Source organism: Alligator mississippiensis, chromosome 2 (assembly GCF_030867095.1).
Source record: "Alligator mississippiensis isolate rAllMis1 chromosome 2, rAllMis1, whole genome shotgun sequence".
Classification (NCBI taxonomy): domain Eukaryota; kingdom Metazoa; phylum Chordata; order Crocodylia; family Alligatoridae; genus Alligator; species Alligator mississippiensis.
Window position 1 is genome coordinate 127,396,703 of NC_081825.1, and position 144,179 is coordinate 127,540,881.

The window sequence follows — 144,179 nt, forward strand, 5'->3', positions numbered from 1 at the left end:
GTGTGTGTGTGTGTGTGTGTGTGTGTGTATATATGTATATATGTATATATATATACACAGAGAGAGACAGAGAGAGTCATACATATATCTATATATAGGCACATCTATCTATCTATATATATCTATGTATATATTCATAGTCTGTGTGTAGACTTTTCTCTCTCTACACACACACACACACACACACACACACACACACACACACATACATACATACCTCTCTCTCTATATATATGTATACCTCTTTCTATATATCTCTATATATCTATGTATATATATGAGACCTTGCCACCACCCATTCATAAGAGAATAAGAAAGAAAGATTTTTCCTATCTTCCTCTGTACATACATAGAGGAAGATAGGAATATATATAGAGAGAAGAAAAGGACTCGTGTTGAGCCTCTGTAATTGTAAACCAAATTGCACCCCCCGGGATGGTGGACCTCTGCGTTACAAAGCCTAGGGTGGGAGCCGCCTCGGCGGGGCTGCACACGCATCACCTGGAAATATGTCGGTGAGTACCGGAGATCGCCTCTCGCCAGAGGAATTCTTTGCTTGATCCCAACTTTCTTTGTGCAGTTGGTAAAGCAGCTGCCACCAGGAACCGCCTGACACCAAATGGGAGCAGGGACCAGGAGCTTTGCCTTTTGTTTCGTTTTCCACATCCGCTCCTGCACTGAGTTTTTTTCCCCTTCTTTCTTTCTTTCGTTCTTCTTTGAGCCTGAAGGAGGGGAATTTGGGGCAACATCAAAGTTCCCCCGACCGCCCCACTGCTGCTGCCCTGGATGACCAAGCCCAAGCTATTGTTTTGCAGGGCCCTTTCCAAGAGCCCTGGCTTGACAGCTTTCTACAATGAAGTCAGTGAGAGAGAGAGAGGGAGAGAGAGAGAGAGAGAGAGAGAGAGAGAGAGAGAGCGAGCGGGTCAAGCGATTGCAGCAATCGGAGGTGCATAAAGCAGAGACTTTATTAATTTCTAATGACACAAGACAAGGCGATGTGTAGTCTGATGGGGGGGTCCTCGGGAATGTGGCATGTGCGTTCCCCAAAATAATCTGATCTCCAAGCGAGAGGGCAGCTGAAGGGTTCGCCCCCCCGCCTCCCCCTCTTGCTGAGAATGCTGTGTCTCTGTGCACGGTCATCCCCCGGAAAGTTTGGGCTGAATTTGGCTACCCTGCTGCCATGTCAGCTGGCTGCAGAAAGGAGAGCTGGCCGCGACGGATCCGGGACATGTAGCTCCGCCAACCCCCGTTATAGCTCCGCCTTAGCCCCCCGGGCGGCGGGGCCGCAGCGCAGCCCCCGTCCACCCCCGACCTCCCGGCCAGGCGCCGGCCCCGCCGTGCAAAGCTGAGCAGAAGCGCAGTGAGAGAAGGGGACCGGCCCCCGCGCCTCCCGCTCACACCTGTGTGCATCGCTCCGCGCTCCTGCTGCCGCCACCCACAGCCCCAGCAAGGAGACAGGGCAGCCACAAAGCCACTCGCACAGCGCGGGCACTGTACATCAGACTGCACAGTAGGTAGGACCCAACATGTAATGTATACCGTGTGGTACATATACATAACACATATGATATTACAGACAACATGGCACGGACAATCCACAACCCATAGCAGATGTAACATCCAACCTGTATAATGCCTTTTGTGTGATGCATAACAACACGGATCATATCATATCATATCATATCATATCATATATGATGGGGTGTGACATGGCGTAACATCACATAATATAATATAATATAATATAATATAATATAATATAATATAATATAGTGGAATATAGCATGACATATAGCATGATATAGTGCAGGGGTGGGCAATTATTTTGGGCAGAGGGCCGCTTACTGAGTTTTGGCAAGCCATTAAGGGCTGTATGACAGGCAGCCCAGGGCAGATTAATATTAATTTTCTAAATGTTTTAGGGGTCCCAGGGGCTCCATAGAATGGCTTGGCAGGCCACATCCAGCCTGCAGGCTGCATTTTGCCCACCCCTGATATAGTGTAACATAACATAACAAGAAGTGATGTGAAGTGACATCATGTAATCATATAATATAATATAATATAATATAATATAATATATGATGAGATGTGACATGGTGTAGTATCATGCAATATAATATAATATAATATCACAACATAATACAACATAGTGTAATATAACATGACATAATATAATAGTGTGTAACATACAGCATGAAATGTGAGGTGACACCACATACTAATAGAATAGAATAGAATAGAATAGAATATATGATGGGGTGTGTCATGGCGTAACATCACATAATATAATACAATATCACAACTCAATATAATGCAGTGGAATATAACATGGTATATAGCATGATACAATGTAACACAACGTAACAAGAAGTGATGTGAGGTGACATCACATGATAATATAATATACTATAATACAATATAATATAATATAATATAGCATGAGGTAACCTAATATAATAGGTCATACAGTACCACACAATACAATACAATACCATATAGTATACTATAGCATGAGGTGATGTAATATAATACCCGATATGATATGATATGTTCTATATAAATATCATAGGCAACGTATACTACACAGTACGTTCCAGGCGTGGTAACACATCATACCTTGACGCCAGTATATGGCATACTATAACACCGGTCGCTGTCGTGTCCAATGGGCCCGAGGTCCGCAGAGCGCGCGCAGGCGCGTGGCCGGGGGAGACGGCTGGGCCGGGCTCCGCGCACAGACCCAGCAGCGCGGCTCGGGCGCCGCTCCCCCTCCCCGGCCGCAGCCCGGGCTCCCCCGCAGGCGGTGCGGGACGGCGAGGGCGGGAAGGGCTTTCGGTCTGGCCTTGCAAGAAACTTTCCCCGCGCGGAGCCAGCCAAGCCTTCTCCCTGCCTGCCATCCCTGCCTCTGTGGGCCTCGCAGGTGGGCTTCACTCCACCCCCTCCCCCCCCAAACCTGCTGCTGGTGCATGACTGCGAGAGGTCACTTCCCCTCCCTCAAATCCCAGTGCTTTGATCCCCACCAGTTCTCACTGTCCCACCCACACTAGAAAGTAGCAGGGCAGATGCCAGAGAGCCAGTGGTGCTATGAGCTAGAGGCCTGTGCGGTCAGGGGCTCCCCACTCCCAGTAAACCTGAGCTTCTGCCTGGGGCTGTGTGTGGGGGAGAGGGGGCTGGCTCCAGAGGAAAGCAATCCCTGACTGCCTGCATGCACAGGTGGGCAGGAGAGGGAGGGTGGCAAGGGTTTCTTTGCTTTAATGCCTGGGAATCTGTGCCAAGGCCCTTGGAAGCAGCAGCTTGGGATGCCAGGCAGCCTCTCCTATCCCAAGCAAAGCCCCCCCTCCCCTCCCCTCCCCAAGGCAGAGAAGTGCATTGCCTAAGGCTGAGAGGCTTCTGGCTGGACCCAGTGCCAGGGTCACAGGAGCCAGCCCTGCCACTGTGGGGTTTACCAGCTGCAGGAGATGATTCTGTGTGGCTTGCACAGATTGACTTTGATTGCCAATCTCAGGGCTTTTTATGGCTCTTTTTAAAAAAAAATAGAGATCAGGGGATCCTTGCTGTTAAAGGGGGTGGGGGGCACAGCTGCACAGGGAGCCTCCCAAGACCAGAACTTTTGAGGAGGAGCAAGGAGCGCCAAGGCTACAACTGTGTCTTGCTCCATACACCCCCAGCCCTGATCCCATCAGTGGAAAGGGGTTTTAGCGCCCTGCTCTGCCCTGGCATGGGAGGTAAGGCCCAGCTCTCACAGGACTGGATGGGGAGGGGCCAGCAGCTTGGCTGGGTGGGTGCCTGGTGAGTGGTTGTCTTTATCACCTCCCCTGCCACACTTCTGGTCTCTGATCTGCACCCACAGCTCCCCTTTTAGAAACGTGATAGGCAGATAAGCTGCCTTTGCCTTTCTTTCTATAGAAGCAAAACATTTAGGGATAGGGCCCATTGGCCTTTTGCGCAGCTGTATCCCCGGGTTGGTGGTTAGGCTGTTCAGTAAGCCAGGCAAGAGTGATAAGTACGCGTAGGTCATTTAGTAGACACAGAAGTTATGTTATCAGAAGCAGTAACCATCCTATGTTATCTCTCTGCAGAGAAGCATCGTCTCTCCAGAAGAATGAAGCCGGGCTCCTGCTCGATTCTGACCCTTCCCCTCACAGCAAAAGCAAACAAAAAACTTAGTTCAAAAAAGAAAGCAAGCCAAGCCTTTCGAACTTGTTATAGCTCATGCTGCCATAACAGAAGTTTTCCATTTGCACTGCAAAACTGTCCTTGGTCATTCAGGTTGAGATGCTGCCCCCATTCAGATTGAAGGAAAATCTCCTCTTGCCTGAAAGGAGCGCTTTACCTGTGGTGTTCAACCTACCCCAGGATTTTACCCCTCATGTCCAACATTTTACAAAGTGTTGTATAAAAATCCTTCTGTTTTTCTTCTTCCCAATGTGAGATCTACACACTCCATAATAATCTTAGTTTCTTTAGGCTTGACTGTTTACTCTTGCTTACTCCACTGTTGGTAACAGTTTTCAGAGCCCTCATGCACAATGGCCGCTGTTTGAAATACTGCACAGGACTGACAAGCTGCATAGTCCACTATCAGCACATGTCCCTTGTGGCTCCCAAGCTTGCAAATGCTGATGGAGCTGGATCAACAATAGCACAAGGTTCACTTTTCTTGCAAAATTTGTTTAGTATAGCCCAGACTTTTGTGTCCATGAGGAATGTTGCTGTGACTTTATTCCACTGTGGCAGCTTTAATGGATATCAGAAGAGATATGCCCATATGATATCAGGGTGATATAGAACTCAGTAGGGGTCATAGACACACATCTACTGTGTATTTTTATATGGATTTTATATTACAAATAAGACACTAAGTGACAGCCTCAGGACCCATATATCTATATACCAGTCACAAAAGTGATTGTTTTAAAACAACAATCAAGACTTATATAATTTGAAGATAAATCAGATGAGTAAGTCCATCTCTGAGTAAAAGACAGAAGTAAAAGCATTCACAAAATGGCCTTTATGGAACAAAGCTTAACTAAGCACATGAATTAGGTCTCCTGACTTAAAGGGATGTGTTTAAAGGTACACACATGCTTGAATGCTTTTTTTTTCATTGGCACCATACATAATGCAAATAGGCCACCTATATGCCTATGTTGCAACATACTTTACTAGAAAAAATAATTACAATATAAATTTTAACATCCTCAGCAGGATTCTACTGCATTCTTGCATTCTCTGCATGTATTTTATTTCACCTTACCTCTATTGATGGTCTAATTTCGCCTCTGCATGGTACCACCTTATATGGGCCCAGAAAACTCTATAAGATTCACCAGCAGAGTTTTGTCTGGGTTTTTTCATCAGTGAGGTGTGTTTTTTTTTTTAACCTTCCATGGAAGAAACTGGAAATCTGGTCCTCAAACCCAGCAGGTATTCAACATTTAACAGGGGTCAGGATTATCCTTGGGACTTTATTCTAAATGTGAGTTCTCAGAAGTTCTCTACTACTCCAAAACACCGGTGCTTCATTCTGAGCCTCCTTTAGTGAGAGCCTTTTTGACATGAGTCGAGAGGACATGGGTTATAAAAAGCTAATACACTACCTGGTTGCTGGAGGATTTCAGTATGACTGGAGAATTGGCAAAATTATGACATCGCAACAGTACAAAAATACTGAAAGATGAACAAATCATGGTTCACCAACTCTAGAAGGCAATCCAGCATCGTAAAGACATTGTTTCATAGCTGTTAGAGACTGCAAAGGATCTTACAGATCATTGGGTCCAGCCCCCCTGCACTTGGGCAGAAAAGACTGCTGGGACCAAATGAACCAGCAAGATGGGCGTCAAGACATTTTTTGAAGACCGTCAGGGTGGATGACTCTACCACTCTGTGGGGAGTCTGTTCCAAACCCTTAGCACTTAGCTTATAAAGAAGTTTTTCCTTATGTCTAGTCTGAAGTGATCTTCAATTTGTTTGTGCCCATTATTTCTTGTCCTCCCCTGGGGGTCCTTGGTGAATAGATGCTCTCCCAAGCCCTGATCTACGCCCCTGATATACTTATAAGCTGCCACCAAGTCCCCCCTGAGTCTTCTCTTCTCCAAGCTGAACAATCCCTCAGTCTCTCCTCATATGACTTCATCTCCAAGCCTCTAATCTAGTTTTTTTTTCTTTTTTTTCCTTTTTTTGGTTGTAATTTTTATTTTTAGCCATGGGATGAAGTTCTCCTACATTATAGAAACAAGTGGAAGAAGTGGGGATTTGGAAATGATGGACCCCTTTGTAAAAATAAAAGGGAGAGCAGGGACATGCCTTTAAGCAGAAGGGCTTTTTAGGTTAGACTGGGGTTTTGTTTTTATGAGTATTTTTTTTTAACTCCAGTGTCCAATGAACTCTTGAGAAAGAAAATAAGCTTTGCAGGTATAATGATGCTGACCTTTTAATCAGTTCAGAATAAGCATTTCTGGAGATCCCCAAGTGGTTCTCCAACAGATCCAGAAAAGACCAGACTTGGTAAGTTAAGGTAAAAAATCAAGAGACTTCTTCCTCTCTCTTCATTTTATTTTTAAATGATCACACTTTTTAAATATATTTTAACAAAACAAGGGCTGGACAGACTCTTTCTTTATATATACATATATTTTTTTTTGCAGAGTACTTTTAAGTCTATGCTCCTATCCAAAAAGCAAGGGATCCATGAATTGTGTTTCTGTCTGCTATTAATTCCACTAGTTTCCACACTTTAGGATTTTTTTTTGCATGTAGTTTGATGGGCACAACATTAAAAATCAAACTGGGTTCTCTGCTGATGTACAGAGAGCTGCTACTGAAGAAACTATGCTCTGCTGGAAGCTAAAGACTTTGATTCTGGCACAGGTGGTCATTTGGCATGCCACTGAAGTCACAGGAGCTCTGCAGGGGTCCTTGCGAGCAGATCTGATGGCAGGACTAGAGCATAAAAGAGCAGGAACTCTAACCCTTACACTTCGTAGAATCACACATTTAATGATTTCTCTTGTTTGTGTGTGTGTAGAGCAGGACGGTGGGAGTCACAACACTCTCCCAGCACCTCAGCAAAGGCTAGAAAAAGACAAAGAGGAGGCAGGTATGATTCTCCTCTGCCCATCTTCTTGACTTACTGTTTCTGTGAAGCCTGCACTAGGACTGCAGTTTGAATTGTTTTACTTCAAGTTAAATGTATGTCGAATAAAGGAACGTGACCCTAGACTTCTGGCAACATTTACTACAAAATCATGACTGTTTCCCTGTTTCAGGACTAGATTATGTGTTTTCATAAAACTTCCTGTGACCATTTTTTTACCCTTGATCATTGTTAAGGTATTTGCTTCATACTTTTCATTTAGTCAGCATAAAAATGATACCTGATATATAACTTTGGTATTCCCCCACATGCAGAAATTCTTATCTCAAGTCTCATTACTTGAGAGAAATTGTAAAGATTCACTCCAGAAAAATGAAGATAAGGCATCTGGGACAATAGTACTTCGATATGCATAACACTGAGCAAAGAGTTGGAATCAGATTAATGTAGTATTACAAATAGGAAATAGCTGTACAGAGATAAAAATACATTCTGTGTTTTGCTGACACCAAAATTCAATCATGCTTTATTTTGATGTTACCAGACACCTTTGTTCTACTGATGTACTTGTAATTGATGGCTGGGCCAGGAGGTCAGAGACTTTAGCTTGCAGTCAGTGGGTAACTGGCAACAAATCTGACAAATATTCTCAGTGTGACGCAGTCAGGGATGATAGAACCATTCTAGCATGTCAACAGCTCTAGCTTAGTAAGTAGAGCCAAGCGAAGGAGAGAGATGAGTTTTGCAGCAGTAGGATTTTTAAAACACACTGACCATGTGCCTGGTGTGCTAGCCAAACCATTAGCCCATTTACTGGAGCAGAAGTACCTGAAAATGGATATTGCTGGATGAATACATGATCTTTTAAATAAAAAAGAAAACAATCTTTCCCTCTAACCCCCCATTTTGTATTGACTCAGCAGCAGTTGAGGGCACTCTGTGTCTCATAGGGCTGGGTATGTGCTCTGCTGTCTTCTTTTGGCTGTACATATGGAACCTGTTGCTTCTTTTTGTAAAATAAAAGGCTTTTGAAATAAAATAAAGCTTAGCCTTAGCAATGCCATTTATAATTACACCATGGATAATATAACATGCCACACTTATTAGGGACCAGGTTTTGCATTCCTGCTCTCTCATACCTCCTGAGGATATCAGTGGAAGCTTTGAGTACACAGATAATGTAGTGTTGAGATTCAAATGCATATTTGATACTGTATAAATGCTCAGCTCATCCCATCTGAGCAAAAACATGCTCTTGTGTGCCCTAATATAGCCAGGTGCATAAAAACATGTTCATCTCTTAACTCAAAGTCAATGGAATTTTGAACCAAGCTCCCAATTCAGCAAAACATTTAAACACATGCTTACAATTCATTGGTTTAAAGTTAAAATTAAGCCCACCTTTGCTGAATCAGAGCTGTGGTCCAAATTGTCATTGGATGGAGAAGCATGGGTCAAATGGCTTTATCTCTCACCTTCACTACCATAAGGGCTCTTGGTATGATCTTCATAAAAGAGTATGACTTCACAGCTTGTAGCTGGGACACATCTAGATGAGAAAGAAGAATGGCCAGCAGGACCATGCATACTGTTATACCTGGAAGTATTATCCTGCCTGGTCTATTCAGTACCTCCTTTCCTTCTACCAGAAGCCTCAGATGCATTGAGAAAGGTGTTTGTGAGATGGAAGAAGTTGGATTTGAGGACCCTCTCCATGAAGGTCAGTTCTGTAAGAGTTCTTTGTGTACACAGCTATAGTTAGGCTCAGAGGCAAGGAAAAGGGAAGGTTCTATATTGTGGGTCCATGATTATTAGGCTTATTCCCCTAAGCATGTGTAATTGTACAAGGTGTTATTGGAGAACAACCTGAGTACAGTGGCTATTATAGCCATAGGGTGTCTCCCTCAATCTGTGCTCTGGAAAGGAGGGAGGCACATGTCTTATTTCCAGCCTTGCATCAAGCTCAGCTGCCTCAGCTTGTCACACGGGTGAACATTTGCTGACATTTTGCTCTAAATGTGATCATACAGTAAGAGACTTACTGAGAAATGTTGTTAATGGCTCAGACCTTTAGTTTTTATAAGAACCATTATTTTGAATTCCATTGAATTTGTATATATACCATTTTTATATGCATATTTATAGAGGCAGGTTTAGATAATAAACTATAGATAATGAAACATTCCCATTCTTCAAAAAGATGCTGTTTAAGTAAGCAAGCAAAATATTAACTAAATCGGAGAAGGATTGTAGAGAGAACTGCAATGGAAAGTGCGTCTTACTATAATTCCATAATGGTGATGATTGCAACAGTCATAGTGTCCGCTCTCCAGCTAATTTCATCATTACTTATTACAGTTGAGTTTACCAGCTACACATTAGTTTATCAACATGTAAAAGGTTAGGCGACATAAAAAAAAGGTGTAGTAAGGGAACAAATCCTATGTCCACTGAGTTTAACTACTGATTTCAGTGGTACCCAATCAGGCCCTTAGTGTATTCTGGCATAAAAATATAAAACTTAATGCGATATGCAGGAAGCTAACCATAATAAATCTTGCTCTGTCACAACTCCCATTGAAGCCAAAGGGAATTTGCATAGCTATTAGAGAGTAGGGTTTGCCCTAAGATAATATACATTCAAGCAGAAAATATTCAGCATAGTTGGCCTTCCTAATGGAAAGAGTCCTAAAGAAGAGTCTTGCTTAATCTGTCAACATGCCTCCAATTTGAGGACTGTAAACACAGATTGCAGCCAAATTGATGGGAAATATAAAATCATTAACAGCAGCAATTTTTACCACAGGAAAAAAAACACAAGACTGCAGCATCAGTCACTCTTAGATAGATACCCAGGGAATTAATACTAACCAGGCCCAAACCTCTTTAGCTTTTAAGAAAAGATAAGTCAATAAAATTAATCCTGTGTTCTCTCTCTGGCAAAAGTGCCTACTGGTGCAGTATATTGGTGCCTATGGATTATTAACTAGCTCCTGAGTGGGTTCCCATTCACTCAGATGCTGCTGGGTGTCTTTGATGCCACATCAATGACTCTTGGGGGAGTTGCCGGGAACCAGAGCGGTCATGTTGTCTTCTCCTCCTGATTTCCATGAGCGGATCTTGTATTTGTGGCCATCATTTCTCTGAAATGGAGCTATCAGTGAGGAGCTGTCTTAGGATGTGCTGTTGCTTTGAGGCTGTTTGAACTACCATGCCTAGAGGCTTTCTGGATTTAGTGAAGTAAGGATGGAGTATTGAGATAGCATTCTTCAAGGGACATGGGGATGAAATATATGATTGGGTTTTCAGCGGGCAACTAATTTGGGTGCCAAAATGGCTGAAGGCTTGCAGTACTAGGTTGCATGTAGGACATCCATGTCCAGTTCCCAGCTTAGCCACATAATTCCTGTGTGAACTCAGGCAAATCACTTAATTTACACTGTACACCTGTTCCCCCTCCTTCCTTGTGTTATGAGTATAAAAATCCATTAATGATTATGAGGTACTTAGATACTAATGTGATTAAGATCATACAAGTATCCAGAGCAGATCTGGATAAAAAGTATAAACAAGTATCCAGATGAACAGAAAATATGGATTGAAGGGCCTACCTTTAGGCTCTGATGACCATAGTCACATACTCAGCAACTCTGTTTAATTTTTCCAGGTTACACCTTGTTATTCTAAACCCAGATTTCTTCATAAAGGCTCAGATATAACTTTCATTGATGACTGAAAACATTAAATTGTTTGATGCAAGAAAACATTGACAAACTAACTATCAAACAGTCATTAAATCTTTCCATCCAAAAAGTAATACAGAAGCTTGTAAGCAACTGGAGAGTAAGATTTAGACATGCACATCTCAACCACAACTACAGCATCGTTACTGAGACACTGTAATAGATAAAGACAGGTTTATATTAATTAATTCAACTCACATAGTATCTGAAACAGGAAGTATAAGGAGCGTGGCATGACTTTCCTTGAAATATTAGACTTATTTGCACAAGTGTGTGCTGATTACATTACATGCAAGTAGCAGAGTGAAGCAAGATGGTTGGCCCAAATACATGTAAATAAAGTCACTAATATTTTAATGAAAGTAATGCCATGTGCGATTTATGCTTTAATACTTTGTTGAATCACATTGGCCAGGTTAGAAATTCTCATTAGTATTTTAGTCTCCACTGGGAAAAACCATCAGAGTATGTCGGAGACCTCTCTTTTAAATATGCCGTATAGGTAGAGGTGCCAACTTTTTTCACTTTCCCAGTGGGTGGTCTACTGCAAAATCCCCAAAAGACTAAGGATCTAGAGTGAACCTGGGCCTCCCTTAAGCTGAAACATTTTAAAGATTTTTATATGTAATTTAAGATGTTTGCTGAGAAATATAGGCTCTCATTTAACTATTTGCAGCTTATGATTTTTCCATTAGAAAACTACAAGGAGCCATCATTCCATTCCATATTTGACCAATTACAGAATCACATTTTTCCCCTTCAGTATGCTGTAACATAGCAAAGGATCCTTGGATTCAAATCTCTGTTTCTTTCTCTCTCTTTCTTCCTCCCCCTTTTCCCCCTTCCTCCCCTGCTGCTCTCTCTCTTTTCCTTTCTCATTTATTTCATTTTTATGTAGAAATTGCCAGGGAACACTCTGCCCCTTTTATTCATGTTTTGCTCCTTATTTATGGCCGTCAACTTCATTACAAGGACAAAGATCAGTAAAATTGTCATAATCAGATCCCAAGTTAATTTTTAATGTAGTACTAGAAATACTAAAGTTTCCTTCTAAGGTTAATTCTATACACACCGATTCTCCCTTTACATTTTTCCTAAGGTTTCTTTTCTCCTTCTGGATATAAATCCAAATGGTTTCAATAAGATTTGGTCAATACGCTAATGAAGAGACACATGAGAATTGAATTGTGTTTTTTATTTCAGCGTGGCTATCATATTTTTAAAAAGGAACATGCAATTGTTTTGATTTTGTAGTAGATAAGCGCATCTTTTTCAGGAGTCATTGGGTTCAAGGCTAGCCCCACCTTATATGCTGGGTCTCCTTTAAGGAAACATATATTAGGAGGAGCAATAGACAGGCCAAAGAACAAGGCTAATGCGAATTAGATAGCTGACTCATGTTCAGGCTAAAAACCTGTTAGCCATCTTTGCGTGACTCTATTTAAGTAGCTCTGGGTACCTGGGCTGTGCTACTGTCTCCAGCTTCCAGACAGAAGATTTGATGGTATGTATAAAGGACTGCTAAGTATGCTGAGCATAGAGAACAATCCTGTTGAAAGAAAGCCTCATTTAGGAGACAGGATAAGGATAACTGGTAGGTTATGGTGGATTGTCACATGATGGGCTCTGATGTTTTATCCTACTACAGGTTTGGAAACCACATCAATTATCCCTGGCCATGTTTACATTAGACAGACTCCCTGGGAGTTTGAGCCAAGGCACTGTAAAATATAAAAACAGCATATACACATATATATGCACTACTCTTCTCAAACATACCTAGCAAACCCATGCTGCATAAAACATAGTTAAACAGGAGATTCACAGGAGAATAGTTTTGGACCTGCACATTTGTTTACTGCTTCCAAGCACACTACCAAAAATCTGGCAATATGAATGGGGCTGCCCAGACAGCCGGTGCTCAGGGGCCTGCTCAGGAAGAGAATGGGTTCTGGGATTAGGAGAGAAAAGAGACCTTTTCCCTCCTAATCCCAAATGGCACCTCACACTTTGGGTTCCTCTTTGTGACTGCTCTTTATCCCACTTTCAACACACAGTGGAACATCAGTGATGCCACTGCTTAATAACATGTATACACCTAGGCACAGCAGGATATGATTTCAAGCCCATTCAGAGTGTCTGCTGTGCAGAAAGCTTCCTCATGGATGTCTACCAATGATCTATAAATCAATTGTAGCTTTCTCTGTAACATGAAAATACATTCCTTTGGACAGATTACAATTTTTGTTTGTTTTCCATAGAGTCTCATATAATATTCATAGACCTCTGGAGGGAAACAGGCACTGAATGTGTAAATCAGACATCAAATGAATGTTCTAAGTTCTGCTTACATGTACATTCTGCCAAGCTTCTGCATGCAGTTGTGCATAGCAGATCTATATATGTCTGGCCTGTATTTATTCATGTTTAAACCTAATTATGAGATTTAGCCAATGATCATGGTTCATGATCTTTGCAAATCTGACAACATGTATTAGAACTCAGATTCAGGGAAGAAACGTCCTCCATTTTGCCCTAAGCTTGAAGGTTGTTTTCCCTATAAGTGTGGAGATTTAAGCCCACAACACAAATGATTGCAGGTTTAGAAACTGAGCATTAGGGGTGTGCGAAGCAGGCCGTATTCAATTCAGATTTGGATTTGGCCCGAATCAGGGACAGTTTCAATTTGTTTATTCGGATCACTGTCCCTGATTCGATTCAGCTGAATCTGAAATCAGAAGATTCAATGCTGATTTGGAGAATCAGCAATTTGGACATAGGCAGCTTTAAAAGTTTTTTTCTACATACCTTGAGGTAGCAGGTGTGGCTTGTGATCGCTGCAATGCTGGGGCACATGGAGCATCCCACAGGAGTGCAGAGTGGGGGGGCCTCCACATGCCCAGTGGTAAACCTAGAAGTGGACCAGAAATACGTCTGGTCCACTTCCGGGTCTGCCAGTAAGCACGCTGGTGAGCCCCTCACTCCCACCCCTGGATCAGCTGCGGGGGGGACCCCAAGTGCCCCCCCAGACCCAGGAGGCACTAGTTGCTGAGCCCGGGGGGGGCAGGGGGGCCCTCCGTGCAATCCCCAGTGGACCCAGAAGTGGACCAGAAGTGCTTCCTGTCTACTTCTGGGTCTGCTGCTGAGTGGAGAGTAGGGAGCCACCCGCGCTTCTGTGGGACACTCCATGCACCCTAGCATTGCAGCATTCATGAGTCCCTGCTACCTAGAGGTATGCAGAAAAAACATTTAAATCTGTGTCTATGTCTGAATCTCTGAATCTTTCCGAATCGATTTGGCGGGTTCTGATTCAATTCAGAGAGATTAAAGGGTCCTCTGATTTGATTTAGATTCGGAGATTCGGCCACTGAATCGGGCTGAATCGCCTCCGAATCAAATCAGGGACTGAAGCTTCGCACAGCCCTACCAAGCGTAATTGTTAAATCTTGGGAGAACTGGGATTATTTCATCTAGAGAAGCAAAGCCTAAGGGGTGATTTGCTCATTGTCTTCAAATACAAGACAATGAGCAAATTACACAGAAGACAGAACAATGCCTTGAATTGAAACAAGGGAGATTTAGGTTAGATACCAGAGCAATATTTTGTAGCATCTGAAGAAGTGGGCTACAGCCTACAAAAACTCATGCATCTCTGAATCTATAGTGTGCCACTTTGCCCTGCCTTCTGCATAACTTCAGACTAACTCAGCTAACTCCTTTCTAATCTTTCAACTAGGAAGGTGAATTTTCTAATTATGAGGGTAGAACCTAGAGAGGTTGTGGAATCTCAGTCCTTGGAAAATTTAAAGTGTAGGTTAGGCAAACATTTGTCTGGAGTGGTTTAGACAGGAATGATTCTGTCCTAAGCAGGGCATTGGATTAGATGACCTCCTGAGGTCTCTTCTAGTCCTATTTTTCCATGGTCATAAGGACTTTATACAGGGCTGGGCCATCTGCTCCTTTTTACTTCTCTCTGCAAAATATACTATGTTACAGAGGGAAAGGAGGGGCAGAAGATGAGCAAGTTCTGGTAGCTGCAGACTGCCATAAGATAAAGCAGTCTAAGTTATTGCAAACCCTGTGATCCATGCATGTAGAATATGCTGTAGAGCCTCTTGCACCATTCCCAGACTATACATCTGGAGTTCTGGGAAGGTTTTCTTTCACGGCTGCTGCCAAAACTATTGCCATAGAAAGAGTGTTTTGATTATATAGCACCATAACTCTTTCTACTAGTCCTTGGCCTAAATAATAGCTCTGGAGAAGCTACATTGGTGATCCATGCCTCAGTCAGGGATGGGGGGTGGGGAGGGCTTCCCCCTGATCACTCTAGAGATCCCCTGTACAAAGCCTGTTTGCTATTATGGGTTACAAAGTAGGGCCAACTAGCTGCAATTAAGATTGGTTATACATTTTTTTTAAGCATTGTACAAACACTGAGAGAGTCCCTGCCTAGAAGAGCTGAGGGTCTAAAGAGATAAGACAAATTGTGGGAGGGGAAACAGAGTCATGGAGAAATGAAGTGATTTGCTGAAGGTCACACACAGCAGGTCAGTCTCAACAACAAGAACAGAACCACTTATCTGCTAATTCTCAGTGTCCTACTAAATCAAAATTGATGTTCTTCTGCTGCCTATGATGCAATTACAAACAATCATAAAACATTTTCAACTAGCAATACAATTCAATTATGAATTAAATTTAGTCCAATTAACATGAAACCTTCAAACTTTCTAATATTTAAAATCTATTAGGGCCTGACCCTTCAAAACTGTTGAATTGAATGGAACTACCTACTCTGGTAAGTAAAGGTTTGTTGGAATGGACAATTGTTTTAAAAATATTTGTTTGAAGAAAGCAAATTTATTGGGCAGTCCATGCATTTTCTATTCTGAAAAGAATGGTTCAGTGAGCATAATCTTGGATAAGATAATGAATAAAAAAGTACATTTTCCAATGGGCTATTTTAAGTATGTGTGTGTACACAGAGGTAATGTTTATATCATGGCTGCTGCATTTGAAATAGCAAAGCCTGAGAGAACCATTAACTATGTGAAGCATCAGCTATGTAAGGCATCTTTGTCCTCTGCTAAATGATTAGCTCAGAGCAATGCCCCTTCTTAAATTTTCACCCAAGCAAACTCTACAAACACACACACTAATAGCCATTATAAAATAAAGAATCCTTCATGCACAACAACATTTCACAACAGTGTAAATTCAGAACTATCTTTATTGCCACACAAAAAAAAATTAATATTGTATGACAATGTTTACAACATAGTTGAAAGTAGTAGGGGAGGTAGAGTGTAAACTACAGAACACTCCAGGTCAGGATGCCAAATTCCTATTGATTTTCTTCCACTTAGTTCCACTTATGAACTTGGGCATGTCTCTCAAATTTTGTTTCCCTCACCTGTGTGTAGGATAGTTATAATAATTCCCCACTCACGGATGGATGGATCGCTTCTTGCCATAGGAGAAGTTTATGAGAGTCCATCATAAGTCTGGAAGAGACCTCTAGGGTAGTTCAGACTACTTCAGAGAGGCAAGAAATCATAGTTACTAAACCATTCAAGACTAGAAGAATTCAGCCTCTTCTTAAAATCCTCCAAAATAGAAGGACTCCGCCTGGAATGACCTCTCCATGTCATTTCATGTTGCAAAACAGAATCCACAAACTTGGAGATTCCCAAGGGAGTTATGAGGCCCCCTGAATAACTGCAGAAGGATTTGCACCTCTGCAGGTGCTGCTGCGTTTGGAGGGCCCCTGTTCGTGGTGGCACAACTCTTTTCACAGACTCTTTGGATCATTACCTTCTCTGTGGAGAAAAAGACATGCTCTACAGATAACAGAGACCTAAAGCATATTTTTGTTTCCTGGAAATCTTTAAGGGAGAAGAGGTGACAGATTATGATCATCTCACCTGCCCTATCTGGGGCTACCTCCTGCTCCCAACTCCCTCAATCTCTACCTTTTCATCTCAGACCCGTAGAGCATGCTCAGCTGGACTTGGAGTCAGAGGACAGCAATGCTCTAGGAATAGTAGAGCTTATCTTTTATACCACTCCCTGCATGAGAAGATCTGAAGAGGTGAGGGGAAATCTCATGCCGGGTTATTTCTGGTTTAATTGCAAGAGGGTCAGGGAAGGGAAAGGCATTTTGTTGTATTTTTATATTTGAAAAGCGTTTTTGTGCTACCCCAGTATGTATAAAGCTCATGTAAGCACCTTGTTGATAAGCACTGCATAGATGATTGTAATAATAAATTTCATAGATTTCATAGACATTCGGGCTGGAAGGGACCTCGTAAGATCATCGGGTCCAGCCCCCTGCCCTAGGGGCAGGAAGTCAGCTAGGGTCATAGGATCCCAGAAAGATAAGCATCCAAACATTTCTTAAAAGTGTCCAGAGTAGGTACTTTAAAGGTGGATTATAGGTAGATGTGGTAGTGCCACCTAGGGGTAATGTTTTCTGACATTTTCCATTATAAGAGCCTCTTTTCAGGTGTTTTGAGGTAAGGCTTTTTGTGGGTGATATTTATAAGGCTGGAATAGATGAGCTTTCAGGTACCAAATAACCTTCTTCAGGTCACTGAGAAAATAACAGACACAGCCTTGGCTATATAGCAGGTAGAACATTTTCAGGTGTTTGTTTTAGCCAAACTTTAACCTTCCTGATTTTTTAAATGAAAACTTCATAATTTTACAAGACAGAAGCAAAAATCAACAACTAGAAACCTGAAAGCTAACACACTTGCTCCTGTCAGCTAAATTTACATTTTCACAGAGCACAAAGCTGCCTCAACACAAACGAAATTGCTAACCCAGGAGAGCAGTCCATTTACCCTTCTGTGAAATATGAAACATCATAACCAGAAGGAAACATACTTCAACATCTGCTTGCCATCAGACAGCTTCTAGGTAAATAGCCTGCTCTAACTTTTATCTGAGCCTAATTTGCACAAAATGAACTTTTCCAACCAGATCTTACAGCACCTTCAGTGTTCCTGTGAAATACGAATTTTAATTTCTACCTAGGAGAAATACTACAATCTTTGCATTCTCCTATGCCTGAAGAAGGGTGTGTGTGCCCAAAAGCTTGCAAATAAAGATTTTTTTTTGCAAATATCTAGTTGGTCTAATAAAAGATCTCATTTCTACTATGAGTTCTGATTCCTGTTGCCTGTAGACCAATACCGCTACAGCCTGTATCCCTCACCACCCCACACTTCCTGACTGACATTTTCCAAATCATTCAGACTGGTTTTTTTTCCTTTTAAAGTTTTTTCAAAAACAGAACAGCGTTTCCAAAAATGAGTAGAAAAAAAGGTTATTGTGGCCATTTAAAACAAAATAATTTCTAACTTTTGTTGAGAATCTCTTACCTCTTTGCTTTGGAGAAAGTACTGGAACTGTAACAGAGGAAGGTAATTTTAGTATCAGGGATGTACATGCCTTTTGCCTTTTCCCAAGATTATAAGCACATGCTTTTTACAGACTAGGTATCTTGTCAGCTGAATTTTCTGAATGTTATGTATGTCCTGTTGCCTCACAGCCCTTACATGCTGATCTAACTGTGCCTGTTATGAGAAAGATAACATGTTAGTAGTGGTCCAAGCCTTTGTCTTGACACACAGTCTTCTGCATATGTCTTGATTCTTGCGTGCTCTGCCTTCTGACTCTGTCCCAGAAGTCTCTCAAGAGAACCAGAGACACTACACATTTTGGGGCACTCAACAGCATGGTCTAGTCTTCAGTCACAATGGAAAAATCTTGATCTTAGGCTAATTTGGAAAATCCCCCTCAAACTAGCAGTTCATTTACAATACCTGTTGTTTATAATCACAAATAATATGTGTTCCAAAATTGTAAAAGCAGTGGAAGAAACAGGAGGTGACTTTTAGGAAGTTTCTCTGCAACCTACCCCTTAAGGATGACGGGTGGAAGGTAGCAGATGGCACCAATATTCGTTAGAGAGCTTTGACATATTCTTGAGTATAATTCATACCCTATTGAATTGACATTATCCCTTGCTTCATTCATATGCTTCTTCTAGGACTTTCTTAAAATGAATCCTTATGCCTATTACAATTATCACATTAACTCATCAAGGGCTAGAATTTGAAGAACTAATGGTTGTCTCTCTAAGTGGGTGAAGGGTCATTTTATTCCTCGCAATCTTTAACCCATTCTTAGTTTGCATTATGAAGGTCAGACAGAAGAGCTCTATCAGCCATATGTGCATGGAAAGATCACAGCCCATATTTGATGTACTATGCTGGTGAAACCACTGGTACAAACACAGCTTAGTCAGCAGAAGAAGGTTTCTGCTGGACAAGCTTTTGCTGTGAATGAGCTTGGGTAACTACCAACAGAACATCTCCTTCTGCTGGTATAGGTTACATCTACAATAGAGGGCTCTGCTACCATAGTTAAAGTGGTAGCAGACAGAGTTATTTCAAATCTTGGCAATATCTATTCCATTTATGCTAAAGAAAAATAATGTTTCTGGTAGGCCCAGCTCTTTTTGGGGCTCTTTCCTTCAAAACATGCTATCTTCACAAAGTGACTGACCAGCTGCAGGCCTGGGCTGCTGACATTGAACTGCAGGAAGCTGTTGCACTAGGTGCTTGAACCAGACCAGAGAAGCTGCTTTTGTAGCACTGCAGTGCTTCTGCTGCTGGTGCCCTATAAGATGATAATGAGGAGGAAGAAACTGCAGAATAGCAAGTAATAGGAATTGAACTGGAGAGAAGAAAGGGAGAGGGGAGTGGCCGAGACTGAGGAGTCAAATAGGACAGTTTTGGTAAGGAGATGAAGGTAAGGAACCTGTGGAAGGAGATGGGAATGAGGAGCCTACAGAAGGAAGCTAGAACTGGAATCTAGGGTGGAAGGACCAGGATTCAGACTAGAAGCCCATAGGAACTGGAGCTAGGAAGTCAGAACAGAGATGAAGAGCCCAGGTAAGGAAAGGAAATTTTGACTGCTTGGGCAAGAAGCCTAGGACTGGACCAAAGTGCTGACAAAGAAACTGATTAAAGGAATCAATAAAGCAGGAGAAATAAGATTGGAACAGAAATAGGCTGGTGTTACAGAGGCAGTAGAGGATCAGGCTGGAGGAGCAGGGAAGAAGTGTCTGTCTGGACTCCAGGATATAACCCCAGAACCTGGAATGGGACACAAGATTCCTGTGTCCTAACATTTCTTTGTTATTGTAAACGTATGTGATACCCTTTGATAGTACACTTATCACATCACCTTCTAACAATCTACTACTGCTATCATGGGTGGATCTAGGATTTTGAAAATGGAGTTGGGGGGCGGTGGAAATGGTGTGGTGCATCATCACATATAACACGACATACATTTTTCTGCAGGTAAAAAGGTACTAGAAGCTTTACTAATCTTCAGCAATCCTTCGCATTTGAGGTTGATTGTCTTATGCGACTGTCTTATCTGTGCATCTGAAGATAGCTGAGGAGGCCAATCCAAGACAGACTTTGCTGTAACTTGGGCATATGTTTCCACGCAGGATGGGTGTGTCTGGTTCTTGATTCAGTCCACGGTACCATAGGTGACAATTTTTGGTGGGCTTAAACACCCACCAAAAAAATTAGAGAACTAGATTGCTTCTCAATCCAAAAATTAGTGAGTGCTCAGCACCCACGAGCCACAGCTATTTTGGTTTTACATGATCTATGTTAAATCTCTGTTATGTTAAAAACTTTGCCCTAAAACCAAGCTTTTACAAGCTGGTACTAGTAGATGACAGAAGCATGTTATGTGTCAGGAAGTCAGAATTAGACCGCGATTCACGGTGAGGTAGTGGATGTGAGTAGGACCAGAAGTAGTGCCAAAGCACCCACCCGGAAAAACCAAAGTCAGTGCCTATGCGTGACATGTTGTTTTTACTACTCCCACTTTTCCGTCTCCTGGTGTCATTGTAAGGTTTCAAAATACTGAGATCTTTGCAGCAGCCTTTTCCTTCACTGGGGGCAGTCCTGGGCGATAGTCTCCCAGGAGCTGATGTTAATGTTGCATTTTTTCAAGTTGGCCTTGACAATATCTTCGAAGTGCTTTCTCGGCCCTCCTCTTGAGCATATGTCTTGACTGAGCTGCAAGAATAAGACTTGCTTCAGGAGTTTGGAGTCAGACATCTGGATGATGTGGCCAGCCCAGCAAAGTTGATGTCAGATGATTATCTCCTCGATTCTTGTAGTGTTTGTTTGCGAGAGGATGCTAATGTTGGTGCATCTATCTTCCAATTGGAGTTGAAGGATCTTCCACAGGCAGTGTCAATGGTACTTCTCCAATGACTTCAGGTGTCTCCTATACATCCAGGAGATTTTACTAATATGCTAGCACTCTAGGGCTATATACTTTAGTCTTTGAAGCAAAAACAAACGTAACATTATTGGAATTTGCGTTCATTTTCTGTATCATATATTATGTATAAAAAGAAGACAACAAACCAGGCAAAATAATAAAGTAATGTTTCTTTAGTCCTGTTATCCACAGCTCATCCACTTCCATTTGATGACTTCTATTTCTACCCTAAGAGACTTTCTCAAGAGCCAACTGGAACTGGTTGAGCTATGGTGCAGAGGAAAGTTGCACAGTTCTGACTGGTTAGAGCTCAGGCACTGGATGGAGCACACCCCTATCAGACACCTTGGCTCTGTGAGCAGGACTTTTCTACACTGTCCTACTTAATAGCCTGAGGTCTGATTTAGAAGGAGTGCTGAGTACTCAGAGCTGGTATTGAAGTCAATGAGAAATGTATTTTGAACAAATAACTGCCATATAATGCTAAGGACTCTGACTCAGGCACTCAACATTTGTAGAAACTTTGGGCTTTAACCTATCTGTACCTCTGTCTTGATCTGTAACAGTAATGGTAATGATACTTCCTCACCTTGCAGGTGTATTGGATTGTTAATTAGTGTTTAAGAAATACTCAAATATTGTAGTAATGAGCCCAATAGAAAAGCCTTTTAGGAAATTTAACAATTCTGAATTCAGAGCAGGGTTTGAGTAATGTGCTCTAAATGAGATCTACAGCCACACAAACAAAATGCAGTAACTGCTTCTTAACTGGGCACTGTCTGTTCTGTATACTGAATGAGACAGGTCCTGTGGAAAAAACAGCATGTAAACGTGTAATTACTGACTATTAAAATGCATATAGTTATGGGGTGAGGATAAATTATGGATGCATAGCAAAGGCCAGATTTAATGTTATTAACTCCTTGATAGCTTGATTTTGCCACCATAATAACATTCTTTGTCAATAGTTGTTTAGACATAATGTATAGTAATGTCTTTGATAGTGCTGTTGATAGTGATTTACAAAATGCCAATATTATGCATGGGACTTCAAAAGCAAAGCAGAAGATAACAGTGTGAACCAAGGAAGCTTATGTTTTAATTTAGAATAGAGATGATTTTGCTTGTTAATATTTTTCATGAGAAATGACTCAAACCAGAATTGTTCTGTCATCATTTTTTGTTCTTTTCTTTTCTTTCTTTTTTTGCTAGTTTTTCCTGATTTTTCTTCTTCCATTTTCCTCTCCTCAGTTGTGCCTTTGAAAGAGGGAAACGCAAAAGAAGGGAAAAACATAGATTTTTTTCCCATTTATTAAAAAAACCTAAGCATTTTAACAGACTTTTAAACTAAAAACTTTTATTTTATATTAAAGATAATTTTTATGTTAAAAGAAAATTAAACAACACTTTTTGACCAATATGTCATTCAGATACTGTCTAATTGGTTTCATCTGTATACAGCATGGCATGCTAGTCAGAACACAAGGTCATACAAGAATATGGGGGACAACTTCCTGGTGCAAGTGCTGGAGTGGTCAGCTAGGGGCCATGGTCTTCTTGACCTGTGGCTCTCAAACAGGGAAGGGGATAGCAACTTGGACAGCAGCAACCACGAGATGATTGAGTTCAGGATCCTGAGGAAGGGAAGGATAGAGAGCAGCAGAGTAAGGACCCTGGACTTCAGAAAAGCAGATTTTGACTCACTCAGAGAACTCATGGACAGGATCCCCAGGGAAGCCAGACTAAGGGGGATAGGAGTTGAAGAGAGCTGGCTGTACTTCAAAGAAGCTTTACTGAGAATAAAGGAACAAACTATCCTGATGCACAGGAAGACTAGCAATTGTGGCAGAAGACCAGCTTGGTTTAGCAGGGAACTCTTCAGTAAACTAAATCACAAAAAGGAAGCTTATAAGAAGTGGAAACTTGGACAAATAACTAGAGAAGAATATAAGAGCATTGCTCAGGCATGCAGGGATGAAGTCAGGAAGGCCAAATCGCAATTGGAGTTGCAGCTAGCAAGAGATGTGAAGGGTAACAAGAAGGGTTTCTACAAGTATGTAAGTAACAAGATGAGGATCAGGGGAAGTGTAGGTCCATTAATGAATGGAGAAGGCAACAGAGGATACAGAAAAGGCTGAAGTGCTCAATGCCTTTTTTGCCTCAGTCTTCACAGGCAAGGTCAGCTCCCTGTCTACTGCACTGGACAGCACAGATTGAGGAGTAGGTGAGCAGCCAACAGTAGTGAAAGAAGAGCTTAGGGACTACTTATAAAAGCTGGGCATATACAAATCTATGGGGCCAAATAGGATGCACTGAGGGAGTTGGCTGATGTGGATGCAAAGCCATTGGCTATCGTATTTGAAAACTCATGGCAATCAGGAAAGGTCGTGGATGGTTGGAAAAGGTGCCCATTTTGAAGAAAGGGAAGAAGGAGGATCCAGGGAATTACACTCAGCCTCACCTTAGTTCCTGGAAAAATCACGGAGAAGATCCTCAAGGGATCCATTTCTAAGCACTTGGAGAAAAAAAGGGTGATTAGGAACAGTCAGCTTGGATTCACTAGGGCCAAGTCATGCCTGACCAACTTGACTGCCTTCTATAATGAGGTGACTAGCTCTGTGGAAGTGGGGAGATGGGTGGATGTGGTGTATCTTGATTTTAGCAAGGCTTTTGGTACAGTCTCCCATAGTATTCTCACAGGCAACCTAACGAAGGATGGGCTGGATGAATGGACTGTAAGGTAGATAGAAAACTGGCTGGAGCATCAGGCTCAGAGAGTAGAAATCAATGGCTCAATGTCCACTTGGCAGCCGATATAAAGCGGAGTGCCCCAGGGGTCGGTCTTGGGGCCAGTTTTGTGCAATGTCTCCATCAACAACCTGGACGATTCATAGATTTATAGATGTTAGGGCCGGAAGGGACCTCAATAGATCATCGAGTCCGACCCCCTGCATAGGCAGGAAAGAGTGCTGGGTCTAGATGACCCCAGCTAGATGGTTATCTAACCTCCTTTTGAAGACCCCCAGGGTAGGGGAGAGCACCACCTCCCTTGGGAGCCTGTTCCAGACCTTGGTATAGAGTGCACCAGCTGCAAGTTTGCAGATGATACCAAGCTGGTGTGGAGTAGTAGATACTCTGGAAGGTAGGGCTAGGATTCAGAGTGACTTAGACAAATTGGAGAATTGGTTCAAAAGAAATTTCATGAGGTTCAACAAGGACATGTGCAAAGTGCTGCACTTAAGATGGAACAATCCCATGCACCAATACAGGCTGGGGGCTGATTGGCTGGGCAGCAGCTCTGCAGGAAATGACCTGGTGGTTATAGTGGACAATAAAATGAATGTGAGCCAGCAGTGTGCCCTTGTTGCCAAAAAGGCTACCAGTATACTGGGCTACATTAGTAGGTGTGTTGCTAGTAGGTCAAGGGAAGTGATTATTCCCCTCTATTCAGGACTGGTGAGGCCACATCTGGAGTAATGTGTCCAGTTTTGGGCCCTCCTACTACAGAAAGTATGTGGACAAATTGGAGAGAGTCCAGTGGAGGGTGACAAAAGTGGTGAGGTGGCATAGGGATATGAGTTATGAGGAAAGAGGGAGCTAAGTGCAGACAGTCAGAAAAGCCTGAGGCTGAATTGATTCAGTCTTTGCAGGTTAGTCTAAAATGCACAGATTAAATTGAAACAGAAGTGAACAGACATTTACCTTTGATTCAGGAAATGCAGCCACATGCCTACAGTGGCTCAGGCCAGTAGTTGCGGGGTGCTACAGTACAGGTCTCTGGCTATGTGTTCACTTCCTCTTCCTGCTGCCCTCAAGGTCTCTGGGATTTACAGTCCAGAAGCTCAGCAGCAGGACTCTGCAGGGTTGCTCATTATTTCCTCTTCCTGCTTCCCTTTTCTTTCTGGGATTTGTAGTCCACAGTTGCAGCTAGCAGTAATTTTGAGCAGGGGAAGGGTTGTTTAACCCTCCTCTCTGGCCCCAGACCCCAGATGGGGTTTGCCTGGGGAGGGCAGTCCCCCGCTGTAGACTGGGCTATATCCCCAGCTGGGCTTTCCCCCCCCCACTTTTTGTCAGCCAGTCCTCACTGCTCCAGATAGGGGCGGGGCCAGCCCTGTTCTCTGGAACAGACAGTATTGCCCAGCCCAGGTCTAGAAAGCATGCTGGGGGGGAGGAGGAACAGGGGAAGTGGGGTGCTGTGATTTAACTTGAACCAGGAAGGGGTCTGTCTATAGGTGGTGGAGGGGGGAGATAATAGGGCTCAGCCCCCCCCAATGCAGGGCAGCCTGGTTGCAGGCTGCTGCAGCGGGGGGAGGAGGGGCACTCACACTCAGATACCCTGCGCAGCCAGGATTGCAGCTGCCTCAGCAGGCAGGTAAGTTTCTTTCAGTTGGCTTTCTTTATGACTGCCGGGGCTTGGGAGGCAGTCATGGGGGGGGGCAGATCAAGACCCCCACAGTGTAGGAAGGAGCAGCAGCAGGGCAGGGGCAAATCATTCACCCCTGCCCTGCTCCTTGCTGCGCTGTGGGGATTGCCCCATGACCCAGCCCAGCTGGGGCCCCATTCACAGTGAATGGGGCCCCAGCTGGGTCAGATCATGGGACAGTTGAAGCCTGGTGGCACCTCCAGAGGCACAGAGCCAGAGAGCCAAGGAAGGGGCATGTGGCTCCCCCCCCCCGATCTTTGCATGGGGCAAGAGCAGGGTGCAGCTGTGAGCTGCTGCCTGCCTCTGTGCCTCACTGCTGCCTTTGAAAGTGTTGCAGCGCCATGTGCATACCGCACATGCTCAGACCCCCCAACATTTTTTCTCCCTTTGCCTATGGGTCTGGGACAGAAGTTTCATAAACCAGTTTGACCCAAATCAGTTAAGTTTGATACTACATTCAACCAGGTCTATCTTAAACCAGTTTCAGCCAGTTTGAAACTGGTTTAAGTGCACTGAGCTTCTGTTCTGCTATAGGTTTAAATCAGCTTCTGGTTACTTAAACCGGCCTATGTGTAACTTCTGTCTTTAGCTTGAGGGAACTGGGATTATTTCGTCTAGAGAAGAGGAGACTGAGAAGGGACTTAACAGCAGCCTTCAACTACCTGAAGGATGGCCCCAAAAAGGATGGAGCTGGACTGTTCTCAATGGTGGCAGATGACAGAACAAGGAGCAATGGTCTCAAATTGCAGCAAGGGAAGTTTAGGTTAGATATTAGGAAGAATTTTCTCACTAGGAGAGTAGTAAAACACTGAAACAGGTTACCCAGAAAGGTGGTGGAAGCTCCATCCTTGGAGGTTTTCAAAACCCAGCTAGACAAAGATTTTGTCTGGGATGATCTAGTTGGGGATGGTTCTGCTTTGACCAGGGGGTTGGACTAGATGACCTCCTGAGGTTCCTTCTAACCCTAATTTTCTATGATTCTATGATTCTAATACAGCAATGGTCTTTTTTGGTGGATTGAAGGAAGAGAACTAGATTGCTTCTTGATCTATGAGAAAAGAATTATGACTAATAAAGCATAACCCTATTTGTTTCCAAATGTTTCCAAATCTTAAAAATGTCCAGGTGCATATGGAAGATGTAGGAAAATGGCTCATGGCAGGCAATGCAACTGAAAGTCAAATGAGATGGAGTTTAAGATAAATGGAGTTTTATTGTATTTAAGTTCTTTTAAGTGAACATAATATAAAAGACACAAGCATGTTAGCTTAGGTATTAGACTTATTTTTAAACATTTATCTAGTCATCATGCCTAGCTTTTAAATGTGAGCTCAAGCAAAATTCTTAAGCTCAGTATTTTATAATGTCTTATGCTTTATCCTTAGTAGTTTATAACTGCAGAATATGTCTTGCTGCTTTCTTGGAAATATATTTAATTAGACCTTCTCCCTACACAAAAGTTGCATTGCTTTAACTAATCAATATAGCTAAAATAGTACAAGCTTCCCTTTTGCTTTCCAGAGTGTTTATACTGGAACAAACTATATTGGTATAAGAGTGTCTATATTATGATTGTACTGACATGATTATACCAGTAAAAGTAAACAGAAGAATCTCTACCCCACTTTTCCCTCATAAATAGTTCATTTTTCCATACTTTAACTGACATACTGGGCATGTCTACATGTGATGCTTTAATGCGCATTAGGCTAAGTTAATGTGCATTAAGGATGCACATCTACACGTGCTCACCCTTAATGTGCATTAAAATGGTGAATTAAGATATTTGTACCTAAATTTGCTATCTGCAAATGCAAGTATCAAATTTAGCTGCAAATAGTTAAAGCGCATTAACACATGTATAGATGCATTAAAGTGCATTAAAGCTGTGTGTGTGGATTGACTTGGGACTAACTTTAGCCCCAAATCAGTCCACACACAGAGTGTTAATGTGCTTTAATGCCTGCATGTGTGTATGCTTGCCTAAACCCACTAAACCCCATTAAATTTACACATGCTTAAATGCTTGTGCAGACATGCCCACCACTACTAAACCTGGGTATAGACCAGTTTGCAGTGCTCCATGATTCTCTGCTTTTTTGTCCTTGGGAACTGTAAACTGCTAACACACAAGGTGAAGGACAAAAGGTAGTTTCTTTTTTGTAAGACAACTGAATTAGCCCAGTTTCTATCTCTGACAATTAGATGTAGTTTTATATGGTAAATCCATGAGGGTTTTTTTTCTCTTCCTTATTTTAAAGGTATACTTTTGATGAAGGAAAGGAATATATCCATTTTATAGCCTATGATTTAAAAAACAGACAATCTGGACAAAATATTTAAGATATTAATTTAACCAAAATAAAGGGTTATAAAAGCCTTCATAAAATGTCTGCTGCACAGAGAGGTCTGTTAAACTGGCAACATATTTTAATGAGATGAGGAATAAAATTGGACTAAGTGCCCTACAGCAGAGAACACCTTTTTGTTCTGTGTTACTGCATCTAGTACTCAGGGGTGCTGATCTGTGTGACAAGTAGGATTACTACAATTTAAAATTACAGTAAGTACAAGAGCTAAGTGCTAACATAACCTTGCCTTCACTTTACATTATGCTCAATACAAAACAATATTTGATAGACTCTCAAGGCTGGATTTAAATGATGGAAGGAAAGACATCCAAAATCCAGACTATTACTACTACCTAAACCCTGCATAAAACACTGCTCTATTAAGCATCAGTTAGGGTGAGCTGAATAGAGCTACTTATTTATTTTCTACTGAACTCGAGTCATTGGGGAATAAAACAACCCTGAGTGTAATTTCTTGCATGAAATACTAGACAATCCCCATTCCAAATATCAAGGAAAACAAGTTGTTTTTGTATATAATAAAAGCAACAGAGACACTAATTATTTTATCCCACTTTGCAAATGCCTTTTCAGACTAGGGGGGCAGCTTTAAATCTCCATTCCTTTGAGTTCACTACTTCATATTGGCTCGTAATTTATATTTCCTTTAATACAGATAGTAAAATAGGATCCCTTCTCCTCAGTCCGCAACAAGGTTAACTATTGCACTGTTGCTGTTTCCACCTCACCTTTCAGATCATGCCCTTTCAGTCCATGTCACATGACAAACAGCACCAAGACTCAGAATCCTGAGACACCAGTTAAATAACTTGTATGCATGGTTTTATGGCTCTTTGAAACAATGCAACTCAGAGCTGAGCAACATTGATCCCGTGTAAAACCTTCTGAGATGAAGCAGAGATTTTTGTATCACCCTATTCTGTGGAGATGTCCTATCAAGAAGTCCAATAGCAACATTATTTCTACTTTCTGTTCAGAATATGGAGAAAACAACAACAAAAGCCAGCCAAACAACACTGCTTTGAGTCCTGTTAATGGTGATTTAGCTCTTATGTAATATCATAAATGATCATGTGGAGAGATTATGATGTTAATGGTTCTATAAACATCCATGCTCTCCTAGGCTCCAGTCTTACAGGCTGTTCCATACTGGTGGGGCTCTGCACACTCAATATGGTTCTTTGCAAACAGAAGGGCTCCCTTGTATGAAATGGACTGGGAAATTTAGGGCTTTAACTAAAGCCTATTGAAGTAAATGGAACAAGTCCTATTGCTTTCAAAGATTTTGGATCAGGAAGTGAACAGCCGTTTGAAAAGAGCAAGTTTCATACTCTTAGATGGTGGCAGTTTTGGTTTGGTTCATTAGTACATGCATTGCAGTAGCACCTGTGAGTCTTGGATGTGGACCAGGACCCTTTTGTGCTAAGCAGTGCACAAGGCCAGAACAAAACAGCCTTGAAAACGTTGCTCTGAATAAACATGATCACATGACTTTTGAACTGTAACAGATTTGAAGGGACACTTACAAAACTGAAAAATAAACAGCCCTTTTTGAGCTGAGGCCTTGTATGTGGGGCAGCAGTACCAAATGAATGTTTACAACTGAGTAATAAACACCTCACATTCAATAGAGATTTATAATGGAAATATTGACAGGCTCTGAGCTCTGGTGTTGCTTCTAAGCATCTTGATGCTTCTTGGACTTCGTTTCCATTTGGAACTTCAACTAAACAAATGACAGTATTTGTGTGCACATTTGAAAAATAGAGATGAAAATTCATGTTAAGTTTCCATTAAGAGTGATTCCCACCCCCTCCCCCTGACAGCAAATCCTTAAAAACAGGAATTTCTGACAGAAATTAAGACAAACCTTTTCTTATAGCAGTTTTAGCACACAAAAAAATCATCTCCCCATGTCTTGTGCATTCCTATTTGATTTATAGTACTCATTTCAAAAGCAGAGTAGTTTTCATGCAATTAATGTTGCATTCTCATTTCCCCATGCAGTGGTTATTTTTCCCCATTAAAATACAAGCTTGCATCACAAAGTTCTGATTTTTGACCCCTCACTGGCCTAGCTAAGTGTTGAGCTAACATTGACTCATATTTCAAAATGAATTGCTCCCTCTAGTGAGACTACAGATGTACTGATGTCTGGCAAAAAGGACTAAAAATGCTGGACTTCTGTTTTTTTCCATGATATGCGTAAATATTTTGCTCATTTTGAATTTGATCATAAACTCCTTATCCAGGGAAAGCCCCCAGTGACCTTAACAGGAGTTTTGCCTGAGCAAAAACGGCATCAAACAACCTTTTCCATTTTAAAATAATAATATTTACAAAAGTTTATCCCTCCTGCGCCCATTTCAATAATTAGAGAGTATTTGAAATGGCACTAAAACCTCCCCTCAAACTACATGCCAATTAAGTAGGAGACTTTGAAGGACCATGCTAATTAATAGAGTGCTAAAGATTTTGCAGCCAGAGACAAACAGCACTTATTACTATCCACTTTGTTTCTTTTACCTTAAAGAATATTTTTTACTTTTCTCATTTGAGTTAGAATCCTGTCAAGTTTCCCTAAATATATGGTAGAAGTTTCATGTCCCTTTTCTTGCACTTAATATTTTTTAAAATTAAAATTAGAATAACTTACTTCAAACAATACCTAAGTAAGGCTTTAAAAGAAACAGAACACATAACAATTTGTTCTGTTCAGGATCTTATACCATAACTACCACAGTGGCATGAAAGTGCCTTTTAGATTTAATGAGGAGACTAATGTCTAATATAATTTTAGTAGTTTGTTTCCCTTTTGATTCAACAGCCCTATCCTGGAAACAATCAGGAGTAGCTCCTGAATGCCTGGGCTGGAGTGCCAGACCATCTCTCTGCCAATTCCTGAGTTAGCAATTACTGATTAGCACTGTAGGACTGTGAATGTGGTCAGTTGTGAATGGTACATAATCCCCTTCCCCAAATATCCATGCAAGCATAAGAGGCTGTCTACCAAGAGGCATCTGCATGGGCATGGGTTGATCCCAGATTTCCTAAAGGGGGTGCAGCATGCTGCCCTTCAGACCACTGGGTAATGACTGGAGCTCCTGGCCTGATAGGTAACACCAAGGAGTCAGACAGCACCCTGCTTGCAGAACCCCTCCCCTTGTGCAGGCACCCCAGAGCCCCGTAGTCTGGTGGCTCTTCAAAATTGTCTCCCAGAGCTCATGCTCATCTACCCCTCCAGATATGCTAGCATCTCCCAGCAGGAGCCTGCGTCACAACAGCAGCAGCTGGAGGATAGGGACTGGGAGCTCATGCTGTGTCAGGCAATGCTGGTACTGTGGCTCTCGGATGATCCGCATAATAATGCATTCCTACCCGCTCTTCAGTATCTCTCAACAGCTAGCACTGAGTTGGAGAGAACCTGGGGGAGTCAACCCCCCTCACCTCTCCAATGAGAAGTCGGGATCTTCCTCACTACACCAGCAGCAGGAATCAAAAGGGGGTGAGGCCACACTACTGCATCCCCTCTTGATCTGGCCCTGTGCATTGGTGTCCTCTACTGAAAGATTCACAGATGGTAACTTCAAAAACCCTATGTTGTAAACTCCAGGACTTCTCCAGTGGGGAAGAAGGTCAATAGCTGCTGTCTCATTAACAGTTGTAACACCTTCTGCTCCATCTCCATTGCTGTGTAACTTTGGGTTCTGCAGGCTCTCCTTCCTGTTTAAATTAAGAGTTTTGCCAACAGCAGTACAAGCAGATCCTTACATATTTTCTCCCCAGCGGAATCTGGGATTGGAAAGTTTTTTCCTCCTTGATGTTCTTCCCTAGTTAGTCAGCATTGAACATAGACATCACTTCTGGGTCTTGTCTTTACTATAGCAGTTAGTTCAACTTAGTGCACTTGAGGGAATGGGAGCAACAACATTATGGTGCAATATTTGAGCTGCACAGAGGGATTTGATTAGTAGCACGGAGTGAATGGATTAGCAGAGTGACTGGATTAACAGTTGATGAGTAGTTGTAACAGGAGCTGCTGCCCCCTCAGTACATTTCTAGCTCAAGCCTCAGTAGCACTCAAGATTCAGCTCTTGACAAGCTAGCTAGCTCAAGCTTAACCCGCCACTTATCTCATGGCAGAGACTTCTGTGTAGGGATGGGAGTTGAATTAGGGACAGCCTTTCAGTTATAGCTCAAGCTAACAATGCTGACAAGGTATTTCCGTGCTCCTTTGCTCCTTTTCAAGGTCTAAGGACCAGATTCAATAAAAGACTTAAGTATTACAACACCAAACTTTTAGGTGCTGGCCCCCAGAGTGGGATCCAGAAGCTACACCACAGGGATCCAGTGTCACCACAAAGCCATTCAGGGATGCTACTGCGCAGTAACTCTGGCTACTGCACAGTCATTTAGTACTTGTGTATGCAAGTACTAAACGACTGCAAGGTAACAGCTGCACAGTCAGCAACTCATGTAGATGCAGCTGGGTAAGTCTTAAATCCCACTCTGATACTTTACTCAGGTCTGCAGGGTGGCACCACTATCTATTTAGGACTCATGGTTCTAAATAATCTGTTGAAGGTAGTTGCTTATGCTCTATTATTTTTAAAATGCAAGCTGCTTCTATATAATAATCCCCTTGCTAGAACACTCATACAGGAAATGGGAGACCCTACACTCTTCAAACTGGGCTGGAATCAACCATACATTTTCTACCTCCCAGGAAAGGGCCCTATAGAGTCCTGATTGCTGGTCCCAGGTTCTACATCATTGACTAAATAATGTAAACAGTCCTGAAAGTAGAGAGTGGAATCCAGCTTTCCCTTCACCATGAACATGCCCTAACTAGTCAGCACAAAGTTGTGATTTCTCTTTGGACCTACAGTTCTTCAATTCTTTCCTGAAGGGTGGTACAGCTTTGAAAAAAGAGGTGGAAAGTGACCCTACCTGGACTATCCTGTAGCTTGGTGATTGGAGTGATGACTTGGGTGGTAAGACAGCAGAAGAGGGAACTGAACCTGAGTTTCCTACTTTTGAGGCAAGTGCTCTACTGCAGTGGTTTTCAACCTGTGGTCTGCAGACCCCTGGGAGTCCACAGACTATGTCTAAGGGGTCTGCAAAAGATGACTATGATCAATCAAAAGTATGTGAATGCTTACTCTTAAAATTCAAAGAGGTCCACTCCTCTGTTTGACATTTCCAAAGGGGTTCACACCTCCATTTAAAACTTTTTAGTGGTTTGCAAGTGAAAAAAAGTTGAAACCCACTGCTCTACTGCATTTTGCAAGAGCCCCAATCCCATTGAGGTGTATTCTGAGACTGCTTGCTGGATTGAGCCACTAGGGATGTAGACAGAGGAGCATCTAGTTTATGGATCCTCACTGGAATTAGGCATGAGTCCTAGGCAGCAGGCTGCTCAGCCCAGCCAAGCGCATAGGTACACCCCTGGGGAAATTTAAAGTCTAAACCAGGGGTGCTTATGGATTTGAGGCACCTTCTGGGTTGGGCAGCAGAATTGCAAATTTAGATTTATGGACCTACATTCCTTCCAGGTTTAACTTTGTTCCAAGCCTTTTATTGTAATGACCTAAGTCACTGAATAAACTATGTTTTCAGAAATGACCTGGCTCATCAGGGTGGGTAAGGGAAACGGTGTTTTCAATAGTGTAACTATTAGCAGACAAAAGGCACAAAAAATAACAGCTGTCAGTCAAGAGTCATCACTGCCCACATTGCAAAGCTGTCTTGTTATGCCTCTGAGTCTACTCTGGAGAAGAGAGGACTAGGGAAAGGGGACCTGGGCATGAGGAGGGGCAGGAATAAAAATGTCTGAAAGAACTAGGGAGAGTATCAGGACAAGGCAACCCAGAAAAGATTGAAAAGCAAGAAAAAGAGATGAAACTCCATGAAGGTGAAAGGTAAGGTATATGTTTCTAGCCAGATAAATCTGTCTCTTCTTCTGTAGCTTGAATGACAAGTGCAGCTAATCAAGCCATAGTGAGGAAAGTAGACTACATATCTCTGGAAATGTCTCCCTCTCTGTTGCTGCCCAGCATCTAATTATGGGGTAACAAATGATGAAATTGCTTTGGTATGGACAACATGCAAAGCACTGAAAATCAAACCACCACAGTATGTTTCATCTGGGCAGTGTATAAGGTTAATGAGCACTATTGTAACTATCTCTCAACACATTTTCAAATACCTATGTGATATAACAGTGCTGAATGAATTTTGTTCTTGTGCTGGTGTTTGTACGTGACATGCAATAGGAATAGTTGGAGTTGACAGTCATACTATAGTAACTAAATCCTTGGACGATGGTGTCACCGTGGACGTAGTCTTTCTAGACTTTTAGAAGGCCTTTGACACTGTCTCTCATCCCATACTCATCAATAAATTAAGCGACTGTGGCATTGATGCCTACACAGTTGGATGGGTAAAAAAGTGGCTGATGGGGCACACCCAGGGAGTAGTGGTGGATGGGTTGTACTCAACCTGGCGAGATGTGAGCAGTGGGGTACCCCAGGCCTGGAGAGGGTTCAGAGGAGGGCCACCCGCTTGGTGAGAGGGCAGCAGACAGGCCCTATGAGGAGAGACTGAGGGACCTGAACCAGTTCAGCCTTGGCAAGAGGAGGCTGAGGGGGGACCCGGTGGCTGCCTACAAACTCATCAGGGGAGATCAACAGCAAATAGGTAGAGCCCTTTTCTCCCCAGCACCACCTGGGGTGACAAGGAACAATGGTAATAAGCTGATGGAGAATAGGTTTAGGTTGGAGATCTGAAGGCAATTTTTTCAGTTAGGGTGGCCAAAATCTGGAACCAACTTCCCTGGGAAGTGGTCCTCACCCCTACCTTGGGCAGACTCAAGAGGAGGTTGGATGATCACCTGTCTGGGGTCTTGTGAACCCAGCATTCATTCCTGCCTGTGGCAGGGGGTCAGGCTAGATGATCTGTTCAGGTCCCTCCTGACCCTAGCTACTATGAAACTATATGTCAACCTTACCCTACCTTAGCTAAGACTGACATCACAAACGGTTGCTTTCTCCCTTAATAACATTTGGATCTATGGATGACAGCAGGTCACAAATCTGCTAGTGTGTCTTGGACTCACAAAACTCCATTTATAACCAAATTGTAAAATTGCCTTTCCAACACTAGAGTCCAAGGGAGACCTGCAAATGCCTGTTTTGATCCTCTCTATACTTCTACCTATGCATCAGCCGTCCCTTTAGTCAAAAGTATGCTTGTGTGTTAGTTTGGGGGGTATGATTAGCATTGAGATGAATTGTTCTTGTCCAAGAAATATGGAGATTTGGAAGATGCCTGCAACAGTTTCCTCTAGTAAGTATCTCCTAAATTCTTCTCAGAGAGAAGTGATCTTAAAAGCTACCAACACAAAAAAAAAAATACGTGTGTGTGTGTGTGTGTGTGTATTTGTGTACACACATATATAGGAAATATGTTTGTACGAAACTAATTATTTCAAAGTGTATTACCTCTTCTAGTCTCAGATTCATAAAGAGCTTCATAGGACATACTTTTATAATATTTATCACTTTGACATGTGGTGCCTGTTTCTCAATGCACCTTGACCTCTGCTGTTCAGCTTTTTAACTTCTTGCTAGTTACAACCTTGTATCTGCTGCAAATCATCTGGATAACTCTTTCTCCCACAGGTGGTTTTGCTAACAACTTAATTTTTTGCTTGTGGACCATCTCTTGAGATAAAAATCACGTAGTTATACTTCCAAAATTTGTTTGATGTAAAGTTTTAAATCTCTGGACCTACATTTTCAAAAGTGCACAGTGACTAGCTGCTTCCAGTTATGGATGCTCAACTTTCAACACCTTGAAGGTGCTCAACACTTTCTGAAATTCAGGCCCTTTTTAAGTGGATCTGATTCTTACAGTTTTTAGTAACACAGGTATAGATATTTTTAGGTTATTCACATATTACTGTGCTCAGTCTTGCATGGCTGAAATGACCTAGATGGTTGTACTCTGTTTTCAGAAGTGACTTGCAACCCTAAACATCTTTAGACACTGGGGCCTACGTGACTTGTGTCACAACCCTAGGTTGAATGTGCATACAATTTTGTTTTGAAGCACTCTAGATGATGTATGCTATTCATAAAAGCTCTACAATTGCATTTCGTTTTTACCCTAGATGTATTTTAAATACGTAAAGAAAACAATTAACTAATAATGCTGGCTCTGCCATTGGGTTGAAGTAGAATTGCCTGTTAGGACATTAACTGGTAATGACCTCTACTTGTCACTAGAGGCTGCTCTTAATACACTATGAAAAAAACAAATAGGAGACAGTTTATTCAGATGTGGACTATTTCCTATTCAAAGACTACAGTCCGATAAGAAGTTAACAAAGCTTATTTGTATTTCTGTGGTGCACTTGTATTACCCTGCTTGTTTCCATTTTTGGATGTTAGCCAAAGATCCATTCTGGCTCCCAAAGCTGTTCCAAATCCTGGGAGACTTGCCCCTGTCATACTGACTGATCTCATTCTTTGCATTTGTTTTAAGGAGCTCAAAATAAAATACATACTAGAATTCGAACTGCGGGGTGAGAAGTAGCTTATCTATTTTTATCAGTTTTGGGTGATATTTGTTTTACTTCTAGTGGATGATGAATATTCAATATATGTATTTGCAATAACACACTGACCCTAAGTGAGAATTTGTTATACACCAAATCTGGTAATATAATCATCTGAAATTTTGTCTCCTTCTTCCATAACTACTCTACCCCTTCCTCCGTGCTGCTCCTTATGCTTAGAATCCTTTCCAAATACGCTTTAGTCTTTTATAACTTTACAAAGAAATCTTAACAGCTTCTGAGACTCTGTCAACAAAAAATAAGTGAGTTTATTTTTAACTAAACAAAGCTTATGGAATATTTGAGTATCATAGGCAGGTGCTTAATATACTAGAGCAACTATGCAGCCAAATTTCTGTAACTTGAATATTTTTCATATCCCCTATCCTGTTGAATATTCTAGCCTTACCCTGAAACCCATAACACTCTTAAAGTTGGTTAAGTCTTCTATGTGGCAAAGCCCATGCTTTGGACATATGAAATTGTTTGTTTTGTGCTATGAGGGATGTTATTTTTCTTTCTGAATGCAAAAGCGACACACTGTGATCAACTCCACTTATTCTTATTGAAAAATTACATCACTTGCTTGTCTGAATAACAACATAGATCCCAATTTTTTTGCTTACTACTTACAGTATAACAAACAGCAGCTACTTGTATATTGTTGAAGTGCATGAACAGCTTAAATGCACAGCATATTTTTGGCCCCCCTCTCTGATTGGTAAAGTAATTGTTCTCCATTTAACCACAATAATAACTGGCACCAGAAATGAACAAGCAACTACTGTTAAGAATGTTGAAAATTAACTGAGTTGCACCGGTAGTACTGTGGATTTAAAAAGCATTGTTATGTTATGTTTGGATAAATGCACAGTCTGCAGAAGTGCATGGCTTTTTTTCAGTCCTGGGGTGGAGTGCGTTGCTTCTTCTATCCTATTCTCTTCTGGTCACTTCCGCTGTCTAGCTAAATCATTCTGGTGCCAGGTGGTACATGCTGTTTGGCTTTGTACCTGTCTCTCTTCTCTCAAAATCTGATCTTTGCCTTAACTGGCCTGTCCCCCTGCTGTGTTTCAGTATTAATGACATGCTGTTGGCCTGTGATATGTTTCATTTTTATAATGTGCTTTTGTAAGGTGTTTAAAATCTGCTCCCTCCCATCTCAATCCCTCAATATTTGCACCTCCCTAAGTTAGACAGCTGTCTGTGCTGTCTGAGGGTAGGCACTAGGATAAAACATCTTTGGGCTCCGATCTCAGCTTTGAGCCCAGCTTTTACTTGGCAAACCAAGTGGGCTGAGTACACCTTGGCTGCCTGAGGCTGTTGTCTTGTCCCAGAACCAGAAGTTTGTGAGTGGGGTGCTCCAGACTTTTCCCCTATGTTTGATCTTCAGCCTTCTGTCTATAGTAGGTCTGACAGCTGGTACTGGGAAGCCAGCGGACTTCCAGTTCAACCGTGTGCTCTCAGGCCAGGGACAGACATTACACATAAACCAGTTTAAGTGATCAGAAACTGGTTTAAACCTGTAACATAACAGATGTTCAGAGCACATAAACCAGTTTGAAAATGGCTGAAACCAGTTTGAGATAAACCTGGTTGAATGTAGTATCAGACTTAACTAATTTGGCTCAAACCGGTTTATGCATTGTCTGTTCCAGACCCTTTGCTGGTTTGAGAAAAATCAGAGACCCCCAGCATCCCAGCATGCTCTCTGGGCTGGGAGGGGCTCTCTGCTGCTGCCCAGCCAAGTTAGCACTGCCCCTCTGCTCCCCTGCCCAAGCAAGGGCAGGCAGGGTTAAAGGTCTGGCCAGAGAAGGTTTTAATTCCCCCTCCCTGTGCCACCAGCAGGGACTGGAGCTGGATCTGCCTGAAACTCCCCCATCACTGCCTGCCCAGAATACATCCCTGGCTGTCCCCTCCACCAGAGGCCGCAGGGAGGAGGAAAATAAAAATAAAAATAAAAATAAAGCTCTGCCGGCCTCACAGTGCAGTGCCTGACCTGGAAGGGGCTCGTGCTCCCCTACAGTATGACAGGGGCTGCTGACCCCAGTAAGGGCCCTGCTGCCTCCTACTGCAGCTTCAAGGAGAAGGCATGGCTAGGCAGGGATGGGGTTATTCCTCCCCACTCTGGCCTCTGGTAGAGGAGACAGCTGGGGGTCTATTCTGGGCAGGGAGTGAGGGTGCAGTGCCAGGCACACCTGGCTCTGGTCCCTGCTGGTGGCACAGGGAAGCGGGAATTAAACTCCTCTCTGGCCAGTTTAGTCTGGGTTGGCCATGTCCCACCCCCACAGCTTCCCTGCAGCGGAGGGCCTGCTCTAGCAGCCCCGGTGCCTGGCCTGAGCAACTGCAGGCATGTGCCCGCATTGCCTCAATGCAGAAAGCATGCTTGTCCTGTTACGAACCAGTTCAGCCTAGCCAGGTTAGGCTAACCTGCAAAGCTTGAATCAGTTCCGGCTCCAGCTCTCTGAATGTCTGTCCCTCCCTCTGAGAACTGCAACAACAACATAGACCAACTGTATGCTTCCTGCCCACAGTCTGCAGGGGGAGCTCACCCTTCTCTCTTGTGGTGTCAGAACAGTTTTGTTTTGTTTGCCTCTGCCTAGGCTTTGTGTACTTCAGTTTGGTTGCTTAATTGGCAAAAAAAAATCTGCTAAAAAACCCCAGAATCAAAACCAAAAATCTGTTCTTCCCAACAGATGATAAATTGAAACATTTCATTTAAATAATTCTGGGCATGTCTACACAAGATGCTAAGGTGCTGTAGCAACACGTTATAGTGCTGTAGCATCCATGAGCAAAAACTTTAATGCTGCCACCATGTTGTCATAGCAATGCGCTCCCTCACTATAGCACATTGCTACAGCGATGTAGCTGCCAAAAATAACTGTGCGCCACTGGCATGGTGCAGGATAGGCTGTTACTGTGCTGTCTTTTAGTACGTGCAAAATGAAGTACTAAATTACAGTGCAACAACAACGGCACTGTATGGCCATGTGTAGATGCACTCTTAGAAACACTTGGTTTTCAACTGGAAATTAAAGGAGTCATAATGGACACCTTTAATGCCAGACAAGTCCAGACTGCAAACTTACTATACCTGGTTCTGCTCCTTGAATGCCATTTCCCCAACTGCTAGTTTAATTCTGCTAAGTAATAAAGCCACTTAGCCCAACTCCCATGCAGCAAGGACATGGCTACAGTAAGAAGCTACAGTGCATGAAGCAGCATGATATGTTTGAGGGCATGGTGGCTAAGTACAGACAGTCAAAAACGGTAAGGCAGAATTGACTCAATCTAGGCAGCTTCCTCTAAGCCATGTAGGTTGAACCAATAACCAACTGAACTGATGTTCAGTTTTCAATTGGGAAAGACAGGGGAGGACTGCACTGACCCTGTCTAGTGGGCAGGGGACACTACAGCACATCTCCCAGCCTGCTGGCTATTGCCAGCCCAGCCAAATGTCCCTGGTTGTCTCCCCAGTACATGCTCCTAACCCCCTGCTGTCCCTGCACAGGGGGTTGTGGATCTCTCCATATGGGTGCTGGCCCACCTTGGGGGAGCCTCGCTTTAAGGAGTTTTCCCCCAGTGTAGGTTCCCCAGCCCAGGCAGCCCTGGGGAGCTAAAGGGAATTCCTTCCCTCCCCCTTCCCAGCTGCTGACTGCTTCAGCCAAGGGAGAAGAAGAAGTCCTCCCGGCTGGGTGCCAGCTTGTGCAGCTCAGCACGAGAGCAGCAGGGAGCCCCCACCTTGGGGGTTTCCCCCCAGCCCAGCCCAGGGTCTTCCAGCCTGGGGAATCCTTCCCCTCCTGAACTCCAGAGCTGCTTATCTCAGTTTCTTCCAGTCTCAGGGATAGCCTGGGGCAGCCTCAGGGAGCAGAGGGAAATTTTTCCGCTTCCCCCCCAAAATTAGCTTTGCCTCAGACTCAGCAGCTGAGGGAAAACTGGCTGCAGAGGAGCAGGAGAAATTCCCTCCACTCCCTGAGGCTGCCTGGGATTTGCAGCGACTAAGGTAAGCAGCTCTGGGGCTCAGGAGAGAAAGAATTTCCCTCAGCACCCTGGGGCTACCCTGGGCTGGGGTGGGGAGACACCCCACAAGGTGGGGGCTTCCTGGTGCCCCCATGGTGGACTGCACAGGCAGGCACCCAGCTGGAAGGACTTCTTCTCCCTCCTTCCTGTGATAGTGGCAGAAGCAATCAGCAGCTGGGGAGGAGGGAGGGCTGCCAAGGTTTGAAAGGCCCCCACCATAGAAGCTTCCCCTCCCTCCATGTGTTGTGTAGACCCTGGCTAGGGGGGCCTGGGGCATGAATGACACACACCCCCAGTGGGTGGGGGGGCATGGCGGCACTGGTGGTGGTGGTGGGAGCGCAGCAGCAGTAGGTGCAGAGCTCTCGCAGATGCCACCAGTGCTGTCAGCCATGGGGGTGGCGAGCACCGACCACTGTCGACAGCATCAGCATCGACCAGCAGTGATCGCTGACTGCTTTCAGATCTGCCAGTGGTGTCAGCGGTGGGGTGAGGGGTGGTGAGTGGCAACTGCCCATAGGCACCACTGACATTGTCAACGGCACCTTTTCGTAGGGGGTGCAACACTACGCTCAGGGAGTGCACTTGCACACCCTACATATCGCCAATGGTTTGGGGGTCTGTTCCCTGCCCCCCTCCCTCCATCCTTATGGGCTAACAGATGCATTCAGGAAGCAGGCTAAGGAGCAGAGAGGCAAGGCAATCCCTGCTCCACTGGAACAGACAGCATAACCCAGGGCTGCAAAACATCCTGGTGGGGGCTGGGGGATTGTAAGTTAACTTGAATCATGAAGGGGTCTGGGACAGAAGTTCCATAAACTGGTTTGACTTAAATCAGTCAAGTTTAATCCTACATCCAACCAGGTTTATCTTAAACTGGTTTTGGCCATTTTGAAAGTGGCTTATGCACACAGAACTTGTGTTCTATTGCTGGTTTAAACCAGCTTCTGATGACTTAAATCAGTTTATGTGTAACTTCTGTGTCTAGCTAGTAAGTCTTTAGTCTAGATGTGACCTAAAGAAAGCAAATGAAATGAGAAGCTGTAGTCAGAGAACTACTGGGGGAGGTGTTTTCCTATGAAGGATGAGTCCTTCTGTCAGTAGCATTCAGAAAAAAACCCTGTGCTATGCAAAAAACAGTGGCAGAGTAGCTCATGTGAGGGTCCTCTGGCTGGAGGTATTGTATGCCTTTAAGATTGCCTTAGCATTGTTGAGGATGAGTTATTCTGTATTACTAAATTCTGTTACAACCCTGAAACTCCTCCTCCTCCCTTTCTGCCATCTCTCCTACTCCTAAAATTGTCATCAGTGTTTATGTGGGTACACAGTGCTGCAACAGTACTGGACACGGGCTGCTGTCAGAGTTGCCTCTGTCTCTGGCATCAGCATCTGAACAAATGCCCAGTGTGTGAAGAATGACAGATAGTGTGCAGTGGTTTTCTCTGGGAAAACATTACCTGGAGCAACATATGGATGATACCTGTACAGAAGGATAGTGGTGCTTTGGATAATTAATAAATTGGCACATTCTGTGGGTGACGGGCCTTCACCCCAGCCCTACCTCTGGCCCAGTTTTGGAGCTAAAAGCTAGGAAACTGGATCCTCAGAGATCACTATAGCCCCCTGTATTTTTTCCCTTTGTTTCTTTTGATGGGGTGGATATTTTGTAACTTAATCTATAATGGATAGCAGGGGCAGGCAATCCCCAAAACAGGTGCCAGAGTGTGGCGCACGAAGGCATTTTGCTTGGCACGTGTGTTTTGGGGTGGATGGTGGGGAAGGGGCTGGGGCTGCACTGCCACAACAAGGATTTGACCCCCTCATGGCTGCACCACCGTCCACCCCTGGCATGCCAACATTTTACAAATTGAGGTTGCAGATGTTTTGCTCACTCTGCCCAAAAACGTTGCTGACCCCTGATCTATAGTAACTAAGAGATTTATTTCTAGACTACTTTTCACAAAGGTTCAGACACATCAGAAGCAATGTGTTTCTGTTGAGATGCTGCTGTATAATCGGTTTCTCCAGTCTTAGGGGGAATGTTGCCTAGCCACATGGTGTCATACTGTTCTATATTGCGGCTGTCTAATTTTTAAGGCCCTAGTACCACATGTCCTAGTGGTTGCAGCAATGGGGACTACATGCTGCATAGGCCGCACCAGGCAGATTGTGTGGTTGCTCCCTCTTCACCATCACTGCAACAGTTTGATTCCCAGCAATGTGCAGGTATGATCCCCTCAGCACTTGAGGGTCTCTACCCCAGTCCAGGCCCTGGACTCAGCCTTAGCTCCCTTTACTGCTGTACTACCTTCTCTCCTAGAAAAGTCAGGAAGCAGCAGCCAGAGGAGGGAAGAGAGAACCTGGAGACCCTGGCTACTACTGCGGCTGGAGCAATCATGGGAGTGGCAGCCAGGGCTGCCCATTAGCTCCTCATGGGCCTCATATGGGCCACCAGTTGGAAAACCCTGTTCTATATCAATTTGCTGCTTCTTGAAACAGCGACTTTTCTCGTATGTGGTTGTAAATCTGTGGTACCTTCATTGGAATGTAAATGGGTAGCTGTCTCAATTCCATTAGAATCATAGAATCAAAATACATTATGGTTGGAGGGACCTTAGGAGATCATCTAGTTCAACCCCTTGCTCAAAGCAGGACTGTCCCTTACTATATCATCCCAGCCAAGGCTTTTTCTAGCCTGGTCTTAAAAGCCTCCAAGAATGGGGATTCTACAACCTCTCTGGATACCTTGTTCCAGTGCTTTACTAGCACTGGAATACACAATCTTGAGTATTGTTTTCTGATAAAAAAAATGTACAGTTGCTTCAAAGCCATGGTATGGCTTTCAAAGAATTTCTGATCCCACTAGGAGTTCTGCTCCTGACTTCAACACCACTATTTATCTAGTACTATAGATACCTGCACCTATCAGATACTAGCTTTTGCTTTCTCACTTTGAGGCCAAAAGGCTGTTACACTGCTGTTAGGAGACACTGTTCCAGGATCATGGCAGATGCTATCCTATTTCCCAGCCACATCCTATTTTAATAGTGGGACCTTCAACTTTTTACTTGCTTTGCAGTCTTCTTTTTAGTGCTGCTTCTGTTTCACCAACAAAACTCAAGAACATCACAGCTTCAGATGCCTGAGTATATTGTACAGCTTCTTTTAATTTCTTTGTTTTCTTCTGTGGAATAATATTTTCAGTTGTACAGTTGCACAGGAACATCTGAGCAAAGAATTTGCATATGCCCATCATTTCTGTAACCATCTGGACCAGTTCCATAGTAGAATTGCAAGTTCAAGAGAACAGACTTCTGGAGCAAGTGGAATGTAACTCTAACAGTCGCATGTATGTCTTTAACTCTGCCATATCACAGTTGGGTGATTATTCAAGGCATTTATTTGTGTTACTGTGTGCAATAAGTTTTTGCTCTGTTAGCTCCCCAGAAATGAATGTGGTGTAATAAGAACAACAGACCCTAAAAAGTTGTGTAGCTATATGGGCTCACCAGTTCTGCACTCCTTCATTTGGTTTTATCAGTAGAAATTCCTTCCTGGCTAATCAAGTGACCAAGGAAAAATTATCTCTTTTTAAAACAGTTCATGTTTCTTTGGATTCTGTCTCAAATTGGAATTCTTAAGCTTATCTCAGACCATTTGTAAATACACCAGTTCCTGACAAAAGATTTAGCATATACCAGACTTGTTATCTGCAGTCTTGAAAGAGGTGCATGCTCTCCCATACATTCTTCATGAGCCTTTTAAAATTTGCAAGAGCACTGCATAAAAGCAGCCTTTCTTTGGGGTTTTTGGATTCACTTCCACTTTTCCATGCTCAATTAAGATCAATATGGGAACCAAACTAGCACTCCTTAGGAGCCAGTCATATTTGGAGTCCTGTGGATGGTTACATTTAGGACGAGAAATTGATTATAGCAAAAAGTATCTCGATTCATTTCTATTTATTTGCAAAACATTCACACAATCCGGTTTCCTAGAATATGGAAAGTAACTGTGCCTTACTTGTTTCCTAGTTCACAGCTCCAAGCCAGCACTTGATCCCAAAAGTTAGACCTCTCCATTGGTCTCAAAAGCTTCTCTCAAGACTTGCTCAGGGTATTAGTCCTAGTTTTTAGCTCCTTTTTCTGTTTCTGTAGTCTTTTCTTCCTGCTTTTCTCTGGTATGTATGTTCCTCCATTAAAATAAAACCCAGCAAAACCCTACGGGCTACATGTACCTGTGTTTTGGATGCAGGCTGCTATTGGTTCACCTTTCTAGTTTTGTAAAGGAGCTTAGTGGTCTTATATTTGTTGGGAATGAAGGTGTGTAACATCTGCCAGTATCAAGTTTAACCCAATCCAAAATGAACCCCCTGCCCCTTTCAGCTGTACCTGTCCTTTCAGGGGAGACTAAAGTGGTGACACCATACCCATTCCCTCCCAGAAAGAATGAAAATAAATAATTTCATAGACATTTCATAGACATTAGGGCTGGAAGGGACCTCGGAAGATCATCGAGTCCAGCCCCTCCCAAAGGGCAGGAAGTCAGCTGGGGTCATAGGATCCCAGCAAGATAAGCATCCAGTTTCATCTTGAAGGTGTTCAATGAAGGCGCTTGAACGACCTCCGGTGGCAGGCTGTTCCAGACCTTGGGGGCTCGGACAGTAAAGAAATTCTTCCTTATGTCCAGCCTGAAACGATCTTGTAGTAGTTTGTGACCATTCGACCTCATCATCTCTTGGGGCGCTCTGGTGAACAAACGTTCCCCCAGATACTGGTGGTCACCCCTGATAAACTTGTAGGTGGCCATCAGGTCACCCCTGAGCCTGCGCTTTTCCAGGCTAAAGAGCCCCAGGGCTCTCAGCCTGTCATTGTAGGGTATGCTTCCCTGACCTCTGATCATGCGTGTGGCTCTTCTCTGGACTCTCTCAAGCTTCTCCACATCCTTTTTGAATTGTGGAGCCCAAAACTGGACGCAGTACTCCAGCTGCGGCCTCACTAAGGCCGAGTACAGGGGGAGAATGACGTCCCGGGATTTGCTTGAGAAGCATCTATGGATGCAAGCCAGTGTTTTGGTCACTTTACTAGCTGCAGCATCGCATTGCAGGCTCATGTTCATCTTGTGGTCAATGATGACCCCCAAGCCTCTTTCTTCCATGGTGCTAGCCAACAAAGCACTGCCGAGCCTATAAAGATGCTGCAGGTTTTTTTTCCCAAGGTGGAGAACCTTGCATTTATCGGCGTTGAACACCATCAGATTCTCGTCCGCCCACTTGCTGAGCCTGTCCAGGTCAGCCTGGATCATCCGCCTGTCTTCTGGTGTGGATGCTTTGCCCCAACGTTTGGTGTCATTGGCGAAGTTGGCCAGTCCGCTTCTGACTCCAGTGTCCACATCATTAATGAAGATGTTGAACAGTATGGGTCCAAGGACAGAGCCCTGGGGGACCCCACTGGTCACAGGACACCACGATGAGTGACTTCCATCAATTACTACCCTCTGGGTCCGACCCCGGAGCCAATTTTCCAGCCAGTGGATCGTGGAGGACCCAAGGCGACAATTGGCCAGTTTCTCCAAGAGACGATCATGGGACACCAGATTGAAGGCTTTTTTGAAGTCAAGATATATGACATCAATCTCATCTCCCTTGTCCAGGTGATAGGTCACCTGGTCGTAGAAGGAAATGTGATTGGTCAAGCAAGACCTACCTGCAACAAACCCTTGCTGGCTATCCCTTAAGATGTTGATGTCGGCCAGTCCATTAAGGATGGCCTCTTTAATAAACTTTTCTAAGATCTTCCCCGGGATAGAAGTCAGGCTGATGGGCCTATAGTTAGCCGGATCCACTTTCCTCCCTTTCTTGAAGATAGGCACCACATTGGCCTTCTTCCAGTCTTCGGGCACTACACCAGAGCGCCAAGAGTTTTCAAAGATCCGCGCTAGAGGCTGGGCTATGATGCTCGCCAGCTCCTTGAGTACCCTGGGGTGAAGATTGTCAGGGCCGGCTGACTTGAAGGTATCCAGCTTCTCAAGATGTTCCTTCACGAAGTCAGCATTAATGGAGGGCAGGGGATCACCCTCACCCGGACTTCCCGGCCCTGTAGCAGGCATGGGCGTCCCATGGGGCTGATGAAAGACCGACGCAAAGTACCTATTTAATAGGTTGGCTTTTTCCTGGGCGTCAGTTGTCAGTTGCCCCATCTGGTTCAGCAGGGGTCCAACGTTGCCCCTGCTTTTCCTCCGGCTCCCCACGTATCTGAAAAAGGACTTTTTATTGTCCTTGATGCTCAAAGCTACCTGGAGTTCAAATTTAACAAACAAAAAATGGCCCAGTCTTAACTAAGCAAATAGAGTGCCTGTACATGAGCATGAAGCCTGCTCTGATGCACTGTAATTATAGTGCATTGGAGCAGACTTGATTAACCATGACAATTATCATGCTCCAGGAGCCTCTGCATGTCATATATCAGTGTCCCCATGCTTAAAAATTGTGGTGGGGGCACTTGAACTAAAGCTCTCAAAATACATTTTAGTTCAAGCACCTCTGCCACCATTTTTAAGCATGGGGACACTGAAATACAAGACACAGTGGTGCTTTAATTAGAGCAGCTCCGAGAGCCACTCTAATTAAAGCACTGCCCCCGCGCCCCTCAGAGCATGTATAAAAGTGTCCACAGGGGCCAGATTCAAACCTGTTCGTTAGGCACCTAAATGAGACTTGCTTGGGTGGACTTTTGCCACCCAACTTACAGGCTAGGTACAGACATTGCACATAAAATGGTATAAATTATCAGAAACTAGACTAAACCTGTAACAGAACAGAAGTGCAGTCCACATAGACTGGTTTAAAAATGGTGAACCTGGTCTAAGATAGACCTGGATGGATGTAGTATCAGATTTAACCAGTTTAGACTGGCCTATCAAAGTTCTGTCCCAGATCTCTCAACACAAATTGGGTTGCAGTCCCCCAGCATCCCAGGTACCCTTGTGCCTGCCCTCTGCTAGCCCGCCTCGCAGGGCAGGGGGGCTCCCCTTAGCTGGCCCTCGTCTGCTCTGGCTGGGCACTGGGCCAGCCCTGCCCTTGGGTTATCACAGAGCTGAGGTAGCAAAGTCTCTGCTCCCCACCCCTGTGTCTTGCCTGCACCTGCTAGCCGGGCCAGGTGGGGAGGGGAGGGAAGCAGAGGTCCCCACCCCTGCCCTGGCCACCCCCAGCCAGCATAGCTGGGGGGGGCATGCAGCAGGGGCTTCTCCCCTTCCTTGCTACCTGGCCCAGAACAACTTCTCTCCACTCAGGCAGTTGGTAGGGGGCAGGAGAGGAGAGAGGAGCCCCCTTCCTCTGCTCCCCACTCCCCGCAGCTTCCTGACTTGGGTCTAGGGATGGAGGGAGGAGAGGTTTTGGGTGGGGGCCTGTTCTGGGAGGAGGAGGAGTGGGTCCAACAGGAGTAAGGTTGGTGTGTGTGGTGGGGGGTGCCTATTAGGGTGCAAGGGTGAGTACGGGACCTGTGAGGTGAAGGCAGGGAGGTGGATTTCAGCTCTGCTGCTGGAGTTATTTCTGTTCAAACCAAAACTCTCTAACTTAAAATGCATAAACAAGCCTGGCATGCTCCACCTTGCATTATCAATATTAAACTGAAGTCTATGGTGCACTGGGTTCACATGAAATCAGCCCCCAGGTAAAAGACAACGCTGTCTTAAAACACTGAAACCACAGTGTGTTTGTTTTTATTTAAATCCCAAAGTCTTTCACAGCACAAAGACAAGTTGACTGGATCTAAGATACCTGTGATACATACTGGTCCTGTTAAGTAGGCAAGCAGACAAGAACTCATTAAATGGAAACACAAAAGTACGTTTTGGATAGTTCCTGCACTGTGAAAAGCTATCGTGCATGTTTTGGTTTTGTACACCACTTGCTTCCCTTTCTCTACCCATCTCAGACTGTGAAGCTACTCAAAGGCAAAAGCTTTGAAGAAATCCCCTGACTTCTTGCCTTGTTCTTTTTCTGAATAGAAGCAAATGTTGGTAGCAATTTATAATCACTGGGAGTTAAAAACCTTAAAAGTTTATTTGCAGAATGCTGGCTGACACTTCCTTTCACAGAGCAATAGATTAGATCACTAGTGTTCTCTGATCTCCCAGGAAGCCATCCAAGCATCCTTAGGTGGATTTAGTCTGAAATGTGTAGAAAGGAGCACTAATGAATAGAGCTTCACTATTTCTGACTCTCAAATTTTTGAAAGTGGGGGAAAATGTTTATTATTTCACAGTTAACCACTTGAGGTCAGCCAAGCTGCTCTCTTGCCTCTCTGCAGTGGTTTAAGGGAGTTGTAGGGCAGACAGTTTGACAAAAGCCCTGCTCATTTCAGCGTTAGGTAGTTTAGTATCCCCCTGCAGCAATATTCTCCTTTAGAAGTGGGGTATATGAGGGCAAAAAGAGAAAGGAGGTGCAATCTCACTCCACTGATCTGTTTTCCAACTGTGTTTCATTGCAACAGTGGAAAATATAGCCCAGGCCTCAGGTCTGTTTTACCCAATGCTGGATATATATGTGTGTGTGTATGTGTGTGTTGAGAGAGACTGGCAGGCAAGCTTTCATGTTCCCTTGTGTTTTTACAAATAAAGAAGAGGTGACAGGCCTCCTTACTTGTCTATGGTGACTGCTGTCATAGGCTCTTTGTTTGACAGGGCATAAAGATCAGACAAATGCCACCAAAATATAAAACTTACAGAATGCCAAATAATAAAATGAGTTAAAATAGTAATATCAATCCCTTTAGTACCAGTACCAGAGACAAGAGTAACTGGCATTCCTTAGAAATAAGAGTGCAAAGCTCAATCCTAAACATTTGGGGGGTTTTGTAGATATAAATATACAAAGTGGTTTTTAAACAAGTTTAAATTACTGCTCAATTACCTGTCCTTTGGAATGATTAACCTAAAAAGTACACTTTGAAAGGATCCCTGAGTGTCTTAAATACTTTTACGTGGCTGCCTTTGTCTAGATGGACATAAACCAGCAGGACAAAGAAATGCCCAATTTTGCCATCACTTGGACAAAGAAATCAGGTGGACAAAGAAATGCCCAAGTTTTACATCATCGAGTAGCTTTACTTCTACAGGCAGTATCATTTATCTTAGTGGAAGGACTTACATGGGTAAAGTTATTCAGGTGCATAAGTGTTTGCAGGTTGTGATCTGGCAATTGCACACAATTCAAAGGGTGGTTTGAAAATTGACTTCTCAATCTTTTAGGGTGTTGTTAAATGTTACCTTTTGCACATGCTAAATACTCTTAAGATGGGAGTGTCCATTCAGTAAGGCAGGAAAAGACAAGCTCAGTGCCCTCTGAACACCTCAAAGTTACACTTCTGCAGGTAAGGATTACCTCCAGCTGGTGTTAGGCAGCTCATGTTGCAGTAATGCCAGTCCCTTCCATGGGGCTAATAATAGCAATTTGTGGTACTCCAGTATCCCAGGGTGCCCTGCTGCCACCCACCCCCACAGACAGCATCTGAAACTCTACTGCCTTAGATTGACAGAGCCAGGGAGAGCCAGGCCACAAATGAGTGGGGAAAGTGGAGGGGTAGGTGAATGGGAGGCTGATGAGGAGCTGTGCGGAGGGGAGGGCATGGAGCTGCTGGAAAGCTGAGCAGCTACAGGGCAGACTTGGTAGCCCCTAGCCACACCCTTGCTCACCAGCCCTCTAACAGCAAGTCAGAGCTGTACATGTCAGAGAGGGTATTAATCCTTAATGTGCAACTGCTCATAACACGTGCTAACTTTAATATCACCTAACATTCCTTAGAGTTAGCATGTGTGAATTTGAACATGTAACAATACCTTTACATAAGAAACAGTAAGTCCTAGACCCTAACTCTCGTTGCTTTCAGGACCTGGGTCTCAGTGCATACAATTTAAGACAGAGTTTTTTTGCAAATTGGAAGTAATACATTAAGGTTTTAGCCATGCTTCTATTTCTTTCTTGTTTCGTGTTAGCCACTCAATATTGCTTTTCACTGTTTCAATGGCCTGCTTCCTGGGTGCTGTTCCTGCTCCAGCATTAGGATACTTCTCAAAGAAATTTTCCATCTGGAAAAGAAAGGAATGAGGGAGAGGATGGAAATGAATTCACATGCAACAAATAAGTGTGCTATGTAAAGCAAATGCTATTTTATAAGATTGAGTTCTGCACTCCTGAAGGCAGAGAAGTTTTGCCTGAGAGAGGACTTCAGATCTGAGCTGGTAGCATTTGAATAATTCTGTAGTAGTCCAAAGTGGGTTAGGCATTTTCGAGAATTAAAAGGACAAATTTCTTGCCTTGAATATCTTACAGTTTAGTGTCTTAAAATTATTAGAGGTATTGTGTCCATACCTGCCAAAGCTGAAATTCAGTGTTGAAGGTCTGTGTTATTGATACTATTCGTCCAAGATTTCGATCATTGATAGTGTATCTGAAAAAAATACATATATTTGAAAAAAGAGCAAGATGGTTCCTTTAAACACTCCAGAGAGCACTTAGCTGTTTAACTGATTAGATGAAATACATGTCACCTCAAATTGCTACATGTTTCCAGAAATATTTGTAAAATCATAGTACCAAAGGTTTTTTTACTACCCTGCAATTTATTTACACCTGGAAAGATCTCCCTTGTATTATGTGCTTATATGCCTTTGTGAGACTAAGACTATGAACCATCAGAGATCCACTGTAAACTTGCAAGTTTGCTTTGATTCTGTGCCCTAGTGTACTTTGCGCACAATTTCTTTTTGTAATGTCCAACTACTAGAGCAGGACTGAAAGGTTATCTCAGGAGTCAATGTGAGTAGATAGGAGAAAGCTGGACGCTAAATTCATTGTTACCAGAAAAAGGAATAAGAAATAAATCTGAAAACTTGATTGTGTAACAGTGTGAATAAAAAGGAAGTTCTTTCATAGCAAGTAATAGCATAGAGTGATGATCAACTGCTGCAGTGAATGCTCACACAACCATTCCATCACTCTATGGTGCTTGCTTCCATTTTCTTCTGTCACTGGCTGTTAGGGATCATTTAGGGATAAAGTAACCCCTTATTAGCATCAGGCCTACCTGAGTTTCTTAAATTCCTATCAAAATTGTTGGCTATACAGATAAGTGATTCAAACACTTGCACTGTGATAAAAGTACAACAAAATCCAAGAAAACTATAATGTACTTTCTGTCAATCTCCTGTATAAAACATGTTGATTTTTAATGAGTATTTTTATTAATGCGAAATGCTTTCTGAATGATTATTTTGGTGATTTCCCCATCTAGCATGGCAAAAATCACAGTTCATTGAGGATGACCTTCAATTAACCTGCAAAAGATCTGCATCTCTGGGGCCTTCGTGGGCGGATGAAATTATTGGAAATTTGGCAGGTGTAGACTAGGACATGGGTCTACAGTACATTTCCATTGTAGCTGCTGCTCAAGCCTCTGAGTTGATATAGCAGATGCAGCTGTTTCCCATTACTTTCATGAGTATTTGGGACACAAAGTCTTTGCAGATTCTTTCCCTCCCACTGCAGCTCTCTTTTTGCTGATTGGTTTGAGGTGTTTCTCCTGTTTTCTAGGCCAATTGGAGTTGTAGCTAGCAAGGGATGTGAAAGGTAACAAGAAGGGTTTCTACAAATATATTAGCAACAAGAGGAAGGTCAGGGAAAGTGTGGGTCCCTTACTGAATGGGGGAGGCAACTTAATGACAGATGACATCAAGATGTGGGGAGCAGTAGATACACTGGAGGGTAAGGATAGGATTCAGAGTGACCTAGACAAATTGGAGGACTGGGGCAAAAGAAATTTCATGAGGTTCAACAAGGACAAGTGCAAAAGTCCTACACTTAGGACAGAAAAATCCCATGCACGAGTACAGGCTGGGGACTGCCTGGCTAGGCAGCAGCTGTGCAGAAAAGGACCTGGGGGTTACAGTGGACAATAAGCTGAACATGAGTCATCAGTGTACCATTGCTGCAAGAAGGCTAACAGCATACTAGGCTGCATTGGTAGGTGTGTTGCCTGTAGGTCAAGGGATGTGGAAAAACTGGAGAAAGTCCAGCAGAGAGCAACAAAAATGGTTCAGGGGCTGGGGCACATGATTTATGAGGAGAGGCTGAGGGAACTGGGCTTATTTAGTCTAGAGAAGAGAAGACTGAGAAGGAATTTAATAGCAGCCTTCAACTACCTGAGGGTGGGTTCAAAAAAGGATGGAGCTAGACTGTTCTCAGTGGTGGCAGATGACAGAACAAAGAGCAACAGTCTTAAGCTGCAGCAAGGAAAATTTAGGTTAGATATTAGGAAGAATGTTCTCCCTAGGAGAGTAGTAAAACACTGGAACAGGTTACATAGAGAGGTTGTGGTATCTCCATCCATGGAGGTTTTTAAGACCTAGCTAGACAAAGCTTTGGCTGAGATGATGTAGTTGGGGATGGTCCTGCTTTGAGCAGGAAGTTGGATGGTCCTGTTTTGAGCAGGAAGAAGGCCTCCTGGGATCCCTTCCAGCCCAAATTTTCTATGATTCTATGATAAGAAGGTGATTAGGAACAGTCAGCATTGATTCACCAAGGGCAAGTCATGCCTGAGCAACCAGATTGCCTTCTATGATAAGATAACTGGCTTTGTGGATGTGGGGAAAACAGTGGACATAATATAACTTGACTTTAGCAAGGCTTTTGATAACGCCTCCCACAGCATTCTTGCAAGCAAGCTGTAGAAATATGGGTTGGATGATGAACTGTAAGATGGATAGAAAACTGGCTGGATTGTTGGGCTCAATGGGTAGTAATCAATGGTTCAATGGCTAGTTGGCAGCTGGTATCAAGTGGAGTGCCCCAGGGTTTGATCCTGGGACAAGTTTTTTTCAATATCTTTATTAACGATCTGGAAGATGGGATGGATTGCACCCTCAGCAAGTTTGTGGATGACACCAAGCTGGGGGGTGTAGTAGATACACCGGAGCATAGGGCTACGATTCAGAGTGATCTAGACAAATTGGAGGATTGGGCCAAAAGAAGTTTCATGAGGTTCAACAAGGACATGTGCAAAGTCCTGCACTTAGGATGGAAGAATCCCATGCACAGCTACAGCCTGGGGACTGACTGACTAAGCATCAGCTCTGCAGAAAAGCATTGGGGGGGGATACAGTGGACCATAAGATGGATATGAGTCAGCAATGTGCCCTTGTTGCCAAGAAGGCTAACAGAATATTGGGCTACATTGGTAAAAGCACTGCCAGCAGATCAAAGGAAGTAATTATTCTGCTCTATTCTACACTGATGAGGGCACATCTGGAGTACAGTGTCCAATTTGGGCCACCCCCACTATAGAAAGAATGTGGACGAGTTGGAGAAAGTCCAGCAGAGAGCAACAAAAATGGTTTGGGGGCTGGGAGTACATGACTTATGAGGAAAGGCTGAAGGAACTGGGTTTATGTAGTGTGCAGAAGAGAAGACTGAGAGGGGATTTGATAGCAGCCTTTAACTACCTGAATGGTAGTTCCAAAAAGGATAAAGCTAGATCAGTGGTTCCCAAACTCTGACAGATTAAGCACCACCAATTTAAAATGATACAACCTTAAGTACCACCAGCAATTTTTTCAGTTCATCTTTAAGTACCACCAGCAAATTTTTGTCATATAAAGTAATTATAATAAATCTGTTAATGCGTACCACTGACAGGTTGTCTGCATACTAATAGTGGTACATGTACCATAGATTAGGAACCACTGAGCTAGACTATTCTCAATGGTGACAGATGACTGAACAAGATGCAGTGTCCTCAAGTTCCAGCAAGGGTAGTCTTAGGTAGATATCAGGAATAACTTTCTCCAGTGGTTAAGCACTGGAGAAAGTGCTTAACCACTGGATGTGGTAGAATCTGCATCCTGGCAGGTTTTAAAGACCTGGCTTGACAAATCCCTGGATGGAATGATCTAGTTGAGGATGGTCCTGCTTCGAGCTGAGGGTTGGACTAGATGACCTCCTGAGGTCCCTAACCCTAATTTTCTATGATTCAATGATTCTATGATTTATGTGAAGCTCTTCCACTGGTAGCGACTCACACAACTGTCCTGGGGCAGCTTAAATGGTGTGGAAGGGCTTATGAGGCCCTTAGAATCCTTCATGGATTTTGCAATAAGGTCCTTTTTCTGAAAGGTTGAGAACTGTGCAGGCTGTGCCAAACTGAACACTCAGCATCTCACAGGATAAAGTGACCAACCATCTTGAAGTTTCTGGGACAGGTTTAAACTTCAGGGCTGTGTCCCAAATTTGAAAGATGAACCCTGGAGTTACTGATCCCCTCTGCCACCAAATGGTCCCTGTAGGACCAGGTAGCATCCTGCTGCAGCTGGAGGGGAGGATAACACACACTGTTATCTCTGCTGTCTCCTGACCTGGAAAAAGCAGAGCCATGTTTGCCTGCTGTTGCACCCGAGAAAATTAGCTCTGCAGCCATATAAACTAACTAGCATTGCTGGGAAGTAGAAATAATGAGTCTGAACACAGGGCCACGTGAATGCTATGATATGGTTTCCACTTCAGGAGGTAGCTGTTGGTTACTTCCTGAGCAGGAAGCCATATAGTTGTGTTGCTGAACAGCTGTGCCTGCTCTCATTAGCTCTACCTCTCAGAAAACTAAGTAGCCTGTCTGTAGTGCTGCACTAAGGCAGCTACACTAACCAGAACAAAAGGCAGGGTTAAGGCCATGTTGCATGTTATACTTAGGACACGTTAACTGCACTTAAAATGCAAGCATCCATGGGTGCATCCAGATGAGTGCGGTCACGCAGTATGTGGTGCCACAAACACATTTGCAGCGCCACACACCACACAGTCCAGTGTTCTTCACACTGCAAGGGATATCCAGGGGTAAAAAAAAACCATGGGAAAAAAAAACCCAGCATGGCGCATGCTTAGGCAGCAAGCGCTGCTGAAAAGCGGAGCTGGGCCACCTGAACCCGTGCTCCACTGCCAGCCAGGTTCTGTACAGAAGAATCGCTGTGGCTGCAGCCCTGGGAGGCCCCCAGAGCCTCAGCTAAATCTTCTGGGACCAGCACAGTGCTGCCCCCAGCCTCCCCCACTGCCCCGGGGTAACTTGCCACGTGCCAAAGTGTGTGTGGCATGGGAGTTCCCCAAAGACAAGTAGCTGTGGCACAAGGTGCTCCATTGCTAGTTGCCCCTGGGGAACCAAACATCCATGCAGGTCTGATTGCGCCCCATGTGTTCAAGCAGTAAAATATGTGCCAAGCATGATCATATCGTACCAAAGTTAGGACTTTTTGCTGGACCAACCTGGCAAGCCAGGGACAGGCACTTCTGAGTTGAGCAGTGCTGGACATGTAGTGGGGAGGATGCACATCCTCATGGGTCCTGGTGTTGTGGTGCCTGGTGCTGGAGTCAGTGGTGGGGAAGGGGGCACAGCCATCTCCAGCCCTATCTAGAGTGGACGGAGATCTTAGCAAGCATTATTGGGCAATTACTCCAAACACATTCCAACTTTTCATATGGCGTGGTAATGCTTACTAAGTCTCAGATAAAATGCATGCTAAGATTCCCATCAGAAAAGGCCCTTAGACTACTTATGGTTTCTGAGGTCTGTGGGATGGCTGGGACTATGTCCCAGCTTTTACTCTCCAAAAGCTGTTTGATTTGGTTATTTCGTCTAAGCAAAATATAAATAACACAGGGACAACCCATTATATGCACTAGACTAACACTTTGTAGGTTGGACCATTAGTTTAAAATTTTCTTATTTGATAGTAGCTTGTTGTAGGCTAAAATATTCAGAACAAGTATCCTCTCATGAAAATATATTGGCTTTTGGAGCTACTTGCTTCTATGAAAAGTTAAAAGAGAAGTTGCAAGATTCATCTGACTGAAACAGAAATGCATTGATGACTCTAGGAATTGATGACTTGTTTCCATCCAGGAAGAGCACACACCAACTGCAGATACTTCCTCAGCCTGACAAAGAGTTTTTAAACTTGAAAGCTGGCTAAGAAAAAAATGTCCATCTATTTAAGTTGGTCTAATAAAAGATATCAGATTCACCCAAAGAACCTTATCTGCCTATGTCCTCAGACCAACATGGCTACAACCTACATCTTTGATGACTCTAGGTTCTTCACGCAGAAACCCTTAAAGTAAGATAAGAAAATAAAAATGGTCAGCAAGTTAGAGGCAAAACACATTGAGAATCTGTTCAACATACCTGCCAACTAAGTATTCCCAGTTGAGTCGTATCCAGTCCCACGCCATGTTTTTGCCATAAGTATTATAGGAGATGTACCTCAGTAAAGTAAACACATCCTGACTTTTAATAAGATTGGTGTTGTAAATGTATTTTAGATACCTAGGAGAAATCATATATGTATTAATTAAGTGGGCTTTATAGCTTTTTTCATTATAGATTACAAAAGAATTAATTAATTGGGTATAGACTTGTAAGAGTGAGTATAAGAAATAATAAAAGCCTTGATATTTTCATGTCACTGATTTTTTGCTGAGACCAACCTAAGCCAACTGATTGCTACAGCTCAGCTGTTATTTTATTTGGGAAAAAAGTGATGCTAGAGAGGTTTTTTTTAAAAAAAATAGATGAAATAGCTGGGCCTAAAAAGAGAACATTCATTAAGTATAAGAGTTTCAAAAACAATGCAAGCATTTTGGCCTCTCTGGCCATGTCCACATCAGTGCAGATGTTTGTTTTCCTGGAGACAAGAAACAGCAGTAAGAAACAGCAGCACACCTTGTGCCACTGCTACTTGTCCCCAGGGAACGCCTGTGCCTCGTGCCCTCTGGCACACCACAGGTTACCTCAGGTGGGGTAGGGGAGGCTGGGGAAGCAACTGTACTGGCCCCAGCAGTCTTACCTGGGGTCCTGGGGGCTGGGGAAGCTGCAGCCATGGTGTTCCCAAAGCTGGGAGCCTGCTGGCACTGGACCATGGTTCTGACCAGCCAGGCTCCGGTTTTGGGAAGCATGTGTTACCGCCACATGTGCCTCCCTGCTTTTTCTGCATGGGCACATGGCAGCCCCCAACGCTGCAAGGTAGCATCATGGGGAACTCCTGAATTTGTGGTGTGGCACCACAGACAGGTCTGCAGTGCTATATACCACATGGCTGTGTTTGTCTGGATGAGGCCTCTGAGTGTGTTTTACACCAAATCTCTGGTATTTTGGAAGATGGACTCTTTTGACTCTTGATTACAGGTTGAGGGAACCTGATTTACAATGAAAAACTAAGAGAATTGGAATTATGTAGTCTAGTGAAGAGAAGACAGAGAGGTCTTTGAATACCTGAAGAGCAAAGGTTTAACAACCAGGGTCAGTACTCTGGGTGGTGGTGGTTGGGGCCAAGTTGGCTGTGGCACCTGAGCTGGCAATAGCTGATGCTGCCATTCTTGCACTCCCTTGAAGTGGGCACTTGAGGCTGAGGCCCCAGTTGCCCAACACTTTTTACACTACTGCTTAAGCATGGTTATAAAAAAGATTGTGACAGACTATTCTATGTGACCACAAGGGACAGGACAAGAAGTAACAGACTTAAGTTACAACAAAGGAAATTAAGGTTGGATCCTAGTAGGAACTTCCCTCACTTTGAGGGTGGTCAAGCACTGGAACAAGTTGTGGAATCTTCAGACTTCAAAGTTTTAAAGAACATCCAGACAGACACTCGGTTTGGGTGGTTTGGACAGGGATGATCCTGCCGTGAGCAGGGAGTTGAACCCCTGAAGTCTCTTCCAGCAGTATTTTCCTATGGTTTATGACCCTGTCTTATCCATCCACTCTGCTTGTACATACCAAACCTAGAAATATGTCAGAAAAACTAATCTGGGGGCACCTCGGGCAGCTGTTCTTGGCCTCTCTGTCTCTGGTGAATCAAAGGCAAATGTCTGTTAACTATTGTTTCAATTTAATCTGTGCATTTTAAATTAATCTTCAAAGAATGAACCAATTCAGACTTGGGCTTTTTGACTGTTTGCACTTCTACTTTTTGCTCTACACACTTGCTTCATCTTGTAAATTCTTTGGGGCAGGAGCTATATTGTTTTAGGCTTTTATACAGTCATTAGTACACTGGTGTGCTAAACCTGACTGGGACATTTAAATACCTTCCCACTATTATAGCTTGTCGTATGGGTCATTCTATGCCTGCAGGAATACCTAGATCAGATTATATCCAGTCGAGAAGGAAAGCTTTTGGCTCACTGCTTATAGCTTTATCACAAAGGAGATTATTAAATGACCATTTTTGAGAAACTGCTGTGCTCTACATCATACCACGTATGTGGCAAAAACTATAGTACAGGAGAGTGGGAGATAAGGGAGAGGAGGACTGTTTCAATGGGGAAATACGTCACCTGTCCAAAAGTGTGATGTTCTGCACTGATGCCAGGCCATACAGCAACTTTTCTTTCTCTTGAGCTAATGGAGTAGTTTGGTATTTCTGAAACATGTAGTTCCAATGTGTCTCATTCCTAGAGTTCTGCATCCCATAGCGGTACACCAAGAGCCGGAGATTTACAGGAAGACTAGAATAAACAAAGCAGTATTTGACGGCTTTTTTCCTGATTTTGTTTTATTCTGGCACTATATGCTGTATCTTAACTGAACCCCAAACCCATGACCATTTACCTTCTTCCATTTATCCATTCTTCAAATAATTTAGAAGCATTATTCAAGGCGTCTTGGTCACCCATACTGCACGCAAAATCTAAAACAGAGGCACGAAGAAGCCTAGACAGGGAGACAGAGAGAGTGAGAAGGATTTTTCCCACTGCTCAACACTGCCAGAATCTATATGTAATACTACTTTAAGGAAAAAAAAGAATGTCCCAACCTCCTCACATGTGTTCCAGGACCATCTTCCTCATCATTCCAACCCAGCTGCTGTGTAATGGGTTTAACAAGAGTCTGAAAATTTTTCTGAAAGAGATTTTGGGATTACTCTCAAAGGTTGCATTAATTAATAGGATTTTGTATTCATAGTTTATCTTTTTTAATTTTCACAAACATTAGGAAAATTCTAATATCTTTTGAAGAAAAAAAGTTATTTTCTAAAGAAAAAAAAACCCCTCTCATTAAAGTTCCTGTGGCATAAAATGATGTGAACAACATGCTGTACCTTTGCTTTGCAATCTTGTGATGCACTGATATGACATGAAGGTATTCCATTTTCTTCAAGCCTTGTGTACACTACAAAATGTAACCATCTGTGTAAACTATTACTCCTTCACTTTGTTCCCTAACAAGATGCTGAATACAGTTTGTATTTATAGTGACTATTAATCCATGTTCAGTTCCAGGTCAGCAGTTATACTTGCTGACAACTACATTCAGACACAGCTATATTTCACAGTGTAGACAAGCATCAGAAGTTTTGCTGCGTTGTACAATCCTGTTGGTAGGATGCAAGATTATGCTGGCACAAAAATGGCTGTGCTGAGAAGAAATGAGATGGGTGGGTGACTATAATCCCAGACTGGGGATCAAAAAAGGCCTCTTGCAAAATATATTAAGAATTGTATATATTAAGCCTATATTAAGCCTCTTGCAAAATATACTTTAAGGATTTTATAAAATTCCAAATGCATCTCTTTTAATGCTGAAATCATAAATATAACAGCCTCAGCAACCTTGAAAATAATTATTTTTCCTGTTTTGAAAGTTATGAACTGTAAGATCTGGAGACTGTAAGTAAGAACTTCCATTAGCTGCATTACCTGAAAGATAGGGTACAAGTCTTTATCATCTTTAAGCATGTCACTGAGATATGTTACTGCCACTATAACTCTCTGCCAAGGTAAATATTCTGTTTCATTTTGTAGATATTTTGTTAGATCCAGAGGGACAGAGTAATTCACAATGTCAGCCCTGAGGAAAGAAAAGACAATTGATGCAACTTTCAAATCCTGCCACACTTGGAATAGGAACATAGAGATAATATCATATGTATATTAATTGGAATCATATTTTTTTGTTGTCTTATTCATGTGGGATTTTTTTGAATGACTTTGTTTCATGCCCACATGTCTAATTTTTTTTAGTTATGAGGATTGTGTAGCTGATATATTGATCCTACTGTACAATCTAAGAAAGCGTGTTGGGGGGGTTTATCACAGGAGCCTTTGCCTCTTTAGAAGTAACTTTATTTATACCCAGTTTCATCTAAATTGAAAGTGCAGAAGAGTCAGACAGCTTCATTTCCTCCAACCCTGTGAGAGTATCTGAGGGAAGTTCTCCTTTCATTTTCCAAAAAAATCAAACTGACAACAGATTGGGTAATGAGGTATTTCTGGAAAAACCTCAATCTCTTTATCATTTCTAGGAATGGGTGGGTACATCTTTTTCTTTTCCCTGCAACTACCAGGAGATGTTGGAGGAGTGGTTTTCTTAATCCTTTCCCTGAAGGAAATGGTTTATAGGAGATGTTTGGCCTCATTGATCAGGCACTTGCATGCCTATACACGTGCTGGTTTGCCTTCTAATTTGAACGCTTCAGTGTGGCCTCACTGTCATGTGTCTAAGCCCTATGCATTTAAATATGGCTGCTGGGGCACTTTATCTAAACCTTATCAAATGAGATTTAGATAAAGCATCCCACAGCCATTTTTAAACCTGCGGGGGCTTAATACACTTGACAGTGAAGTATTTTAATTAGAGTGGCTGTCCAGGAACTACTCTAATTAAAATATCCCACTCAGGCCCCCACCCCCAAGCACACGTATAGGCAGCTGAGGATTCAGTACAATTTCTGGTTAGCTTCTGGTTATGGTTACAGCAGGCTGAGATGCATCCATTCAGCACTAAGCACCAGAGTATTGAGAGAACTGTAATAATTTGGTTATTAGCTTTACAAACTATTCTGGAGAAGCTGATTACCTGGCAATCCAACCAAGGCTTGAATGAAAGACAGCTACACAGAGCTGGTTAGAAGTTTTATAACACAATAGCTTTTGCTGGAAAATGGGGAGCTTTTTAACTGAAATTGCAGCCTTTTTGTAGGGACATGCAAGTTTTGTCAGGGAAGGTTTCTCAGCTCCAGGTTGAAATTTCAGATCACAACCACAGTCAGAGACACCCACCAATAGGGCAGTGGTTATAGAATCCACCTCAGATATGCAAGACCAAGGTTCAAGTTAGGCTGAACAAAAACTCGCAGTGGGTCTCCTATGTTCCAGGCAAGTCCCCTAAACGCTGGGCTATTGGGGTGAATGTCCTGCTTTTAAAATTGCAAGGAAGACTGATTCTCACCCAGTTCTATTGCTGTTTATAATGTAGACTCCAACCTGTATTTGTTGGAGATTTCTGATATAATGGGACAGCTGAAAATCCTCACATTTCTTACTGTCTTACTATTCTGAAAGTCTAATAATCAGTCTAATCCACAATGCTTTAGTGGGTATGTCTCAGGTTAGTACTATTATCTCCATATTATAAAGAGAGAAACTGAGGCACAGGGTGGCGGAAGTGACTTGCATGAGGCCACCCAGAAGATTAGTGACAGAGCCATGTATGCAAAATGGTTAGCATATACAACGCTTTAAAAACTAAAAACGTTTAATACACAGAAATAAACATTGCTGGGTTATTTAACACGAAGAAAAATTATGACTGTTGTGGGAAATTATAATGACTTCAGTGGGATTACCCTTCAGAGTATCTGCTCGTCCTTGGAGTCAATTGTTCACAATTTGACTGTGAGTTTTTATTTGCAAGAATTAGGGGGATTTAGTGCTCTTATCACAAGAGCAGAAAGCCATGCCATGAATTCTAATACCAACATCATTGTTTGGCCTTTGGCAAATCATTTAACCTCCATTCACATCAGTTTCTTTACCTGCATATTGGGGTTATTAATACTTAACCTACCTCACAAGTTCATTGTAAAAAGAAACTAGTGTTTGTAATGCATAATGTAAGTGATATAAATCCTTTGTAAATTTTGGCTCTGCAGAGGAGATGAACTGCCTGTAAAGATCTAATCAATGTTCAATAACTTCATGGAATTTTATTTGTAATGGCTTTCATTCCAGTGTACAGTGCACTGTTAATTTTCAGGAACAGTGATGATGATTTTCAGTGCGTTAGACATGCAGTTTGTAGATCTGTTCCTGTGACTGTGGGTACAAGGCAGATCAAACTAATATTCATAACAATCCTTTGTATGCACAAGTATATGGGTACAAGATTGTGTGGGCATTTTGGTTTTGTACCCGGAAATTAACCAGGCACAAATTGTTTTTCTCCTCCCTTTTTTATAGGACTCTTATCAACAGCCTTTCTAATTCTCTCACTGTTTATCTCTTTTATACACAGCTACTCAACTGCACTTCCACAAGAGCCCTTGACTTTATCCCAAGGCAAAAGGAATTGTCTGCATTGTGTGATAATGACTATTAAAGAACTAAAGAAAATATCATGGCACCACACTCCCTAAAGGGTCCAAGATAATGAACTTTGAAAAAAGGTACAAAACTTACACAGGAGGCCCTTTCCAAAAAACTCTCAGAAGGATTATAATTATTAGATGTCTAATAACAGTGCACAGGAACAAAGCAGCTCTGAAGGGGCTCTCACTACCATGCTAGGGCAATCAACATTATATAGTAGCATGTGTTCATTCATAGGGTAAGCCTTGGTGACCCACAACATGGGCATGTTTCATTAACTATTCTGATATCCCATAGTTGAACAGGAACTCTAGTGCAGGGACTCTCAATCTTTTTCTTCCTGAGGCCCTCCCCACCCCCAGCACACTACAGAAACTCCACTACCCACCTGTGCCACAACAACTGTTTTTTGGCATATCCAGTATGAGGGGGAAGCATAGGTGAGTCATGGGAGGGAGGCCATAGGCGACATGTAGTGGGGCATAGTAGACATGTTGGGGGACCATGGGGGGCATGTTCCCCCCAGATTTGTGCTCCCACAGCAGGCGTAGGGCTGCAGCCCGGCCAGATGAGCACAGGCAGGAGCTGTCTCTGTGGCCCAGGGGTGGGACCTAGCATAGGAGGGTGGAGTAGGGTGGCAAGACTCATTGCCATTGCCACTGGAACCCCTGCACCATCTGCAAGGAGTAACAGATGGGGTGGGGGGTGTTAAGTGAGGGGCAGCACAGACCCCCTGAAACCTGCTCACGGACCCCTGGTTGAGAACCACTAATCTAGTGGATCTTGGGATGTCTGTGGAAAGTCACATAGAGTCAGATCTTTTGTGACACTTCTCAGGCACTTAAAATATGGGCACTGTAAGACAGTGCCATGTAGAACCTTGGATAACTTGCATTGCACATCATAGACACAACCCTAGGAGATTGTGGCTTTATTTGGAATCCTGTTTTGGCAATGATTGTCCCAACTCACCAAGCTGAAAAACTCCTTTCAGAGGAAATATGCTTGCCTAGAAAGGAAATAAGGCTGTGATCCTGCTCACATTGAAGTAAATGGCAAAATTCCTATTAACTTCAATAGGTCAAGATCAGACCCCTTATACTATTGTAGAAAGATTGGCTCTAAATTGATACCAACAAGAGTTGTACACAAACACACACGCTTGAATTTGTTCCTTATGGAGGAAAATTAAGACCTAAATTATTCCTCCCCTTAAAGAATTCTCATTTCAGCCACTCAGTCCAAGGCAATTCCAATATAATAGCTGCTGGGAAGATATGAAAGCTATTTTGAAACCTCCATTGTGAGCTACTTTCATTAAGATGCCTACCTTGCCAAAGAAAAGGCATCATCCAAAACTCCAGCACGGTCAGCAGAAGAAAATGACTGCATTGGGAGGACCAAAAAGAAAGACAGAGATTTACATTCTGAAGAGGAGATTTTGATAATGTAGAGACCCCATAAACCAGCCACCTTATAACTAGATCAAATTAATTTTGTACAACTCACCTGGTAGTTCTTAAACAGGTAATTGGCTAAATCTTTCCATGTCTGCAGCTCATAATTTACACGATAAAATCCAACATGGGCTGTATTTATTTTCAAGAAAGAATTGGCAGGTGGGTTGCTGGGCTTTATGGTAATTCCTGTGGCAGCAAAGAAACAGCGATGACAAATTTACATCTATTAAATACATGACTGGGGAGCCAATTGAAAAGATCTTGGGCCCCAAAACCCTATTTAGTTGAAACCTGGTTTGCAAATTCCGCTGGGACATATAGCATAATTCTAGTTCAGTAGCTCTAACATGGCAGTGAGTAAAGAGGAGGTTACTGATACCAGCTCTTAGCAGAGAATAAGAAATACTTGTGACTTTTAAATGCAGAACAGTGTATTTAGAAAGAGCATGAAGAAATTAAGTACTGTTTGAAAATGAATACTCACATATACATCATTAATGTTCATGTTCCTTTACAGATTCACAGAAGTTTAGAGCTGGAAGGGACCAGCACCCTTGAAATGGCTCTGTTGGCCCTAAGCTTTTATTGTTTTTACAGAAGTTGACTTTTATGCTAATGAGCCAAATGGTAGTCAGAGAAGGAAACAGTTACTCACACAAGCGGCCCAAAAAAGTCCACAAGACCACTCATCGCCCAGTGGATTGTGATAAGGATGGTAAAAGAAAATCCTTTCAAGCAAATCTCTGATTTTGTATCACAGCGAAGCATTTTATTTTGGGTTTTGAATGCAAGTAATTGAAACAAACATAGATTACTGTATTTACTGGAATCAAAGATGAGGTTTTTTCCCCCTTCCAATGAACATGTTGGGGGAAAGCCTCATTTTAGATTTGAGTATTGTCATAAGGCATGTGGTAGCTTAGCTCTAGCTTCAGTCTAAAGTCAGAACTAAGCTCCAGCTGTCCTGGTCTGGGGTGGTTTGTTTGGTGCAGTAGGGGGCTTGTGGCAGGCAAAGCATGGGGGAGACCATGCAGTGGGGGTGGGGAGACCCCCAGTGTACAGTTTGGGGGGAACACATAGCCTGTCTCCCCTCTCCCCACCACCTGCTCCCCCTTTACCTTCTTCTCTGGCCCCTCCAGCCCCACCAGGATGAGACCCACAGCTACAACCGCTGCTTCTCCCTGTCTGGGTCACTGGCTGCACTGGAGCTGGGGCAGAGCTGCTACAGAAGCAGGAGGCAAGGAGCAGGAGGTGGGATAGGGTAGGGTGTGTGGGGGCTGACGTTTATCCCTTTTTGTAACCAGCTTTAGAAAATAGCTTCAGCCAATGCCAGCTCCTGCAGTCTGTTATCTTCACCAGTGCTTACGCAGATTTCCTACATTCACTGCCAGAGATTCACTTCTTCCCTAAATCTTGATTTACTAGGATTCACTCCTTCCCTAAATCTTGATTCTGGAAGCTATGTGATTTAGCCCTATTTAGTTCAATGGAACAGCACATTTCAAATTAAACATATTCTTAGCCAGTTCCTTGAGTGAGCATTGACTTAGCACATGCTAAAGGACTTCTGAATCAGAGGATTTAGTAGCATAAATAAGATTATGGGAGGGGCTGGTTATATTTTCCTAGAGAAGGGTCTTTACCTGACTGCCAAACATTGTATCACTTCAGATACTCTATCACTGAAAAGCATCATTTTGTTTCTGCTTCTTTTCATTTTTTACTAATGAAAAGTTTAAAGCTTTGCTCCAGTTCCCACTTTACTGTTCTTAAAGGAAGCATTACTGAAGTTTACCTGAAGACTCTGACTTATTGTAAAATGTCAGCGTTGTTGTGTTCCCGGCACGCCATTTCACTGGAATATTCCATGTGTAACTGAAATAAATGGAAAAGAAAATGTCTGAAATCAAACTTAAAAGAACAGCACATAATTAAAGCAATGAGTTTTTATACCGTGGTATTCCGCATCTAGAGTCATAGTCAAATCATTTTTGTAGGCACCTAAATGGGACTTACACATTATATTTATGCTGTGATTAATGTGTTAATCATGGCTTAAATAGGAAGGATGCACCTGATTTAACGCTCCATAAAATGGGGAACAAATCATGAAAAGGTTCCACACACAATGTACAACATTTTTATGGTCTGTTTGTATGGTGCTTTAAATTTAACGGTGTGGCCAATGGCCAAAAATCAGCTGACTGTTGGCCTGGCTAGAGGTGAGGTGAGGGGAAGGCAAAGGGCTTCTCCCACCTGGGACTTTAAACTGCACTGGGCAGCAGAGGCTTCCAGAAGGGAAGCAGCAAGGAGCCTACATCTTACTCCCCCTTCTTCTGCTCCTCCCCTGGGCTTTAAACCCTATGTGAAGCAGCACTAGCTGGGTTGCCGAGCCAGAGCTGCTCTGTATGCTCAGCAAAGATGAGCACGCTCAGAGCTGCTCAGCAAGGTCCTCAGTGAGGGGAAGCCTCTGCCTCCCTGGACTAGGATTTTGAACCCTGATCTGGGTAGCTCTGTCTAGGCAGACATACCCCAATTTATCCTGCTGGGGCTTTAAGCTGCATGCCAAGGAGCTCTGGTTAGGCAGCCTGGTGTGGGGGAGCAGAGACTCCCTCATGCCAGGTTGTCCATCAGAGCTGTTTGTCAGGGGGTTTATAGTGCTTGTCAGAGAGAAGCTTCTGGTCCCCCATTACTGGGAGCTTCTGCTCCCCCACACCAGGATTTTAAACCCTGCATCATGCTGTTTTGTGTGGGCTATCTAGTGCAAGAAAGCAGAGGCTCATGTTTGGGCATAAGGGAGCCTTGGAGTCTGGAACAGCCCCAGGGTCTGGAACCAGCCCCGGTGTGGTCCCCAGAGAGTCAACAATCAGCTGGTTGTCAGGCACTTGGCTTTCAACTTAATGATGTAACTTAATGATCCTGGGCTCCCTGGCAAGTGTGGCATGATTAGGATTTGATCCCTGATCTCAAAATCTCATGCCCTGCCATGCATGTGTGGCACGGCAGGAGGCACGATTGTTGGGATCAGGGATCAGATCCCATCACACTTGAACAAAGCTGCCTAAGTCATAAAAATTGTAGAAATCATAGAGAAGTCAGGCTGGAAGGAACATCCAGAGGGCATCTAGTCCAATCACCAGGATCATCCCTATCCAAACTATCCTATACAATCCATAATCTAGGCAGACAAGGTTCCTTGGGTGAATTTGATATCTTTTATTAGACCAACCCAAATGGTTGGAGAATAGTTATTAAGCAAGCTTTCAGGTTCAAAAACCCTTCGTCAGGCTAAGGACGCTGCAGCAGTTGGTGTGCGCTCTTCCTGGATGGAATGAAAAGTAAAGAAGCCAGGGGCTGGGCTGGGCTGGGGAGTCAGTTGCCAGGCAGATTGTAATGTATCAAAAATCCAATGTCTGTGTTTAGTTCATGATCTCTAGTATCCAGCAGGTTGATGAAATGGAGCTCGTAGGCTCGTCTCTGGGATGTGTTGTGTAAATTTCCCTTGAGGATCAGGACTGAGAGATTGGAGAGAGAGTGGCCCTCCTGTGAGAAATGTGCCCCCACCGGTAATTGGGTGTTTCTGTCTTTGATGGATTTCCGGTGTGCGTTCATTCTGGTGCGCAGTTGTTGTCTGGTCTCTCCTACATATCTTCCATCAGGGCATTTGGTGCATTGGATGAGGTATACTACATTCCTGGAGGTGCAGCTGTAAGATTCTGGGATGCTGATGGCTCTGTTTTGGGGTGTAGTAATAGTGGAGGTCGTGGAGATGTGGGGGCAGGTTTTGCATTTCTTGTCATGGCACGGTCTGGATCCTTTTGGTGTGTTCTGGGGTTGAGGAAGTTTGCTTCTGGTGATGAGGTTGGCGAGGTTCGGTGCTTGTCTGAAGGCTAGGATGGGTGGCTCTGGAAAGATTTTTTTAAGAATAGGGTCTTTTTCTAATATGGGTTGCAATTTTTTGAGGATTTTCCGTATAGGTTCAAGGGATGGGTGATAGGTCATAACCAGCGGTGTGCGATTTGTGGGTGATCGGAAATCCATCAAAGACAGAAACACCCAATTACCGGTGGGGGCACATTTCTCACAGGAGGGCCACTCTCTCTCCAATCTCTCAGTCCTGATCCTCAAGGGAAATTTACACAACACATCCCAGAGACGAGCCTACGAGCTCCATTTCATCAACCTGCTGGATACTAGAGATCAGGGACTAAACATAGACATTGGATTTTTGATACATTACAATCTGCCTGGCAACTGACTCCCCAGCCCAGCCCAGCCCCTGGCTTCTTTACTTTTCATTCCATCCAGGAAGAGCACACACCAACTGCTGCAGCTTCCTTAGCCTGACGAAGGGTTTTTGAACCCGAAAGCTTGCTTAATAACAATTCTCCAACCATTTGGGTTGGTCTAATAAAAGATATCAAATTCACCCAAGGAACCTTGTCTGCCTATATCCTTAGACCAACACGGCTACAACCTAAACCCCTGAATCCATAATCTAAACACTTCATAAGACTACTATAAACCCTGACACAGCTCAAGACATAACAGTCTAACCTGCCACAGATAAAGCAGGGGAACCACAACAGCTAATGTCCTACTTCTATAAAAGGTTGTTAATAAATGCTCTAGAGAAACCAGATAGAGGGTCATGCTCCCCACTACAGAGGAAGACAAAACTTCCCACAGTCCCTACCAATCTGAGCATGGGGTAAAATTTCTTCCTGACCCCAAATATGGTGATTGGTCTGACTGAGCTGAGGGGCAAGACCCTCTAGCCAGCAGCCTTTGGCTTTGGTCCCAGCAAGAACATTGGCACACCCCAGTCAAAAGTCAGAAAAAGTAATCCAAATTAACCCTGCTTTAGTAGCCATAAAGCTGCTGGGGTGTCTGTATTTGTAAGACACTTCCATTTCAACTTGAAAAGATAATGTGGAAACTGGACTGGGGCTTCTGCATGTGTTCAGAAACAATCCAAATCAGGGACTTAAGGTACCAACCACCAGGCTATATGCTAGGTGAGAGGAGGTGCCCTCTAGCCCTTCTGTTGAAACCAGGCCATTGTGCATCTAAGAATTCATGATTCATAGGGATGGAAAGAATAAACAAGGAGAAGCATGACTCTGCAGCCTAATATTTAGCACACCGAGCAGGGAGGAGGAAAGGCAATCCTGGATTTTGCCCCCAGCCCTCTGAACTGTTTGTACATTTTACATCAAACAATTATTGAATAAAAATAAAAGAAATCCAGGGAGCAAGGAGTGGAATGGGGGACCATGACTCTTGTGGAAACAGGGTCCCTCTTGCTTTCTGAAGCAACAACCTTCCTAGGCATGGTACAGGATGTCTAGATGGCCAGCTCGGTTTGGATAACATTCTGGAACTAAAATACTGGGTACCTTAAGTAATTTTTTGGATCTGACCCATAGCCCTCTAAACTATGATGTATACATATTTGCTACCATACCATTAGTGGACTAAATGTAGGATTTGGATATGAATTACAGAGCTTTAGTTCAAAGTCTTGCAACAGCTTGGGCCATTAAGCAGATTACTTAGGTCCTGATTCAGTAAGGTACTTACTGAGATGGAAAACTAAGCTTGTGATTAATGTCTTTTGGAAATCAATAAAAGTACATAAAGTGCTCAAAGTTAAACATTGAAGTGAGTACCTTTCTGAAAGGTGTTCACCTTTTGTGCTTTAATTTCCCTACCTATAAAATGGAGATGATAATATTTTCTCATTATCAAAGGGATACTGTGTGGATCAGTTCTATAGTAAACTATGTACAAATGATCTTAATTATTAATGTATACTTGGAAATATACCTTAATAAAGCAGTATCTCTGTATTGCTGATCTAGCTCAGGGCTGTCTAACTGGCGGCTTGCAGGCCATATGTGGCCTGTGAGGGGTTTATATGTGGCCCCTAGGCTCCTATTCAGCCACTGTTCCCCCCATTGCTCCAACTGCTGCTGTAGCCGGGGTCGCTAGGCTCCCCCTCATTCTCTCAGCTTTTGCTTACTAGTCCCGGTTTCTTCCTGGCCCAGCAACCCACAGTGCTGGGAGTGCCTGCAGCACACTGCAGCAAGGGAACTGAGGTCGGGGCTGCCTGTGTGTGTGGTGCAGAGTGGGTAGGTGCTGCCTGAGCACATAGTGCCAGGAAGGGTCATCGCTATGCACAGTGTGAGGGAGGGTTGGGGTATCATGTGCATGGTGCACTGATGTGTGTGGATGCAACTGCCCATGCATGGTGTAATGGTCAAGGGTTTGGCCTGGGGGTCCATGGCTTGTACTAGTGCAGCACATATGGTGTGCAGTCCTCAGCCACTTAGAAGTCGGACAGCCCTGGTTGAAGGGGTTGCAACGAATCTAACAAAGCATGATTCTATGGGGACAGGTGAGAAGTGTCGTTAAGTATTGTTGGGCCTATTTTGTAGATAAGAGAATGTATATAGAAAAGCCATGCACTGAATCTGTGATGGAGCCAGCATTAGAATTCAGGACTTCTTGGTGTCTTAGTCCAGTGCTTATTCAGGCCAAGTACTCTCCATTAATCACTATGGGCAGAATGTGATACCCTTACTCATGCTGGACATGTCTACATGTTCATTAATGCATGTTTGGTAATATGCATTAAATTTAGTACCTCCATTATGAGGTACTGGAAAAAAGCACGTTAGCTTATTTTAATGTGAATTAGAGAAAGTGCATGGGTTTTTTGTGACACTTTAATATGCATTAAAATAGGCTAATGAGCATTAAAGCACACATGTAGATGCACCCACTTAGTAGTACCTTACTCCTTAAATAGTCTCATAGCAATGAATGGGACTCTTTGAGAACTAAGCTGTTCTTCAGTGTGAGTAAGGATATTATAGTCCGGTGGGAGCTAACCTTTTTGGCAGGTATGACACAAATTAGCCTTGTACCCACCCCAAGTGCCATCTCAATCCCTTTTGCTTACCAAATCTGCTGCTTAGTTGTCTGCTCCCTGTCCTTTGCTCCCTGCCTGATCAGATGTTCTGCTTTCTGCTCCCTGACCATTCTGCCACTCTGCTGCCTGTACCCTCTGCAATCTATTATGCCACACACAGAGCCTGCCCATGCCACTTGTGGTACCCATGCTGTAGGTTGGTCACCCATTATAGTCTGTCTCTGAGATAATTTTCTATTATTTCAGGTATTGGGGTGGCAGACACTGTGGGATAACCTTAGCACTGTTCTTCTGATTTCCTGCATTACAGCCCTGGATTAAATGAATGATGGCTTGATGCCAGCAAATGACAAAATGAAGGATACGATTTTTATTTGCTCACTCCAGGAAGAAAGGTCAGCTCTTCTTTTAGACCTTGAAAGAAACCCATGTTTACATGTTTAGCTGTTATTGGCTCACTTCTAGAAGGCCAGATCAGCTGAGGGAACTCCCTGACATGGGAGAGCATAGTGCGTCCCCACAACTGAGAGCCCCTTCAGCTGAGGAGGCTCCCAACTGTGGGAGCTTGTTAGTTGTCAGTGCAGGGGGAGCCCAGGATCAGAATTGCTGGCTTGCCCTCCACTGGCAATAAGGTGCAGTGGGATCTGATGCTTAATCCTACAATTATACTTCCTGCCATGGACAGGAGGCATAGCAGGAAGCATGACTGTGGATTGTGCATCAGATCCTATTGTGCCTTTACCTGCACATCTGGCAGGGGCCATAAAGAACAAAACATATTGCAGCCACATATTTGCCCGGCAGCACTGTTTAAAGAAAATTAATTTTTGTATGTTACCTGATGGCCCCAGTGTCTCAACCCTTTATAAATAACTCTGTTGTTACAGTGTGCTTCTGCACTGCTCTTGTTTTTCTAACCACAAAAAAAGGCAAAAAAATAGTTGCAACTGGTTTGCCATCCATGTCTGCTTGAAATGGCTTGTTAAACCAATGGTGTAACTAGGGTGGGGCAACTGCCCTGGGCACCAACTTGGTGTGGGGGTAATGGCTACTGCCACAACTGTACAATTATGCTGGTAATGTGGCAGCAACTAAAAAGTCACAGCTGCCCCAGGTGCCTAGCTGTGTTGTTACATCTCTAAGTAAAACACGTATGTCATTGTGAAATAACCACTGACAGCTACTACATTTGACAATAGATTTAGTGCTGGCTGAATGTAACAGGGCTCCTACCCTGTTACTAAGGAGCGGAAGGCCAGAGAGAGATGTAAGTCTTTAAGAAGACTCCGGGCCATGTATTAATGAGAAACTCCAGAGTTCTGTAGAAGCTGCTCCCAAGCTCCAGACCTAAGTGAAGAACTGCCACCAGACTCCAGGGCTCAGTACAACTTGCAGGAAGGGTACAGGATGCTATAGGAGTTGTTGAAAACCCAGAAACCCTGGAGGAAACAGCTGCCCCTGTCCCAGGTACTGGGGGCATTTATAGATGTGCTCTGGGAGGTGGGAGTAGGGGTGTGAGGGAGCGCTTTAATTAGCACAGCTCTGAGAACCGTGCCAATTAAAGTGCCCGGAGTGTCACTTGTATCAGTATCCCTGTGCTGAAAAATGGCAGTACTTTGAACTAAAGGCTGTTGAACAAACTTTAATTTAAAGCACCCCACTGCCATTTTTCAGCGCAGGGACGCTGATGCACATCATGCTAGAGTCTGCTGGAGCACAGTAATTATTATGCTCCAGCAGACTTGAGTAATCAAGTCTGCTGCAGTGTGCTGTAATAACAGCACGTTGGAGCAGCCTCCCTGCATGTCTGTACGAGCCCTGGGAGTTCAGCCAGACTACCAAGTCAAGAAGGTGCAGGACTCCAGGTAGTAATCAACAGGCCACTATTTGGACAATGACCACAGCAGACCTGAAGACTCTGCTAATGAGACCCATAAGAGTGAGCTCTGGCATCCTAGTGGGAAAAACGTGGGTCAGGTGGCCAGAGGAGAAGGAGCCAAGTGCCTTATAAGCCCAGACCCACTGATAGGACCTGAGACTGACCCTTGTCAGGCTTAGAGAAAGAACTCTGTAGGAGGTCCTGCAGGACATTGAAGGTAAGTGATTTGTATTGTATGTTTGTTTCCATTGCTGTTTTAATTTTGCAAGGCTTGGGAGTGGCTAGAGTGGTGGAAGAAAGCTGTTAAGGGTGTCTGGGGAAGGCTCTGTAGATTTGTCAATTTACTGCTAAGGACCGTCAACTGTGTAAGAGAGGAGCCTGAAGTCTGTGAGGCCACTGCTAGGCCTTAGTAGGAAAACTGTGTGGGGCTGCTGAAGACCCAAAAAGGCTGTGGCTGCTCAAAACCCCAGGGGACTATGGGTAAGAGTGATAGCTAGGCCTATGGACTCTTTAGGGGCCAATGCCATGCTCAGAACAAAAAAGAGACCTCTACATCAGAGAAGGGATTTCAGACCAGAAACCTAGTTAACCAAGGACAGCCTCCTGCACTTATAATTTATAACATTGAGACTTGGCAAGAGAGCACCCCAGGCACACTACACCTGAACACAAAAGGTATTTGTATTGATTTAACTAAATGGAATGCAACCTTCCATGTGTGAATGCAGTTATCCTGGAATAATGTTATCTTAGGACTTGCATGCAGGGAAAACTATTGAAAAATAAGTTACAGTATGGATGTAAAGAGAGAAGTATTTAATCATCTTAGTCTGAAGCCAAGCAGAAGACAGGGCGGAGATGCACCTTATAGACTAACTGAAGCACAGATTCATACGCTTTTGTGAGCAAGAGCTCACTTCATCTGCCTCTAAAGGCTTACGTACCTTTGATTCAATTAGTCTGTCATGTATCTCTACCCTGCCTTTAGCATAAATATAAAGCCCAGTAGCTACTGGGGACTAACTTTCCCTATAAGTACTCTTATTCTTTGAGAATGGATTTTTATGGCTCTAACACTCATCCAAAATGGACTAAGCTAACCAACATAAACTTGATGCAGACTAAGTGTGTATGTAGGTGGGGTTAATACAAAATAGCTATTTGGGGATATTACCTTGTATAGAGAAGTCTGTATACTGGTACAGTTTGTAATTCTTCTATGCCATATGAGAAAATGGAATAAGTTAAAAGTACATGGAGTATATTTTATATTTGGATAATTGCAGCCATACTAGGAGATGGAGTGGTATAATTTGTTTGGTAAAACTTCACACCCTTCACCAATATAGTGATACAAGAACAAAACCTAGGTGTAGACTGAGGCAGAGGCTCTTGAGGTTGGGGCTGCCTTTCTGGAATTAGCCTCATCACCATTCTGGTTCAATCTGCCACATTATGCCCTAATACAAAAAAATTTAAAAGCCAAATTTAGATCTAGATCTCTTCACTTCCAAACAAGTGATTGCTCCAGCTAGAGACACTTGACCAGGCCCAGCTCCAATTAGAGGTTCACTGATACATGGGTCCAATATCGGATCGGCACCAATATAAAGAAAATTGACTATATCAGAAATTGGCCTGATGTGGCTCGTAATTTGGCTGATAAATGCCCATGCATGGGTGCAGCCACAGTGCAGCACACAGGCAACAAAGAGCACAGTCTGGCAGCTTGGAGAGCTGCATGCAGCTGGTAAGTCTGTTGTGGTGGAAGGGGAGGGGGAGGCAAGGGGCACTGGGAGAGAGATCAAGACCCCCACAGTGAGGGATATGTGGGGCTGGGGCTTGGGGCACCACCCAGCCAGGGCAGGGCAGGGCATGAGACAGAGCCATGGCTTATCTGGGGGGTGCAGGGATGAGGAATAGCTCCTGCTGCTGTATGCACCTTGGGAGGGCATGGGAGAGGGAACGTGTGCCCCCGTACCTGCACAGGGTGGGGCAGGGTGGGCTGCAGCTATGGACTGGGCCTGGGGGCCATGCCAGGCTCTTCTCGGCAGGGGGGAGCTGGGCCACGCTGCACTCAGGGTGGGTGGCAGCAGCACTGGGTGGTGGGGAGGGGCTAATTTTGCTATAGTTCCCCATAACCTCCTCCCAACACCACCGCCACCTGCCCTGAGCATAGCATGGTCCAGGCCCCGCCCTCCCCTCCACTGGGAAAAGCCCAGTGCAGACCCATCCCCAGCCCACAGCTGCAGCCCACCCTACCCTGTCCCACACAGACCCAAGGGCACATGTCCCCCCCTCACCCCCCCTGTGCCCTCCTAGGGTGCACGCAGAAGTGGGAGCCACTCCCCCTCCCCACACCTCCTGGACAAGCCGTGATTCTGTCCTGTGCGCTGCCCTGGCTATGCAGCACCTACTGCGGTCCCAGCCCCACTCCTCCCTTCCCTGCCCCCTCCCCTTCCACCACAACAGACTTACCAGCTGGACGCAGCTGTATCAGAAATCAGATCAGTATCGGCTGATATGCCTCCTTAAAAATTGGCTATCGGTATTGGCCCCAAAAATCTCTATTGGTGCACCCCTAGCTCTAATAGTTGTTGGAAGGGATTTTCTTCATGATTTTTGGGAGTGAGGTGATTAGAAATGTATTTGCTGTCTCTTAGTTAACATGTGGAGGCAAGAAAAGTTGCCTATTACAATCAGGTTCCTTCAGAACTGTACCACCAAGCAATCAATGGACTGATGTAATTAACTGACCCATGCAGGGTGCAATTCATCTCTAATTTGCTAATTTGAATTCAGGCCAGCTCTTCAGTGACTAGAAGTGATTTTTCTATTCAAAGACTCTTTGATTTGTATGAAAATAGTTGGTGTTCAAAGTTTAGCTCCCAAGAGGTAGGCATCCACATCACCTCCCCTACCACTTGGCACTTTTTTGGCAGCCTGAAGTCCAATGCGAGAATTTGGGGAGCACAGAGGCAGTATTCTCCTTTGTTTATAAGAGATGGAACTTAGTGGGTATGGATGAGGCTAACTTTCTGGGCAGTGTGGCAAAGGCTGCCCAGCTCTTCAAGGACTGTACTGTCTGTACTCTCCATTAGGAGGCAATGAGCTGATATAGTAGTCAACCTGGGAATGGAAAGTTTTCGGGACAGCATCTTCTTAAGATTTATTTTAATTAACTGGTGTAGATTCAAGGTAAGGTGAACATTACAAGCCTATCTGAATAAGAGTTATATCCATTCTGAAGCTATATATACAGAATCTCTTTCTGATATTCATCTCCTAGAAGGGCATAGAAACTTTAAACCTTACCCTAATGCAGAAGGTGGTTCAGAAGGATGTGCCTCGGGATCCAGCAGAAAACGTTTTTGTCGGATGGTTAAATTAGAGTACAACTCTAAGACTGGATATCCCATCTGCCGGGTCCAGGTGTCCATCACTTCCTTGACTGGTTGACCACTTGCCTAAGAATGACACCAGATAATCATGCCAAGACACCAAACATAAATTGGAGAGAAACTTTCATGCAAAGAGGGTGGGATTGGAAAAGGAACATGTCTCCCTCAGAAATGCAGGGCCTTTGTTCCTAACAATTTGGCTCATGAAAAAGCAAGCTCAGCTCAAAAAATACTTTATTCATTAAATCATTTTATGGTGAATGTAAAAGAATAAATCGTGAGCTGTAAGCACAGATAGATATAATAGATATTTCTAAAGCATATGAATTGGGGTTTGGACAGTAGCTGGGGCAAATACTATCTGCCCTTATGGTCTGCTGCCCCTGCATACTCCCAGGGGTATTGTGGCTGCTGCAATCCCTAAGGTTCAAGGGTTTTACACTGTGCATGGTGCACCCCTGCCACTGAGAAACCCATCAGCTGTTGGAGCTCCCAATACAGGATCCTGCTACATGCTAAATTAAAGCTCGATAGCAATGAGCTATAATGTCAGTGCACAATTTGAGGTCTAACTTTATACCTGGTTGGAGTTTTTTATTCTGTGATAGCTAATTTGCATTTGTAGCTGGTCTTCAGGTAATTGTGCAATTAACTAGGTAATTGTACAATACCTGTAATGTGTAGAGGGGGCCATAGATAGGGGGTCTACCTAAATTACAGGAGGACTTAAAAATTTTTGCGTAAAGTTCTAGTTCTGCAGTCATTTTGCAGTGGCCCCGCCCCTTGGCGCTGATTGATGGAGAGGCCCCAGGAGGGGAGAAGGGGCAGCCATCATCTTGATAACTTGATACCGTTCATGCAGCCCCACCCCTTAGTACTGATTGGTAGTGAGGTCTCAGCAAGGGGAGGAGGAATGAGGGGGCAACAGCCATCTTGTTTGCTGCCCTTCATGCCTCCCCACCAACACAGCACCTTCCCCTTTCGGCAGCAAGGGCCACTGGTTCCCACTAGAGCCATCACTATTTTTATTAAGGGTTTTTGTTGTTGTTGATTTCTCAGGTTTTGTGGATCATCCATGGTTTACTCAACTGTGAATTAGGTAGGTCCCTAGCCATAGAGTTGTTACTTATTTTTTAAGCACTAATTTTACAAATGGTTGGCTCTCTTTATAGCAGAATTGTCAGTTTTTATCATGTGGTAATTACTTTGCACATGTGGCTGCATGATTGATTTATTGTATGATTAATCAGTTAATAGTGCGATAATTACTTTTCACTTGTGGCTGGTCTTGCTTTACACATGTGGCTGGTCTAAATGTATTGTGCAGTTATTCAGTTAATTGTATAATGTTTTATACACACACATGTGCACACACACACACACACAGGTGACTGGTGCCTCCTAAGTCTGGGGGAACATCAGATTGCTGACAGGGGTGGGGGTCCCCCCAGCCGCTGATCACCAAGCCAGCAGTGAAACCGGAAGTGCGCTTTCACCAACACTTCTGGTTTCATGGCTCAACTTCCAGGGGGTGCACATGCACCTGTGTGCGCCCCCTACGTGTTGCCAATGCACGCACATATATAGAAATATGTAGCAGGGGCCACAGAAACCCTCTTATGGATACAACTGGGTTATAAGAATGGGAATGAGTGTCTGCTATGATGCACAGCAGGAGATTGGATAGGGAGGGATAACATTTCTTCTGTACGTGGACAGTGGATTGCTCCTACTAATCAAGCCCCACTTGCTTGCTCCATGTTCTATACACCTTCAAACTAATTCACCTGTGCAAAAAAGAAAAATTTATCTAGTAGAGAAATGTGCAGACATGACTCTCAGTACATTTGGGTTACTAATAGGATACCGTAGTACCCAATATATTAAATATTGTTGTTTGGAAAACTGCTCTGTAGCCTGAGTGTGTAAATTTGAATTATTTCAGAACATACCCTTGCCAGGGATTCCCAGAAATCATCTGTCTTTGCATTCTTGAAATGGTATGCCTTTAGATACTCCTAGAAAAAAGTAGAAGAGAATGTTAAAATATTACCAAGTATTTATTCCTCGACTTTCATCACAACGTGCACATTTTACTGTAATATGTTGTGCTGATATGCAGAATATCATAAGACTAGTATTGTTCCTATCCAGCAAGGGCTTTAAGACATCTGTGCATTTCACTTCTTTCTGCCAAGAAGATGATGAATAGAAACAGTTGCTGAATGCAAGGTGAGGCTTTCTGAAAAATTGATCCCAGAAGTACCCCCATCCTTCATTCTACAAATACAGGGTAAAGAAAACTGCTCCTTCTCCTTTGGCTTTCGGCATGACAAAAGCATTGGTAAGAAATGCTTACATGCTGCATTATGAGTGTCTAAAAGGCCAGGCTTTAGAACTTGCAGGCAGCATTTGCTGGTGAAAACTAGTGGGCATGAAGGTTTAAAAAAAAATCCTATAGTCAGCCAGGATGAAGCATGGTTCATATGAGTGGTGTAACTAGCATGGGGTGATGAGGGCAGTCACCTGGGCACCAACTTGGATATGTGGGGAGCAGGGCGGGGGGGAAGGGAAGAAATGGCTACCACTGCAGCCACATGATCACACCAGTGGTGTGGTGACAGATGGAAGTTGCTTCTGCCCCTGTGCATGGCAGCTGGCCTAGACACCTGGTTGTACTGTGACAGCTCTGGTTAATCCTTTTTTTACCCCTTAAAAGAGCTAGCCTTTTAGCATTTCTTTAAGTAGCTAAACTCAGATCCACTCTTTTTATCAACTGTTTTATTAAAGTATGAGTCTTGATAAAAGAGAAAAGGAAAATCAGCCAAAAGCTGCTCACTGATGAGAAATATTGGGGAGCAGGTGATTTAAGTTTCCTTGCACTCCAGCTCAGTGTCACTGCAGGAAGGCAAATAGAACTTTATTGGATTAATGTGTATCTAGTACTTTCCAAACATAGGCTTATATCCACTAACTTTGGGCGTAAGCATTTTCCCATGTGATACACTAATGCATGGTGCTTTAATACTTGGAGAGAGCCGTAGACTCATTCAGTATAGTTTACTTGAGTAGAAACAATGAACTTGTGTGGCAAATTTATGCCTTATTAAATAGGTCACAGAAGGAGAAAGTGATTTCCACTTTTAGCAAGGCACCCTAAAATACAACTGTTATAATGAGACAGCTCTGTGCAATGATCAAAACCAGCCTTAAAAAGGAAACACTAGTGATAAGCTAATCACTTACTGTCTTGCTTCAATCCCGAATGTTAAAAATTGCTGTCCTCACCCTCTACCACCCCAGTTAAATGTTATTCATTAAATAAATGTTATTCGGATGTATCAGATAGGGCATTTCCTTTTCTATCCTGTCCTGATCAATACTAATTCTCTGCCTATAGATGTTAACTTGGTGTTGGTATAGCTGGTCAGTAGATGGTGCTGTTTGTTTTAATGTGGACCTTAGCTACTACTGTGTGTGTTTGAAACAAGGATGTGGCTAAATGGGAATTTGTGGCTATAGTATGCTGGGTAACTTGACATCCTGTAGAACTGTCCATGCCCTGTTCTGCCCAAACTGTTCTGCCTTGGCTTGTCTATAAGCATCAGGCTCACCTGGTGATACTCTCCGAACCTCTTCTTATCCTAGTCATATCTAGTTTAGCTGGGTAGCAGCAACCACCATGCTCTCAAGAACCTCTTTGAACATTACTTCTAACAGTGGGAGATCTCTCCAAAAATGCCAGCATCTCAATTAACAGACACGCACACAAATATATATTTTTTTCATCCTGTCTTCCTCAACTGCCCTGAAAAAAGACTTTCTGTATTGACCTCAGGGCCAGCTTTAGGTCTTGGAGATGCATTAAGGTCTGTAAGGACCTCTACCCAATTTCTGTAAGCTGCCTGGCATAGTGGAGAGGGTTGGATACTTGTCATTAGGAGGATGGAGGAATGTCCTTTAGCGGTCATTGGGTTCTAATTCTTACTGATATAAGAGAACAAGGTAGAGCGAAGGTACAGTCAACTGGCATGGGTCCAGGCTCCTCAGTGACTGACATTAAATACACATAAAAAAACTTTTATTTTCCCCCATTAATACTCATGAGTTACAGCAACAGCAGTTAACATGCCTTGCTGTTGCTCCAGAGGCATCAGTTTGAACTCCACCCCAGCTTTGGACTGAGGGCTTTTCCCAGTTGACCCACATGCAAGTGGGTCTAGTTGAATCTGGATGTCCCACAGGGTTAGGTTCCTAGCCCCCCTGTGAGGGATGAGTGTTTGTCAAGTAATCAAGGTTAGAGAGCCACAGCAAACAGTTGCACAGGACCACTGAGCACCAGCTGTTTGCTGTAGCTTTTATTTCAGAGGGCAGTGCTTTTCCAATCAGTTGAGCAAGACCCCAATGAGCTCTGGCTGATGGAAGCAGCAGCAACCTTTGAAGTAAAAGCCATCACAAACAGCTAAGCAGCTGGCCCTTAATTTGGCAACCTGCTCTGAATTTTAAGCAGGTTGTGAACCATGCAGATATGAGTGACCTGGGTTTTAGTACATGCAGTCATTCACACACAAGTTCTGCAGTTCACATTCTACCTTGCTGCAAATGTGAGTTTTCGCTTAAGTTGGCCATCTATGCCACTTGCAAATGTATCATTATCAAAGCTGGGGTACACTGCCCCACACCGGTACAATCTCTTGACATTCTCAGGTGCTATGTGGTTATCTATGTGTATAGATGCCCTGCAATAAAGGAAATTTTAGATCAACTGGAATAGTTAGCATAGAAAGGTAATTGGGAACATATGACTTGGAACAGAAACCTTTATTTAAAATTCTGATGAGAACACCAACATCTAAGTTGCATTCATCTTGCTAAACAAGGACTTTATCTTTAAGCATGCATAGGACATGGTGACAGGGAAGGTAACATATCTTGCTATAACTAGAGGCATGAATTGGACTGTCACTCCAGACTCATGCTGAAGACTGGCCCCACTTGACCCAGCTGTAAATGGGCATATGGTCATTCAGATTGAGGAGTCTAAGGCAGCTATGGGGATGCTAGCTGAATCACACTCTTGTGTGCTCTTGGTTAGCATGCCTTAACTGTGCTTGTGTGGCAGACTAAATGGCTCTGGTGGCCCTTTGACTTTCTGATTGAGATTTTAAGATTTTTTAGCTTGTTTTACAGCAATACCTACCTGACATCCTTTTTGGAAATTTTCTGGAGTAATCCAGTCTTGAAGCATTCTGAGAATTGATGCACCCTGAAAACAAAGAGAAAAAAAATTAATTTTCTCATTCCAAACCACTTTTAACCCAGATTTCTATTACCCTGCCTTCTGTTTAAATGTCTGGCTCCAAAGGGAGAACAACTTTAGCCTCAATGAATTACACTTACTCGAAAGAAGGAAAGAGAATGCGAAATAAAGACCTTTACAGAGAAAGAGAATGCGAAATAAAGACCTTTGCGGGGGAAGGCTACAAGGATGTGAAAGGAGAAATGAAAAAGGAACAAGGAAACAATAGACATGTGGAAAAGAATTGAAGAGACACAAAAATGAGGGAAAGGAAAATCAACACCCCTGAAACCCAAGTACGGCAGTTTTATTGTTAGTAAATAATTATTTAATATTTTGGAGGAGAAATAAAAGGATAATCATGGGCGACTGGTGCCTCCTGATTCGAGGGCGGGGGGAGGGCACTTGACTCCCCAGGAGCCAGTCAGTGACCGGGAGGGGGGTCCCCCACAGTTGATCGTGCCGATTGGGGCCGGGGGGGGGGGGTCCCCTCATGGCCAATCATGCCAACCGACCCAGAAGAGCCAGCAGCACGCCTGGAAGAGCCAGGGGCAGGGGGAGGACTTCTCTTGGTGCCCCCACTCCCCAGCTGGCACTCTCAAGGGGGGCACCAGTGCTCTCACCTGTTCCCTCTGCCATCACCTAAGTGGGGAATGCTGTCTGTGAGGGGGTGCACCAGCACTCTCATGGAGTGCATATGCACCCCCGTGCATCCCCTACACATCGCCACTGGGGATAATGTTTCAAACTGTTTAAAAGCACTGTCATTCTTCCATGAAACCAGGTGTTTATTGCAGTGCCAAGAAAAAATCCAGTAAAGATAATGTAACTAAGGGGACATCTTGGCCTGCTCAGAATCGGTATGTAGTGGTTCAATAGCATAACCAGGGGCAAGCAGAGAAGCCTCCCTGGGTGCTGGCCAAGCTGCCACCACAGCCACGCAATTGTACCAGTCTCACAGTGGCAGCTAGAAGTTGCCACTGCCCCTATGTGTGGCAGATGCCCGGCTGTCTTATTCCTTTTGAGTGGTTGCTAACAGGGTTTGAGTAGACTCTCTTTTCCAAGTAACTGCTGTAGTTCTCTATCTTGCAGACAGATGGTGCCTTCCATCATAAGAGGTTTAACTCCTTGTTATAAAATACATTGAGAAATGATTTCCTAAAGTTCAGGACACGATTATCTCTATGAAGAGGACATCACATGTGGGAGATAATAACTATACCAATTAAAAAGCCACTTTTTATAGTGTTTCTCAATCTTTCCTTACTACCAGCCATTTATCTGAAGTCAGCTCTTGCAACGTTCTCCCATTTACTGTTGAAAGTCAGAGTAAAAACGTACCAAAGCGAATGTTATCTATGGGTGTGTTTAAACATGATAACAGAGAATACAAGATCCTGAAGGGCAAGTATGTGCAGGGTGGATGATTTTCTTTGAAAAACATGCAATATGACCTAAAGCAATGCCTCATGACCCCTCTAGTCATCTTCCATATCTTCTCCAGGGGATCGTGACCTACTGACTGAAAAACAATGAGGTACAAAAACACAGGCCCAGTTGGTTTCATAACTTTCTTATCTTTTAGACTATCTGGTCCAGACACTTAGTCAGGATAAATTGGCATTAATCAGCTGAGGTTGATGGGGTTCTTCTGATTTTTACACCAGCTGACTAGCTAGCATGCTAGAAGAATGGCTGGACACCTGACAGGATTGTGCATCAGAAAATTTGGACAGTCTGTTGCTTAGCCTTCCAAAACAAATGTTGATCCTTGCAAGAGCAGACTTCAAGCAGGGCTCACATTTTTTCATTCCACACCATTTTAAAACCATGTAAATGCTTTTCAAACAGAGCTCAAAAATGTTTCTACTAAAAACCTAATATTGGAGGTCAAATGATGATGGAAAAGTTGTCATCTTCAGTTGTCATCTGAAGCGACAATGTGCCAGATTTGGAGACTTTAATTAAATGATTAGATCTGAGAGATCTGGATTATACTATTCTCTTAAATCCAACTCTTAAACCAAATTTAGCTGCTTAGTCACTTATACCAGCTGTATAGTATCACTGGACTCTAACCTACCAATTAGATCATCTTTTGAGTATGTTTTACAGAATCTTTTGTAATGACTCCATACACTGTTAGAAAATTAACTGCCTCTTTAAGACTACACAAACATTCATGTACTTGACTGTCATTCATATTAGAAAATTATTCTTTAATTTTCAAATTTCAAGACCCTTTTATAAGGGGGTTATTATAATAATTATTTTTAAATGACATAAAAGCAGCAAACTTAACTTATTATCAAATGCTTACAATAACTGAAGTTAGTTCCACAAAGTAGGGATAAGCTGTATTGTATTGTAAACTATTCAATTTGTTTAGCAACTATCCTCATATAAAGGGGTGAGTTAAAGGACTTTTCCATCCAGTTTCTTACATATAATAGAAGCATCTGAGCATCTTAAGTTGTAGAAAATGGGAGCATCTCTCTCGCTAGTTGTGGTAATGAAACTTAAATCAGACTTTGGTTCTGAACACTCTAATTGTCTTGGCTTTCATTGATTTGATTAAGATCTTCACTGCAACCAAATTTAGGTATTATGGTGGGTATGGATGGACTAAATATTTATAATATAATATATTCTGATTATATTGCTGTGTGTTAGGGCTAAAAATTAAAAAGGGAGGGAACTGTAAAAGAAGAGGCCAATGCAGAGGTGCATCTGGCCGGTACTGTGCTCCTGGAGAGTAAAAAGAGATGCCTAGCACGCTAGAAGATTTTGTTCCAGATCTAGCCAAAGGTACAGCCAAAATCAATGGCATACAGAGAAGGAACAGGATGTATTAACAGAAAAAAACTCTCACTAGAAAGGTAGTAAAACACTGAAACAGGTTACCCAGAGAAGTAGAGGAACCTCCATCCTTGGAGATCTTTAAGACCTGGCTACAAAAAACCTTGGCTGAGATGATCTAGTTAGGGATAGTCCTGCTTTGAGTAGGGAGCTGGATAACCTAGATGACCTCCTGGGGCCCCTTCCAACCCCAATTTTTTATGATTCTATGAATAGCAGATGCTACATTAGAATTTCTGGATGGCGGATTCTCAAGGAAGGCTCTATATATACCATCCATGGCCTATCGGCTAAGGAACTGAACTCGGGGGCCGCGTCCAGATGAGCACGGCCATGCAGTATGTGGCTCTACAGACACGTCTGTGGTACCACATACTACACATTCAGGTGTTCTCTGCACTGCAAGGAAGCGGTGTGGGTGTCTTTTTGGTGCCTGGATATCCAGAGTTAAAAAAAACCAGCACAAAAAAAAGTGGAGTGGTGCATATGGGTGCAACACGCACCACTCAAAACCAGAGCCACACTCCAGCTGCTGGCCACGCTCTGAGCGGCAGAATCACCACTGCTGCAGCTCCAGGAGGCCCCCAGGACCCCAGGTAAGACTGCTGGAGCCAACCCAGTGCTGGCCCCAGCCTTCCCTACCCCACCTGGGGTAACTTGCCATGCACCAGAGGGCACGTGGCACAGGCATTCCCAGGGACAATAGCCGCAGCACAAGGTGTCCTGCTGCTAGTTGTCCCCAGGGAACCAAACGTCCATGCTTCTGTGGATGTGGCCAAGAAATTTTAAGCATACTAATATTTTCTGTGAAGTCAGGCTTTCTAAAGCAAGTACTATTTGGGAGGGTCTGGATTCTGTAAGGAAAGGCTCTTCTACACAGGTTTGGACCAAGTGTTTGAACAACTATTTGGAAACCTCAGCAACAGCATCAAACAAGGAAAGAGATGAAAAATGTTATGTCATTAAGACAAATATTGAGTAGATTTTAAAAAAGTAAATGGCAGAATATTTTGCAGTAATGGATACTAGGGGTGTGCAAAATGGGCTATATTCGATTCAGATTCAGCCCAAATGGGGGACAGTGATTCATTTCGGACGAATCCAAAGATTCAATGCTGATTCAGAGAATCAGCAATTCGGCCATAGACGCAGCTTTAAATGTTTCTTCTACATACCTCGAGGTAACAGGCGTGGCTCATGAATGCTGCAATGCTGGGGTGGATGGAGCATCCCACAGGAGTGCGGTGGGTCCCCCATGTGTTCAGCAAGGAACCCAGAAGTAGACCAGAAGTGCTTCTGGTCCACTTCAGGGTCTGCTGCCAAGCACGCTAGGGACCACCCCCCCCAGACTCCTGTGGGACACTCCATGTGCCCCAGCATCACAGCACTGATGAGCCACCTGGTACCTAGAAAAAACATTTGAAGTTGCTTCTATGTCTGAATCTTCAAATATCTGTGAAATTGATTTGAAGGGTTCTGATTCGATTCAGAGAGATTAAAGGGTCTCCTAAATTGATTTGGATGGAGATTCGGCCTCCGAATTGGGCCAAATCTTCACTTAATCAGGGACCAAAGCTTCACACAGCCCTAATGGATACCAGCCCAGATCCTTGGCTTCCCCTTGCATGCACTCCTCCTGAAGGAAATGGCCTCACATAAAAACATTTGTACCTTATATTTGTATATGTGTACTGTTTCAGTAGTGCTAGGAGCCTTCAGAGCTGAAGAGTAGGACAGAAGTCTACTTCATCCTCCTTGAATGGAACATTTATAGCACAGTTACTGCTGTGACTGCAGCTCATATACAGCTGCCTTAGCTTTAAACTAACTACCTTGAGTCCGGCTAACAATGTAGCTACACAAGGAAGTACCAAACATCTGGGGTAAGATTTTTTTTCAGCCTGCATTGAGCTTCATGCTGCTGGGTCTAAATTACTTAGCTTGGGTAAGTGTACATGAGCCGCAGTCACAACAGTGGTATACCCTGACTTGTAACTGCTCGGTATTTTGGAACGTGAGCCTCTGTACAACACAACTGGTTCCAACAGGCTCTTGTGAGAGTCAGAAAGCAAGAGTTTCTCCCATTGACAGGGTGCTTTAGCATGGATCTTGTTTCAGAAGCCACCAGGAGTTTAACCACCACTTTTCTGGACATGCTGCATGGAAAGCATACATCTGCTGGGAACCCTACTACACTATTGCTTACATTTACTGCCACTTGAAACAGTTTTGGCAATGGCAGAAAAGATTTTAGAGAGAGGCAAGTGCAGACACTGCTTGATTATTTATGAACTTAATTGTATTTTGTCTCCTCCTATAAAACCCACCTTTCTTTATAGTCAAGAATATGCTGTGAAGCATTTCCTACCTTGCTGTATGATATTCCATCAAATACAGATGTTATTTCAGCTGGAGATGAAACATTGACCACAATAGGATGGGAAGTTGTCAAAGAGTCCTCCTTCATCACAGGCAGTACATCATCTATTAAAACCTGGTCAAGCTGAAAAGAAAGAAAGCATGCAAATAAAAATAAAGTATAATCAAGCACAAGATGCAATTTTGAGTCTAATTCTGATGGATGACTTTAAGTTGAGTGTCAGTCTCACCTTTTGGATATGGAGGTACAAAATGAAATTTCACCTTCAAAAGCAAAAGGTATATTTACGTGTGCACAATACTTCTAGAGTAGGACATTTTCTCCTTCGCTGAGATAAATTGCCTCTTACAAACCCCTGTTCTTCCATGCGTGTTATAATGAAATGGGGAAGGGGGAGGGGGGATAGGGTGGGCACTGAAAAGGAGACTCAATTGCAGCATTAGGACAATGGGTAAGATGTGTTGAGGGCTTTATTTATGAAATTGGAAGTAGGCAGCTAGAAAAATAAGTAGTTTTTAATGGTTTGTGATATTTTTTGAAGCTGTTGTAACACATAGTCTATAGTAATTCTTGGTTAACAGAACAAAAGGAGTACATATTTGTATCACTTTCCATTACAACAACTCACTGTGGTAATCAGGGATCCTGGTCGTCTTTGTTTAAAAATCGCAAATTCTCAGATAAAAACCTAAAATCCGCATTTTTCTGTGATTAAAATGAAATGCCGTGTGTGTGTGTATCAGTTAAACACAATATTTTAGTAATATATTTACAATTTTAGAGCATTTTGGAAGCTTACCAATGCCTCAGTTATTATAATAAATTCTAAATCCCTATATATTTTGGTGTTTTATTTTGGGTCCTTTATCAGAAAATCAGAGCTTCCCCTGCACTCTTCATTCACCAGGACACGGGTCTAGCTGCAGTTTTCCCCCTTCCTGCTTTGTGGTGTTGAGCAGCCCTGATTATACCAGTGCCCTGCCATTGCCCTTCATTCCCAAGCCACAGACCCCTGGCCCTGTTGGTGCCCCTCACTCCTAACCTGCAACCCTCTGCCCCCCAGCCCTCCACATCCCCACCCCCACAGCTGCTGGGCAGGCAGGGGACAGCTTGCCATGGCAGTGCAGCCAATGTCAGGTTTCTGGCAGTGGCAACAAGTCTGCCCACTCCATCCTGCTGCATAGGCCCAGAGGGGAGGACAGCAGGGTGGGGAGTCCCAAGGCTGCAGCAGGCAGCCTGTATCTGCCCCCACCCTATGTATAAATCTGGGGGGGCATGTGTTCTCCCAAGCCTCCCTCCCCAGGAGTGCATGCAGTGGCTGGGAGCCAGCCCCCACCAGCCACTTAGACGAGACATACTTGGCTCGGTCCTGCTCCCTGGCCAGACCCTGCAGCCTTGCATTCCCATCTTAGGCCCAGGCCCCACATACCACCCCAGCTGGGCAGAGCCCCAGCCCTGCCCTACTTCTTCCCTTACTGTGGGTGTCTCAATCTGCCCCCCAACCCCATAGACTTACCTACAGGGAGCTGTAGGAGCTACTTTCCACACTGCTTGGCTGCCATGTACCTGTATGCGGGTGCACATGCATATGGCACCCCTGCCTGATTGCCATCCTCGCACTCCCCCCACAGAAGTCTGCCAGCCCACGAAGGGAAACCTGTAATTCCCCTTGTTTTTCTCTTTAAAAGGGAAAAATCCACGCTTCTCCATGATGAATGGAAAACCTGGATCCCTGTGTCTTATTTCACAGGTCCCCAACCTTTGACCCATAGCAACAATCCAGAGCAAGCAACATGTTCTACCCAATAGCATACTTTGCTCTACCTGTCAGCCTAAAATAACATGTATTTTTCGAAAGCAAATTTTCTTCTGAGTATGAACAACATCGCAGGGTCTAATGCTCAGCATACTTTCTGTAAGCTGTGGATTGGGGACCGCTGCCTTAGTTGAATACGATGCCTTGGTTTTAAAAAAGAGCGTAATTTTATGATTTATAACACTTGTACTTATATAGGCTAAAATAAGAGTAACTAAATCTTGCACTGCAGGATGTAGAAGGACTGATCCAGGAAGGATTTTACCCTTTATATGCAGCACTGCACTACACAAATGAAATTATGCACCGGGGGTCTTGCCTTTACTTGGAAGCATCAGATTTGCTCTGAACACTGCTAAAATAAATGTGCCAATGGCTGCTATTTTGGTATAAGGGACCTAATATATTAGCAGTCTAATATGCTACAGCTTCCCATGTCAAAATGAATGTATAATATTAAGAATGGACTAGAGCCTTATTAATTTTTGGATATTTGATGGCAAAATATAAACACCAAAATTCTCTGAACTACCTTTTCTGATTCTGAGGGACAATAGTTGCTTCGTTTGTACATGGCTATCATTCTTCTGCATCTAAAGCACTTGTAAAGAGAGCCTCTCTTTTTTTCTTTTAGTCATGAAATGGAACTGAGTAATTTAGCTAGCACTGCTGGAAGCTCTCATAAAACAACCTAACCACTGTCTTCACTGTTTTAGACATCATCATGATTATTGCTGCTGTTAGCAGGGTTGTATGACATGGTGCTGGAAACACTGGTAGCAGCTAGAATTGAAAAACTGACTCCCCTTTACATAGGGAACTAAAAGTGTGCGGTAGTGGGTTTGGAGCTGAATGTGAACAATAATAGTCCCGTTTCGAATCCATCAGAATTCAGAAGAGTTGAGATTCGAGGTTGGGCTGTGGCTCTGCAGCCACAAAAAATGACACTTCTGCAGTATTGAATGATTCAAAGAAGAATCTTCATCTTTTAGGAGCAGGGTTACCACAGCCTTGTAGAAATGCCATGTCCAGGTGCAGAATCCACTTATTCATTCTTGAGTGTGAATAATATTTTACTCTTACACTATTTTACTCGCTCTTAAATAGTACTCTCTCCAGTAAGCAAAAATGTTACTTATCGACCAGTTTCAGGCCAACATCTAGTTGAAATGAAAGTTTCTAAACTGAGTAGTCCTTACAGATTCCAACCTGTGTCAGTCAATGGGATACTCATGGAATCTCCATTCTTGAAGGCTTTTAAGGCCCAGCCTGGGCTGGGATGATCTAGTTGGGAATGGTTCTGCTTTGAGCAGGGGTTGAACTAAATGACCTCCTGAGGTCCCTTCCAATCCTATTTTTCTATGATCAGTTTATTGAGTCCTCTTTTTTATATATGCCTATATATCTATAGGCATGCATATATTCACTGTGACCCCTTATTTTCATCAGACTTATTTAACTCCATTAAAAAATAACAAAGTAATAATAGGAAAAGAATTATTACCATTTCCCAGTCAGCTTCCGCAGCATTTACTCCCAGGAACTCGAAGAAACTGGCAAATCCTTCATTTAGCCATAAGTCATCCCACCAGTCCATGGTCACAATATTCCCAAACCACTATAATTGTAAGTGTTAAAAAATGCAACATATATATATTAGTGATAAGTCTATATTAGAGTTTTGCAACTCTTCTCCAAGTACTTTCACTTACTTACTTGTTACAGGATTGCAATTGTCATAAATCTCAGTTTATAAAGAGACTATCAGACCATAGCTGATTTCAACACAGAGGTAATTGCTATTGATTCATATTTTCAGCCAACTAATTTGTGTTTATGGTTTTCTCCTCTTGATTTATTTGCCCATTTACCTTTACAAAGGTTAAAGTTTCAGGCAGCCTCCACTGTTTACAGTTGCATCTATCTGCATGCTCAAAACAAACATCTGCATACGGAAATGAAAGTGCACGTGCGTAGCAGGCAGATTTTCAGAGGCTGACAAACATTCTAGATGTAAATATCTTATTTCCTTAGAAAAATATGCTTGCAATAATTCCAGTACTGTGGAGCTCTAATATAGAATTGCCTTTGTGCACTTACTTTTCAAGTGAAGTGCATGTCTGCTTAGAAGAACTGGAAACAAGATTCATGGTTGATTATTTCCACAAATAAAGTATTGCCACAGTTCATTTTCAGTGCTTTAAAAATTCAACTTATTATAAGGCTTACCTGGTGAACCAGCTCATGGGCAATCACAGCTGCTACTCTCTGTTTGTTAGAAGAGGCAGATTCTTTAGCATCATAAAGTAGGTTTGTTTCTCTGTATGTGATCAGACCCCAGTTCTCCATAGCACCAGTACCAAAATCTGGAATCGCAATCTTATCTGCATTGAAAGAAACCAAACTGACTGAGTGTTGTGACATTTAAGATTTTTTAAATTTAAATATATACTTCGTTTTGTTTTAATATGATGATGTGTGTCTGTTCACTCACAGCACAATAATTTGTTAGCTTACTTTATGGCCAACCATTTGGGGGTTTTTCACATTACACTACAATCAAAAAATGAACATTAGGATCTGTTCCTGTTTTTTAGGATGCAGTTACCACAAGGCAGATCCTCAACTGATATAAACTGTCATAATGTCATTTGACTTTAATGTAGCTATGACAAACTTTAATGCAGATGACACAAAGCTATGGGGAGAAGTGGACACGCCGGAGGGCAGGGAACAGCTGCAGGCAGATCTGGATAGGTTGGACAAGTGGGCAGAAAACAACAGGATGCAGTTCAACAAGGAGAAATGCAAAGTGCTGAACCTAGGGAGGAAAAATGTCCAGCACACCTACAGCCTAGGGAATGACCTGCTGGGTGGCACAGAGGTGGAAAGGGATCTTGGAGGCCTAGTGGACTCCAAGATGAACATGAGCCGGCAGTGTGACGAAGCCATCAGAAAAGCCAATGGCACTTTATCGTGCATCAGCAGATGCATGACGAATAGGTCCAAGGAGGTGATACTTCCCCTCTATCGGGCGCTGGTCAGACCGCAGTTGGAGTACTGCGTGCAGTTCTGGGCGCCACACTTCAAGAAGGATGCGGATAACCTGGAGAGGGTCCAGAGAAGGGCAACTCGTATGGTCAAGGGCCTGCAGACCAAGCCCTACGAGGAGAGACTAGAGAAACTGGACCTTTTCAGCCTCTGCAAGAGAAGGTTGAGAGGCGACCTTGTGGCTGCCTTTAAGTTCATCACAGGGGCACAGAAGGGAATTGGTGAGTATTTATTCACCAAGGCGCCCCCAGGGGTTACAAGAAACAATGGCCACAAGCTAGCAGAGAGCAGATTTAGATTGGACATTAGGAAGAACTTCTTCACAGTTCGAGTGGCCAAGGTCTGGAATGGGCTCCCAAGGGAGGTGGTGCTCTCCCCTACCCTGGGGGTCTTCAAGAGGAGGTTAGATGAGTATCTAGCTGGGGTCATCTAGACCCAGCACTCTTTCCTGCTTATGCAGGGGGTCCGACTCGATGATCTATTGAGGTCCCTTCCGACCCTAACATCTATGAATCTATGAATCTATGAAATTTCACCAGCAAAAGGATCTGTCTTCAAATGTGGTGCTATGCAAGCTTCTGGAAGTATACATATGATGCATCATTTACTTTGGTTCCAGTAATTCATAATGTTTCAGGAGATAGATTCAAATGGTTTATAGCCTTCCCTATCAGTAGCATAATGAGGCATGTCATTGTTTGTCACACTTGTATAAAAATATTTATTGACATGTTAATTGAAGTAAATCCCTCACACAGCAAATGAATATCTGCTTTTTCTCAATACAATCTGTAGGGTCACTTATTCCCTGTCAGTAATCAATACAAGTTCAATGACAATTATGGACTGAACAGGACTTGTATTTTTCCTGTGAGTAATGACCACAGCCTTTCTATGTGGGTCAGTGCAAAGTACAAATGGAGTCAAAAGTAGACCAAAAGCCTAATTCAGAACATTGTTGGAAAGATGAAATAACCAGGCTCTGTGTAATTCTAACCACCTTGATTTCTGCATCATACCTGACTACCTAGCAAGGTATACGAAACACATCGTAGAACCAGTTACAGATCCAACAGAAGTAATAATGGAAGTTTAACGTGGTCTGAATTTTATTTTTATAAGTAATCATTTGGCAAAAACACTGATTCATTTGTGATCTAGCTAGTCTTTAATAATAAAGGATAATATTATAAAAGTATGACAGAAAGAAGTTCATTTCAAACTGGAGAGTTGAGCTATATGTTCCCAACTATGTGGAGCATAATCTAAAATCTGTAGGTGCATCAGATTTTAGTGCCCATCTTTAAAAAAGGGAAGAAGGAGGATCCAGGGAACTACAAAACAGTCAGCGTCACCTCAGTCCCTGAAAAAATCATGGAGCAGGTCTTCAAAGAATGCATTTCTAAGTACTTGAAGGAAAAAAAGGTGATTAGGAACAGTCAGCATGGATTCATCAAGGGCACATGAGGCCTAATGAACCTGATTTCCTTCTGTGAGGAGATGACTGGCTCTGTGGATGCAGGGAAAGCAGTGGACATAATATACCATGACTTTAGCAAGCCTTTTGATACCATCTCCCACAACACTCTTGCAAGCAAGCTGAGGAAGTATGGTTTGGATGAATGAGCTGTAAGGTGTATAGAGAGCTGGCTGGATTGTTGGGCTCAGAGGGTAGTAATCAATGGCTCAATGTCTAGTTGACAGCTGGTATCAAGTGGAGTACCCCAGGGGTCGATCCTGGGACCAGTTTTGTTCAATATCTTAATTAACAATCTGGAAGATGGGATAGATTGCATCCTCAGCAAGTTCGTGAATGACACCAAGCTGTGGGGGTTTAGTAGATGCACTGGAGGGTAGGACTAGGATTCAGAGTGCCCTCAACAAATTGGAGGATTGAGCCAAAAGAAATCCCATGAGGTTCAACAAGGAGAAGTGAAAAGACCTGCACTTAGGACAAAAGAATCCCATGCACAGCTACAGCCTGGGGACTGTCTGGCTAAGAAGCAGCTCTTCAGAAAAAGATTTGGGGGATGTTAAGATGGATGTTAAGATGGATATGAGTCAGCAGTGGGCCCTTGTTGCTAAGAAGGCTAACAACATACTGGGTTGCATTAGCAGGATCACCAGCAGATCGAGGAAAGTAATTATTCTGCTTTATTCCGCACTGCTGAGTCCACATATGGAGTACTGTGTCCAGTTTGTGCCCCCCACTATAGAAAGGACAATTTGGAACTAGTTTATAAGGAAGTAAAAGAGCTATTGTTCTAAAACTAGATCTCCTAATTTTAGTTCCATTTGTAGGATACGTAGAAATTCATAGTGACCCAATTGATATTAAAGACTGCATCTAAAGCAACTATCAAAGACTAAAATATCCATTACTTTATATGGGATGACTAGGGTGTATAATGTTATTTTGTTTTTAAAAAGAAAGGCTTCTTTTTCTTCTTGCTATCTTCACTTTTTTTCTATTTGAAGTTTTCATCCTTTTATGTCCGTGAAACTTAGTAAACTACTACTTTATAGCAGGGGTCACCTCTAAGGCTCTTTCACAGCACTCATGGTATTCCAGCATTACTGTTTGAGACCGCACAAATCAAATCCAGATTTCAAAATGTCTCGGATTCAGGGATGCTTAGATCCAGTGTTTTCTTTTGGTACGTTAGAGAGAGTTGCAGCCAAATCTGGATCTGTATCTAGGCTTGTCTGGATCTGGGTCTTCATTCAGCCCATCAGCAGAAAATTAAAAATTAGACAGAAGACCAAATTCAGCCATCATGGAAATAGGTGCACACCACTTAATTCCCAGTTAAAAAAAAGAACTTGACTTACACTCTTTGTGTCACTTGCATCTTCACTTACATCATTGCTGAATTTGCTCCAGAAGCTTCAATGGAAGTGGAACATGTTTATCACAATAGAGCATCTGGCTCTATTTAGCTCATATTGCTTTTTCTACTGATGTCACCAATGTTTTCTCTTATTTACAACTGGATACAAAAATAGCTACACTAGCACCAGTGTTTGAATTCAGCTGCCAGAACTAAGGGAGGAGAACATCTTAATTAAGTCCGTATCTGCCATCATGACATACTAGGGTGACTTGAATGATACGGATGCCAACAAATGTTGGCACAACTTCAGAAATTAGAAATAGAATGTTAAGTCCTCTCTTTTCCTGCTTCCCCTACCCCCATGAAATGACAGTGATTCAAAACAGAAACAAAACCATAACTGCGATTAAGAAAATGAAGAACATAGGAGGTAGTAATCACCTAATTTTGGAAGAGAATAATTCATGTTAAAGTAGCGTTCAAAGAAGTCAAATACAATTTTTGTAACATTTGCTGCATATTCTGCTGTGTGTATCTGCTGTGGCTGTGCATAAATCCTGAGCTGTAAAACAAAGCAGAGAGATGCAGTGAAAGCCATTCCCTTTAAACAGAGGAAATCAAAACAAGTCAAACAGAAGAAATCAAAGTAAGCACTGACATATCATTTCACACAATGGTGAATCTTCTCCATATAACTGGCTGTGATATTAATACCATTCACTAAATGAGGAGTATCCAACTCATCTGGCCCTTTGGGCTAGATGAGTGGTGCAGGGTCAGTCCACAGGCCATGTGAATGGCAAATGGACAGCCCCATAGGCTGGGTCAGGCCCATGAAGCTGCCCCCACACCCACCCATGCTGGATCCAGCACATGCAATGGCTGTTCTAGCTGGTCTGGGAATGGACCTGCCCATGCAGAGGCAGTCCAGTTCCTGAAAGGCAGAATGAAGAAAGATCTTTGCTTGTGGTAAGTAACTGAGTACCAGCAGCTATGGAGCCAAGCCTGCTCATTAGGGCTGTGAGAAATTTCACTAGGTGTTTCATTTTGAAGCTGTTTTGAGCTTGAAACAACAGCAAAATCAAAATGAAACAAAAGGCTTTGAAACGAAATGAGGGCATTTGAAACGTTTCGAGTTTCAAAGCCAGGCTTGCTTGGCTTCGATGCCAGTCCCAGCTGGCAGCGGGAGCCTGCTATCATCCCGCATGCAGATCCAGGGGTCTGCACCCCTGGGAGGAGTCTGGCACAGCCCCGCAGTACTCCTGGGGGTGCGGACCCCTGGATCTGTGTGCAGGATGACAGGAGGCTGCCACTGCCAGCAAGTTATACAAGTTTTCCTTTCAACATTTTGCGGTGCGGTTTCCTAGAAACATCTGCCCCTATCTCCTTGAAACTTGGCAGGCTTCATGCCTTCAGAAGGGGCTACCATCCCTGCAGTTTTCATCTGAATCAGGCAAGAAATGACAAGGTTTTAGGCATTTTCATGATTCCCCATTATAGCCTATGGGTGAAACATTGAAACAGTTTTGACAAAACAAAACAGAACAGTGCTTTGAAATGAAACAAAACACTGTCCCTTTGAAAAGGCAAAACAGAAGTCAAAATGAAATGGTGCTGTTTTGCACAACCCTATTCCTGTTCCCTGTGGTTTTGGGGGAAAAAACGGCATGTGGTATAAGAGATGTATCTTTTCAGCCTCTTCCTAAACTTCCAATCCATCCTCATTCTGTTTATTGTCTCCTTCTGCTCCTATCTTAGGCAATGTATAGGCTATTGAGTCTTAACCACACCCCTGATGATGTGGTCAAGGGCTTAGATTCAAAGCTGACTGAGTGGGGTCTGGTTTCAACTTATTGTCAGGGTGCATCTACAGTGGCAGTGGTATAAGTAAAAAAAAAAAAATTCCAAGGGACAAAGACTGCACACTGTGCAATCACATTTTTATTTCTTCTCCCTTTCCAGTTCCTTATGTTTTCCTACTGAGACACTCTCTTTAGGACCATTTTGCATGGCTTCTCTGCAGCTAGCATTGTATGGCCTGCTAGGCTTTTAGCAAAGGAGTTGGCCTACTTCAGAAGCAGCACTCAGGAAAAAGTGGTCAGGAATGAGGCTGGAATGGCAAAAACTATATTGATTTCACTAAAGCTTTGTACAAAAATGTGACAAAACATGGCGGGGGGGGGGGGTGTAAAACCCAGATTTGCAGAATAATGGGCCTTTCTGATGTAGGCAAATATTGATCCCATTTTCAAATCGGGAAATTAAGGAAGAATAGTTTTAGCAACTTGCCCAAAGAAGGTTATATAACAAATCAATGGCAGAGCTGGGAGGATAATCCAGAAATCTGTACTCCCAGTCATTAGGCAATGTTTCCTCTAAAACAGTTATAAATTCCTCAGAGGAAATTGTGCTAAAATCAGCCAGACTGCAAAGCTTGTGCTACAATTTGAAGGAGAAAGAACAAAAGTGCAACTCTGGAAAAATCTTTGTATTTCACAGTGAGTTGAGTATTCGAGGTCAGGGAAAATGAGGGGTTTGGTTTAAAGGTCAAATACTAGTTAAAACTTCAGCTTCAACAACCCAGTTGTTAAGAAAACTGTAAGCTATTTCCACAAGATTTTTGCATAGCAGAAATCTCCTGAGACCAGCTATTCCTTTACAAGCTTTTGGCTGAAACCAAACCAGAGCTGAAAAATAGATTCCTTACTCTTTGGTTCTAGTTTGTGTCCAAAAATAATAAGAACAGATCTAGATTTTGGTGGTTCAGATCTAAACCTACTCAGATCACTGGGGTTCAAACCTGAGGTTCCAATAATTCAGGGCGAGGACTCCCTCTTTACAAGTTTCTATTGTACCAGTCATAATTGCAGTCTCTAGGCCCTATTACAACATACAATATCTATTTTTAAACAATAAATGCAGTTCCACTCCACCATTATTTACTGTAGCTAATTACTAAGTAAGAACAGGTGCAATATGAATTCACAGATTTTAAGGCCCCGAAGAAACTACTGTGAACATCTTGTTCAGCTTCCTGTATAAAATGAGCAACAGAGTAGGGAAAAATAATCTCTCTCTCTCTCTCTCTCTCTCTCTATATATATATATGCTGACTGCTGATTATTTCTGATTGATTTCATTGATTAAAAATTCAAATCACTGAAAACATTTAATTTAAACCTCTAATGTGTTCAGAATGAGAATCAGACTTACCGGTTTTCCACTGGCAGATATTTTTTCTATATAGTCAAACTGGTGCACAGCAAAGCATACCAGGTAAGTGCTCATGGGAACAGATTTTTGAAAAGTAGTCCTGGTCCAGCCATTACCCAGTGGAGTTCTTTGCTGCAGAAGTTGAAAACAAGTTTATTTTGAAATTACAAATGTGTGTATAAGAGTGCAAGATTCATATGAAAACCAGAGCTGTAAGAGAATCATGTATAGTCTCTCCTGGCTCATCTCTCTTGGTTTACACATCTTATAGGATGGGAACATGCAAAGTGATTTCCCCCTGCCCCTTAAAGCTGCTGTGCTTATGAGGGTGTTCTGTTTTTATGCACTAAGAATAACATTTCCTATTTCTAACTGTATCTACATTTTAAGGAGTCAAATTATGTATGTTTGTATCTATGTAATCGTGTTTAAAATGAGGCTTTCAACAAGTTTTAGTGCTTTTTAGCTAGTCTTCTTCAAACGATTGTGCAGAAACAAAACAATAAACACTCCAACATTTTCAATGAATTAAATAATGAACTACATTTTTCCCTCAAATCTGAAAACAGTGAGATAATAAAGATGTAACCAAGTGTAAAACTTAGTTGTGAGTCAATTGAAATTATTCTTGATTTTTTTTTTCTACAGTTGAATTTAGTAGTCTTAAGAATTTGTTCAGGATTTTTTACCATGTTTTAAAAAATAAACTACTTCCTGAGAGTTTACTTCAGATATTTGCTATATACTACTAGTTATGTGGCTTATTTTTTTTCTGTTTCTTGATTTGGATGGATTTCTTTAAAATAAGTAAACAACAGATATAACAAATCTAATTAAAATGCAATAAATGTGTGAGACTCATTTACTTTTTTTGTAAATACCTACAGTTTTATAGGAGCAACACATTTTCTCACTGCCAGTAACAGTAAAACAAATTATGGCAATTTGTTTGCTATTCCTCTTCCCCTCCCCCCCACCCCCCAACATACCATAATGTATTAAAAACTTCACTCACTAGCACTACGTCTAAAAAAGACTTGGTGGTCATGACTGACCACAAGATGAATATGAGCCACCAATGCAATGTCGCAGCTGGCAAATAAGACCCTGGCTTGCATCTACCGATGCATCTCAAACAAGACCCAAGAGGTCATCCTCCCATTTCACTTGGCCTTGGTGAGGCCGCAGCTAGAGTACTGCATCCCATTCTCGGCTCCACACTTCAAAAAGGATGTGGAGAAGTTCAAGAAAATCCAGAGGAGAGCCACACACATGATCAGAGGTTAAGACAGCAGGCCTTATGAGGAGAGTCTGAGAGACATGGGACTCTTCAGCTTGGAAAAGCACAGGCTCAGAGGGGACTTGGTGGCAGCCTATAAATACATCAGAGGTGTACATCAGGACCTGGGAGAACATCTGTTTACCAGTGCTCCCTTACGGAAGACTTGGTCCAATAGTCATAAACTGCTGGAAGACCATTTTAGACTGGACATAAGGAAAAACTTCTTTATTGCCTGAGTCTCCAGAGTCTGGAACAGACTCCCCCCAGAAGTGGTGCAAGCACCTACTCTGGACATGTTTAAGTTGTGTTTGGATGCTTATCTTGCTGGGGTCATTTGACCCCAGCTGACTTCCTGCCCCTTAAGTTGGGGGGCTGGACCCAATGATCTTGTGAGGTCCCTTCCAGCCCTAATGTTTATACTAAGGTTTTTCACAGACGAGGTAGCTGTAGTTTTCAACACGGTAATAAGTCAAGGTACATCTGTGTAGCTGCAATTGCCTTGTCTATATAGAATTCTAACACATTATTTAACAAATAATATAACAATCCACTTTGTCTTCTGTGTGGAAAACAAGGCCTTCAGTATATGATAAAACTGAATGACCATATTATCTTCCCTGGACCCCTTCTCCTGCTCCACCCTATCACTTCTCCTACTGTTTATGACAAACTCACTTATCTGTCCTGTTCACCAGTTAAATATAAAGCAGGGATCTCTCCCATGTGTTTTCCATGATGATACCTAATGTACTTTGAGGTCTCATAGAATTATTAATAAAACAAGTTGGTCTCAGCTTTAAGTTTGTAAATGGTCCAGCAGGCAGCTCTATCTCTGGCAGAACAATTCTCTCAGTTATAATGCTAAAGAGAAACCATGTCTCAGCTTCTCTCAACAAAACAATATACAGTGAAGCAGCTATATTTTTTGTGTGTGGGTAGGGATGGGCAGAGTATCAATTTCCATGGCTTGGAGGCTGGGTGTCACTTTTCTTTTTTTAACTTTGTTGACAACTTTCGGATCTATTCATTAGAAATTATACATGGGAGTTGGCAATGAGTTAGCCTATTCATCAGAAGTTCTCTTGGCTGCCAGCCATGGGACATTTTCAGAGGTGGACAATTTATGTCCTTGAGTTCCCCAAAAAACTTCCACCTTGGTCAAAAATACTATTTAGGAAATGACAGTCATGGTGGATTGATAAATGTCCAAACCTCACCAATAGGACAGAATTAATCCCATTAAACTTGCAATTAAATGGTGGGGAGGGAGAGAAGCTCCCCCAAACCTGTTTTCTTGCTAAGCAGGGTCTTTTACTATTAGCCTGTGATCAGCAGATGCTTGTTTGGTAATATTAATATTTTAATAGTTATTGTTAGCCTATGAGACTACACTATTAGAAAGCAACTGGATTTCTGTTAGCAGCCTCCAAAGACTTCCTCCCTCTGACCCCACTCTGTCTAGCTGATGCCACTGAGGAATCTGCCGCCATGTATATATGATCAGTAGGGAAGGCAAACTAACAAGATGTGGGTATGTGGGAATCTAGGATTAGCTACAGACAGGGCACATCTACACATACTTATTAATGCGCAGCAGTAAGCTTCAGACCTTATCATTGCCAGATGCGCGTCTGCACGTGCGCCCAGGATCGCAGTACGTTGAAGTAGGGTGGAGCAGCCCCTGCTGTCAGGGAACCCTGGGGATCAGCCTGCCAGCTGTGGGCTGCTCCCTCTGGCTCAATGTGCAGTGGAGAAGCTCACTGGGGCACAGAGGTGCTTCAGCACGGGTCTAGCCAGCAGGCAGCACCTGCACTGAAGCAACCTCGTGCCCCAGCCAGCCCCTCCAGTGTCTACAAGTGTACTGCTATGGAGTATTTGACTCTGCAGCACGATAGTGCTTCTATTTACAATACTATCCTGTTGCAGAGTAAATTAGTTGAGTTTATTCTAGCCTAATAAGGGCGCATGTATAGACGCCAAAATGCTTATTGAATAGCTAATTGGTCTACTGTACAGTAATTGTCTCATGTAGATGTGCCCACAGAAGACAGGATTCTTTCTTGCACTGGGATTGGCACAATAGGTCTGTGTTATGTTCTGCTGCTGAACCTCTCATGGCTAGAAATACAAAACTTGTAAACATTCTACAAAATCAGACATATTATATTTACCGAGCTCATGCTGTGCAGGTTATCAGATGATGAAGGATCTGTTAACATACTACAAGTTACTTGCACAACTGCTTTGCAGACTCATTCTATTTAAACAGTACTTTGAGGTAAAAATACATACCTCCACTGGCATATTTGAAAGTGCTGTGTATGCATCTTCATGGATGATAGTTATGTTGTAAGTTGCCTTTTTGTTTGGCTCATCAAAGCAAGGAAAGGATTTCCGGGCATCAGTTGGCTCATGATCTGTGGCTGCAATGCTCCTTTGAAATAATCAAGATGGTTGCATTTTACTAAGCCTTCATTATATACATTCTTTATGTTTATTTCAATGTAACACTCTAAAAGGGAATAGAAATTTACAAGGTTTCTCTTTTTTCTTTTTTTTTTTCTACTTGTCTTAGGGCCCCTGTACCTGTGCAGGTAAAGGTGCAATGGGATCTAATGTGCAATCCACACATACATAGCAGGAGGCATGATTGTGGGATCATGAATTAGATCTCATCATGCCTTATTGACAGTGCTGGGGGGGTCTAATCCTGGACACCCCCTGCAATGACATGAAGCAAGTTCCCATGGCTGGGAGACCTCGCAGTTAGTTAGTCCCAGTCAGGGGGTGCCCCGTGCACTCCTGTGGATGGGACATACAGCTACCATGATCTTCTAGCCCTGGGGGTGTGCAACCCCCACCCCAGCTGCAGTTTGCTGCCAGGATCCAGAATTGGATGAGTCCAGAAGACTCATTAAGAGTCTTAGTTGCAGGACTCTTAGCTCTGGTTGTGCATGATGTGGCTGGCCCCAGCCACAAGGGTGACCCTGCTACATGTGCAACTTAAAGCTTGATAGCAACCAGCTAGAAAGTTAGCACACATTTTTTAGGTCTAACTTTATAGCTGGTTGGAGCTTTTTATGTCGTGACTGCTACTTTGCCCATGTAGCTGGTCTCCAGGTAATCGCACAATTAACCAGTTAATTGCAGAATACCTGTAATGTGTAGAAGGGGCCTTATTTAAAGAAGTATATAAGATTATAATAATACAACTTAAATATTTTATGAAGATTATATATCAGGTTCATAAGCCTTGGGCTTCTGTTACTGATGGTTTGCAGGTTTTATTAGCAAAAAAACTCTGAAAGTACTCATTACTAACAGGGTACACTTACATATCTATAGGAGTAGGAACAATAAAGCACAAATTTTGTACTCTTTGCCAAACTAAGTAGTCCCATTGACTTCAGCTCCCAAATAAGCATTGCTAACTAAAAGGAAATTGTGATTCTCATCCAGTGAGGACAGCTGTGGCTGGAAGAAACTGCACTAACTTGTGTCCACCCAAAACTCATTGCATGACTGGAGCCTTCATCTTGAGCCTCTCTAAAATGATAACTTTTACAGCTTCTGAGCAGTTATTTAAAACTTGAGAAAGTATGCTGGCTACATGCAGAGCACGTTTCTGATGTATGAATAGGGGGAGGGGGGAGGGAAGGGGGATTTAGAGGGGATCCACTGGCGCAGTTGTACTATCTCCAGCTTTGATTCCTTTTCTACCTAAAGTTTAAAACAAACTGCCTGAAAGTGGCAGCAGCGCTTCTGTTCAGGCAGCAGTGAGAGAGTCAACTGAAATCTTGGCTAACTAAAACCTACCTGGTTCCTTCTAAAGTTTTCACTCCACAAATGTTAATGACCCTCTCTCCTTTATAATGATCTTAATGTTCAATTACTCTAGACTTTCTTCTGCAATTCTGCTATCTGTTAGCTGCTCCTGGGCATGTAGCTCCTCTTTCATGGCCCTAAAGACTTTTTAACTCATTCCAATGAGGTTATTTGTTTTTGCTTCCATATAAAGCTGAATACTATAGCTCTAGGCCTTTAGCATATTAGTAGAGCTACTAGTTTCTTTTTAGCTGAATAAAAATATGTTCTGTGTTTATATGGGATGGTGCACCGTACCATCTGCATCCTCATTTCAAAATCCTAGATCTGCCCATAGGCATAGCCTGCATAGCTGTCTGCCAGTGCTGCTAAAGTCCATTTACTCCAGTAAGGAGCTGTGTACAGAATGGCTGAAATGAGAATATTGCATCCAGCAGAAAATCAGTGCTACAGTTCATTTGCAGTGTTTTAGTTTTAAAATCGGATTATCTATGTAGATAGAAGGATGGGAAATGTAAAATGGAATCATAAAATTGTTGCTAGGGCCTGTTTCAACTGTCTCCTTGAAATACAATTAAGTGTCGTCCCCCCCTTCCCCGCAGCACATTGTCCAGTGATGGAGATGCTCTCTATTTTGATTGATAGAGGGATGCATCACAGGTATCACTGCTGTTAATTTGGAACGTTGGACCTTTTCTGACAGAATTTCTGCAGCTGCTCAAGCTGTAGCAGGGTAATTTTCCTTTTTTTTTTTTAAGTAATTAAAAGTATGCATCATAAATTATAGCAGCACTACAGCAGCACTTGACAGCCAATTTCTCAATGGTTCTCCTGCCCTTGGCTTCCCCTTTTGATAGTTAAATACTACTGTGGCCATTAAGAACATATAGTGGCAAGGTTCATCTAGAAGCCTAATGGAGGTAATATGTCTTGGTTTTTACTGCTCACATTCAATTGGAGGGTCCCTCAAAAGTCTTAAATTCATGGGCTTGGAGCACGAAGGGTAATGAACATTCACATTACAATAACTTAGGCTTAATGGAGTTTCTCCTGCCTTGTATGTTGTTTGATATCCCTTTCTCCTCTTTCTGGGGTTTAGAAGGTATTTTACAATTGAGTTAACTTTAATCCCATGAGCCAAGCTTTACAGCTCTTGCTTTTCAAACAGTTGCTGTAGATTTTGACACTTTTATATCCTTGTTCCTAAAGACTGATAACATGAGAATCTCTATGCTGATTTACAAACTGATAAGCTATCTATCCTCATCCATTTGTGATGGTTTGCCAGATATCAGTGGGGCATTGTTTCACTGCCACCATTCCTGGGGGTTGATTCAGAATCCATGTGCAGAGAAATGGCAATAGGGAGAAAAATTAATGTAATTTTCTTTCTAAGATTATATCTTATAGTTTCGGGATAAAACTGTCCTATAGACTCTGCAGTTTCTACTGAGTTCTAGGCCTTTAAAATGTGAACCAGAGGTGTCACTGGGGTTCATATACCAGTAATATTAAAAGGAGATCCGGTTATGACTGCATCCAGCTGTTGTTCCCAAAGTAAAACAGTGATACGTTTAGAGCTATGATAAATTACCATGTTTTGCCAGCACACTCAGATTTTCAGTGGAAAGAACAGAAAATAGAAAAAAAGAAATTCTTTCCCTGAGGTAAGTAAGGATTTTTGTATTTTTTTCCCTCCAAACATAGTTTAATCTTTTTCCCAAGAAAATGTTGCCCTTTCAGGAAGAAACATAAAGTCATGGTGAAATCTGGGGGGTTGAGGGTTCTGCTGGCTTTGGCATTCTTTTAAAGAGAGAAAATTCAAGCAGAGAATGGAAAAAATATCAGCATATGACATCTCTTCTATCCAACAAAATCATGAATACCAGTTCAAAGGTGCCAATGCGGGCACAGTCTGCACCCTTCTACTGACACCTCATGTGGAACTTCATACTTGTGTGAAAGGAAATCCAGGTCTGAGTCAGGGTTGAGTTTACGCACACCCAAAGGCAAGGAATCTGTGCCCATCTGTGTTACTGGCAAAGTGAAGGAAAAAGTAACAGGCACAGTTCATGATAGGGGGGCCATCATAGAGGACATTCTGGTTTTCTGCTATTCTGTCCTCTATTGATACGAAACCTAATGCCTTTATGTCCTCGACTTTTCTCTTCAACAGAAAAATATAAAGGCGTCCAGTTTTGTAACAATAGAGGACAGAGGACAACTGGACTGTCCTCTGTGATAGCCACCCTAGTTCTTGATAGCAGCTGAAGAGTGAAAATTCTATCCACTCTTGTCCGACATTTGCTTGTAGCTCTTAGACTACATCTGCAGGGTAAACTGACAGTCTCCAGCGCCCTCCAAACTTCTGCTCAGTTGCCACTTAACTCTGGAAATGCCTAAAGTCTGTAAGTGCTTAAGATTTCATTACCAGAGTTCCTGTGCACCTAAGATTCTGCTTCTGGACATACCCAGAGTGCTTCAATCCTGCCTCAGCCAGAATGGGATTTTTGAAATAGGCATTCTTCCACCTAAATCCCTTTTTGGCAGGCGGTGGGGGGCAGGGGGGAAGGTGAGGGGAGGCTGATCTTTTAGGCATGTTCACCAGATCGGGCTCTGTACAGAGCACAGCAGTAGATTCACCTCTCCTGACAGCTTAATCAGTCTTTACCAACTGATTAAACAAAAGGCACTGCAGCAACATTTAGGCAATCCTTTGTCCTGGGAGGAAGACAGCTGGGTAGCTGCTTGGTGTTGAAAAGCCAGCTCTCAGGGCCATGACCTCCTCCCTGCCACTCTTCCTCTCTTTTGTTAGCTGCCAGGACCCACAGGTTCTGATGCTATTCAGGAGGGAAGAGGACTTTCCCTAACTCCCTCTTTCTTGATCTAATATCAAAGCCCAGGCTGGCAACATTTCTCATTAAGGTTGCCTGACTCTTCCTATCGTAAGATCCAGTTTTCACCTGTTTATAACTTGCCAAATTTTAGCCATTTCTGCCTCAGGCTAACTTGCTTGGAATATCTCAGTAAACATCATCTGTTTCCAAGGACAAGTCAAAGGAAAAACACATTGTTTTCCCAAGTTGAAAAAAAATATCTGGCAAACTTTCCTTTGAAAAGTTTTAGCACTCCCTATAATTTGTAGCACTGACTTAGAGCTTGAAATTTGGCTAGGTAGTGGCCCGCACCTTTTACCATACCCATGAACATTTCCCCACAGTTAGCCAAGTTATAAGACTTTTAAAAACAGGAGTTTGCATATGCTCAGTAGAAACTTGCTGAATCTTACTAGCTAAAGTCTGTGAAGATCCTTTCTACGATCAGCATACTGAAAAATTAAGCTGATTAGGGCTTTCCCTGCAATGGCAGTTCTGGGTTGAATCTTGGGCTGGGTAACTGACTTAAGAAGAGGGAGCCTGCCTCTCCTGTCATTTGCTGCTCTCTGGTAGGTTAGAGGAAGAAGCTGCCTGATTCCAGTATAGATGTGCAAGAGCTGAACTAAGGGAGGAAGCAGCAGGGGGGAAGATTGGCAAAAGACTGAAGGTCTGAGACTGACGATTAGTAGGCAGCAGACAGAAAGTGGGAGATTTTTTTTTGTGTGGGATGTGGGGGGCAGTGGGGTGAAAGAGGATGGGAGATGTCTGGACAAAGAGATTGGGATTGGGAAGAAGGGAGGAGGATACTGGGACCAGTTGGGGGAAAAAGAGTGTGATTAAGAGCCATGAAGAAATGCAGCAGATAGATGCTGAGATCAGGCAAGAAGCTGGGTTATGTGGGGAGAAATGGGACTGCTTGGCAAAGAAACTGGACCAAGGAGAATGCATGGAGTTCAGAGATGGAGCAAAAAACCGAGAGAGGAAACCTTAGCTAGGTGTTCATGGGATGAATAATTTTTGCAGAAGAAGCTTGAAGAGGAAAGAGAAAAAAAATTAAAGGAGGAACAAGGTAGTGGTGAAGAGTTGTCCTGGTTGCTCAAGGACACTAAGGAAACAAGCTGGGGAAGGTGATGACTGGGAATGATTGGGCAGTGAATACTATGGGAAAAGATTTACATGGAGAATTTAGAGGACAAAAATAGGGCTTAATTGGAATGAAAAGCTGACGGATTTGAAGCTCGGTCTATCTAAATGAGGAGAATAGGACTGGGATTCCAACCCTATTGATGGGATACTAATATGATGCCATGCACAACCCACAAGAAATTACACAAAAACAGTGCACAAAATTTTAAAGTACCTCATTAAGATTGGAAAGGCAAGCACTCAAAAGCAAAAAAGCATGAGAAGTAAGACTGCTTACAGAGCCTCGGCATTAGTCTGCTTGAAGATGCATGAGTTATGCTAAAATGTTTTGATGTAATTGTACAGTATTTTATTTTCTCCTCACTTCCCAGTGTGACCCTAGGCCATATTTATTGTATACTGTTATGTAAACCTGACAGTGAAGACAGAATTTTTAATTTTCTCATGGTTTTTCTATAGTACTCTTCTCTACAGTATTAAAGCACTTCAGGCTCATGAATTTATTTTTATAACATTTCAAAGTGAAGGGGTGGTAGTATTTTCATTTAAAAAATGGAGTACAAAAGAGTCAAGTCAAAAGCATTCCCCAATTTTGATTGCGCACTTTAAAATGCCTCAGACTTGATTTTCTGAAGCTGACATGTCCCTTGCCTGCTAGGTTGCTTTCCACAAGGTTTTGAATAGCAACTGTGAAAAACTGATTCAAGATATTATTTTTATTCAGCAGCTACTTAAGAAAGCTATGAGACAAACCTGGACAGATTGCAGTAGTATCTTCTAATAGTAGGAGCTCAAAAAGTCACTTAAAAAAAAACCCAATCAACCAAACAAAAACCTTAAGTTTTAAATGTTGCAGAAATTGATAGCTTCAGGGATCCTGTCTTACTACCGTGAGCCAGTGAATTTTTCAAGCCCTACTTTGAAGTAGTAAAGACTTAGGGTAGGGAAAAAGTTAATGGAACTGTTAGAGACACTACTTTACATACACTTGAGTTTTTTAATTGTACCTGAACCTTTGTAGCATCTTTATAACCATTGGCAAGTTAACTTGGATGAGCTGGAACACAAGTACTTCAAATTTCAGACCTGACTACACATAATTTAAGCAAGCTGCAGGAAGGACATTGCAGTTTTGACATTCAGTCGGCTGACAACATCAAAGAAGTATTATGTCAGGAAGGCTGTCACAGTGCTAGTTAGCCACAGAAAATGCTGTTACTTCAGGGGCTACTGGGGGGAAAAAACAGAGCTACATGGTATTTACTGGACTACACCAAAAAAGCCTCGCCCCTCACGCAACCCCCCTCCCCCACCAAGTGATATCAGCAGGAGCTGTTGGTAAAGACCAAGGATAGATTATTACCAATAAATGTTTTTTCTGAATTTAAAACTCCAGCTCAAATTCCCTTGTAAGCATTGCCAATGCTTCACTAGCTGTCCTTAAGGCCATATCTTTCTTAAGGGAACAGAAAACTGAACTAGAGCCCAGAAACTTAAGCAATTTGGTGACAGACAAGAATGAGAAATGAGAGAAGGAGAGAGCAGGTGGAAATAGAGGTACAAGTACATTTTAAAAACAAGAAGTTTACTTGGTTGTCCCGCTCTCCATGTAGGTGGTTCTGTAAAAGCCAACCAGGGAGCCATTCAGCCGGCCTTGGAACTTCAAGGTCAGTGTATAGTTGGTAGTTATGTCGCCAGGCACTAGGTATTCTTCTGCTTCAATCACCAAATATTCTTGAGGCTGGTATTGAAAACACTGTTTCACTGCAATCTCGGACTGGAGCATGGGCATCAATGAGGATCTCCGGAGCGTGGGCATTCCTGTGAGCTCGATGTCACGAAGGTGAAGCCATATGTACTTGGTACGGTCATCCAGCTTGATGGAGATGTTGACTGTCCCTGTATAGGTATCTGCATCCATCTCTGGCTTCAGTTCCAAGTCGTAGTGTTCTGGGATGATGTATGTCGGTAGCCTGAAATGTCTCCATTCTCCAGTCTGGTCATTTTTGGGAGGGCAGTGGCCCAGTTGCACTGGGGAAGAGGTTGCAGGGGATTCTGTTGGCTTTTCTGCTGGCTTTTCTGTTGGCTTTTCTGCTGGCTTTTCTGTTGGCTTTTCTGCTGGCTTTTCTGTTCCTCCTGAAGATTGGCAGGGCTCAGGTCTGCTCAATCCCACGCCAAGTCCTACAGCTAAACCTACAGCAGCCACCACTGCACAGATGATGATTACGTGCTTTTTCTTCATGCAGTACCTCTTGGACTTCTTACTCTCAAAATCCATTCCCTCCATCTCTATTCCTGTCTGCTCACCAAGCTATGCATTAACCTCAAAAAGGCTTACTAAACACCTTAGCAGTCTGCGTACTAAACTCAGCAGACTCTGTATTTTAATTGTGTAGTTGTATCTTTTTTTTCTGTCTGTCTCTCCAATTTCTTCTGCTACCAGGCACTCGGTTAATTAAAGATAACATATAGTTTTAAGCGGAAGAAATGTAGCAAAGAAGCACAGCTGAGGAGGAAGACAGAGGAAGCTGACATAGAAGAGCGTTGTTACTACTGTACTGCCCTTATAAGCAGTGCAACCCCACCCCCTACCCCTCCTGCTCTGTTCTGAGTTAAATATAAAACAGTGCTATGTTAATCAGCAGTTAGGGGATGATCATATGCCAAAGCTCTGTCAGCAGCTTTCAGAAAGAGAGTTCACAGATAGAGGTGTAACTGCTAGAAAACCTCAACCTTTGCTACTACATCTTAATTTTTCCGGTTATAGATCCTTTTTTTAAAGCAAGGATTTCCTTGAACTTCCACCACAGTAAAATCTCCAAGGTTTTTTTTTTAAGTCTTGCAAGTCTCATTCCATTGTTTTCCCTCAGCTACGGAGTCTTTTAGCTTTACTATGTAATTCCATATAGTCAAAGGCAGAAGAGTTGGCAACACAATGATAAATCTTTTTTTGTCTTCAGACTTAAAATAACTGCTATTTTCACCCATGCCAAGTGAACTTTCAGAACTGCCAATAGAAGTTTGTAGCCAGGGTTATAATTATCTTATTGGCCAATACAATCACACTGCACAAATCTGAACTTGCTCTTTGAGATGGTCTTAAGATGGGCCTCACAGGGCTTGTATACATGTGCATCAGACTGCGCAGTTGTTACTATACAGTCATTTAGTACTTGTTTAAGCAAGTAACCAGTATAACGGTGTAGTCCCAACGCCACACAGGTTTTTTCCCACACTACTGCGCAGTAGCTCGTTGCTACTATGCAGTAGTGTTGGTGTCACGGTTCAAGCCTGGTGATGCTATGTTGTCATAGCAACAAGCTACGGTGATGTAGCTTGTTACTTGTCGATGTAGCATCTCATGTAGATGCACCCACAGTGTGACTAACCTTATGTAACCTTAGCCACGCTGGCCATATCTACACAAGCGGCGGACTGCACAGATGTTACTGCACAGTCATTTAGCACTTGCTTATATAAGTACCGTGCAGTACCATCACCACATGGTTTTTTTCTGATGCTGCTGTTCAGTAGCTCATTACTACTGTGCAGTAGCGTCATGTCATGGTTAGTGCCCAGCAATGCTACTGCACAGTAGTGTCTCATGTAGATGTGCCCAATGTGACTAACAAAACTAGTCACCAGAAACTATGGGATTTAACTGGAGTGAGTGGGTCAGGAAGGGCCCAACCCTGAACAAACTATTATTGTGAGAGGCCTACTGAAACAAATGTTGTAATATATAAGGTCTATTTTAGAGATTTAAATCTATAGAGATTTATATAGAGTCCAATATATGATCTATTTTCTGCTTATCAAGATAAATGAAAATAGAATGTAGCAAAGATTTGCTACATCCTCCCTCGCCCCGCTTTGCTTGATAAGTGTACTGGAGGAATAGAAAAGGTGGAGCAGGATGCTCAGTTCTCCAACAGCTGTGACTCCCTCTTTTTCCCTTGTTTTCCAGAGGTGGAACATGTGTCCTATGTTCACTTCTTTCCAAAGGAGGTGCAGCAGTTTGGCTGTGTGACTCGTGTTTCAGTTAAGGCATCCATCTCAGTTTAACAGTCACTCATTATCCTGGATGCATTTCCGTGGTTGGTTCACCTTATTTTGTTTAAAAATTGAATAAAATCTCACTCTGCTGATGAGCCCCCCTAAAATCAGTTAGCACATATTCCAAAATGCACAGCATGCCAGGCACGGGCTGTGCTAGGATCAATTTTATTTACTCTTTAGAGCTGGCTCTAAGTACAGCTTTTGAAGTCACTGTTCACTTTCAAATGTCACCAACTTCCACTGAAACAAAACCTGAGAACCTTAGATACATAATTCCCCTCCCCCTGACTTTTACAAGTTAATATTTACTTAATATCGCGTCAAAGTTTTCAGCCACATGCCAGACAGAGAAAAGGTTTTTGTGTTTGGGCAGCAGCAAGTGAAGACTTATTCAATTGTTTTTCAGACCATTGTAAAAAAGGGAAACAAAACAAAAATCAAGGCTACAACTAGAGTCTGTTTTACATTATTGTTTTATTGTTTTCCCCTTTTATTTTGTATAGCTGTCAAAACTAGATATGACCTGGGAAAACAATGCCTCTAAATCAGTTTAGTCAGTGCATAAACTCTTGGTGTAAGAACCAGAACTGAAGATCATCATGGTCTTCACACTTACACATTTTCTTTCTTTTTTTTCCCTGATTGGGGGATACAGAGGAAAAAGAGGCAGCAGTTACAAAACAAAATGCAGCTCATAAGCAGTTATGATTAAATAGTAAAGCTGTCTCTGAAATGTCGTACATGTTTTCTTTATATCATATATGGGGTTTTTTTCTATTTCTTTAGCTAGGGAGTTTTAAATCAGGCCACCCTGATTTAAAACTCAGATGTAGCCCCTAGCTGTGGGGGCTGCCTGGCATGGCTGCCAGCAACTGGGAATGGGAGGAAGGTCACCCCAACCTGTGGTATATGCTCCTTAATGAAGTCCCTGGAGTCCCAGGTGACTGAGCTCCAGTCCCAGGTAGGCAGACTTCATGCCATCAGGGCCCACGAGCAGGAGATTGATGACTACTACACTCAGGCTCTTCTCCTGAAGAATGAAGAGAGAAGAACATGGATGCCTGACTACATGAAGATGGACAACAGGAAGATCAACGAGGAGCTGCACCCGGGGGGATGCTTGGAAAGCGATCATCTTGGGTCCCAAGACACGCAGTACCAGGGTCCCTCCTCCCTTGGAACTAAGCAACAGGTATGCACCTCTCGCAGCACCAGGAGACATCAGCAGAAACACCAGCTCTGGATGAGGGAAGGCAGCTAGCTGCCACCCCTAAGAAGAGATGCAGGGTGGTCATGGTGGGTGACTCTTTCCTGAGAGGCACAGAAAAAGCAATCTGCTGCCCTGACCCCCTGGCCTCTGAGGGGCCCATATCTGGGACATGGCAGAAAGGACTTTTAAATTAATCTGGCCCTCCAACCACTCATCTATGTGGGTGGGCACGAATGACACAGCTCAGAGCAATCCTGGCCAGGTCATAAATGACTAAAGGGCTCTGGGGGCTGGTCTCAAAGGGTTGAGATAGTTTTCTCCTTGATCCTTCTAGTTATGGGTCACAGGCACAGAAGGGAGAGACATATTGAAGAAGCCAACAGAAGACTGCAGCATTGGTGCCATCGTGAAGGCTTCGGCTTCTTCAATCACAGTCCACACTTGAGAGAGAGAGGCAGTGGTTTGTTGGGAAGGGACGGCCTCCACCTCACTCTGATGGGAAAGAAGTTCTTCTTGGCCAGAATGGCTGACCTAGTTGACAGGACTTTAAACTAAAATCACCGGGGGATGGGTGGACAATCACTAGTGAAAGCCCTGGAAGTGACAACCACAGAATCAGCAGATCAGGTAACACAAGGGAACTTACTCATACCCCAGCCCAGGGACGGGACTCTTCTAAGAAGACAGCACTGGCCCGTACCTGTAGGGATCAGACCAAAAAACCAAAGTGGAAACCAAACTCAAACTGGTTACAGGAATCAAGAGCAATAAAAAGTCCATCTTCAAATATGTGGGAAATCAGAAAAAAAACAAGGGCAATGTGAGAATTGCTGAACCAAATGGGGCAGCTGAAAACCAACACCCAGGAAAAAGCTAATCTCTTCAACGATTACTTTGCGTCAGTTTTCCACCAGCCCAAGGGGATCACCCTGTATGACAGGATACAGGACTACCAGGGTAAGGGCAATCATACGCCTATAACTAGTGAAGGTCTTGTGAGAAAACAGCTTGAGAGGCTGGACATCCACAAATCAGCTGGCCCAAGTGGAATGCACCCAAGAGTGCTAAAAGAGTTGGCTATGAAAACTCATGGTGCTTGGGGGAGGTACCTGAATTTTGGAAGAGGGCCAATGTGGTGCCCATCTTCAAGGAAGGAAGGAAGGAAGATCCAGAGAACTACAGGTTTCCCTCGCTTTATGCGGGTTCTGTATATGCAAATTCACTCTTATGCGATGACCCTTTTATACCAAAAAATCATTATATGTGAGGTAAATTAACTTTATGCGATCAGTGTGGTGGAAGCCTGCAGTCAGCTGCTTTATGTGGCACATTGTGGGAATGATGCGCACCAAAATATAGTCTCCTGTGTGGATCTGTGCTCCTCACTCGTTGTCTGCGACACATGTTGCTGTAGTTGCCATCCCCATTATAACAGTGCCCTGTGCTTGTGTGTATTGTCTGCCGTTGATGAGTACCAAAATTGTCTTGTAAACGTGGTAGAAATGAGTCTGGGGGTCAATACAGTCAAGGTCTTGGAATGTATCCCTTTTTTGTTAGATTGTAAAGTGCTTCCCTTTTATGCAAATTTGCGCCATTTTCCAGGAATGCATGTATGGCATAAATCAAGGGAAACCTGTACAGGCCAATCAGCTTTACTTCAATCCCTGGAAAGATCTTGGAAAAATCATGAAAGAAACCATCAACAACAGGCTAATGGAGGGCAACATTCCAAGAGATAGCCAACATGGTTTTGTTGTGGGTAGGTCTTGCCTGACCAACTTCATTTCCTTCTATGACCAGGTTACTCATAACCTGGACAAAGGAGAAGAGGTTGATGTCATGTATTTAGATTTCAAAAAAGCCTTTGGCTTGGTCTCCCATGATGTCCTCATGGTAAAATTAGGGAACTGTGGCCTCGACAACCTTATGGTTCAATGGCTGGGGAACTGGCTCTGTGGTCAGACCCAGAGAGTGATAGTCAATGGAACTGAGTCCACATGGCACATGGTGACCAGTGGCATCCCCCAGGGCTCAGTACTCAGACCAGCACTGTTTAATATATTCCTAAATTATCTGGATTTGGGTGTCAGAAGTGGACTGGCTAAGTTTGTAGATGACACCAAATTATGGGGAAGTGCAGTCATGGTAGAGGATAAGCTGGCAATTCAGGGTGACCTAGACAGGCTCACAAGGTAGGCGGATCAAAACCTGATGACATTCAATATGGAGAAATGCAAGGTGCTCCACCTTGGGAGAAAAAACCCACATCATACTTATAGGCTCAGCAGTGCTACACTCACTAGCACCACAACTGAAAGAGACTTGGGGATCATGATTGACCAAAAGATGAACATGAGCCACCAATGCGATGCTGCAGCCAGCAAAGCAAATAAAACTTTGGTTTGTATCTACCAATGCATCTCAAGCAAGACCCAAGAGGTCATCCTCCCGCTTTACTTGGCCTTGGTGAGGCTGCAGCTGGAGTACTGCATCCAATTCTGGGCTCCACACTTTAGAAAGGATATGGAGAAGCTTGAGAGAGTCCAGAAGAGAGCCACATGCATGATTAGAGATCAAGAGAACAGGCCTTATGAGGAGAGGCTGAGAGGCATGGGACTCTTCAGCCTGGAGAAGCGAAGGTTCAGGGGTGACTTGGTGGCAGCCTATAAGTATGTGCATCAGCATCACTGGGAGAACATCTGTTCACCAGGGTACCCCCAAGGGAATACAAGGTCTAACACAAACTGCCGGAAGACCATTTTAGACTGGACATAAGGAAAAACTTATTTACCGTCTGAGTTTCCAGGTTCTGGAATAGACGCCCACCAGAAGTGGTGCAAGCACCCATTCTGGATACCTTTAAGAAATTCTTGGTTGCTTATCTTGCTGAGGTGATCTGACCCCAGCTGACTTCTTGCCCCTTGAGCAGGGGGCTGGACCCGATGATCTCACATGTTCCCTTCCAGCTCTGATGCCTATGAAATCTATGGAAAGGGGTCAGAATATAATAGAAACTTACCTGGGCTGGTGTGGAGGCACAGGCATAACAGATGCTGGAGAGGTAATTTGGAGACAACAACATGGAGTCAGGGTGGCTGTGCTGGCATCACTCATGATGCCAAGGAGATGAAGACAGCCCAGACCTGAAAAAGAGAGAGAGTGAGGGAGAGGCCCTTAAACTGGGACTGTGAGTAAGGAGCAAAGCCCCGGACTAAGTAAGGGATTTGATTCTGGTGTGAGACTTGGGAGCAAATGCAGCCCGACTGCCAACAGGGGCGGAGTGGGGGCTCAAACTATGATCAACTGGAGTGCATAGTGAAATCCTGAAGGGGAACCAAGACAATTGTGAGAGACTGTAAATTAGAAAAGTTTTGCCTGTTATTTTTTGTTTATTGTAACGGTGATTATAGAGAAAAGACCCAAAAGACATTGTAGACTGGCCAGCAAGGGTATGCCGGGAAAAGAAAGCCTCAAGGAAGAGGGGACAGGATAGAGAGGACCCGCTCCCCACCCTAAGTTAGTGGTTTTGTTTGTTGATTACTACATTTGGAAAAACTAACTAAAGGACTGATATTACTCTTGACTAAACACTGAAGCACAGATTAGAAGCAAGAACCCACTGAGCCCTATAAGAGGTTCTGGTAACTAACCTGTGTGGTTAAGATCAGAAGGTGGAGTTGTACATGGTGTAGGGATAGGTGAAGCTGTGTACCTTGGCCCAAACATAAGGGCCCCACAAATAAAGCAGCCTCCCACACCTTTGTTTTTTTTTCATTTTCTAACCAAGTATTATAGCAAGATGTGGCAGGAGAGAGTGAGACAGGCTGCCCAAACAGGAGGAATTCCATAATTCTGTTACACACCACCATCCACAAAACTATAAAAACAAACAGGGCAATGACATACTTCAGTGGTTTTCAACCTGTGGTCCGCAGAGCCCTGGGGATCCACAGACTATGTCTAAGGGGTCCGTGAAAGATGACTACGAACAATCAAAACTATATGAATACCCACATTTCCAATTCACAGGGTTCTGCTCCTGCATTCAAAAGGGGTCCACATTTCCCCCTCCACAGAGGAGGAAATTTACAGGAGTCCGCACCTCCATTTGAACTGTGTTAGGGGTCTGAAAATGAAAAAAGGTTGAAAACCATTCACAGATATTAAACCTGGCATGGCACAGTATAGACTAGTTTTAGTTTCTTCTATAAACCAAACATAGCCAAGTTATCATCTACTCTTCACTGACAAATGAGGGCCAGGTATAATTAGAGTTGAATACGGGTGTAATTTTTTTCTAGTCACAATTTAGGGCTTTTGAGTAGACTTAATGCTTGCATGCCTGCTCTCTCTGCTGCAGACATCTGTGGCATGAGCAAGCCAAGGAGCATCCAGGCTGATGATGGAGTCAGGGGACAATGGTCCCCTTTTTTCCCTCTTCAGATGAAAGGGTATGAAGGCCAGTACCAGCCTATAAATATATTACCCTATTTATACCAGCTTATAAATTATTTACCTCTTTACTCTATTAAAAAAGACACTAGCCTTCATCTCTCCTGTCCAAATGGATTCTCGTGCAAATTAAGGAGTGGGGGGAGGGGAGGGAAAGGAGGTGAATAAGCCTTTCTAACCTCAAGCACCATCATCCTAGATTCACTGAATGTTATGAATAAACTTTTACTTCAGTGAAATCAGCTGTTCTACCTTGTTTGGAAGGTAAAGGGAAGAATGCTGACTAGATTTTTTTAGCCTGATTAATCTTATTTCTAGAAAACCACAGAGGGTTTAAGCTGATGGACCACTACCTCCCTTTAACATACCAGTTCCTGGTAAAATAATGTTATGTGCCAAAGTTCTTTGAATTTTTTTTAAATTCCACTCTAAATTGGTATTTCATCTTTTCTAAAACTGCCATGGCCAGGGTACTAGATAGGATTGCTGAAGGAGTATAATTCCTAACACGAGGGTGACAAAGTCACCAGGCACCAATCCCTAGGACTGGTTTTAGGTGGCCCTTGTCAAAACTGGGCTGTCCTAAATATGGTCATGATGCTGCTGTTAAGGAATAGTTACCGGTCATGCATAGTTATACAGTGCTACAGGCTTCCCAATTTTTTATCAATATTCAACAGTTTCAGAGATCTTTGTCAAATATTTTGCCCACAGAGACATAGTCCCCCCACAGTTTCCTCTGTAGCATGGCGTGTGGTCTTTTTCTTGGTATCTTCTGAGGATATATGAGACTACTACTTCAATGAGGTTCCAGTCACAGGGCCTTGGCGGTGCCCTTGTTGACCCTGGTTTTACCTATTTTCTAAGGTGTTTTGTATTTTGTTCCATGTAAAGAAGGTTTGAAATAGCTATTTTAGGGATTTTTTTTTGATCTAACAGAGGCCTACGAATGACTGGACATGATGGCCTGGGAGGCCCCTTGCAGTGTGATGATCCTACCTTCTTAAGAGGCAATTTGTAATAGCTGAGTCAGAGCCATATGGAGAGGCCTGCTGAGGTTATTCAGAATGAAAAGGTCCCATAAGACCTTTAACTGAGGTTGACAATGACCAAGAATTGATCTGGGAAGCCTCGGATGTGAAAACATAGTGTTAGGAGATTGAGTAACAAAAAATCTAATGAGTTAAATTCATCCCTGAATTCAATTTATCTGAATCCATTGGAGTAATGCCAAGGGTGTTTTGGCTCCCAGTTCCTACTAAAGTATCATAAATGCTGCAAAGTTTATTGAGCCATCATTCTTGGAACCATAAAAGTAGCACTAGAAGGGATCTCAGGATGTCATCCTGCTCATGGCAGGATCATCCCAGGCTAAATCATCCTAGACAACTCTTTGGCTAAACTGTTCTTAAAAACTCTGTGAACAACCATCATACACAACACTACACACAATGCCTGAAACATCAAAAACACCCTAACTTCCCACAGGTAAAACGGGGGTGAGGGCACTGTCAATGTCCTCCCATTGCAAGGACAGGATAGTTTATTAAACTGTTCTCAAAAGATCTATGCCCCTCCCCGCCCCCACCCTGCTATAGAAGAAGGCAAACCCCCCCAACAGTGTATGCCAATCTGACTGTGGTGTGAGATTCCTTCCTGATCCCAAATGTGCAATCAGTCTGACCCTGGATGAAGGAACAAGACCCTCTAGCCTTGACTGTGATCATCCAGTGCTTCTGAGGAAAACATCCAGTCCCTTTCCCCCAAAATTGTATGTAACAAGAGGAAGTGAAAATTCCTTTCTTGCCCCATGTGACAACTAGCAAAGCCCAAAAGCATAGATTAACCAAATACCCTCCACTCTGCATGGCAATTTAGGGACTGCTAACACAACTCCACAAATCACATACCCCAAGCAGAGAACTCCTTTTCCTATCACTCTTGCTCCTGTGTTCTTCTTGAGACTGCTTGTGTAGTCTCCAAGCAGCCTATAGCATGACCTTTACCAATCTCTAACAAATGTAAGTCTTTGTCAGTCCATCAGAGCTGGATCCCTAATTTATGGTAGGACAATAAACATAAGCTTATTAGAGCTCTGGCTACAACCCCCCTTCCCCCCAAAAAACCCTCAAAACAACTGAGTAGGCTGTTACAGTGACTGTTTCCTGGCAGAGCTTCAATTATAGGGTTCTCCCCTGCAGCACTCTCAGGAAAAAAATGTAAGACTCGTTAACTTGAAAAATGTGAAACTGATTGCAATGCTCAACCAAGACCCAACTGAATTATAATAGAAATGATTTCCCTGTCCCCATGCTTCCTATGAAATTAACAATTGCCCTTGTCTTCATCTCAGATCTTGAACACACTCAACTGATCTATGATCCCCTTGAAATTCCAGGGACCTTAATCATTATTGTTTTATAGTGGGCCCTACTGTATTTAAAATCTTGTCTATTGCCATCATTTATCATTACAAATGGGGTCCCCTTGGATTTGAGCCTTTTGAAAGTGCAAGCACTCTAAACTGTTTTAATTAAAACCATTCAGAACTTCTTCGATATTTTTTATATTTCTGAAGGAAAAGCTTTGGAAAATTGGCTTCCTCAATAAGATGTTCTGTACTGAGCTGCTTCAGGAGTGTTGTATTAATTCCTCAAGTAGGCTGAGAAGTTCTGGATGGAGTAAACTAGGGAACAAAAATATAATCCCACTCTTCTGCAGTAATTATACCATATCTTTTGAATTCAGTTGTATTTATTTGGAATTTCAGCTCCAAATTCTGATTTTGATCTTCACTGTAAATGTACATGGGAATAAAGGCTTGGAAGAAGACTACTTTTGAAACCATTTCACTAGGAAGCATATAGCTTTGGTAGAATATTTCCACCTTTGATTCCTCGTTTCAAATTCCTAATTTGGATTTTATGCGTAATAATGTGAATGTTTTCTATTATTTTAATTACATAAATGAGACAAGTTTTGTTGTATTAATTTACATTGTTTTTTACAATTTGCAACTGCTTTCTGATTGATGGAAATTAATTTCTAACATAGGGATGTTGCTTAGAATTCTTTCGTCTAAATAATTAATAACTAATACAAACTAGGTTCATAACCCTAATCACAGAAGACATAATCATTCCTGTATAGCTTTCAGATGTTCCATTTATAATTCCATTTTATTTTCTAGTTACATTTTGTTTCTTCATCAGTGGTCACTAAAGTAGGCCAACTGCCTGTATAGTTCTTAACTCTATACTTGACAGACTAAACTGTGATACTGAAGTTTATTTATTTTGCTGAAGAGATCTCTAATGCATCAGCAAAGTTTCATAAAGCATCTATAAACATTTTCCGCAGTCCACTCACAATAGGATTTTTCCTGTCACTCAATACTCCTTACTTAGTCCACTATCTAAGGAGACCTTGGAGAGACCTGAAGGGCCTCATGACTAGAAGGCTGACAAATTTGGACACTAGTGGGTCCAGGGAGAAGCAAGCTTCATAATGGAGAAGATTCCAGTGATAATATCTAAGTGAACTTCTGTAAATTTCTCTTCCTTTGGAGTCAGAAAAAATGCTTCTCCTCATATCCTAAATCATTATGCCCTAGAAGCTAAAACAGTCGTTGCCTTAGAAGGGCCTCTTTCCTAACATATAGACAGCTCACTTCTCCAGTCATAGAATCATAGGATTGTAGGGTTGAAAGGGATCCTTTTCTTAACATTACAGTGACTATAACTTAACCTTGGATTATCATTCCCAAATGATAGAGCTGCAAAAATATCCAACCCTCCAATTGTTTATCAAAGGATCATGGTCCTAGAGGTGGACAGTGCTCCTACAGACCTATCTCACACTTGTGAAGCTAATGCAATATACTTTTTCCTTGACAGCTCCTCACAATACCACATTACAACCTTCCAGACCCCTCTCCTTCAGGAAGGAAACAAACTTGGCTACTAGTCTTAAAAGGGGTAGCAGAAACTTCCTCATCCACTGCACCATTCCCTTCCCTCCTTAACAACATAACTCTCTTCCTTGTCCCTACATTATAATTATACTAGCTGTCAGCTAGAAAAATATATGTTCCTTGCTTTTCCTGTCTTTCCTTCCTAAATCTTCATCTAATGCTCTCTAGGTGCATCTACATATTCATTAATACACCTATAGTTACAGCTCCTAAGTTTAGTACATGGTTAACCAAGCGCTAAATCAGTGTGCAGTAACTTGCGCTACTGTGCAGTAGCAACAGTACATGGGTTTTTAGTGAAGCTTACTGCACAAAACTCTAATATTACTGCACAGTAGCATATTAGCATGGGTTTTGTGCAACACGCTACTGCACAGTGTTATTAGGCTACTGTGCAGTTGGCATCTAATGTAGATGCACCCTCTTGCCACTAATTCTTCTTCATCATGTCTCCAGTCCACCCTTTCTATATGCTCGGCTATATTCAATATTCTACACAGGCCACTATTTCTGGTGTTGGTATTGACAAATCTTGTGGGATGCATTGTGGAACTGCCGGGCATCTCAGGAGATGATCCATGGTTTGCTTCTCCTGACAAACACGTTAGTCAGCTGCATAGAGACCCCATGATATCATGAGAAAGTTGCATCTGCCACTAATTTATATCACTTAAAAGGGAAATACTTTGCAGTAGACCTGAAGATATGAACTGAGTCAAAGTACAGACAGTCAAAAAGCCCAAGGCAGAATTGTTTCAACCTTCACAGGATTCTGTGAAGATAGGATCGAGAACAAAAGTACCCTTGTGGGGGGACAGACCAAAGGTTGAGCATTTCTCCCCTATGCCTCCCAGCATGCCAGACATTGCCAAGGGCAGCAAAGCCTAGCTGAGTAGGACCATCCCTGATTGGCTATCAGGGACACACCTCCAACCCCTCCCCCCCACTGTCACTGCAGACCCTCTCCTGAATGGACCCCTAGGCTTCCAGAGCTGGTTGTCATAGTGGCTCCAAGAAAGGGCAGGTAGGTGGTGTGGGGGAATGGGGCACCAGTCTACTCCCACCTGGAGTCTGCACAGGAGGAGGGCACGCCCATCACAAGAGCTCCCCCCACCCTGCACAGCCTGGTTTGGCAGTCACCCCAGTCCTGCCCTTGCACCAGACCCAGCCTCACAGCCATGGAGAAGGTGGGAAGAAGGAAACAGAGTCCTTTGGCCCTTCCCCCCACCCCCAGCTGGAGTCTGCACAGTATTGGGAGTCCCACCATAGAGAGGGTTTTTTTCCCCCACAGCCTAACTGGACAATTGCCCCAGCCCCACCCTGGCCCCACTGAGGTCTGAAAGGCTGGGTCTAGTGTGGAGGACCAGGCTACAGGGCAAAAAGCCTCTGCCGTGTGTGTGGGGGAGTGACTCCCATGCTGTGTAGACTCTGGCTAGGAAAGTGGGGGGTCTCCATTCCCCCCCTAACTGCTTCCCCATGCCCCCTGCTGGCTGGGCTGGGAAACAGAGGCATCATAGAATCATAGAAGTAGGGTCGGAAGGGACCTTGTAGATCTTCATGTCCGACCCCCTACCTGGGCACGAGGGAAACTGGGCTCACGTGACCCCAGCCAGGTAGGCATCGAGCCACTTCTTAAAGACCCCCAGGGTAGGAGCCAGCACCACTTCCCTTGGAAGTTGGTTCCAGATCCTAGCCGCCCTAACTGTGAAGTAGTTCTTATGGATGTTGTCACAACCCAGTGATTTTGGTGCCTTGGCACGATGGAATTTTCCCACCACATGAGAGCCTCTTGCAAAGCAAAGGTTTTCTGTTGCAACAGAAAAACCTCGGAGCAAGAGAGTTCCCGCCATTCGAATGCAAATTTGTGTCCCACTATTGGCCAGTTCTAAATTATTCCTACGTGGCGGCTAGTAATTGGCTTGCTAGCCGTTTAAAATTTCGTGCGACTTCTGCCCAAGTCGGAGAACTTTGAGCACGCTGCAGAGTGCTTCTAAAAAGAGATCTGACTTGCAGCTGAGCTGCTCGATAGACTGATCACCTATCGATTCTTCTCCCCGTCGCCGAGCGCAATCCCCGATGTACCCTTTCCCTGCTGGCTTGATTTGTGGATGGACGAGCTAGCTTGAGCCCTGCCAGCTGGAACAACTAACATAGTTGTTCAAATGACCAGACCGTCTGTGCCGCAGCTACAAGCAGAGTAAGTAAAGTTTTGCAACCATTAAGCTTTGTCCACCTCTCTATTCACCAGCCCGCCCAACGAATGAGTAATTATTAAATCACCTCGAGTCAGCTCTGGCCGTCCAAGACATGGTGACGAGGATGGGATCTAAGGGCACAGTGATAGAGATGAACCTAATTGGGTGCTGCCCCTGGCGCACCGGGACCTGCCGCGTAGAGAATGCAAACGATCTATGGGCGCATATCACTTACCACCAGGTGGTAGAAGGGGATGAAAGACATATTGATGGCTACTTCTCCGTAAAGAGAGAAGAAGCAGTCATGAAAGAATGGAGAACTAAGCTATCCCTTGGGGAGTTCGGATACATAATGGGGAGCGACCGGGTCTATTATCGACCCCCGGAGGAAACATCAACCATATCCTTAGCTGGGGTAAAGGCACAGAAGGCAGAAAAGCTGACCCCCGCTCACGAGTTCGCTCAATGCACTCGATACCTAAGGGAAGGAGGGGAACCCACCCCCACGGACTGGTTCAACTGTCCGGATTTGGTGCCTGGGTCGCGGGGCCATGAGTTCCTCATTCAGCTCCGGGAGGATCTGGAAACTAAGGGCCATCATGTGCCGTGATGGGGTCTAACTAAATGGAAGAAGGGAAAGATGATGAATGTGCTGTTCCGTACAGTAGCGGGTCTACTAAGGGAATACGCAAATTTAGAGGCACAGATGCATACGGCGGGTAAGGAGTCACTGGAGCGGACAGCAAAGAGCTCCGGAGCGACGCTCATCAAGAGCACCGGCCGTATGATGCCGCTAGCAGAAAATGGCGCTGAAAGAAGCGCGAGCCATCCGGGGAACCCGGAAAAAAGGGGCGGAGTTTCAGAAGACTCGGCGGGGATCCGCCTAGCGACTCCGCCCCCTGAGGTGACATTGTTCCCAACGGCCCTGCCTCTTTGCCACGGGGAGGGGGCAATGGGAGTAGGGATGTACCCAACGCTCCCAGATGAAGAATTTAACTCTTTCTCTGCCGCAGCTCACCCAATAGCTGTGATGAAGCATGTTGCGGATGAAGAAGGTACTACGCGTACCACTGTTATCTCCCGCACACGCACCCGACCAGAAATTCAGAAACTTTGTAGAGAATCTAAAATAAAACCAGAAGAAACCTTAGCCATGTGGTTAGGACGATTAATAGTGGAATTTGGATCTGACACCTTAGACAAGGAAGAAGCGAGTGCCCTGACCTGACAAGCGGCATGGAGCAGAGGGCGTGCTACCGACTTGAATGTGGTCATGGACAGTGCCCACTGGCCCATCCCACTCCTGGCGTTCGTAGTGGGACAGGTAACCCACAAATTTCATACCTGGCATGAAGGCTGCCCGCAGAAGGCTACTGCAGAGCAACTCCTCCTGGCTATAGTTGGGGTGTCATATCTCTCATGGAGCCCGAGGACAAATCCAATGGGACTAACAGCAGTCCCACGCAAAGAGAGATCGGCTCATCGCCACCTATCGGACCCTGGGGCAATTCCAACGCCCCTGGAAGCTATAGATGCCTGCGTGGAGGTATACGGAAGAGCAAATGCCATTACACTCCGACTCTTTTTGAACCCAATGGCAGGTCAACCAGTGGGAAATCTCTTAGGCCATCTCCCATGACTGCAGGCACTCATGCAGCAAGGTGAAGAAGCTTCTGATGATATAAGGGACCGACCTTCAGCATACCCAGCCGAAACACTGAGACCTAGATGTCAAGAGTATACCCCCCGGCGAGAGCCATGGTGGTCACCTCCAAGAACCCCGAAGGAAAGAACAACAAAGGAAAGGAATATGTTTGGTTATCGTCTCGCCCGCTCCGGACTTAGAAAGACTCAGTTGCGAATTTTGGGAGAAAGGGCCCAGTCTCGTCTGGCCGAAACATTAGGATTCAAATTCGAGGACCCACCAAAAAACGAGTAATGGCCGTCGGCTCCGCCGGCGGCCTTCCCCAACTCAAACCTGACCCCACTGATCCTCATCCATACGCTGAACTCACTGTTTACGACCCTATCGATCCGGATGACCAACAACAAGTATTCTTCCTTCTCGATACTGGAGCTCAGACCAACGTGATTACCTCAATGATACCTCATCAAAAGACCACCAAAACGATCAAGGTACAAGGGCTTAACGCTATTGCTGTCACAACAAAGGTCAAGTTTTGGGTCCAGGACCACCGATACCCCCTAGAGGCTGTCCTAGGGGGCATCAACATTTTAGGGATCCCGGGGATAAGAGCGCTTGACCTTAAAGAACAAGTGCTACAGGCATTACCCATTATTATCCCACAACAGGATTGGCATCGACCAATGCTTCGTAACACCTCCACCTGGTGATATCGACCAATCCCAACTAAGGGTCCTCTAAAACAGTCCCTTACTGACCTCCTGCGGTGACTCAAGCAATGAGGCTGTATTAAGACCATAACAGCCAGCACCTACCTGTCATCAGGATGGGGAGTTGCAAAACCTGGAAAGCCTAACGAAGCCCGGCTAGTCGTAGACTATAGGGAGGTTAACAAAAGATGTCAAGTACTTCAACAACCTAATCCTTCTACTCTGCCACAATGTATGTTTGAGATGGCACAGTTCCAACAAAGTAAGTGGGTAGGAGTCACATTGGATCTAAAAAACATGTTCTTTTCCATCCCAATAACTGACCCGGAAGGAATACTAAACATGTGTATTGATGGCATCATGTACAGGTGGACAGTCTGTCCACAAGGATATCGCAACGCTCCATCACTAGCCACTGGTGCCATGAATAACACCCTAAAGAATTTTCAAGCCTCATACTCTCTTCCCCCAGAGGAGGAATTGAGAATTTGGAGTTATGTCAATGATATTGCCATCATGGGTCGCGATAGTTCCGTAGTTGCTAGTATAGTCAACCAACTAGTCGCTCACCTTCAAAGTGAGGGATGGATGATCAACGAGGAAAAGTCATGCCTACATCCTGTAGATGACATCACGTTCCTTGGCACTCGATACATCGGTTCCATCCACCACGGAATCTCGCATGAGGGTCCTAACATCGATCCATTAAAAACATTCCTCCCTGTAACTAAGAGGCACTTTCAACAGCTTTTGGGTCATTTGAATTGGTATCAGCATTATGTTGGACCCAGTGATTTGGCACTCCTCACCAAATTGCAGCGACAGATCCATGACAAATCCCGAAAGTCCACGCCCTGGACGAAAGGAGATCAGCGGAACCTGCTTCGCCTGCTAGCCACGGTTAAAGATACACAGCTCCATGCCATCGATCTAGGTGAGTCACTAACCGTAACCCTTGGGTTCACCACAAACCACGTGTGGGCTGTCATGCACAACCCTCGCGATGAGCTAGTATACACGGCCCATAAGACACTTCAAGCGGCACAACATCGATATGGAACCGTAGGAAAAATCCTCCTAGCCGAACAACTGGTGGAGCCTTTAGCAAGGGGGCATGGGACGTTACGCGCTCCCGGTGCCACATTGTTACACTTGCTGGATGCGGAAAGAGTCGACCCACGTTTTCAGGGGGAGTCTAAGACCTGGAATACGCTAGTGCTTACCCACCATTATAACTGGCATTGCTGGAGGTTGGAAGACACGGCACCTGATCCAAGCCCAGAAGATGAGGAGAAGGTCCCTACACTGTATGGAACTTCTGCCCCGGCGTGGATAGCCTCAGATGGAACCTCCCGACATGGCAGAGGCTATGGGTACTATTGTAAAGCTTGTAATGATAGGGAAATATTTCAAGCCGACCCAGATGATAATTCGGCCCAAAAATGTGAATTGTTAGGATTCCTCAAGGTACTAGAACATTGTCTGACACATCATAACGATACACTTCCCGTTCCAATCATCGCAATTGATTTGCAATACATTTATAAAATTCTTACCGGTACAGCTTTTCCCTCCGAAAATTTGAATGATTGGCAAGACATCTGGAAAACGTTAACTAAATTTGTACGCCTCCTGTTGGTTAGGCACACTAAGTCCCACCGTCCGGATACTGATCCAGTACATGAGGTCATTGATAAGCTCTTAGAAGATCCACTACGGACCGACATAGTCTTGCCTATCACATCTACCTCCGGTCCTGAAGTAAATCCATTCCTCGCGTGGCTTCATGAAAATTGGGGTAACCCAGGACCACGGGCCTGCCATCAACGTTGGTGCCGAACCCTTACAGAGCCGGCCTCATACGGAGCTAGGCGCGATTGGGAAAAGGTAGCTCAGGCCTGTGAGATATGTGCAAAAGAAAAGTGCCATAGAACCAAACATCAGCTTAGAGCTTTCAATTCTTCACAGTTTCAGGCAGGAAAAGTTTGGCAGGTAGATCTGCTAGGACCTCTCCCAGGGTCTAAACCGCCAAACAAAGGATTAGTTGTTGTCGACTTGGGAACAAGACAGTTACAAGTTATTCCCTTACGAAAAAGCAATGCCACTGCTGTTATTTCTGCCTTAACTGCTGTATTTGCTACCTGGCAACCCCCTCATGAGATTCAGTCTGATGGGGGACCCCCTTTTAACTCTAACGCTCTAGACAAATTTGCTCGTCTTCACAATGTAGCCTGGCATCTCCATCTGCCGTACCACCCCCAGTCCAACGGCATTGTGGAAAGACACATAGGTCTGTACAAAGAACAACTTCCCCTCAGAGGAGGAGGGATGTTTAAAAACTGGACTAAATTCAATCATGATGTTCTCATTTCACTGAACACCGCTAAACCGTTATGGGACGAAGCTAATGTCCAGAAACCCCCACCTTGGGAACCCAAGTTCCAGCCAGATGAGTTAGTGTGGATCTCAATACCGCACCCCCATCAATCTCATCCACAAGTTCACAAAGGAACCGTTCAACGGTCAGGACAATATCCTAATACTTATTCTGTTCAATTAGAAGGAAAGCCTGATCGTCCTCCTATTATCGTTCATTACAACTGGATGACTCGCCACTCCGACGTTCACCCAGTATCCTTACTGTGAATTTAATTATGAATCTCTTTTGCTTTGTGTTGTTGTTCTCTTTCTTCACAGGTTTAACCCCAGCAAAAGCAGTAATCCACAACCGCCTGATTGTGAGATTCATCGAGTACCAGACTGCAGTTCATTCGAGTCAATAGAGCGACGGTTGTGAAGGAGACACTGAGACGGCGAACGTCCATTTGCTCAGGACTTATCATAACACTGTTTTCTCTCATTTTATTAAGTATTTTATTGACATTGTCTGTTAATAGGAGAAGACGGACTGACTACTAAACGAGGAGAGTCCCAAGCAGATGTTCTCCAATCAGACGATGATCAATAGTTGTTATTATATGTTCAAGTTATTATATTTTATAGTTTGTTAAGAAGACCGGTCTATCAAATTGTTTGTTTGTGTATATATATATATATATATATATATATATGTATATATATATATATATATATATATATATTGGCTGTTAAAACTTTGCCAGGTCAGTAAATCCTGAAACAAAGATGCCTTATGATGTGCTCATGTGTCTAAAATTCCAGTTGTGCTGTCGGCAAGGGGGCATGTCACAACCCAGTGATTTTGGTGCCTCGGCACGATGGAATTTTCCCACCACATGAGAGCCTCTTGCAAAGCAAAGGTTTTCTGTTGCAACAGAAAAACCTCGGTGCAAGAGAGTTCCTGCCATTCAAATGCAAATTTGTGTCCCGCTATTGGCCAGTTCTAAATTATTCCTACGTGGCAGCTAGTAATTGGCTTGCTAGCCGTTTAAAATTTCGTGCGACTTCTGCCCAAGTCGGAGAACTTTGAGCACGCTGCAGAGTGCTTCTAAAAAGAGATCTGACTTGCGGCTGAGCTGATCGATAGACTGATCACCTATCGATTCTTCTCCCCGTCGCCGAGCACAATCTCCGACATACCTTTCCCCGCCGGCTTGATTTGTGGATGGACGAGCTAGCTTGAGCCCTGCCAGCTGGAACAACTAACATAGTTGTTCAAATGACCGGACCGTCTGTGTCGCAGCTACAAGCGGCGTAAGTAAAGTTTTGCAACCATTAAGCTTTGTCCGCCTCTCTATTCACCAGCCCGCCCAACGAACGAGTAATTATTAAATCACCTCGAGTCGGCTCTGGCCATCCAAGACAGATGTCTAATTTAAACCTACTCTCCAACAACTTGTGGCTGTTATTCCTTGTTATCCCGGGGGGCGCAAGGGGAAACAAGGTCTCCCCCAAACCCTTCTGGTCCCCGCTAGTGAGTTTATAGATGGTCACAAGGTCCCCCCTCAGCCTTCTCTTGTGAAGGCTGAACAGGTTCAGGTCCCGTAGCCTCTCATTGTAGTGTCTGCCCTGCTGTCCCCAGATCATGCGGGTGGCCCTCCTCTGGACCCTCTCAATGTTGTCCACATCCCTCTTGAAGTGGGGTGCCCAGAACTGGACACAGTACTCCAGCTGTGGCCTGACCAGTGTCGTGTAGAGGGGGAGGATCACCTCCTTGGCCTTACTTGAGATGCACCTGTGGATGCATGATAGGGTCCGGTTAGCCCTGCCGACTGTGACCTCGCATTGTCAACCCATGTTCATCTTGGAGTCAATGATGACTCCAAGATCCCTTTCTGCCTCCGTGCTCTCAAGAAGGGAGTTTCCCATCTTATAAGGCTTTGTTGCCTCAGCTCTGTGACAGCCCAGGGTTGGGGCTGTCCAGCTTGACCAGAGGAGAACTGGTGCAGGCTAGCCTGCCTCCCTGCAAATCAGGGGTGGGGAGGGCTAGCTTAGGGCTGCAGTGCACCCTAGGATGCCAGGGGACTGCTACCTAACTTGTGGTGGGAGGGGATACAGGACAGAAGTTCAATTGATTGGTCTAACCTAAATTGATTAAATCTGGGACCACATCCATCCAGGTTTATCTTAAACCGGGCTCTGACGTTTTGAAACTGGTCTACATGCACTGAATTTATGTTCTGATACAGGTTTAGACCAGTTTCCAATCACTTACACCAGTTTATGTGTCACTTCTGTTCTTAGCCTGAGATATTTAAACCTGAACAAAATAGCTGCTAGAAAGCAAGGAAGCTCTGTGAGAAGTATCTCTGGCATCATTTTTACCAAGGAAGCATGCCTTCAGGGTGTGGCACAAGGCTCCACTATATGTACAGCTTTACTTTGGAAGTGTGGAGGAGCTTGAGGAATTAAGGTTTAGCTGAGCAAGTAAAAATAAATTACAAGGTGAATGGGTAGCTGAGTAAATAAAAATAAATCACTAAGCCCAGTGATGATGACTGCTCAGTGTGCAGCAGCAAAGCTAAACAAGGAAGATACTAGGCTTTACTGAGCAATGAATAGAGATTAATAAGAAAAATATTATAATCACTTGACAGCATGTTCTTAACTTTGAATGTTGCATTCAGTTGCAGGTTTCTTGGTTTCTCATTTAAATAATATAAAGCAGAAGTGAAAGAAGGCAGAGGGAATAACTGGAGAGACAAACTTGGGGAGCAGGGAGAAGAGTATGAGAAACTATCCATATTAAAGCAGATTAAAAACACAGAAGACAGAGTCCAATTTAGCGTTCTTACAGTGGGATGAACCTGGACCAGCTCCAGGAAAGTCAACAGCAAAGTTCTTTTAATTTGCAAAGAAAAACAAGAGAGTATGATAGCCATATAAAAATAATGGATGGCTTAGAAAAAAACAGTTTTTCTTTCTCATAATACAAGAACAATGAGACACACACAACTTTAAAAGGTAGTAAATTTGAAACATTAAAAGAAACACTTTCACATAGCACATAATTCATATGTGATATTCAGAACAAGGATCCTGATATATCTTTCCCTAAAGCATCTAGGGTGAGCTGCTTTTGGAAACAGATCTACTGAACTAGATAGGCCATTGATCTGTTCCAGTACATTGGTTCTTATTTTGCTAGTTGCTTTAGGTGCCTCAGAAAACATGCAGTTACAGAAAAATGATGGCATGGTGTGATTTTTGGCATGATAAAAATCCTCTTAAATAAGATCAAGCTAATATGAGAAGGAAGAGAAGTCCATTAAACTTTTTTTTCACATTGGATATTAAATCACAGAGGAGTTTCCTGTCAATGTATTCCAGACAATTTCCAAATCTGTTACCTCCCGCATTTGCCCTTTGTTTTATTTTCTAGGTCAGAGTTGCAAAACTGGGAAAACAAAACAGCTATTTTACAGAGGTATAAACAATGTCACTTTAGCTGTTACAAATAAAATCCATTTTATTATATAAACTGGATCATAGTTATTTTGAGACATTTAATCATAAATTTAATGCTTGGGGGCTGGAGGGGAAAGCAGCGGAGAGTTCAGAACTGACCCAGTGGGAAGATTGAATCTGTTTATCTAGAAATCACAAGCAGGATGAGCTTCCTGTTTTCTGTTTGCAAACCTTCTTAGTGTGTATTTGGATATTTACCTTGCTCTATCAGCCTTGTGTAGGACACATTACTCCTAAAAAGGGATGCAGGGGAGACTAAACTATATGTCCCACCAGTCCTTCTCTCCACTGAGGTTACCAACTAGATATCCACATCACAAAATCAAGCCAATCTTTTCTATAGGGCCTGGGCTGAGACTATCCACCCATGCCAGGTGGAGATGTGTGTAATGATTGGCTTCAAATTTCTGAAATATTAGAATATGAAGCAAGGTTTATGGACCTATTCATAGTGTAAACCCTCATAAATGGAGGAGGCTGTAGGGGATTGGAATGAGTCTTTGCCCTAAGTGAACTTCTACAGACCTTCCACTTGCTAATAGAGCTGTTCAGAGTTTTTGGCTAGGGCTAAAATGGACTAATTTAGTATGGCTGCTGGTGAATTTTACCAGTCTTGCAAATGAATATTAAATGAGTAACCTTTGTAGCATGCATCTGAGGCACTTTACTGGTAAGATTTTTCTTAACCGTAGGAACATGCATGGCTCTTTTTCTAAATGAACTAGCAAGTCTTCTCATTTTTGCCATTCTTCGCTGTCTGGTTCTTCCACAATACTCTATGCAGAACTTTTCCACAATCCCAGAACAGGTTATCACTATTTGCATAAACAGAATTCCACAAGGATGCTTTTCAATGCAATGCCATCACGTTAAATGGTCCACTAACAACATGGTATGCTGTTTGTTCTGTGAGCTTTAGTAAATTATGCTCTTCTAATCTCATAATACAATTTTGTCTTGTTTGTATACTTGTTAATCTACCAGGTTTTTCAGAGCTGCCGATGTTTTATCAGGCAGAACAGTTACAGGTCAAAGTGTAAAGGTGTTGTGTGAGATTGGAGTTTTGGAGCAGAGGAATGTTGCTGTATCAGAGAAGGAGAAACTGAAAGACAAGAAGATATGGGACACACTATAGAGTCACTGAAAAAAGAAAGCAACACGTTTCTGCTGTCATATGTTTGTGCATTTATTGTTCATATAATAATTTTATCTTCACAATATTTCCAGAATCTAACTAATATTCATCCTTGTCTGCCTGGTATTTCCTTGTTATAAAGACTGGGACAAGCAGAGAGAGGTGAAATCATTTGTCAAAGCCACCATTAAAGCCAGATTTAGAAAATGGTTCAGAACTAGAATGCTGGCTTCCAGTTCTGTTCCCAGGCCATTGAACCATATCTCCTTCTCACATGTCCAGGCTATGTACATATCTCAGGACTGATAATATTGTTCAGCTATCTGATTTGAATTTCCAGTTAAGAAAATTAATCAGTACAAGAGGTCAGAGTGGAAGAAGGATGTGACTTCTGTAAAATGGAGATGCTAGTTTTATTTTCAGCTCTGTGTTATGTGGGCATCTGGTCCTTTGAGATTTAAAAAAAGAAAAAAAAAAAAGACACCCATATATACACACATGACCGAGGAGAAAAGTGTTCCAAAACAGTTCCATGTGCTTCAGCAAATTTAAACTCCTCCTATGGTAAATTTGTCCTGTTTGTGAACTCGCCCTGTCATTCTGTCACATTTTATTGAATTTAAGCATGAGCAGCAGCAACCAGTGGGAGTGATTTTACTGAATAAGGCTGTTCTGCCTAAGTATAAAATCCATCTGGATCTAAATGTGACAAAAGTACTATTATTTACAGTTCTGGGAGGCCATACAGTGCACTGTCATAATCCTTATTAATCACCTTGTGAGTTTTCCCTTATTGAGCCAAAATAAGCAATTCTTTATGGTACTCAAACGTTAGAATTGGCGCATCTCCTCTCAAAGGTTTTTCCACAGCTAGATTCCCTTGACTAAGACTACTTTCTCTCTGGCTGTCTCAGGCTTCATTCTGGGCTTTGAAGCCTCCATTGTTCAAGAGGAATGCAGCTATCTGTCTTGATGGATTATAAATTGAAATGTATTCTTCATTACAGAGCTCATCTATTAATTACTTTGAATTTTACAATGAAAATCTTAAGCTGGCTATGGAAGTAGGAAAGAAGTCAGTGGAGATACAGCACAGATTTTTCCTGGATGATTGGAGCCCAGTAGAATAAAAAGCACTGCATGAAAACCATAGAGGTGACATTTTGCAGTACTGTAGGTTGCCATTTTCATGACAAACTCAATCAAAACACAGAGTTAGCTAAAGTCTAGATTGCAGAAAAATCAGCATAGAGTGTAAGTTAGAAAGCTTGTGGGGTTCTAAAGGCCAGAAGAAATCAGCTCTGGAGGAGAGTTGCATCCTTGGTGTACATTTGGGCATTACACTTCAATTGACCTAACCAAGATTAGGGCAGTCTAAATATTCACTTTTGCAGGCTTTTGGAAGGTTTAATTTGGCAAAAAAATGGCACGCCCAGCCTAAATTAGCACACCTCAGAAGGTGCACTAATTTAGAGCAACAAAGGATTACCCCAATCTAGTGAACACTTCACAGTACAGCCCCAGGACTGGGAAAGCCCAGCTGGTAGCCCAGCTGCTCACCCTGAGGGTTGGGCTATTCCTTCCCCATGATTCCTCCCCCTCTGCAAACCTGCTGCCAGCTCCCTCCCCCATAACCCCTCCCAATCCCACAGACCCCTCCTTCACCCCAAATTACTTACCTCAGTCTGCCCATGATGCTTCGGGCAGCACTGAATAACTGTATGTTTTTTCAGCATACAGTGCTGAATAACTGTATGCTTACTTTAAGCCTCCGAAACCTAGACCAGGTGCATTAAATGTTTGTTTGCACCCTTAGGGCACATCCAGACGAGTGCTCACATGTGGTTTGCCACATCTCAGACCTGTTTGAGGTGCCACAAACTGCATTAGGTGCATATGCAACTGTTTGCTGTGCTGCAAATTTGCAGCACAACACCAAAATTTGATATAGGGAACTCTTGGTATGAAAAAAAAACCATGGTAAAAAAAGCAGTGTGGCGCATGCTACAAGGGCATGCGCCAGAGCACTGGAGACTGGGTCCTCCAGGGAGATACTCTGGCTGCCAGCTAGAGCATCTCCCCTCCTCTAGGTCCACCCCAGTTCCTCCAGCATGCTAGGAGCCAGGACAAGTAGGAAACAGGCAGTTTGCCCAAACTGAGGCATTTTGCCCCACACCGCAGTGTACATACAGGAGCATGCACAGTGGCAAAATGTGGTGACAAATTTTTGCCACTACTTCTTGTGCCAATGCAAGTGCACGCCCCTGCATGTGGGGACGTAGCCTTGTGTCCAATATCAAATAAGCCTAAAGATCCTTAGACTTTGAAAAAAGGAAGTCAAATAGTGTCTTGATCTGCAACTCATCAAAGTTTAAATCCTTGCCTAATAGCTTCTCCGCTATTATTGACTCTTAACTAAGAGAAGATTTTCAGTGTAAATTTACTCTTGATTTTGCTGGATAAGAGCTTGTTTTCTCCACAGGGACTTGAGCATCAGTGTTTTATAGACAGAGTAAACTGAGAAGTGTTTCCACATTTGTGTAGTTTGTTCTATTATATTGTAAGTAATACCCTCCCTATTTGTCATAGTCATCACACACAGATTTTGGACAGATTTCACCTTAATAATTCTACAGTAGATAAACTCATGTTATCCCATTACCACAGTATAATGTAAGATGGTTGTTTTGTGATTGCCTGGAGAGCAATTTAAGAAATGAATAACTATTAGAGGTGTACCATATGTTGGTCCCATAGCATATCGGCACCAATAAAAGGAAAATTGACATTATCAGCAATCGGCTTTTTTGGCTGATGTGGCTGATAATGTTGCTGATAAATGCCATGGTGTCAGGCTGGTAAGTCTGTCATGAGGGAAGGTGCGTGGGGGAAGGAAGAGTCATGGGGAGGTGCAGACCGAGGCCTTCCACGGTGAGGGAGGGAGTAATGCTGGGGCTGGGGCTGGGGCAGGGGTAGGGGCAAGTGCTGCACAACGGGGGCAGGGTGCAGGATGGAGTCATGAGTGGTTCATCAAGGGGATGTGGCGCGGGGGTGGCTTCTGCCACTGCACGCACCCTGGGAATACATGGGGGGTATGTTCTCCCCACATCTGTGTGTGGGGCAAGAGCGGGTTGCTGCTATGGGCTGGGGTTGGGGGCAGTGTTGGGCTCCTCCCGACATGGGGGTTGGGCGTTGGCTGCACTTGGGGTAGGTGGTGGCACTGCTGGGAGAGGGCTGGAAGGGGAGCTGAAGCCACCCCAAAATTCACCATAGCCCCCCTCCCAACACCGCCGCCACCCACTCTGAGTGCAGCCCCAGACCAAACCCCCCCCTGCTGGGAAGAACTTGGTGCAGCCTCTGGTCCCAGGCCACAGCAGCAGCCTGCCCTCACCCCACGCACAGATCCAGGGGGCACATGTCCCCCATGCCCTCCTGAGGTGTATGCAGCTGTGGGAGCCACCGCCCCAGGTCCTGCGGATGAGCCACTCGCATCTCTATCCCACGCCCCACCCAGGCTGTGCAGCGACTGCCCCTGCTCCTGCCCCAGTGCCAGCCCCACTCCCTTCCACACTGCAGGGTCCTTGATCTGCCCTCCTCCTCGATGCCCCTTCCTTCCCCCACAACAAACTTACCAGCCGGACACTACTCTCCATGCTGCCAGGCTCCATACGAGCAATCGGATTGGTATTGGCTGATATGGCTCATTAAAAATCACCATTGGTATCGGCCCAAAATATCATATCAGTGCGCCCCTATTAGCTATCATCATATATTTTTGTACTTGTTTTTTTTAACTTTCTAAGAATATCTTATAGCTTCTGCTTTGCCACTGCAGAGGAAGATCTTTCACTCCTTCTTAGCTTTATTTGACTGTTATATTTCGTTAACCAAGCAGATGCAAAAAAAATGTTTAACACTTGCTAAGAAAGGAGAAAGTTAACATGTAAAACTCCCATTCATAGTCTATGAATGTACTCAAAATCCTTGACCATCTGTATATTACCAACTTCCTACCAGAAGCATAACTACTAGGGTTTATACCCCTAGTTGGCCAGGGTAGCAGTGGGGGACAGGCCAGCTGCAGGAACTACAGCAGCTGCTGCTATTGTCCTTGCCCCACTATCTAAATAGGCACCCAGTATTGGCGCCACAGTCATCCATCCTTTGTTACACAACTGCTTAGTATTGTGACATAACTGCCAGAAGCAGTGCTTCCTCTAAAGGACAGTGAATATTTTGAAATTTATTTATTTTTAATTTAACTGAAGGCAAATAGATAATAGAAGGCCTAATTGAGTCTGCAGAATCTTTATTACTGAGACAATGTTTGAGAGGAAAACAACCCAGCTTAGGCTGGCAAAAAGAAAAGTCACCTGGGAAAGTGAGCTAAATTTGTTTATTAGTCATCAAGAAGAAACTAGTATGGATGAGTACAATAACAATACTTATAATTACTTCCTGAAGTGAATCACAGTTAAATACCACCAATCTTCCTTGCTTGTTCTAATTATCTGTAATCTCTGCAGCTGAATTGACATCCAAGGATGTGTTTTGTGTTGTCTTGTCTAGACTGTTGAGGAGTGTTTTGTTTTTCAAATTGAATGTGAAAATTTGTAGCATTTTATGTGATTTCTAAAAAATAAAAGTTAAGATATTATAAGAGGGTTTATTTTAATGAGAACATGAGTTTTAAAGATGTTTTGGCTTTAAGAAAGGAAAGCTTTCTTTGGTTCTACAAACTTTTTCTTTTTTTTTTAAACTTGTCTTCCTTCAAAAATGTAGGAAGAAATCTAGTGCCTTTGAAAATGAAGAGCTAATAGCCTCAGGTTCTATCGAGCCCAGTACAGATAGATGTTACATAAGTTGTTCTCTTTTGTCCTGTGGCAAAATTTAGTACAAACATTTCAAATTTGGATTCCTCACGTTGGGTAATGAAATCCACATATAGACACTTAAATTAAGTGGCCTGTTTTCAAAGTGTATAAATGTAATAATATGTAGGAATACAACATATTTAAAAAACCTAAAAAATACCCCACTGTCCTCCCAATGTTATCTGGAAAACCTCATTTATTTAGTAGGTGTTCCTGTATGTCCTTTTGATAGCCTGGCAATAATGCAGTGGTATGCTTCATTTTAATATACATGTTTTGCTCTGCTTGTCTGATCATTTGGACTGCTACTGTGCCACCTGAAGCTGTACGCCTGTTTTCCATGCTGTGCTAGCTCCTATCCTGCAGTCCAGCAGATATAGGACGTTCTCCCTCTGAATAGGGCTGCAAACTGTCTTCTAAAATATACCAATAAGGTATTGCAGAATGAAGAATACATTGCCACATGACCCTCTGCAGCATACAAGTAGATTGTATGCTCTGTGTGCTCCATTAGTCCCTTATATCTGCTAACTAAGGGTGTCTATACACATGCTCAGGGGAGGGGGCGGCATTTTAATTAGAGTGGCTCCCAGACAGCCACTCTAATTAAAAAGCTTCAGTGTCACATGTGTTCTGCATTTTGAAATGGCTGAAGGGGCACTTTGACTAAAGCTTGTTCAACAAGTTTTAGTTAAAGTGCCCCCACTGCCATTTTGACATGCAGGATGCTGAATACATGTGACACTGCAGCACACTGGAGCATTCTAATCAGAACACGTCAGCAGACTCAGTAAATCAAGTCTGCTTCAACGCAGTCAATTAGAATGCATCTGAGTACATGTATATGCACCCTAAGTTATTAGAGAAAATCTCATTTCTAGCACAGTCATTCCACCAGAAAATGAAATTCAGCAATATACATATAATTTACTAAAAAGGGCAGAAGCATACGTCCTAGCTCAGTGCAGACCCACTTAGGTCTCCAAACAACCATAAGATGAATTAGTTTTACTTTCCTTTGTGGTTCCCTTGGATCAGATTCAGATGTATATCTTTGATGCTTCTGAGAAGGGGTATAATGCATCCCTACAACCAGCCAGCCAAGTCCGTCAGAAATAGTTTCATTCTACTAGATCATCATTTCTGCACTATATGCCTTTCTATAATTCAAACATGTCTGCATCTGCCTCAAAGACCTTGCATTGCTTTTTGTGAGACAGAAATAAAGAACCCCTAAGGCATGACAAATATCTACCTAAAGAAATTCCCTCTTTGCCCAGGGGGAAGCGATATTCTTCTAAGAATTCTCTTCACAATTATTTTCCTGAATAAATTCTCAGCTGTACTTAGTTTCATAGTTTCATAGCTGGTAGGGTCAGAAGGGACCTGAGCAGATCATCAAGTCCGACCCCCTGCCATGGACAGGAAAGAATGCTGGGGTCAAATGACCCTGGCAAGGTGTCTATCCAGCCTCCTTTTGAAGACCCCAGGGTAGGAGTGAGCACCACTTCCCTTGGAAGTTGGTTCCAGATCCTAGCCACCCTGACTGTGAAGTAGTGCTTCCTGATGTCTAGCCTGAACTTACTCTCAGTCAACTTGTGGCTGTTATTCCTAGTTACTCCTGGTAGTGCTCGGGGGAACAGGGACTCTCCCGTTCTCCGCTGGTCCCCCCTGGTAAGTTTATAGACGGCCGCCAGATTCCCTCTCAGCCTTCTCTTGTGGAGGCTGAACGGTTCAGGTCCCGTAGCCTCTCCTTGTAGGGCCTGCCCTGCTGCCCCTTGACCATGTGAGTGGCCCTCCTCTGGACCCTCCCAATGCTGTCCACATCCCTCCTGAAGTGCAGCGCCCAGAACTGAACGCAGTACTCCAACTGCGGCCTGACCAACGTCGCATAGAGGGGGAGGATCACCCCCTTGGACCTGCTTATGATGCATCTGTGGATGCATGACAAGGTGCGGTTAGCCTTATTGACTGTGTCCTCACATTGGCGGCCCATGTTCATCTTGGAATCAATAATGACTCCAAGATCCTTTTGTGCCTCTTTGCTGACAAGAAGGGAGTTCCCCAGCCTGTAGGTATGCTGCTGGTTCTTCCTCCCCAGGTGCAGTACCCTGCACTTGTCAGTATTGAATCCCATCTTATTCTCATTTTTGTCACTTATGTTACAAAATCATTTAATTTTATTCAGCATATATGGTTTCAGCATATTGTTTCAGCCATCTTAAGGCAATGTCATCACAGTGTGAAGAGCTTGAAGGCCACCAGGTAGAATTGTAAATGGACATGAGTCAACAATGTGGAACATGGTTTAAACTTGTCTACAAAGGCATTTGGTATCATTGTGAAGGCCCCATTGGTATAGGTCTGAGGCACAGTGACCCTGTCTAGTTCAGAAATGCCCAATAACGGCATGGCCAGTTAAATCCTGATTGACTGTCTGTAGGGTCAGAGTCTATATGGGCTTTGTTGGGGATAGATGCTATAAAGTCTAGGCCCCCTGGTGTCTTCCCAGTGAATTACATCAGGGTATGGAAGAGTCAACACTATCCCACAGCCATGCTCTGATGTTATTTTCTTGCTTGGCACGACTTTGATCTTCCTTCAGTTAAGGAGCTGGTTCCACTGGGTGACAAGCCTGAGCCTGTTGAAGGAATTTTCTTTGTGGGTCTCTGCCTCCCCTACATCCTACCCTTACCACTTCCTTGATGTTAACCAACTCCTCCTTTTGGGGATTAACCCCTTAAGATGCATATAAGGACCTTTTGTTGGGCTGCTGAAATCCGGGTCAGGCCCTTCTAAATGATTTCCTGGACACCAATTAGCAAGTTAGTCCTATTGTATCCTGCCATCCAAGCAGGGACGATCCACATCCATTGAGGGACTAACTGCCTTTCACAGTAAAGCCGCTCAAGTCCCTTTATACCATTCACACATCATAGCAGCAAGATACAGCAGCTAGAGTCCCTTCCCACATTCAGGGTGATGCCCTGCCTCAGCTTCATTAACAGACTCAGAAAGGTAAGTTCACTTAGGTCCAAACACCCTTCTGGGATTGGTTCCTCCTCTCTCCCCACTTTTTTTACAATTCATTCAAGAATCCTCAATGGGAGAGGAGACAAAATCAACTTGCTCTTTACGTTCTTTATTCAGGGCTAATTCTCCTTTATCAATGTAGTCAGCCAGTCCAAACAAGGGGAAAAAATGGAAAAAATCAATTCAAGAATGGCACTCACACCAGCTGGCTCAAGCTGCCCAGTTCCAGCAGGTCCAAGGTCCTAAGCTGCGCCTCCTGGATGCTCAGGTACCTGCTCCTGCTGCAGGCTTTCCCCCAGCACCCAGTGCATTGTCCCAGCTATTCGTTACAGAATACAGTCTTTGTGTGTGGTCCTGCACAGATCTGCTGGGATCCCCATGAGGGGATGATGCCTGGCAAGGGCAGGAGCCCAGGCTCAGGGGGCTCCTGGCTCCAGGCTTGGCCACCCTGCATGCTGGGCACAATGTGAGCAGGGTCGAACTACCCCTGGTGCAAGGACCCAGCTGGAGGGCCCCTGGACCCCAGGAACAGCTACTGCAGGCAGCACTCAGGACTGAGCTGGCCAGGAGCCTCCAGCACAGTGGTCCTCTGTAGTGCCTGCCCAGGCCCTGTCCTCACCCACCCACAGGTCCCCACCAGGGGTGGGGCTGTGCTGGAGGGCATAGCCTGGAGACAAGGGGCAGGATCAGCAGAACGCAGACAGTGCCCCTGCCTGTGTTCTCTTGACCCTGACCCTGGTGTCTGCTGTGGCACTGGGACCTGTGGCTGTTTGTTTTTTAAAACAATTTCCTCACACACCTCCTGGCATGCTGGGGAAAATGTCTCCACATGCCACTAATTGGCATATATGCTGAGGGTTGCCTATCCCTGCTCTAGAATAAACCTACCCTGCAGCATTTGCATGTGTAAACATGCCCACTGTCTACCTCCTTTGCAATGGGGCTATCCAGGAATCCTCTGTCTTCTTTTTCCAATTGAGGCAAGGATATATCCTTCAGATAGTCTGATATTTTTTGTTTGTTTGTTGGCTTTTGCTTTGGAGGTTTATCTGAGGTGTATAATATTTTATAAAAATAATATCAAAAGTGCCTAGTGTCTCTTTTAATCTGGTTATCAGCTATCCCCTACTATATTTAATTGTGGGGTTGCTGTATTGTTGCCATTTTCAGATTTACCATAACTCACAAATGAAGAGGGTTGTTTGACCTCTCTCCACTGGAATAGCAAACTTCTTCTTGAAGGGTTCCCAACTACCACTCCAGGGGAATTATGGCACTAGCTTATAATTTGTCAGGTACTGTTATTTGAAAGGAGTTGCACAGGGCCATATTTCAGGACTTTGCCCCCCACTCCCCTCTTCTAATACTGGGGTGAATATAAAATATCTTATATTTATACCCCTCCCCCAATCCCCTGCCCTTTTCTTTTAGCCTTAGAATATGTCTTTTATTCCCTGTTTGCCCTATTTGAGTTCCCAACATTAATGTTTTCCTCTTTTTTTATGATGTTTCCACTTCCACTTTCTCTTTACATCTGCCTCATACTTTTAATCAGTTCTGCTCGTATCCTCTTGAATACTCCTCATTTTATTACTTTTCCCAGTCTTCTTGTCCTTGTTCTTTGATATCTTCCCTCTTCTAGGCTTAACCATTCAATAATACAATATCCTTCTCACTGGGTGCATCTACACGTGATGCTATGGTGATGTAGCAATGTGCTACGGTGACGTAGCATCTGTAAGCAAAAACTGTGACACCACTGCTACATCACTGTAGCAACGTGGTCCCCCAGTATAGTGCATTTCTACAGCAGTGTAGCAGGTAAAAATACCTTGTGCTGCTGGCATGGCACAGTACAGGCTGTTACTTCCAAAAGGAAGAACTGTATGATGGCACAGTAACAGCAGTGCCTTAGGGGCCTACACGATCTGCCAAACTCAGCCCTGGTTTCCAGGATGATTTCCACTAAAAGCAGTTTATCTAGGATTTTAAGGCCTTCTTTCTTTTCATTTATAATCTCACTCAGTTCTTTCCTTTACTTTAACATAGACTGTGACAATTCTTCAAATATTATATATCTTCCCAGAGTAAGATCAGAAGTCTCTCTGTAGCAAGCTCTGCGTGCTGTCTCTATAAGGACTTTGTTTCCAGCTGTAAGAAAGTGAGGGGGGGCCTGCTTTAAATAGTCTGCTGGATTTCCCTTCACCACACTTTCTGGGAGCTATAATCCATATACTATTTCTTCTGTCTCTTCTTTCCTCAAGTGTGCTATGCAAACTCCTTTTCTTCCTTTTTCTTCTCTCTCTCCTCGTCCCAAATCATCTTGATTTTACTTTACAGATTAATTTCTAATGGCAAGTTTTCCTCCATATTCATCTCCAGGGCTCTGCCCCTGCCCCCAAATTCTTTAATATCTGCTTTAATTTCATCAAACTTTGGCTCCACAGAGGATGTTATTTCTGATATTGTACCATCTCATGGAATCATAGAGTAGTAGGAGTGGACAGACTTCTAGACGTTATGTAGACAACCCCCTGCCAGAAGCAGGATCATCCATATCCAAACCATGCTAAGCAAATCCTTGTCTAACCTATTACTAAAACTACACACAGGCACCCCTTTGCACAACCACAGAGCATAGCACCCTAACCTATCACAGGTAAAGGAGGGGGACAATGGTGGTCAAGTTCCTGTTGCTTCAAGGGTTGTTCAGGTAGACTTAAGAAATACAAGATCAAGATCTTCCCCCTTGCAGCTCTAGCTTCAGACAGCTGTTTGCACTGGTGTGGACAAATGACCTCTCTGTTGAAATAAATTCTAACAACTTCCATGTTCCTGGTAATGGAGATGCTCATTGCTTCCCTGCATAAATGATCCTTTTGCAATCTGCTGCCACTGTCAGGGCAAGGCAGGAAGTACCTATGTATAAGGCTGGAGAAAAGATAAGGCATAGGCACCAGTTGTGAAAAGAGGGAATAGAGGGGAAACCAACAGCAGGAAAGTTTGTAGCAGAAGCTATGGCAGGGAAAGGAAGAAAGAAGTTTCGTGCTGAAAATAATTAAGGAACACCTGACAGGTGAGTTGTCAAGGCACAGTTGGGCAAAGTTTTAGTAGAAGTGTCTGCTCCTTCCTTCATCCAAGGAAGCTAATCATGTACTAAGAGCAACCACTGCACATTGTTCAAAGAAAAGCATACCACAACCTTTAGAGATATCTTTTTTAAAAGTTTGTGTTTTATCATGGCAATTGCATGGATGGAAAGGGTATTTTGTAAAGATAAATGATAACATAAAACCATGAGAGGTAGCTAGATTTACATCAATTTAGATGAAAGCAGAAATTGTCTCATGGCCATTTGGACATCAACTCCACCTGGCTAATCTTTAATTTCCTACTAAACTTCCTGTACCTGCAAAAACCAGCCTATTCCCTAACAGAAACCTGGCAGAACTCCATTTACTTCAATGAGGCCAGAATTGTGCTTGATGTTGTTTATTAACAGCTGTATTTCAAGAGTTATTTTCTCTGTTCTTGCAAAGATATCCTCCAGCTGTCCTAGTCCCGGGTGACAGAAGTTTCCTTCAGAATGTCCTTCATTTACATAGGAGGAACAGGTGTTCCATTCATATAACAAAGCATGGACAGAGGGAAATGATTTCCAGCACATCTTAATCCACATATCCCCACTGAGGGGTACAGCATACACCCCACTGTGTAGCCAGGCAGATCAGTTGA

General features: G+C 43.4%; 1 protein-coding gene across 1 annotated transcript; it reads right to left on the reverse strand.

The window, feature by feature from the left end:
* Positions 1-48,312: 48,312 nt before the first annotated feature.
* ENPEP (glutamyl aminopeptidase) lies at positions 48,313-109,820 on the reverse strand. Its single transcript, XM_006268980.4, has 20 exons — positions 108,862-109,820; positions 101,718-101,859; positions 98,144-98,275; positions 95,372-95,492; positions 91,275-91,429; positions 90,550-90,663; positions 87,218-87,352; positions 81,892-81,957; positions 78,644-78,709; positions 76,606-76,757; positions 66,270-66,349; positions 64,524-64,660; positions 64,345-64,400; positions 60,345-60,495; positions 59,462-59,547; positions 59,257-59,358; positions 58,983-59,153; positions 56,833-56,973; positions 50,979-51,057; positions 48,313-50,695 (listed from the first exon to the last, which is right to left on the reverse strand). The coding sequence occupies exons 1-20, from the start codon at positions 109,557-109,559 to the stop codon at positions 50,558-50,560; spliced, it is 2,922 nt and encodes a 973-aa protein (XP_006269042.1). The 5' UTR covers positions 109,560-109,820; the 3' UTR covers positions 48,313-50,557.
* Between the last annotated feature and the right edge of the window lie 34,359 nt (positions 109,821-144,179).

Coding starts and splice junctions, on each gene's coding strand:
- ENPEP (XM_006268980.4), bottom strand. CDS start 109,559: ATGGAGGGAATGGATTTTGAGAGTAAGAAGTCCAAGAGGTACTGCATG. Junction 76,758..78,643: donor TCTGGGAATCCCTGGCAAGG/GTATGTTCTGAA, acceptor TGTCATTCTTAG/GCAAGTGGTCAACCAGTCAA. Junction 60,496..64,344: donor GATGCCTTTTCTTTGGCAAG/GTAGGCATCTTA, acceptor TTCTTTCCTCAG/GGCTGACATTGTGAATTACT.